This window comes from Carassius carassius, chromosome 50 (genome assembly GCF_963082965.1).
Source record: "Carassius carassius chromosome 50, fCarCar2.1, whole genome shotgun sequence".
Classification (NCBI taxonomy): Eukaryota; Metazoa; Chordata; class Actinopteri; order Cypriniformes; family Cyprinidae; genus Carassius; species Carassius carassius.
In genome coordinates this window covers 7776629-7916164 of record NC_081804.1, presented here as the reverse complement: position 1 = coordinate 7916164, position 139536 = coordinate 7776629, and the positions used below count along the sequence as shown (strand labels likewise).

At 37.3% G+C, this 139536-nt stretch overlaps 2 protein-coding genes across 4 annotated transcripts; both read right to left on the bottom strand.

Moving 5' to 3' along the window:
• Nucleotides 1-7557: 7557 nt before the first annotated feature.
• LOC132133565 (synaptotagmin-9-like) lies at nt 7558-36122 on the bottom strand. 2 transcript variants are annotated; one of them, XM_059546446.1, is made up of 8 exons: nt 35557-36122; nt 28113-28476; nt 27352-27898; nt 19513-19548; nt 10927-11047; nt 9955-10126; nt 8899-9028; nt 7558-8076 (listed from the first exon to the last, which is right to left on the bottom strand). In XM_059546446.1, exons 1-8 carry the CDS (start codon nt 35702-35704, stop codon nt 8005-8007), a joined length of 1590 nt encoding a protein of 529 aa, XP_059402429.1. In that variant the 5' UTR covers nt 35705-36122; the 3' UTR covers nt 7558-8004. The 2 variants fall into 2 exon arrangements, with proteins under 2 accessions (XP_059402429.1, XP_059402430.1); XM_059546447.1 differs by lacking the exon at nt 19513-19548 and having other exon boundaries at nt 35557-36118.
• Nucleotides 36123-62161: 26039 nt separating this feature from the next.
• Nucleotides 62162-138853, bottom strand: LOC132133180 (spondin-1-like). Of its 2 annotated transcripts, none has more exons than XM_059545927.1 (16): nt 138164-138853; nt 136827-136933; nt 132458-132591; nt 125343-125416; nt 124877-124993; nt 123486-123634; nt 79063-79127; nt 77399-77600; nt 75426-75566; nt 74974-75049; nt 74059-74244; nt 70539-70709; nt 70229-70396; nt 65840-66004; nt 65355-65618; nt 62162-62842 (listed from the first exon to the last, which is right to left on the bottom strand). In XM_059545927.1, the coding sequence occupies exons 1-16, from the start codon at nt 138390-138392 to the stop codon at nt 62679-62681; spliced, it is 2412 nt and encodes an 803-aa protein (XP_059401910.1). In that variant the 5' UTR covers nt 138393-138853; the 3' UTR covers nt 62162-62678. The 2 variants fall into 2 exon arrangements, with proteins under 2 accessions (XP_059401910.1, XP_059401911.1); XM_059545928.1 differs by having other exon boundaries at nt 74059-74241.
• Nucleotides 138854-139536: the final 683 nt, after the last annotated feature.

Below are 139536 nucleotides of genomic sequence, written 5' to 3'. Positions count from 1 at the left end.
TTTTTATCATTATTATATATTATTATACAGGTTATGCATAAGAATCATTTATCCAAAACAACTTACAAAAGAGGAAAAATTATTACTCCAGAGTCAGTCACAATGGCAGGTTTATTGTACAATAATAATCAAGTGCTATTATAAGATAATCACAAATTTAAAAAGATTTTGATGCACATCTTTCTTATTAAATCTTTGTATTCCACCTTGTACTACACTTGATAGAGAATCACTTAAGACACTTTGCTATAGACCACATAATAATATTCATTAAAACTGTATGTTAACACGTAGGAGCTTGCTTCATGAATCTGTGAGTACGGTTTACAAATCCATGGGAACAGATTGCGAAAGTGTGCGCGCAGATTATGAATTCGTGGGTACATCTTAAAAAACCGAGGGAGCGGTTTACAAAATCTGAGTGCACGGATAGGAAATTCGTGGGCACGGTTTGTTAAACCGAAGGAACAGTTTATGAATTCGTGAGTACGGTTTATAAACTGAGGGGACGGATTGCAAAACCGTCGCCACGGATTGATTGTTTTTTCTCCTACAGGTGACGTGCGGGGCTCCGTAATATCCTCATCCCCTGCCTCGTTCCTCTTTTCGCCCCCAGAAATCTGTCCCAACCACCGCCGCATTTAGTTTAATCTTAATTTTTTTTCTTTAATAGCTAACTTCTTCTTCCTTGTGTTTTCTGATGGACGGTCTATTCGTTTCCATGTTTTTTCGCGCTGGTTTAACTGCAAACTGCGTGGAGCCAATGGACATATGAAACGTCATCACGTAGCATTACAGCACAGTGTTCATGGAAAATGTAGGAAGTGCTGCCAGGGGGATAAATGACCGAGAACAGAGCCTCATACCATGGATCACCAGCCAAACTGGCTAGTAAGTTTTAATTAACACCCGCCAAAATTAATTTTAACCCGCATTTGGCGGGTTGGCGGGTGTTAATTTAGAACCCTGATACCATTGTTTCTAATTTGCATCAAAATACACCTGTAGTCACATATGAATACATTGCTTGGCAGTAAAGTGCCATTTGAGCATTGAAGGCTTCAACACATGTTTATGTAACCTATAATCTGATTTAGAAAGCACTTCAGAAAGTGTTCTCTATAGACATAGCAGTGAAAATCAAACATTGCCATAATAATATTCTGGCTTAATTGGATGTGACCCTTGTTAGCACACTTACTCTCATGTTTAATTTAAAGGTGCAAAGGAGAAGAATTGAGATAATTAACCAAATCATCCATGGATATGTCATCCAGCTTGGTGTCAGAACAGGTTTGCGGGGGTTGCAGTAGTGTGGAGTGGGGAGAACGGTCTATGTAACTGGACCTCTACTCTATTACCGAAGTCATGATGTGCTATGGCTGCAGAATTTCACAGAGAGCAGTGGTGCAATCATTAGCTAGTCGTCTTTTTAAACTATGAAACTATGAGTGTCAAAAGATAATGCCACATACAAAATACAGTCTATTATTTTAAAGGTATAGTTCAACTCAAAATAATACTCACAGGCTGTATCCCATTTCACTTTTAAAGAGTTCTAGAAGTAAAAATCGAATGGATTTTGATGATGTCATCAGTCCACGTCCACTTTTTTTTTATATATAATCATGTTAATCAGTGGGATTTATGGTGGTTTGTTTATATATGCTTTGAACAAATTTCCACTAATCGAAGAATTGCAACAAGCAAAGTGCACTAAAAGAACGCTTTAGCACCCATCCATTCCCATAAAGCACTACGAATGGCGTTATTGAGTCAGTATCCCAATGCTCTTGAACTACTTAAATATAACTTAAATATATACTTAAATATATAAATAATCAACATCCTCGTTCTAAGGGGTCCATGAAAACAGCTAAAAACTCAGTATTATACATGCCATGGCCAGTAGTTGGCGATGTCACTTTGTTAAGAAACATCATACACCTGCACAAATATGCATTCCTATAGACTGTCACTGAACATAATAAACGTGCATGATGTCAGCATTTTCACAGATTCACATTTTCATAGTTTACATGATAACGGTAATATTTTCAAAAACATGCACTTTAAAACCTGTTTTCAAAAGTTAACATTTTTGGGCCCACAAAATGCTACTGTCGTGTAATTAAGTGGCCATAATGGTCAGGTACAGCTATTTCTGCAGTTCATCTTTGACATTTAAAACCACTTCACTGAACATCTAATCATGAATGTCCAGGTCAAATCACAGCATAGTAATATATGAACCAAAACTATTACGACACATTGACAAATGATCACCTAACTATTATAGATATCATTATTTTACATCTTCAAAAGCCTCCAGATCCTGTAACAGATGTTGCTGTGCAAGAAAAGTCATTAGTTTCTAAGCATATTGGCGTTAAATAAAACTGCTGTGAATGCAACCAATGACAGATGAAAGCAAATATAGAATGGCTCCCCAAATTCTATTTGAACAGGTGTGTAGGTGGAGAATAATCAGAAAATATGAATGTTTCTCTCCCACTCAGTATAGTTCATTGGTTTATTACAGATGCTAATTTCGCTGATTTACCACTTAGAAACAGAGGATAAGAACCGTGTGAATCACCTCTGTTAAAAGTTTCCTCAGTGTGTGATTAATGCTTGCGTAGATTATATGTGATTGTCTCACCAATGTTTTTCCTCTGTTGATGAATTAACTGTGGTGATTTCTCTAGGTATTTACTAAAAGTAAAAAAAAATAAATAAATAATTATGTACCATGGTACCATTCTTTGAAGTACCATAAAACCATTCCACATAAACTACCTTTCAAAAGTTTGGGGTGAATAAGATTTATTTATTTTTATTTATTTATTTTTTAAATAAATTAATACTTTTATTTATCAAGGATGCATTAAATTTATCAAAAGTGACAGTAAATACATTTTTAATGTTAAAAAATATATTTATTTCAAATAAATGCTACTCTTTTGAACGTTGTTCTTTAAATTTTTTTAGTTTTTATAAAAACTGTAAGGATTGTTTGCAACACTGATAAAAAATAAGAAATGTTAAGTGCCAAATCAGCATATTTGAATGATTTCTGAAGGTTCATGTGAAACTAAAGACTGGAGTAATGATGCTGAAAACTCAGCTTTACCATGACAGGAATAAATTATACTTTAACATATATTAAAACAGAAAACAGTTTTATAAATTATAACAGTATTTCAATTTTTGCTGTATTTTCTATCAAATAAATGCAACCTTGGTGAGCATAAGAAATTTCTTTTCAAACTGAAAATCTAAATTTAACAGCTACCGGTATTTCAAATGAATAAAAGCTATAAACAATTTATTTTTAAACCAGTTTTAGTTTTATTTTAGTTACAATTTAGTTAAGTTGAAGGCAACATTTCAATTTTTTGTATAGTTTAAGTTTTTAATCTATTATTCATGTTTTATTTTATTTCAGCTTTATTTCATTTTACAGAAATATTTTTTAAAGTTTTAGTTAATAAACCAACTCTGGATACCATCACTGCACCATGGAAAACCTACAGCAGAATTAAAAAAGCAATGCATGTACACTGGAAACTTCAGATCCACCTTACCAAGGCCCTAAAAGGCTCTCCATTAACACTCCATCTACCAGATATCATCGATTAATAGTGATCATAGAGCCCTATTACCAGAACCAGTAAATGAGCATAAATAGATTTGAAGCGAATTAAGAGCAAAGGTGCAGTGAGATAGGAGATGGCACTGGACAGGACCGTAATTCCCATGATGCCTGCGCTACTAAAGCACCCTACCATCTGGTGACAGATCAGCCCTGTGGAATGATCTGAGAGCACAGAGTTTGCCTCAGTTTTGCACATCAGAGATCCCACTGTTAAATAATTCATAATACTGGCAGTAATTAGGAAGCGGTGGGGCCCACAGAACACAGCGGTTACTGGAAACACTTCCCTCTTCACCCCTGACAGTTCCTCTACCCCTGAGTGCCAGCTCCTTGACTAGCAATGCGCGCCATTAGCACGTCTTGCCATCGTACAATTTTAGGTTGCGTTAGGTAAACATTGATGGGTCTAATAGCAGGAGGAGGTCTAGCTGCGATCATTTTACAAAACGAATGCTTCTAGTAACAGGTAAAACACCTGTTGCTGATAAGAGCGAGTAAAGCAACATAACTAGAATGCTGTCGTTATAATCAATGAAGATGGCTAGTCTGCAAGCTGCTGTATTGGTTATTACAGTAGCAACATTTGTTTTATAGTCTAGACAGTTTTGGACATGACGTTAAATATTGCTACTTTTAGCCAAAAGATGTTATTAGTGGCTGGTAGCTAATATGCAAATATAACTGTTTACTACTCTTAATCAAAGATTTTAACCTACCCCTAATCCCAGGTATTAAACTTTGGCATGTAACTCATCTCAAATTATAACTCAAAGTATTTTGCAACAGAACCGCCACATATGCCACATAAAGCCAACAAACTAGTTGGCTGTTGGAATTAGAATTTTATGAAAAATACTTCTCATGTTCACACTGCCTCAACAGACACCAACAAACGTGTCCAGAAACCTGCCCTTTTTAGGATAATTATTAAAAAAATTTATAATAATAATTAAATAAAAAGTACGCCCAGCACTTGCCTCATCATCATGGCAACAGTTCGTGGCCAGGTCAGATTACATCAGAGTTTGTTGTTGTTTGTTGGAAAATCATATCACACTGCACAGACATTCCACAACCAAACAAACGTCAATGTTTAGTTGGGTGAAAACAAACTCCAACGGCAACAGACACCTGACAGGGGTAACACATTGATCCAACAAACTCTTGACAGACTTGTCTGTAGGTGTTTGTTGGCATTTATCTGTGCGATGTGAATTGGCCTTTACCTCCACCACTGAATATAATTAAATTTGATATAATTTGCATATAATAAGTATAATTTGCACTACAATCATTTATCTGCACTGTTTGTTTACTTCACTGGTTTGCACTCTATCTGCCATGTGCCTTGTGCTGCTTTATTTAAAAAAACAAAAGTGAAAGTGACATGATATACAGCCATGTATGGTGATCCATACTCAGGATTCATGCTCTGCATTTAACCCATCAAAAGTGCACACACACAGCAGTGAACACACACACAGTAGTGAACACACACACACTTGGAGCAGTGGGCAGCCATTTATGCTGCGGCGCCCAGGGAGCAGTTGGGGGTTCGGTGCCTTGTTCAAGGGCACCTCAGTCGTGGTATTGCTGGCCCAAGACTCGAACCCACAAGCTTTGGATTAGGAGACAAACTCTCTAACCAATAGGCCACAACTTCCCCTAACTGTATTTTATTTTTATTTGTAATTTTTTTTAACATGCATTTATTTGTATAGTTGTATTTTATATTTAATCTGTATCTAACTGTATTTTTATGCTCTACTTTAACACAATTTAAATTCTATGTATGTGCTGTTCATGTGGAAGAATTGACAATAAAGTAGGGCCGGGTTTCCCGCTAACGATTGATCTTAGCGATTAAGAGCGTTTTCTACGAGTAATTTTATTAATGTTCGTTATTGTTTCATGTGCATCTCCCAAAAATGCACTTAACACAGTCGCACGTAGGCGTGCTTTAAGTGCTGCTTAGGAGTCGCTATCCGTTTGTCAAGTGCTGAAATGTCACCTTATGGAATGGCTCTTAATTGCAGTACACGCTCGTTTATTGAAATGTTAACCTAATGCTGCGTTCTAGAAAGTTTGAATATAATATAATATAATAGTTATAAGTATATTTGTAGAGACTTTATTTCCAGGCCCAAGATGTTTGCACCTCAGTAAGTCATTTACAGTTTTTAATTTTTAGTTTATCCCTATTTTTCCCAGTCTTTGAAGCATGTTTCCTACATTACTTCTTTTATTCATTGTTTTTGTTCAGTTATTTAATTCAGATGTGTAAAAGCATTTATTTCATTTTCTGCACTTTTTAATTATTTCATTTATAAATTCAAATTTAATTATAATAACATGAATAAAGCACTTGAATAAAGTTAAAGGTGTAATCTGCGGATTGTCCTACAGGTGACCGCATATATCTGTCTTCTTACGATGTACTTATGGCTTTGCGATTACTCCAGAGCACTCGTAGATCTACGATGAATTCAAGTGCTACTTAAGTTACGATGCTTTTGGGAAACAGACCATAATATTAAGATCAGTCGTACGATCATTTTTACGATCATCTTTTGGGAAATGCAGCCCAGTCTTGACTTGACTGGAATGTTAAGTTTAATAATATTTTATTTAAGAATGAAGCCGTTTGTTTAATAGACAAATACTTGAAGGCCAAATGTAGCTCTATTCTATTCTGTAGAATCTATTGTAAAAGACTGAGGGCAAGAGGGTGAATCAATTAAACAGATATTACAGTGAAAGATCAGCCTTCATATCTTGGACCTCTTTCATTGCTCCACACATTTTAGAAAGCACAACATTTGTTTTGGTGTTTTTGCCTTTGTAGAGACAAACTCCAACTAAAAACCTTCTGAAGCAGCATACTAACTGAAATGTAACTTCACAGAAAGAAATATCTCAAAACACAAATAAAATGCCTACAGTGTACAGCATATGGCTTTTACAGAGCTTTTTTTGCAGAGCATTAAAATTAGATATAAATTATTGAATTATTAGTGATTTGCATCGAAACTTTTCAGTGTTAAATGAAGTATCACGTTTTTTTTTATTGTAACTTTTGTAATGATTCTTTCTTAACCCATATCTAATATATATATATATATATATATATATATATATAAAATATCTTTTATACTGTCTGAATCTGCTTGCAGTCTTTCTTGGCCAGCTCTTGTCTGAAACATCAATGGGACAAAAAAAGAAAAAAGATAAAGTAAATAATATTATAAAATTATAACAAATGAAATAAATATTCACAGAGCAAGCAAAAAAAAAGAAAGAAAAAAAAGCACATTTAAACATTTGAAATGAATATATAGAACATAAACTATCACTCAAAAGTTTTGTGTCAGTACCATTATTATATATATATTTTTAAGAAATTAATACTTCTATTCAGTAAGGATGCATTAAATGGATAAAAAGTGACAGTAAAGACATTTATTATGTTACAAAAGATTTATATTTCAAGCAAATACTCATAATTGTTAATTATTTAAAAAAAAAAAGTAATACAACTATTTTCAATATTAATAATTATAATAAAAGTCTCTTGAGCACCAAATCAGCATATTATTATGATTTCTGCAATGATTTCTGAATGGCTGCTGAAAATTCAGCCCTGCCATCACAGGACTGCATCTTAAAATACATTTAAAAAAAACCCAGATATTTTTAATTGTAATAATACAATATTGATAATGTATTATCCCAATATTACTGTTCTACAGTATTTTAAAAAAAATAAATGTACCTTTGCTAAGCATAAGAGACTCTTTCAAAAACATGAAAAATCTTAATCTCAAAGTAAAAATTTTTTAACGATAAAAGTTTTTGTTTATTTCCAATATTCGATTTTGCCATAAATCATGACTCAAGCCTTTTTATGCATTTCTTATATATTTTTATACAGTAAGATTTTACAATAAAATACCACAAAATAGACCCCATGCACCACACTTCAAACTATATTAGTGTATTACAATGCGTTAATACAGATAAATAAAACATGACAATGTCAAAAATACTTACCTCTCGACTAAAGTTTTCAACAAAAGCAGAACAATGTTCAAGGCTCGTTTTATAACCAAATACTGCTCACAGACAGTCACTTCACATGCAGTGGACCTGACACTCTTCTTCTATCCAGGAAATCTTACGACTAAAGAGTCTTGGGTGTTTACTGCATTGAGTGTGTGCACACATTTAAAGTGACCTTTAATAGGACCAAGATATTTTTTTCTCTCTCTCGCTCTTTCCTTTTCATTAAAGTTATGAATTGGACCTTGCCAGGTGTCTCCATGGCTGAAATTTGGCATCGGCATCCATTACGGGGAAGGAGGTGTCCTCAGGGAATTATAGGAGCCTTGGCTACCGCCGGCCGTGCTTTGACCAACCCACTGCAAGAGAGAAAAATCAGGGTTAGCTGAGGAGAACTCAAATCAGATCAGATGCTGAAAATCATATTTAAAGCACAGACATAATACACATCGTGGGAGGAAATAAAATTGAATTCCGTAACACTTAAGGGCTGAAGTGCTGCAATGTCATTATGAGTGTATCGTCACAATGGTCCTCTTAGTGACTGAATGGCTCGTTTTTGCCTTTTGGATCAATTGTGACTGTGCCACGGCTGCAAAATTCAGCAGAAATCCTAATGAAACCCTTTCATCGACCTCAGTTTTCCCTAAAATGTCTTTGTTTTGCTTGACGTAATGCTGACCTCCGTCTTCTGAGATGTGATTTTTTTTAATATTTGTTTATGCGAGTTGTGCTGAGGCTCTAGAGGTTTTGGCTTCCCTTTTTGTTTAATATTATTGCGGCTCCGGGAGCATAACATGGTTGAGGAGGACAGGAATCGTGAATTATTGAAGATGTGCAGTCTGTGCTCCTGAGAGGTCAAAGATTCGCAAACAAGATTTCAGAGCAGTAATGTGTGAAAAGCTTCAAAAAAAGGAAAGAAGATGATGAAAATGAGTGTTAAACCTAAGAGAGACATTAAGGGATTCTTCAAAAGGGGAAGTAAACAAAAATAAGACATCACACAAGAATACCCAGAATGAACCACCATGGATCCAAGAGTATTTCAAGATTTACCTGATTGATTCAGAAGACAATGTAATTAACAGGCTATTAGTGAATCCAGGTCTCCAAACACCTCTCAGAAAACAAATCGTTCTGTTGAAACTGACATAAAGCAATAACCGTAAGCTCAACATTACCTCTACAAGAGGATGCCAGCGGGCGATGGGTTTGCGTGGGTAAGTGAGCATCTCATTCCAGTGATCACGTCCCAGACTCTGAGCTCTGTTTCCCACATGGCACACGCCAATAACCTCATTGTGACCTACGCTGTGAATGAGAAGAGCATATCCAAGCTTAAAATGTGACAGCTGAACCACGACACCTCCAAAACAGTGTCTCTTTCCCAACTTTAAAGTGTCGTCTACCCACTTTTAGCAATGGAAATATGATCATTTTTGCTAGATATTTTCATTTACCTTTCAATACACATAACAAGGACACTAGGTCTCTCTGTCTCTATCCATTTTCTGTTAATTTGTTTTTGCAGCAGCGATGAGACAATGAAATGCTGCGGTTCGTACTTCTCTAACAGGACAGTGATCTAAATCTGATATGAATCTCTCTCTGCATTGGGAATATACAGCTCAGGCTGTTCCTCAGATCACCCACCAGCACTAAGAATAAACTTCTGCAGTCTCTGAGCACTGTGCTTGGCAAAAATTAAAAGCATATTTAATATATACAAGACTCTTTTTCAGTTCAAATTTGACAGTGAACACTCACAAGCTCCCTCCACGCTGCTAGCTGTACGTTTGGATTAGCTCTGCTAAAACTGAAGGGCTAACAATAGAGTTGGGGAAGCGACTTTAAAAAGACAGGCTTATCTAACAAGCCCAAGCTGGTTTATGCTGGTTTGGATGCTTGCTGCTTACATATGCTGGTCTTTTCAACAAGCCCAACTATATTCACACTACAGTTTTTAAAAATATTCTAGTACAAGATAAAAGGCAGATAGCTATATTAAATCTATTCAAGATGTTTTTTAAAGGTGTCAAACATTGTGCATGAACAACAACTAAGTAATTTTCTGAACCTCTTCATGTAATTGAATTGTTTAAACAAATCAGTTTTTTTAAATAAAAAATCTTCTCAACACAAAATGTTTGCTCAGATGTAAATGTGACAATGACATAATACTATAATGTGAGTAATGTCACCAGTTTTAAGTTAGAAGCTGAAAGCACATATCTTACCGGTCATAGTCCATTACTGCTATTAAAAGACTTATTTGGTCGATGTTCTCAGGTGGAACATCAAAAACAATGGCTTCATTGTAGACAGGATTGAGAGTGTTCCTTTTTGTTGACGTTTTCCTTTTCTTAAGTCTCCGGCCGTCACACATCAGAGAAACCTTTACATAAGGATCTTAGAAACAGAAAAAGCAAATAAATAGCCATTTAGAACTGAATTACAAATGGATTTTAATTTTTTTCAGCAGAATATAAAATGGGCTTGAAACAGGATACAGAAATGCATTGAATTCAGAAAAGTGAATTAAAATGGACTGATATAAAACACACATACACACACACACAAACAAACACACATACTGTATATGTGTTCTTCCACACTGGCATAATAAATAAATAAATAAATAAATAAACATTAATAATTATTTTTATAAAATATTTTATATAATAGCTGATTAGAAATATTTAGAAAATATTACATTTTTTTTAGATATTGTTAAAAAAAGATAAAATATATAGCAATGAAATCAATTTGTTTTATTTATCCATTTTACTTATATAATTTATTTGTAACTTACATAATTATAATAATATATAATTAAAATGTATATCATTAATATGTGTGTGTTATCTTTTTTTTCTTTTTTTTGAAGCACCAGGGTGGAAAACACATATGTAAATGCTGTTAGTAGCTCTTCTTGTCAACCTGATCTGATTGTACTCCAATGCATCATCCTGTTGTGTTGGGTTTGATTAGGTGAACTGCAAAAGAAATTCTGGATTTTGCCCAACCCCAATTAGCAACTACTTGTGTATGTAAAATCTCCTGCCACATTCTCAAGTGTTTGGTCGATTAAATCAATGCTCTTTCAGAGATCCCAGGGCACCTTATGTTTTAACATGTCATGATGACACCAAAAAATCATTACTGTGAAGACTATAAATCATTTAGAGGTGAGGACGATGGGATCCTACCAGATGCTCCTGTGATGTCCATGGCTTTAAGATTTCTGGATTTAATTATCGTTATTGTAAGTCGGCCGGCAGTTGGCAAGTAACAAAGAGAAAACATCAGATCTCCCAGATCCACATTATCCTAGAAGAGACACAGCAAAACAGAAACAGGATACATTAACTCAAAGAATCATATCATAAAAGTTGATTTAGTGCAAATGAAATTACATTTACCAAGGCTTCCTTGAACTTCTACTCATTATAACTGTCTATTTATTCCGGCTTTCCATAGCAGTGTGCAGTAACATACTGAACATACAAGAAATGGTCAGTACCATGGAACTGTGTCTTTACTTGATGTTTTAAGTGCAAAACTCACTGCCAAAATGGTTGTGTTGTTGTTGGTTGCTCCAAACAGAGATCTCTATAGGTAGATTCCTCGTTGGACAGCTCCAAGCACGTAGACGCGTCCGCCATATTTAACGGTCAACTTGACATCGTTCACCATAATTATCATTGAATATTCAAAGACGCCACAATCCTGCGAAGTCCATGGTTGTAAAAACCACCAGGATTTAAATGCCTGAAGAAATGGGATAACTTTTCCCAGGTGAGAGTGCGAGAGATGGGCGGAACCATAGATATGTAAGGATTGTGGTGTCTTCGGATATTCATTGATTATTATGGTAAATGACGTCAAGTTGACCCTTTCAGTATGACGGACGGCTTATGTAGAGCGGCCCAAAGAAACAGTCACTAATGAGGCATCTACGTATACAAATGTACGGCTGAAAAGGTGTTTTGAGGGGTTTGGGTAGTTTTAAGGTGTTTCAAAGTAAGCCTATGGGATTTCTTTTGGATTATGATTTTATGTCTGTTTGCTTAAAGCAATAGCACATATTCTATCAAAAATCTGCAGGATTTAAAGTTCATTCAAACAGTGCAATGCAGTGCCAATCGTATTTGACCCCACAGCAAACCTGGCCAGTAAACACTACAACTCATTACACATGCAACGAAAGCCTGTTCAATTTAAAGGGTCAGAAAGAGAATAGAAAACAGTCACGTACAGCTAAATTACAACTGTTTTTTGTGCAAGAAATATTATAAATGGACATCAAAGGAAAAACATCACAAATACCCCACTCAAGAAATAAAACCCATTATTACAGTTGTCTGACATGTACAGTAAGCACTCAATACAGATTTATGGGAACAGAGAAGTGTTTCACCTCAAGGGAATCCAGTTTTTGCACTTTGCTATCCACTCCTAACAGCGAGCAGAAACCTGCTGTCTAATTATCACTTCTGAAAATAGCCACAATTTACACATTTTATTTTTTTTAAATGAGAGATATTTGTATAACAAACTAAAAATGCAAATCATAATTAACATCTCATCATAACGAGCCTTGGTGTAGTGGGAGCCAACAAAGCATAAACTATCACTTTAATGGTGATCTTGTCACACTCACACCACTCAAATTTATGATAATGAATGTTTATTTTAATGCGTCATAGAAGTATAACAACACTAACTGGCTGATGGCACCACAAGAACACACATTTAAAGTTTTCCACAAGCTGATGTACTGTATATAAATGCAATTTTTTTTTTTTTTTTTTTTTTTTCTGAAAGAAGTGTCTTATGCTTACCAAGGTTGCATCTATTGGATCAGAAATACACTAAAAACAGTAATATTTTGGAATATTATTTCAAAATTATTATTATAATTTTTTCAATTGCCCCTATTATGACATTTCAAATATTGCATTTCATGCAACATGTAATGTAACTGTATGTGAATGTAAAGCCGAAAGTGCACGATAAATAAAGTTATTGTTTCCCAAATTAAATAATCTGCTCTCAACAGCCTAAATGAGTAGTCAGTAATTCGAATACCACTTCTGTGATGGCTACACATCATGGGGTAACTCATTTGCATAATGCCCGCCTATGTTCTATATTGGCTGGCCGCAAACAACTTAACCCGCCCTCAAACTCTGCAGTTTGTTCTTGAGGTTGACATCATGTCAAGATGCTGCTGTTAAAAAAATATAAATGTTAGAAAATTAGTTTTTTCCCACAGAATGGGTGTATTGCTCTGTACGCAGTTGACATCTGACTAATCAGAGCACAGTATGCTCATGGAAAGGAGGGGTTTAGAAAGAATCTTAGAACTGCTTCGAATTAATCATTTGAGAATTGTTGGGAAATTTGGTGATTAATGGATATTTTGAGAAAGCGAAAGTGTTTTTAGACCTTGTATGCATGCAAATCTATTGTAGGAGAGTCGCAAAATAATATTAGGAAACTTAAAAATGGCATATTAGGGGTACTTTATTATACTTGAAAATGTCATTCATTTCTGTTATGGCAAAGTTGAATTTTCAACATCAGTAATCCAGTCTTCAGTGTCCTTCAGAAATTATTTTAAAATGCTGGTTTACTGCTCAATGTGCTAGAACGTTCAATATAGCAGCATTTATTGGAAATAGAAACCTTTTGTAACATTATAAATGTCTTTACTGCCACTTTACTGTTACTTAAATGCTTACTTGCTGAACTAATTTCTTTTTTTTTTATGTACTTTTTTAAATTGTTCTTAAATTGTCCTTTAAAAAAAAAAAATTTTAAACATTGTTGAGTAGTAGTTTATCACTGTTTTCACAAAATTATTAAGCAGCAAAACATTGATAGGTTGATTGGCATAGGTCATACACAAAAGGCAATCAATGACAGAGTAAGGGGCTGAGGCAAACAGAGTAATCCAGAAAACAGGCAGAATAAAAAGAACAGGAACCAAGATAAGGGAGAATGAGGATACAAAGTAGTGTTAATTTTGTCACCTATTTTTTTATCTAGTCTTAGTCTTGTGCCAAATGTCCTTGTTAGTTTTAGTCATATTTAGTCATTCACATATCTTTTTTTGTTAGTCAAGTTTTAGTTGACTAAAAGTCTCATCATTTTAGTCTAGTTTTAGTCAAAAGAAAACTCAAGGTATCTTAGTCAAGTTTCAGTAGACTAAAAGTCTTTTAATTTTAGTCGTTTTATTCACAATTTTTTAGTCTTTTTTAAAATAACACATTATTACTGAGATTATTACTGATAAACATTTCAGTAAAAAAAGTGTTTTAAATATCTCAAACATTGGTTTAATGTCATAATGACCTGATAAAATACACTTGTTGAATGATTTTTGTTGAATGCAAATGTTAAACGTGTCTGGTTTTTAATTTCTGATTTAGGAGACACATTCACAAATGATTAACCTGATCACATGTTTTTACTTTATTGATACTGCTATTAATCTTAATGCAAAGACCGGTCATCGGGACATAAGCTGTCATGTATAATAAAAGAGCCTGCGCAGCGACAGGAAATATAATTTAACACAAAAGCCTACCTAGACGGTGGACTAGACGTGTGGACAAATTCTTTCTACGCACACACTATTTTATTTCTTGATAACAGACCGCTGTTATCTATAACACACAAATATCGAGCCTCTTCCTCCACTCATCACTCGTGTTCGCTTCGGGTGTTGTGTGTTCAGCCGTTTCGTGTTGCAGCCACAGGCTGGCAGCAACAGGAGTATGAGACCCTTAACTTGAGCAACAGCGAAAAGCCGCGAACTCGTTCTGAATATTTTAAAGGCGTAACAGCTGCTGAAAAAGCAGAGGCGATTGTAGACGAAAATGAAGAGAGATTTTATCTTAGTTTGTATTTTATACAAAACATTTTCGTCTCGTCTTTTTTCGTCAACAATAATGCATGTTAATTTAGTCTTAGTCAGCGTTTTTGGACAGTGGTGCAGTCTTGTCATGAAAAAAAAAGGTCTATGACAAACATATTTTGTCTCGTCTCGTCTGACTAAATTAACACTGATACAAAGCTTAGAATTGCAGTAATGACATATACAAGAATAAGCCAAGAATGACAGTGAGAACCAAGCTTATAAAGGATGATCTAACCATGATAATGAGACACAAGTGCAACAAGGAGTGCTGATGAGACCGGGCAGAGGATTATGGGAAATGAAGTCCTTGATAGAGTGGCAGGAGTCTGGGGATGCACATTGGGACAGCTATTACTTAATTTCCGGTGACATGACTAGGTACAACGTCAACGCACAACATTGTAGAATGTCATTTCTGGAATTAATCAACAACAGGCAGGACCCTTTTCTATTTGATATTATTTTTATTCTCTTTAAACACACTGTTCTGTTACATGTTCTTTCAACATTTCAGCTGAATATCAATTATAAATGTTAACTAAATGTGATCATTTCCTGTCTAGGTAACAATGTAGTTCGTAGGTCACCAGTGGTCATCCGTTATGGATGCAGCTCTGTAGTTCATCTCAGTGTGTTAATGCAATGACACAACAGGATGGAAGAGAAGACGACGGCCATACATTAGTAATGAATCAAAGTGTGTCCTGAACCCAAATGGCCCTTTAATGCACATGGCAGCCAAGCATGGCTGATCCCACAGCTGCCAGAACTTTCACGTGCTGTCAATTATTAACTGATCTATGATAATGGACACGCTCTGCACAGGAATCAGATGGTTGTGTAGTGTTGCTGAGAGCATGTAAAAACAGATATAAGTTCTCAATGTTGCATGAGGCCCATCAGTTGGCATAACAGGACAAAACTTTGTCTTGCACTGTAAAGTATTACAGATTTACTGTTCAAAGGTTTGGAGACTTTTTTTTAAATACTAAAATACTTTTATTAGGCAATGATATATTAAAATGAGCAAAAGTCACAGTTAATATATGCTGTTTGTCTGAATTTTCTATTCATCAAAGAATCCTGAAAAAAGTAACACTTTTCCACAAAAAAATGTTTTCAACCTTTGTTATATAAAAAAATGCTTCTTTAGCACCAAAACAGCATGTGAACTTGAAGACTGAAAATTCAGCTTTGCATCACATTAATAAATTACAATTTAAAATATATTAAAATAGAAAAGTTATTTTAAATGTTAATATTTTCCAGCATTACTGTAATTACTGTTTCAAATGAATGCAGCCTCGGTGAGTATGAGACTTTTATTAAAAACATAAAAATGCTTAGCGACCCCAAAATTTAGTTTATAAATGTAAACAAACACCTTTGGAATAAGACACATTTTAAAGGGTTAGTTTAGCCAAAAATGAAAATTAAGCCATTAATTACTCACCCTGAAGGCATCATAGGTGTACAGTATACGACTTTCTTCTTTCAGATGAACTCAGTTGGAGTTATTTTAAAAATTGTCTTTGATCTTTCAAACTGTTGGATGTAACTCAGCGGGTGTTGCACTCCATCGGTTCATGAGAAGTTTAAAAGAAAGCTCATTAATTAAAAAAAAAAGTGTCTCACATGGCTCCGGGGGATGAACAAAGGCTACGTTCACACTGCAGGGCTTAATGCTCAATTCCGATTTTTTGAAAAAATTTGATTTTTTTGCAAGGCCGTTCACATTTCCAATTAAATGCGACCTTTTGTGATCTCCTGTGTGAACGTGAAATGACCCAGAAGTGACCCGCATGCGCAGAAGAGTACTCAACGCACAACGACGTCACTTGTTGTTTGCGGAAGTAGCTAACGTTAAACATGGATGTCAACAACAGTGTAGTCAACAGCGGATTTTATTTTCCCAACGGAGCCAGCACAATTACAATCTTCTCGTTTTAAGAAGAAAATTAAAAAGAAGGAGGAGAGCAAGGTTTTTTGCCATGGCGTTTTGTGGAGCAGTGTTAGCAACGTCGGTACAGAGAAACGTGTGGGTGCGGAGTCGCAGCCAGGAGTGGTGGGATACTGATGTGAGTGGCTTCACTAATACAGAATTCATCAGTTTATCTTCTCGTTCCCGCCTACTTCAACGCAGACGTATGACGTTTGTAGCGTATCAATGACGTACGGGTCGGATACATGTGGCCTGGCCGTTCAGACGGAGGTCGCATTTCAAAAGATCGGATACGTATCGGATTCAGGACCACATACCCAAGTGGCCTGGGTCACATTTGAAAAGATCGGATCTGTGTCGTTCAGACTGTCATGAAAAGATCAGATACAGGTCGCATAGGGGCAAAAAAAATCGGAATTGGGTCGTTTCAGCCTGCAGTGTGAACGTAGCCAAAGGCCTCCTGTAGCGAATCAATGCATTTTTGTAAGAAAAATATCCATATTCAAAACATAATAATCACTTTAATCTAGCTTGTGCTCACAGTTGTAAAAGAAGCAGTTCTGGGGGAATGACATCTGAGGTCAGCTTTGTTCACCCCCTGTAGCCATGTGATACACTTTTTTTTAATGGATGCTCTTTTCATTAAACTTCTCAAGGACAGATGGAGTGCAACAACCGCTGAGTGACATCAAACAGCTTCAAAGACCAAAGACAATTTTTTAAATAATAAATAATTACTGGATTTGTGTGAAAGAAGAAAGTCACATATACACCTAGAATGACTTCAATGTGAGTAATTTTATGGGCTAATTTTAATTTTTGGGTGAACTAACCCTTTAAGATTAATAATTGTTTTCAGACAACATATATCTTTGAAATCTGCACATATTTTTTTCCGTTTTAAAACTAAAAAAATAAAAATAAAAATAGCAAATAAAGAACAAATCATTAATTATTTAAATTTATACTTTCAACAACAAAAAAAACATCTGAAAATGTATTCATTAACTATTAATCATAGAAGGAAACTCGAATCGACTTGAGCCACTCATAAGTCACAAAATTAAGTGTCTTTTGACTAAATACAGACTCCAAATATCACCAATATATGAAATGGATTGCTCTTCAACAAGTTTTTTAAACTAAACTAAATTTGGCCTCTACCTAAACACCCATACTTGACTGGAGACATGTTTTAAGGATTTTGAAAATGCAAGAAAATGGCTGATTTAGCGAATAATGTGTGTGCATGTTTCTATTGTCTTTCTCTAAGTTACTTTGGGCACTGTAAAGAAAACTGCATGAGTGGTGAGCACACCTCATTAGGCTTCTAAGGCTTCCTGACAAATCTAATCATCTGTGACTGTGTGTATTTGAGAAGCTCAGAGGGCCTGTTAAGATAGATCAGTCCCTTCCAGAGCAGTTCAGAGCCCTCGGGCTTCTCGCACAGTGGGAGGCTACATCTATAACGGTGAAGCAGAAAGGTCACAGAAACAAGCAGCAGAGATAGGCTCATTATCTGGCCAGGTCGCAGCGCTGCATCCGCTCCTGACGGCTATACTGAGAACCGTGTTCATTAATGCTCTACAGAGATGGACTGGAACTGGTTGGTGTTTTCCTGCCAGAACTCAGATTTAAGTGCACTTCAACAATCTACACTAGTTCTCCATAACCCCTAATTGCCTTTTTAATGCAGGGAGAAAAAAATCAAACACCAAGATCAAAACTGATTGAATGATCAGTTTACCATCATGCAAACTGACCAAGTCCAGAGGTAAGTCTTTGTTTTCTAAAGGTTCAAATACGGTGGCAAACACAATCTTTCCTATCTCCATTGGCATATTTCAAGGGATAGTTAATTTAAAAATAAAAATTCTGTTATTATTTACTCAATCTCATGTCATTCCAAACATGTACAGTATTACCTTCTTTTTTTCTGCAGAACACAAAAGAAGATTTTTAATTATAGTTAATGGGGCCCAAATATTGATGTTTGTATCCCACTTTAAGTTTTTTTTTTTTTATGTTCCTCTTTATTTATTTATTTTATAAATAATAATAATAATATTTTAATTAAGGGGTTAAAAATGCTGTTATACATTGGTAAAAATTGACAGTAAAAACATAACGTTAAAAAATATTTTTATTTCAAATAAATGCTGTTCTTTTGAACTTTATATTCATTAAAGAATTCTGAAAAAAAAATCACCATTTCAGCAAAAATACTGAGCAGCTGTTTTAAACATAATAAATCACTGAAGGATCATGTGACACTGAAAAGTCATTTTATACTGTAATAATATTTCTAAATATTACTGTTTTTACTGGATTTTTGATCAAATAAATGCAGATTTGGTGAACACAAGAGACTTATTTTAATAAATGTATTTGAACCCTGTACACCTGAAAAAAAAAAAACAATTAATCTATAATTCCTGGATTCAAGCAAAGGCCTATATTGCTTTTAAAAATGGCAAAATAACTTTTCTTGGCAAATGTATTTGAATTATATTTCTTCTCCTATTGGATGGCATCCTAGTACCAAAGTATGCAGTAAGATCAATACATGTTAATGGCCTGTGGGCTTGGTGTAATGTAGGCAGTTTGTGTTTGTTGTTCTTTGCACATAATAATTAGCATCTAGAAAAGGGAGTGTGGGTAAGGGAGCATAGTGAGGTTTCCTCTTGTTGCCTTTGTCTCATCCATACGTAGCACAGTCTTTACTAACAGAGAGATAAGAGAGGTTGACTCTTGTTGCAAATTAAATCCTAAATTGGATTCTTCTCATCAAGCAACATCCTGGTATCTTCATTATAATGACAAATGCGATGGCTTTTAAAGCAAGCAGCTCACAAAATGAAGAAATAAAAAGCTAGAGGCTTTTGTTTAAAGGATTAGTTCACTACAAAGTCATCATTTACTCACCCACATGTTGTTCCAAACCTCTGTCTTTGCTGAAGACTTGAAACACAAAAGGAGAAATTTTAAAGAATGTGTATGCTGCTATCTTTCCATACAAGACTGAAGCATGACTAGGATCCGTTAAGCTCGGTTAAAAAGGACAAAAATCATTAATATTCTGTGTGGTGATCAGTTCAAAGCATTGACAGAAATGTATATTTTTAAAATTGATTTGTACCCTTCAAGGGTACTTTTACCTTTATAAAGCCATTTTTCTAAAAGTGTGCATTATTGTTTAATCAATAAAGTCAATTACAATAATAAGACATTTGGGCTATTACCAAACAAATAAAATCAGTATCAACAAAATTCCTCTTTGTAATGCAGAGGAAACACAAAAGCTGCATCTGAAGTACACACTGTTTAATGCAGCTCTGAGCACTGATATTTTAAACATACGCAATATGGTGTCTAAAACGTCTCTTAATATTAACTTATTGTTTATTGAACTGTTGTATAAAATCAATATCACATTTGTAAACCTGTTGATTTTTGGATTAAAAAAATGGCACTCTTCGTATGATATTGTTTAACTATATGAAATGATATAAATATATATGTTTTCTGCCCCCATATCTTGAATTTGGGGAGCATTCTAAATGCATTTTAACAGACTGAATCACACAGTGAAAGAATTCACTCTAAATGCACATGCCCACTAGTCTAGCCTATTAGAGTTCATGCATGCACTCTGTAGTTTGGTTTTTGAGATAAACTCGATAATGTCAAATCACACATCATAAAAACAACATTTACAATATTATCATAGATGATATATATCGCACACCTCTATTTCACAGTAGCTTTGTTTGACAAAAATGCAAAGTCTTCACAGAAAAACCTTTAGATTTCAAATGTCATTTGTGCTTACGTTCCAAACATATGCTCATATTCATAATCATACCTACATTGTCACTGATGTCATAGCTGTTGTGAACATGAATTTGTGTATATGAGATTTTGAGTATCATTTATAAACCTTTACTTGAGAAGCATATATCTTGAATATAAGTATGTTTTGTCTTACCAGATTCTTAGATTTTTTTTGTAAAGGATTCATATGTAATTTAATAATATTAATATTTTATGCAGAGTTGCTTCTCCATTAGTTTAAATGAATTATTATGGTCTAAAATGAATAATTATACAATCTACATGAATACATTTTAAATGCATTTAAAATATACTCTGAAAACAACTCAACATGTTCTGCAATGTTGCTTCTCAAGTAAATCAAGTAAACTATTTAAAGGATTTTTAAGGTATTTTAACTGGAAAATACACTATAAAAATAAAGTTGAAATTGGTTACATTATAAGTTATGGAAAAACATGTTATCATGATTAATTGATGATATCTTTTTTTGAAGCAAATATCTAAAGACAAAAAGCCTCTAAAGAACATGAAGGTGAGTAAAAGTCAATTTCATGAAATTCATTGATTTGTTGTAGCCAAACAAAAATATCAATATATAGAAAAATATGACTGTTCATCCAAATTTCCCTTCAGTTGCAATTTGTATGGTTTCTTTCTCTGACCTTTATTAGAATGGGCATGGTGAAGTGGGCAGAATATGGTGGGAAGGGGTGGAGCACAGCGTCCAAACAGCTTTTAATGCTCCGGACACACCCTCTTTTTGTGTGTGAGAGACATTAAGGGTTCAACCTCATGAAACCAATTCCTCTCAGGCAAGATAACTGAATTACACCCTTCCATCTGTAGACTATAGGATAACAGACGCCTCTGCTCTGATAAGCACTTAAATCAAGTCAGTGGTAGAATTATGGTCACTTGCGCACTGTGAATGAAATTATAGTGCAGTTGTGAAGAGGTTGAATATGGTTCGGAGAGAGTCTATCTAGTATGATTCTCCATCTCTAAATCCCACCCACCCCCCTTACTCGTTCAAGGGCCTATTATCAGGCAGAAGGGCTGGTCGCCACATCAGAAAGAAAGAGCATAATGAAAACACTGATGCAAGTCAGGGCGATGTAAAGAGGCATGATAACATTTGTTTAATTGCTGATTTTCTGTTTTGTGACCAGACCACAGGTAATCAATTTGTACTTTAGCACTGGTACAGAACATTTAATTTCATATACAAAATTACACTACAAACTCAGAGAGAGTTATTTTAAAAGTTGCTCACATGGCATTACTATTGGTCTACTATTTTAACACGGCTTTGCGCTTTTATATGTCAAAAAGATGGCTTTGTATCTTATACAGTAATTGTGACTGTGTATCTCATAACTGTAACTTTAACATTTAAAAATCGTAACATTATTTCTCCTACTGTAATTACACTTTTATATCTCAAAATTGTTTCTGTGCTTTATTTCTTGTAATTGCAACTACATGTCTAACCATTGTGGCTTCATATCTCGAAACTGTGACATTAGTTCTTTTAAATGTGTCTCTACGTCTCACAGATTCAAACTTTACCTCACAGCTACCTTAATAGAGTTACATATATTGGCTTTTGCGAAATATCTAAACTAAAAACGAAGCAAAACATTTCAACTTTTCAGCAACTTTTTGCATATGTCTGCTACTACAGCCTACTCAGATTGACGTCTTTCTCTTTCAACTGCTGTAAAGCTTTATATTATCTACCTAAAATGGCACTGCAAATGGAGTAGGCTTTACTGACTTCAACTCCAGACTATTTCAGAATGTCTTTAATGTCTAGGAATTCTTTAAAAAACACAAAAATAGAAGGTTTGCTTTGTTATAAGTCCTTCCATCTCAGTCAGATTGCTATGTTGCTTGCTGTAGAATGGAGGTATGGGATTATGATGAATACAATTGGATTAAATTTACTTTTTTTTCATCATCATGTTTTCTTGGGGTCAGCAGAATTACCGTATTTTTCGGACTATAAGTCGCATCGGTCCAAAAATACGTCATGACGAGGAAAAAAACATATATATCGCACTGGAATATAAGTCGCATTTATTTAGAACCGAGAACCAATAGAAAACATTACCGTCAACAGCCGCGAGAGGGCGCTCTATGTCTTCAGTGTAGACTACAGGAGCACTGAGCAGCATAGAGCGCCCTCTAGCGGCTGTAGACAGTAATATTTTCTATTGGTTCATTTCTCTTGGGTCATTTCTCTCGGTTCATGTCAAATAAATTTTGATAAGTCGCACCTTACTATAAGTCGCAGGACTAGCCAAACTATGAAAAAAAGTGTGACTTATAGTCCAGAAAATACGGAATTTTTTTTTTTTTTAGGATTTTTATATTTCTTTATTCAGCAAGGATGCATTAAATTGATCAAAAGTGTTTTTACTGTGTTCCTGTAGCTCAAATTGTAGAGCATTGCGGGTTTGATTCCCCGGGAACACATGATAGGTAAAAATTGATACCCTGAATGGACTGTAAGTCGCTTTGGATAAAAGCGTCTGCTAAATGCATAAAATTTTTTACAATTTAAATTTTTACTGTGTTTCCATCAAATAAATACAACTAGGATGAGTAAAAAAAACAATAAACACCATATCCTCACCATGTGTCACTGGGACTTGCATGTAAAATGTGAAATGTCTCCCAGTCATTCACAAATGGATTAAAGCCCACATTCCCCAGTTTCAAGTTTACAAAAAAAAGTGTCATTCCAGTCATGATACAAGGTAAATGTCTCATGGTTAGAGGTGAATCCTGACAGGAGATTCAATAGCACTAAATCCTGCTGATCGACCTTTTACTCTTCCGGATTAGTGATGCCTCAATCTTTCTCTCTCCAGCTGGGTGGAATGGATTGGCCTTTTCTTACATTAACTAGCTTGTGCTTTATTTATAGGCAGAGCCAAATTACACCTTGAATAGATCTGAGCAAACATAATCATTCATTCAGATTGGAATGCAAATTTCTTGAGCTCAAAAAATAAAAAGGTTAAGGTTGCTTTTTTTTCATCAGAAGTGTTATTTGGAAAGTTGTATTTGCATGTCACGATCCAGTATGGATGATTGTATTTCATTTCAATCCAAGAGCAGCTGTGCTGCTGGAACTCTCATGCATTTTTAACAAGTTACTCAGAATCCCTAAAGTAATACAGAGAGTTAGCATGAAGGCAGAGATCACTCTGACATCTGTGCTACACTGTTCGGTGCTGCTCGATGCAAGTTATATAGAAATGAACCTGACACAATCAAATTGGGATGGTAGAAAGATATAGATAAATGGTACAAATGCTATATTTTATTTATTTATTTATTTTTGTTCTTAACAACACATCTGCTTTATTCGATTAGATCAATGAGTGCTTGCGTAAACATGATTTATCATAATTAGCATAAACATGATTTGTACTTTTAAAGTCAACATAAAATCAAAACATTAATGCAATTTACTTTCTTAATACATATGAAGTGTGTTTTTGTGCTTTTCTTTCTTTCTTAGCATTATATTTCTTGCTCACTAATGGGTCCTCTGCAGTGAATGGGTGCTGTCAGAATTAGAGTTCAAACAGATAAAAGTCACAATAATTCACAAGTAATCCACACAACTCCAGTCCATCAGTAAACGTCTTATGAAGTAAAAAAAGTAAAGTAAAGAGTAAAAAAAAAAGTAAAAAAAACATAACAAATCCATCTTTAAATAGTGGCTTAAAATGGACAAAAATGTCCAAAATAACATTTCCTTCAGTGAAAAAGTTCATCCCCTATTGTCCTCTCACATCAAAATCCAACGACATATTTGTTTAGAACTGTTTTGGTTTGTAATTAGTGCTTGATCTATTCATATTTCTCTCCTGATTCAGATAAATATTTTTGATAGAGGACACATATTTTTGCAGGTAACAACGGTTTGAAGTTTAAGAGTTTAAGAGTTAAGCTATTTGGACTCTCATTCTGACAGCACCCATTCAATGCAGAGGATTCATTGGTGAATAAGTGATGTAATGCTAAATTTCTCTAAATCTATTCAAATGAAAAAAAAAAACTCATCTACATCTTGGATGGCCTGAAGGTTAGTACATTAAAAAAAAAAGTGAAGTCTTACAGTACAGTTTTACATTAGTGTTAGATATACAATCAAGCGTCCTAAAATGATTAATGCATGGATGGGCACACATGGATTGTGTTCTTCCAAGCTTGTGATCCCTAGAGGTATGGCCCACTTATATGCACTGAAACAGCCTGTGACGCTTGCTATTACTTCAAGCTAACCTCTAGATCCTGTGAAACTCGCTGGTTTGAGCTTTTCCGAGAAATATATATTATATATATATATATATATATATATATATATATATATTAAAAATACATGTAACCACTGCTACAATAAACTTGCCGTCAATGTTGAGTACTCATTACTAGCATGGATAATGTTCCTATACTGTATATGATTGACAAATATCCCATATAATACAATTTGTACCATACTGAAGGATGCAGTTTGTGCTGATGACAAATAGATACACATGTTAATAATACATTTACCCCAAAAAAGAATTACAACTACCACACCCTTCATTCATTCCTCAGCATAGTTTTTGTGTGAACTATTTCTTTAAGTACTATATGTCATGAAAAGACCACCTGCACACAAACACTTTTGTGTTTCTTTCTTGGGTCTACTTATGAACCGGATCAATTTCTCCCATCAGACATTTATCCTGCACTCTCCTGTTAAAAACAATAAACCTAAAACCGCTGTGTATTCATGTCAGAGCAAACTCTCCAGCTACTTTATATATAGGTCACCCCTACGTGGGCCATGTGTGATTATGAAATATTCACACTTCTCAAAGTATATTTTTATGTTGCTACCTTTGAAGCATGAAAGTGATCGCAGGAGAGGGAAAACCATGCTCAAATATCTGAGAAATTACACTTAAAAGGTATAATGTAAAAGTAATAAAAATATTAGACCTGTCAATTAATACTACTAAAAAGTATACTTTAAATGGTGAAAGAACTTTATAAATGGTAAGATTTGACACAGCAGTCAAAAGGTTTTGTCTGATGTTTCTATCAGTAGTACGGAAATAAAATCAAACACTGACTCAACAAGACATAACCTAGACAATATACAATTTAGAATAAATAACACATTTTGTCTATTCAATAATTTACTTTTTACTTCAGTTTATACAGTAAAAACAGTAATAGTCTGAAATATTAATTACAATTTAAACAACTGTTTTCTATGTCAATAAGTTAATTATTCCTATGATGTCAAAGCAATTACTCCAGTCTTTAGTGTCACATGATCTTTCAGAAATCATTCTAATATGCTGATTTGGTGCTTATAAAACATTTCTTATTATCATCCATGCTGAAAACAGTTGTGCTGCTTAATTTTTTTGTTTTGTTTTGTTTTGTGGAAACCATTTTTTAAGGAATCTATGATGAACAGAAAGTTCAAAAGAAAAGCATTTATTTTACATTTTGTAACAATTTGAATATGCATTCTTGATTAAAGGCAGGGTAGGTACTACATGTATAAACAACTTTCTTCCAAATTTGTTTAAACTTTCTATATATATCAATGCATAATTAAAATGTAAGTACTCTGATAAAAAGAGTATAAAAATCGAGTGACTCTAGACCGTTTAATCTGTATTAAACACAGCTCATTATTTCCATTTCGGGACGAAACATAGGATTGGCTTAGGCGACTGTCACTCTCTCGCAACCATGGCAACCACCCTTTTGCCACACATGACCTGCCCACTTGCGCGTGCACGTTTGATTTGAGGAAACAGCACGTTTGATTCAACAGGCACGGATCCTAGGAATACCAAAACAATGGCAGAGAAACAGCAAGCAAAATTCACAGTACCAGCCTATGCAGATAGTGAAGGCAAACCAGGCAAAAAAAGGAAGACAGTAACAGTACAAGAAAAGGCAATGAACAAAAAGTCTTTGGATAAACAAAGAAATAAAACGCGAGTTAATATCGGCGTGGCTTTCCAGCGATGGCGAGAACTGAGGGAACTCAAGGGGCTGAAAAGTGACTCATTGATGGCTTTATTTCTGCTGGACAGGTAAATCTTTCTTTTTGTATTTTGATCATACATATTTTTTTCATGAAGCATGTGTCATTAGCACACATAGCTGCGTAATATAGCTAACATAACATTACTTAGCGAGCCATAGTAGAGGCTTTGGAAGGAGCCCAGAAGGGAGGGGGTGGAGTGAATGGAAATAATGAGCTGTCTTTAAAACAGTCGTGAGAGGTCTACAGTCACTCGATTTTTATACTTTCTTTTTCAGAGTACTTACATTTTAATTATGTATTGATATATAAATAAAGTTTAAACAAATTTGAAAAAAAAGTTTTTTATACATTTTTTTTTACCTACCCTGCCTTTAATAAAATGTGAAATTTGTGAGAAAAAAAAAATCTTACTGTCCCCAACCTTGATAGATTTTTTCCCCTCTTGATTTCACTAATTACAAGCATTTTCAAGTAACAAAAACAAAACAAATAAATACATTTATAATACATTTTTAATTTAATCTAAACTGACACTATCATCTGGGTACAAATTCCCTGCATAGATTTCCAAAAGCAGCCTCCTGGACCTGGATAAATCTATCTTGAGTCACGCACTCAAAGCCCCCACAGTGTTGCAACACTTCATACAGCAGCTTATAGAACCCACACCTAAATCAAACCTGAAATCCTTTTGGTTACAATTCTACCTTGCTTTCAAATCATGAAATTTACTAATTGAAGATTCTTACATTGTCAACATTATTTAAGAGGACTGAGCACATAAGATGAGATGAAATTACACGAAAAATGCTAGTTCAGTATATATAGACACGTTAAGGAAGACTTACCGCACTAACATAAAGGATATCCCTGCAGAGCTTGGTTTCCTGCGGAAAGTCAGGTAGATCCAGGAAGTTGTCCACCACCACTTGACCAATGACGTCATGCCGCGAGAAGCGATCAAAGTCGTAGACGCTAAAATGGAGCTTGCGTGTGGGAAGCTCAGCGTACTCCACAGGAAACAGGAAAACCTCGTCAAAGATGGGGTTCAGAGTCTTGCGGTGGACCTTGGTTTGATGCTTGGTTTTGCGGTCTGGCAACAGGTAGATCTTCACATACGGGTCGGATGTTCCCGTAAAGTCCTTGGCAGGTAGATCTTGGGCTTTGTGGATCTTCACAATGAGCTGCTCCAAATCACAGTCGTATTTGATGATGAAGTGCAAGCGGCCACAGCTGTCCGCTCGTCTGCCGTCGTCCGTGTCCACCGACCGCTGTTTGTAGAGCTCAGGCTTGATGCGGCCCAAACCTGGACCCGATATGGACTCCTGTCTCTGGAACTGGGCCAAGTTGAAATCGGGGTTGGAGACGTTCATCTGTCTCCGGATGGAGTTGTGCCTGCAGCGAAAAGAAAAGGGGCGGATGTCTTTTGTGCTATTTGCTGGCTTCATATGCTAGACATCTTTGAATAACGAGACTGAGAAGAACTTTAATTAAAGCTGAAGGTCACAGAGGCCCACACTGTCTGACAAATGCCAACTGGGAATTTCTAAATGAATATCAATGGTGGGTGAGTGATTACGCCTGATAAAGTCAGAAAAACATGACTCACCTGACAGATGAGGTCGGTTCGGTGACTTGTCGTTGTACACGAGCTATGTGAATGTGGTTGAGCTCCTTGGCCTTAGTCTGGGCCTCCAGATGGATGTCCGGGGACGTATGGCTGATCTTCATGGCTGACTCCGGGAGCACCAATGGTGCATTGGGATCCTTCTCAAAGTCTTCACTGTATTCCCGCTCCAGGCCCTCCACCTCGGTCAGGACCGGCTGCTGCTCGCCCTGCTGGTCCTTTAGGCCGGGCAAGAAGCGATCTCGCAATGGCGCCCAAAACAACTTCCATGACACGAACAGGGAGACGGCAAATAGCGCCAGGCCACATGTGGTCACCAAGAGGGACAACAGGCTCACAGACACATCTGGAGCAATAACCAAGAGAGAAAGTCGGTCACTGGATGGTGTTCAAAACTTTCAAGATATTTATAGACTAGCTTTAAAAGTGTTGTAAGCTGCTTTTTTTGAAATACCAGACTTAAAATAACCCTCCCGGCTCCAGCTGAAAAAAAAAACTAAACAAAATGTTAACAAATGAAAACAGATCAAGCATATATTCCTGAAATCAAGAGAGGCCATCAGAAAACTAGCCAATCAGAAAGACTCTCTGGCTGTGAATCATTTTGCACATTTATGTTTGTTGACATGTATTTGGAGAGAGAGAGAGAGAGTGTCTGTGGTTTGAAATGAGCAAAATGGCTAGAATCACTTACAGAACCATTTGTGAGGTGCTGTTTCCTAGACTATACGCCCATTCACACGAAGGACGCTAATGGTAAAAATAATTGGCAACAATTGACAACCCCTGGGATCAAAGGTGGACTTAACTCAACAAGTGAGCTTAAATAAATGCTTTAAAGACATCTGTTACAAACCATTTTTATTTTCCTTCAAAAATGAATTCTGAAAACTTTAAAACACTTTTTGCAATCCAGACATTGAGACAATTTGTAAAAGACATCTCTTAATATCTGGGCTGGAGTTGAAGCTTTATTCTCGCTGATGAATGCACAGTAATAGAAGATACATTTAAGATCGACTCGGACTCTCTATTTATCTTTCTTTCTCTCTCTCTCTCGGCCCCTTGAGATGGTTTCTCTGAATTAGGCCACCCAGGCAGACATGCTTTTAGTGTGGACTGAATGAATCCCTTTCAGATAACCCTGCCTCCTGCTTGCTTTTCTGTCCTCTCCAAATCTTTTCTCCCTATACTAGGGAAGGAAAATGCATACGTTCAGACTATTTTTGCAGGTTATAACACCTGAGACAGACTTAGGGTGTCCTTAAAGTAATAGTTCAGTCAAAAATTGAGGCAATTCTGTCATTATTTACGTACACTTATGTTATTCTGAACCTGTGTGGATTTCTTCCTGTCTAGAGCACAGAAGAACATGTGATTCAGGATATTAATGCAGCTTTTGCATATAATGAAGCAATAAGGGAATGCCAAGCTCCAAAAATTACACAAAAAAACATCATAAAACCTGTGGTCAACATTCACTTTCATTGCATGGATAAGAGCAGTGTGCACATTCTGCTAAACATCAAATTTTGTGTTCTTCAGAAAAATTTCTAAATTATTAAATATTAGATTAAATAAAGAACTGGGGGAAATATTCTTTTAAAACATCAGATTAAAGTCAAGACTTTCTTTTAAACATCTTGGGTTTTTCTGTTTATAATAATAATGAAATATACTTCCCAATAAACCATGAGAGAACAGCATCGCATTAGATATCAAGTGCAGGCAGTGTTGGGGAAAGTTACTTTTAAAATGCCTTACAATATTGCGTTACTCCCTAAAAAAGTAACTAAATACGTTACTTAGTTACTTTTTATGGAAAGTAATGTGTTACATTACTTTTGCGTTACTTTCACGTTACTTTTTAAATATGAGCAGGGCTTGATTGTTTTTAATATAAGAAGTTCTATTTATAGCCAATGTAAAAGCCCTTTCACACCAAAAAGTGTAATGAATAAACCTCAGGCTGAAGGAAAAGTAAATTCACGTCTGTACAGTAGAACACAGGAGAAGAAGGTTCAACACTCTTCAGCAATAAAAAAAAACAATGAAGCACAATTGTTAGTTTATCTAAAGTCATTTTTTAATTATTAGTATGGTTGAACTGGATCATTAAAGGTCAGCAGCAAAGACACTGTTAATAAAATGGGAATAGATACATTTGTGTTATTTAATATATTTAGTTATAGCAGGTTTGCGTCATATTCTGAGTTTGCATTTCACTGTTTTGATTAATTTTGATGAATACTAAATCTGTTTTGTTTTTTGTTTTTTTTTGAGTGGGATGAATTAATGCACATTCACATTTAGTCTAGAACTACAGTAACATGTTCACACAGCGCACACAATGCCTCCATACTTCTGATTTCTCCCAATATGGGAACAGGAGGCTTGTCAGTCAAAAAATGGGAATACAAAGTAACTGGCATTACTTTTTTGAAAAAGTAACTCAGATATTTTCTTGTAAATTAAAAAGTAATGCGTTACTTTACTAGTTACTTGAAAAAGGTAATCTGATTACGTAACTCGCGTTACTTGTAATGCATTACCCCCAACACTGAGTGCAGGCCTCATCATTTGGTCATGATGTGCTCATAAAAGCTAGAATCATTTGACTAAACAGATCCTCCTGTAAGCTTCATACTGGGAAATCATAAATTGAATGGATTAATCATTTCTTTCTTTTGTAATGCTGTCAAGGTGTAACCAGTATTATTAGCACTGAACACTGTTTCATAGAATTTAATAGACTCTAGTGGGATTTCAGTGACAGTAAATTAACCATGAGCTTCATTTGCAAACAGTGCAACAGTGCAGTAGGTGCACTAAACTATGTGCATAACATCCAGCACACTTTGAATACAACAATATTCCGGTCTGCATGAAATATGTTATAGCATTTTTGAAAGTTTCATATTCTGCACTGAAATCAACCCTTATAATAAAACATAACTGTTTTACTATGCGACGATTTTGTATTTGAATGCAGATGTAGAATAACTTGATATGAAAAAGACAATTTTTTAGAGAAAAATTTAACATTTTTAGGTGGAAAATTTAAGTATGAGGGTTAACCCCAACCCCAGATAGTACAAAAAAAAAAAAAAAAAAAAGAGAGAGAGAGAGAGAGAGATGCAAATTCAAACAAATTTCCCACCAATTTGCAAAATGTGAACGGTTACAAATTGCAATGAGAGTAAAATATTCACGCACACACACACAAAAAAAATACATTCTCTATAGTCACTGTGTGCTGAAGGTTAACATAAGGAAATACAGTGGTTAAGGAAAACAATGACCCCCTTAAAACAAATCACCATTTTGCTGAAATGAAGATGGACACAGTTTTTGTTTTATCCAGCTGCCTTTACTCAGTGCAACTTATATCATCCAAGTAAAAGATATAACACCAACATGTCAGAAAAAAAAACAAAAAACAGAATCACCAAGTCGGAAAAAGGATCATCCCCTTGTGTCAATATTTTGTTGAACCACCTTTTGCTGTAATTACAGTCTGTTGCGGTATATGTCTAACTTTGCACATCCGGACTTTGTAATATTTTTCCTGTTATCTTTGCAGTTTTCAAGTCATTACGCAGATTTTCAATGAGGTTTAAGTCTGGGCTCGGACTAGGCCATGCAAGGACATTCACCTTCTTCTCCTTCTCCTCAGTTTTGCTGTGTGCTTTGGATCATTGTCATGTTGGAAGGTAAACCTTCTTTCCATTGACAACTTTCTGGCAGAGGGCAACAGATTTTCTTTAAGAATTTGACGGTATTTTGCCCCATCCATTTTTCCTTCTTTCCTGACAAGTGCTCCAGTCCCTGCTGCAGAGAAACACCGCATAACAGGACATTACCTCCACGCTTTACTGAAGTAATGTTATTGGGATGGTGAGCTGAATTGGATTTCTGCCAGACATATCTTTTAGTGAAGAAGCCAAATAATTCTGATCAGTTTCCCCCTGGCTCTTTCATCCAGTTTGGAGTAATGTCCTGATCCAGGGAGGATCTGTTGTACCAAAAACTTTACATTTCTTAATAAGAGACTTAACTGTGCTTCTATGCATTGATAAAGCCTTTGAAAAATGTTTGTGTCTATCTCCTCACTTGTGCCTGTCCACAACTTTATTCCGGATATCTTTTGACAGTGCCTTGCCATCCATAGTTGATTATTTGTTGCACTACCAAGGACTGCTCCAGGAAACCACAGCTGATCAAAACTGAAAATCAAATGGCTTTGTGTGCCATTGAGAATGTGATTAGCTACACCTGAGTTTACAAATAATTTTTTTGGATGAGGTGATCCTTTTTCCAACTCAGTGATTTTATGCATTTCTTTTTTTGACATGTTGGTGTTATATCGTTCACTTGGATGTTATAAGTTGAGTAAATACAGAGTAAATACTACTAGTTAAGGAAACTTTTGTTAAACTAAAAATGCCTCAAAGATGTGACTATCAGGTGAGTAGCTAGCTCATGTCAAATAAATCAGATGTGGGATATTATTACTGATTACCTGTTTTCACTGTAACAGCTTTTCTTAAGATGTCTTTGCTAAAAAAAATATTTAAAAATGAATTATGGAGATATCATAAAATTCAAGACGACTGCTTGTAGCCCAACCTAACAGTTAAAAGAGCCAATTATGTTTGTTAGACAAATGGAAATCCTGCTTTAAAGTTAAAAGTTTCAGTTGGCTTTTTTATAGAGGCATCGCCTGTTTGTTTATTACCGAATATGCATTAGCCTGACTAGCTGGAGAAATATAGGTATAATGTGAGCTAAGAAAATAAATAAAACAATTTTAGTACAGCATATTTGTCAGATTTCATTCCTGATTTTAAATATCTATTAAAACAAAACAAACATTTAAAAGATTAAGCTCTTTCTCCTTTCAAATATCAAAGAGCTGCACTTTTATAACTGGAAATTACATTTCCAAAATGTCTGCTGAGTGAACTTGCCATAAAAGGGAGTTTGATTTAAAAGGAGTCAAATACGATTAAGCTTGTTCACTCAATGCGGGTATTTCTTCTTTTTCAGGCATTAAAAGCAATCATTCAGAAAGATCAGTGCATCTCTATGGAAACATCTTCATGTTGCATCTGTGTTGGTTACAAATATGGAAACTAAAGATTGCGTCTACAATCCCACAAGACACTAAACTCATTTCTAAGCTCTGACATCATATTATTAACTTATCCAGCACAAGATTAATGACACTGGTTTAAAGTGAATTTGTATACCATCACTCTCCGCCCCCAAAAAAGTAAGATTGCATTCTCCTTCCTAACAGTCTGTTTTGTCCTTTGAGCAAAGATGAACTTACTTTTATATGTAAACAGAGGAACATGAGCCCTCCAGCTGAGGTAAACACACCTGAATCTCTACAAGAAAGGTCATGACACTTGCCAGAGAAGACAAGGCAATGGATTTAAGGTGTCAGGTGGATTAGAGCCAGACTTTCCTGACAAATTGCCTCTCCTATCTCAATTTGAATGTTAATTTTAAAGTACATTCTTGGAGATCATGTTGTTATGCATCTTTTTAAGCAGGTGTCTGCTGCTTAAGCATCAGCAGGTGTAACATCAATCCAGACACATGTGGGTATTTGTTCACATTTGAACACCAAAACACTTTTTAATCATGCACCATACGTATTATGAACATGCATATGCATGTAGATAGTTCGAAAGACCATATTCACCCAGCTCAACCTCTCACAACGTCTATTTTTATTTCTGCTTCTGTAATTCCAGGTGGCAGACCGCAGATGCTAGCAGCTGTTAGCCAATCAGAATGAAGCTGGAAGAATGTTTGTGAACTTAATGGCAAGACACAACGTTTTTTGACCCATCGAATACTTTTTATGACAGTCCAGATGTCAATGGTAGTAGAAACTATTGCTATGAATAAATATGATTGACTAGTGCACAACCTTCACAGTCAATATCCCTTCACTGGCACATATTATCAGCATTGCTTATGGACGTGTCATAAACTTGCCTGTGTGAGAATGAGACACTGTCTTTCCTGTGTTTGGGCTGTCAGATACAAAAACACTTGTCAATATGTGTCCACAGGTTGCCTGAATGAACTGTCTAAGTCATCGGTTACAGTGATGTGTTATTAACCTCTAAAAGTGCTGGGTTCCCTTGGGTTTCATTACAAAAGGCTTTCCACCATACAGGCACATTGCAGCTTACATGTGAATTCCCATTATGCTAAAGTATATTTACTGGGTTCCTCTGAACTGAGCTGTTCCCTTTCATAAAATTTTTGCTCAGTCCATCTTGAGGGGCCGAATTACTATGGATCGTTCTCCCATGAAGTCTGAAGGCCTCGTGCTAACGGATCTTAATGCAGGGTAATCGCAAAGGAGAAAGTATAATGAGTAGCAGGGTGGGTGGACTCCTAATGGCTTCCTGTCGACCGCTCAGTGTCTCTGAGGATGAAGATGACAACATCTGAGGAGAGGCTATAGGATCTATGAATGAAGGTTAAGTGAAGCCAATGTTTAGTTAAGCCCATATACTTCATACTGAGTCAAGCAATGCTCTATTTCTGTCATCGATGACAGGTTGTTTCGGGAATTCCTGTGAAACCTTTCAGGAACACTCTATGCCTGTATAATAATTTTATGTAATAAAATATAATCATAGTAAATGAGTTCTAATTTCACTTCTGAATGCAGAAAACTAAAAAAAAAACGAAAAGAAAAAAGAAACGTTATAATGTTCCTGCAAGAATGTTAAGTGCTAAAATTACACTGCATCTTATATGCTGCAGCATTAACGTAAACCTAAATAAATGTTTTGCTGCATTTCAAATGGACAGCTATTAATACTGGTCTGTGGGGAATGAGGATTGGGGAATGTTTTTTTTTTTCTTGTGTGTACTTTTCTTGACTACACTAATAATAATAATAATAATAAGATTAATAATAAAATACATATATACATACATACATATATATCTCAAATATAAATTTTATATAGCGTTCTTTCAATTTTGCTTATCAGCTATGTAACGTTAGCCTACAAACTAAAATAACAAATAAAATAAATAATAAAAAAATCTAGTAGCCTATTTAATCTTAATAAATAGCCTACTTTTTGTTTTAGATAATTTATTGGGTGTGGTTACACTTTAATGACAACAAACTCCATCAATGCTAGTTGCTAATGTTAATTAGCCGAACGCATTAATGAAATTTACATCTAGGCTAGTTTAAATAAGGAAATTTGCTTAAAACGCTTTAATAACTTTCTGGCAAGTAACGTTAAAATTTGCTGAAAGTGCTATTGAACAAGTTTAAGGATCTTATGTAGTTTGAGAGAAGCAGATGATTTGTTTCGACACACAAGACATTAATAACACTGAAAACATGTTTTAAACAGGAATTAAACAATATCCTTACCAGAGTCCGAATATCTCGGTCTCCCGAGATCGCGAAAATAGTAGGTGAAATCCAAACAGTTTTTATCGTCCACCTCCCCTCTCGAGCACAGATCGGACAGAAGCTCCAGCGCCTTTCCACAAATCTCATCCTCTCTGTCTGCAGGCATTTCCCACCAGCATCCTTCTGAATGAAGACTCCTAAAACGCCTAACGAGACACTACTGACCGCCACTTCCAGCTTCTGACAGCGCTCTTCATACTCGCCCAGCACAATCCCATAAGGAAAGTTGAATTGAACAGAGTCCTGTGGTTTTCAGATCAAGCCCACAAGTTTGCACACATGTGAATGGCTCTAGTTGAGCGCACAGGGCTCCGTGACACTGGTTGAATTCACTCAGCTGGGCTACACCCGAAGAAAACACCAAGTGTCTGTGCTGAATTGCATCTTCATGAATAAAAAGATGTTGGCTGGCTCGCATCTCCCTCAATACAAGCCTTCTGGGATCCCTTGTCTTCTGCCAATCTAAAACTGCTCCTCCCACACTAGCTTTGCTCTTCTCCACAGACTTCTATTACGGGATCATTTGGCTACAAAATCCCACTTGTGCTCCTCAAATCCATAATAATTCAAGTTGGAGAGAAATTTAAGAATGAGAGAAAAAAAAATAGATCTGCCAATGGTTCCAGAGAGCAACGGTTTTGTAAAACATTGACATAGGCTAACAGTTGCAAGTATAGACGAAATACAAATAAAAAGGTTTTGAAGAGTAGATTTGGATGTCGTTGTGGTTAAAATTACGATTAAAAACACATACTGTAATTGTCGTAGAGCTTGAAAATACATTGAAGTGTTTAATAGTGTAATTAAATGATAGGCTATCACTTCATGGCTGAATATATAGGCCTATTAATTTATATATACATAGGCTATATATAAATGTTATATAGGCTTCATGTCTAGCATTTTTTTACATACATTTTTTTAGTTAAAATTACAACATTTATTTTAGGCAAATCCTTTAAGGTAATCTGTAATTTAGATAGATAGATAGATAGATAGATAGATAGATAGATAGATAGATAGATAGATAGATAGATAGATAGATAGATATAGTCATTTTTTTGCGAATCAGACATCACAGCTTTATTGATCGTTAACTTAACCCAACCTTCCCAGCTTTTAAAATTTGATGCAAATATTATAATATTAATATTAGAGTCCCCGCCGCAGAAGAAAGGAGGACTGGATTAAAACATGGGCTTGCCCGACTAAAGATTTTTCTAGACGTTAATTTAAGACATTATTTGACTGATCGCAAGTTTATATTAATTTAATTATTTAAACCATTTTAATAGTCTATTTGCACTAAAACACAAGCACAGCAAAATCGTGCCGCACAGCACCGGCAAGAAACTTTCGGAAAATTCAGAGTCCGTGTCGGCTGCAAGGATGAAGCTGACGATTCTGACTCGCCATCTCCATAGGCTAAGTTGATCAAACATGGTAAACTCACTGTTGTCCACTTGGTTGTCACTTAAAAATAAAAAGTTTAACAAATAAAAATTTTGATTTTGTTTTGTTAAATGACCTTAATAAAGAAATGAAAAGAAATATAAACACTTTGTTAGGGCCTACATTTGAGACCTGTGCAGGGCTTTACATTCAATGCACTTTACGCTGTCTACACATGAACTAAGATACTGTATTTATGAGAAAGATATTCCCAATTTCAATTAAAATTTCAATAAATTAGAATGTTGTGGAAAAGTTATTTCAGTAATTCAACTCAAATTGTGAAACTTGTGTATTAAATAAATTAAATATACACAGACTTAAGTAGTTTAAGTCTTTGGTTCTTTTAATTGTGATGATTTTGGCTCACATTTAACAAAAACCCACAAATTCACGATCTCAACAAATTAGAATACTTCATAAGACCAATTAGAAAAAAAACATTGTGTGAATTGTTGGCCTTCTAGAAAGTATTTTCATTTACTGTACATGTACTCAATACTTGGTAGGGGCTCCTTTTGCTTTAATTACTGCCTCAGTTCAGAGTGGCATGGAGGTGAACAGTTTGTGGCACTGATGAGGTGGTATGAAAGCCCAGGTTTCTTTGACAGTGGCCTTCAACCCATCTGCATTTTTTTGGTCTCTTGTTTCTCATCTTCCTCTTGATAATACCCCATAGATTCTCTATGAGGTTCCAGTCTGGTGAGTTTGCTGGCCATTTAAGCACACCAACACCATGGTCATTTAACCAACTTTTGGTGCTTTTGGCAGTGTGGGCAGGTGCCAAATCCTGCTGGAAAATGATATCAGCATCTTCAAAAAGCTGATCAGCAGAAGGAAGCATGCCCAGCTACATCTGATTCAAATATTATGCTAATTAACAGTGAGCGGAGGTTTCAGACATTACAGTGCTTCACTCGCACTGACTCTTATTCTGCCTGAAAGAATGAAAAGACCGAGCTGAAGGTGGAGCGATTCGACCAATCAGATCAAAGCAGCGTTTCAGCTCCGCCCACAAGTGCGAATGAAATATTGAAGCCATAAACCGAAATGATCAAAACGTACACGGACCAACTGTCTTGTCCATGTTCTCTCACTTGAATCCTCTTCTTGAGTCTCTTGACCTTCTGCAAGCCCCGCCTTGTTCACGCAGTGATTGACATGGCGGGAGGGGGCGGACACGTGATCGGCTCGGAATGCATTTTCAATGTGCACATAGAATTTTGCTACATTCATTGCGGGACACTGAATGCAAATGCAATCGTAAGTGTCTTGACTGTGAGTGTGAATGCAATTAAGAAAAATTACATTTGAATGATAATTTTTCCACAGTTTTTGCTTGAACATGTTACACATATCTAATAATTTCTGTAATACATTTTCATTTTAATTTTGCAACTTATAAAGCGTTAAAATTAGTATTCATTTTACATATTAAAACTAGTGAATGAAATGGCAAATGAAAATTATGTAATTCATTTTTATTTTGCACCAGAAAAATAAAATAAATTTGTATTCCCGCTGATGTATCCTAGACGCGACATATCGTTGTTTTTTTATCCACCACTCTCTTGCTATCACCATTATAGCTTACAGGGAATCCAAAGTGCACCCAAACACCAGACCTGTTGGTTATTGGAGGATCTTCTATTTCTGGTCTGTTAAACGCATTGGCCATTTTGGCCTAAACCATCTCGATTGGGTTCAGGTCCGGTGACTGTGGAGGCCAGGTCACCTGGCGCAGCACCCCATCACTCTCCATCATCAGTATCAGTATCATCAGTTCATCTGTTCTCAAATCGGACGCGGTTGACATAAAATAAAAATGTTCAATGGCAATGACTAGATGTAACAGTGGTATTTTTTTATTACATTTTATATTGCAATTAGTTTAATGGGTTGAAAGGTTAAAATATTAATAGAATGTAAAAATTTACAATACCAATTTATAATCTTTTTTAATTTAATTACTTTCTGGACTCGGGCGGACTCGACTCGGACTCGGCCTTTAAGAACTCGGACTTGAGTCCAACTCGGCCCCTTTTGGACTCGGACTCGGACTCATACTTGATGTTTAAGGACTTGGTCTTGACTCGTACTTGACAAAGGTGGACTCGGACCCAACTCTAGTTGGTTGTGCATCTTTTTCTTCCACACTTTGTCCTTCCACTCAACTTTCTGTTAACATGCTGGGATACAGCACTCTGTGAACAGCCAACAGCCAGCTTCTTTGGCAATGAATGTTTGTGGCTTACTCTCCTTGTGAAGCGTGTCAATGATTGTCTTCTGGACAACTGTCAGATAAGCAGTCTTCCTCATGATTGTGTAGCCTAGTGAACCAAACTGAGAGACCATTTTTGAATGCTCTTTGAATGCACCTCCCTTGCAGGTGTTTTGAATTGATTAGCTGATTGGAATGTCACCATATTCTAATTTGTTGAGATTGAATTGGTGTTTTTTTGTTAAATGTGAGCCAAAATCATCACAATTAAAAGAACCAAAGACTTAAACTACATTTATTAAATGCACAAGTTTCACAATTTGAGTTGAATTACTGAAATGAACTTTTCCATGATATTATAATTTATTGAGATGCACCTGTATAATGCCGTCTTCAGCATCACAGATCCGATATCAATCCAAATAGTCCTGTAGTGGAATAACAAGAGGCTCCTCTCACTACATGTACAAAGACTCGGGCATCTAGAGCTCACACTCCAAGGCAACAACAGAAGACTTAAAGTGGATTCTCTCCTCACCATTCGGACCCATCCGTAGCAGCTATTAGACTCAAACTCTACACAGACTCTGCATGTGTTCCAACATAAACAATTAACCAATGTAACAAGATATACAAGGACTGTCAAAGCTAAGACAAGTGCATACTCTCCCACATCCAAGGATAAAGGCTAATGAGATGTGAAGATTGCTCACCCCGGCTTTCCTTTTACCCCTCTCTCTCTTTTTGCTCCTATCTATGGCAGTGTGGTGACACATTTTGTGTTTTAATTAGCTCTCACACTTGTGACAAAGTGCCAGCCATTCTCCACAGAGTCAACAGATAGAGCTGTTCTCTGAGATAATGTAGGTTCTGTGTTTCCTGCTGGATTATTCATACAGGACTAATAGAGACCGGTCATGTCTCCCTACAGATGTTCAGTTGCTCTGAAAGAAAGCAGTCAGAGACACGGCTAAGTACAGCTGCCCTAATAGCTAGTTTTTGTTATGCTCTGTTTTGTCTTTATGGAACAAAAAGGGATTGTTTGCTTGGTATGATTGATGTTTAAAGATTCTGACTAACTCTAAGATGTCTTTAAGGATGCGTTTCACGAGATACAAATTTCACAGACAGGACACCAGACTTAAAAATGAGCAATCTAGGAGTCAAATGACATTTAGTTCAATAAATATGATTGTTCAGAAGCAATTCAGTTCATTGAGTGCAGTTTATTTACCATTTAACAAAAGTCACTGCTGGGCACTGTTCTGAAGGAATGTTTTAGTATACTATGACAATTTAAGTTATAAACTAGGATGTTGTTCAACTATAGATTATTTAGATACAATTTAAGCTGTCACTTCTCATATTGATTGTATTTATGCCATATCAGTGTCACTCTGTTATGTAAAGTGTATTGATTATGTCAATTACCTTACATTCTTTCTACCTTACTATGCATACTCCTTAAGTTTCTCTCAGATTCTACATTTCAATGACATAATCATCACCACTTTTTATTATTTTAATGTTTTTAGAACAATTTGTATTTATATATTGTATTATTTAAACCAATCTCGCAATTCTGAATTTATATCTTACAACTCTCACTTTTTCTCGCAATTCTTTTTTTTATTTCTCTTCTCAGAAGTGCGATTTAAACTTCAGAAAGACACAGAAAAAAAAGTTAAAATTGTGAGATGGGAACTCACAATTACAAGTTTATAACACGATTCAGAGGAAAAAGGTTAGTATTGAGAGATATAAACTCACATTTAAGAGGTCTGAATTAAGAGATAAAGTTGCAATTACCATTACCAATTTTAAATGAGTGATGCAAAGATTTTACTGTGTTGCACATGCAACCATTTTTGTTTGGAGCCCGACTGATGGTGTTTTGCCAGATGGTACAGATGGTAACGAGCACTCCCTGCGTTTGTTAACATGCAAGTTTCTTTAGCCTACAAACACTACTCAACACATTTTGATCTTAAAGTGACAAAAAATCTCCTGTGCTGTGATTTCATGAACTCTCACACCCATGCATGTCTAGCACACTTATATGACATGGAACACTCTACTTGTTTGAAGACTATGTGGAGTGTACTGACAGCTACACATAACCTTGATCATTATATTGATAAATCTTGTACAAGCACAATGAAATGCTGTGACATCCTCTTTTATTGTGCTCTATGATTTCATCCTTGATTCTAATGTCCATAAAGTTGTCAAGATGGATTGTCTGTCACAATGGTAGTACATTTTGTTAGCAACTTCTGATTTTAAAACACAAAATGTTTTTAAAATTCATATTTGAGATATGATTGTGTGTAATTTATGTTATTGAAAAAAAAAACAGGCACATTCTTAAGTAATTTTCACATCACGTGGTAACTAGGATTTTCACAAGCTCCAGTCTGGATCCAGAACACCTGAGAAGAGATGATGCTGACCCTCAGAGGACCTCAGATAATGCTAACCCTGAAACAACAAACAGAACTAACAAATATTGCTACTTACTATGCAATCAGATCCAGGCTTAAAAAACGAGGCGGCCGTGCTTTTGCGACTGCAGGTCCAAAACTCTGGAACAGTCTGCCTCTCTATATCAGACTGGCTCCTTCAGTTTCCATCTTCAAATCTTCTTTAAAGACTTTTTTGTTTTCTCTTGCTTTTGATGCTCATTGATTCTGATACGATTACTGCTTATTTTTTATTTTTATTTTTTTTTTCAGTTGTTTCTTTTGTCCTGTCCTGCTCTGCATTTTATTCTCTGCTATGTACAGCACTTTGGTCAGCCTTGGTTGTTTTTAAATGTGCTTTATAAATAAATATTGTATTGTATTGTATTGTAATCAAATTGTTTGGTTGACTATGTCTTGTATACATCTTTCTGAAAATTCCTGTCATTTGCACATAAACTGATCACCACTTATAAGCTACGACTAAATATCGTAGAAACTTAATTTTCTGTAAAGTTGCTTTGCAATGATTTGTATCGTAAAAAGCGCTACACAAATAAACTTGAATTGAATTTTAAGTACATTTAAGTATGGTTAAACACAGACCTTATTTCACAAATAAATTGGAATTCTACAGTTCTTATTAAAAATTATAATTCAGATGTTTCTAACCAATTATCATATATATATATATATATATATATATATATATATATATATATATATATATATATATATATATATATATATAGACCAATAGTTTGGAAACATTACTATTTTTAATGTTTTTGAAAGAAGTTTCTTCTGCTCATCAAGCCTGCATTTATTTGATCAAAAATACAGAAAAAACAGTAATATTGTGAAATATTATTACAACTTAAAATAATAGTTTTCTATTTGAATATACTTAAAAAAAAATAATTCCTGTGATGCAAAGCTGAATTTTCAGCATCATTACTCCAGCCTTCAGTGTCACATGTAACATCCAGTCTATCACATGATCATTTAGAAATCATTCTAATATTCTGATTTATTATGAGTTTTGTAAACAGTTCTGCTGTCTAATATATTTGATGAATAGAAGGTTAAAAAGAACTGCATTTATTCAAAATAAAAAAAAAAATTATAATAATATATATTCTAATAATATATTTTCTGTACTATCACTTTTTATCAATTTAACACATCCTTGCTGAATAAAAGTATTGATTTTATTTAAAAAGAAGAAAGAAAAAAAATTACTGACCCCAAATTACTGACCAGTAGTGTATATTGTTATTACAAAATATTTATATTTTAAAAACATAGCTTTTTTTTTTTACTTTTTATTAATCAAAGTATCCTAAAAAAGTATCACATGTTCTGAAAAAATATTAAGTATTATTAAAATATTAACTGTTTCCAACTTTGATAATGAATCATCATATTAGAATGATTTCTAAAGGATCATGTGATAATGATCCTACAAATTCAGCTTTGCATCACAGAAATAAATGATAATTTAAAGTATAATAAATTTAAAAACAATTATTTTAAATTGTAATAATATATCACAATATTAAATTTTTTTTCTGTATTTTTGATCAAATAAATGCAGGCTTGATGAGCAGAAGTAACTTCTTTCAAAAACATTAAAAATAGTAATGTTTCCAAACTTTTGGTCTGTACTGTATATATATATATACAGTATATATAGTTCACAATCTTTGAACTCCTAACAGTATATTTTACTATTATTTATACTCTGTACTACTTTTTATTAATATTATTTATTTTTATATATTTTTATATTTAAATCTTACATTTTTATATTGAACTTGATATAAAAAAATTGTTTGTTGTAAGTTCTATTTTTAGTTTATTGTTGTTAGTTTATTGTAAGTTCTATTTTTCTATTTTTTTTCTGTTATGTATATATATATATATATAAGTAATTATTTTAGTGAAAAAATTAAAAAGCCTTTATTACATTCTTGGCTTGCTTTTTTTAAAAAATGGTGAGAGGTACACCTACGCGTTGCGGCTACATGCCTTCATCAGGGTGTCTGATGAAGGCACCCTGATGAAGGCATGTAGCCGCAACGCGTAGGTGTACCTCTCACCATTTTTAAAAAAAAGCAAGCCAAGAATGTACTAAAGGCTTTTTAATTTTTCACTGAGATATTCGAGTGCCTTGGAGTTCTTGTCTTCAGAGATTTACTATCCCACAACCAAAGAGCACCGAGACTTTATACCCCATGCAGCACTTTTGTTTTTGCATTACTTTGAAGTAATTATTTTATTTCAATAAAAAAAAATATTTTTAATTGTTTTAGTTTACAATAATAACCTTGGCTCCCAAACTTCTATTAGTGCAGCAGTGAACCGCGTGTGTTTATGTAATGTGCATGCTGAGTCAGAGAGCAATCCAATCAAAATGCACGAAATGAGTGTAAACACCCACTTAAAGTTCAATCAAAGCCAGTCATTAGTACTGTCAATTCCCACAGTCCTTAATAGCAGATCTCTGTATTGGACAACGTCCTGTGAACTCCAAGCTGCTGCTTTCTCACACACAGAGCACTACATCTGAAGTCTTCTGTGTCTGCCATGTGCTACAATCCCATTAATTCCTTTGGTATAGACTTTACTACTGCATTCACTCATTGACAAACAGTGAGAGAAATATTGTTCAGCATATAATTAACCTATAGATAAATATTCTGTGTTAAGCTCCTTTGACAAAATGTGTTACTCATCCTTCATTTGCTTTAGGATCAAGATATGAGTTTTACACGTTTACAAATATGTAAACTCAGATTTTATCAGTAGTCTAATGAAATTGTATTATAAGAGCTAATCGCCTCATGGAGGCCACCATATTGAGATCACATGACCAGCTGAATGCTACTCACTTTATCTTGTGCTGTGCCTACATTAATCCAGATACATTTGAAAATTGTGTTTTCAATTCAAAACGCTCTCTGTACACACTAGAATTTTCCGAAGGTTTCTCATTCCCATTTAAATGTCAGAAAATATTCAAATCATCCTTGTATGTGTAAAACATAATAAAATATTATTGAGATGATACTGCAAGACCAGGCATAAAAAAAAAACCTCTCACGCTATTTTTCTGGAACAATAATTTTATTAGCAAAATATCCCACAACTTACTGGTGCATCCAGTTTGCACTCAATTGCCATTCAATGTATGATCTAAAACACAATTGCCCTTTTGTTTTGCTGCAGAACAGGAAATGTGAGTATATTTTTCCCCCATCTTTTCAGGAATGTACTGTAATATGTAAAAAAAAAAAAAAGTTTAACAACACTGTAAGTGAACAGCACATAGCTGACACATGCTGGTATAACTATATAACTATAGGTACAACATTCTTCCGACTAAACTTGCATCATGATTTTCAAATACCTTGAATCACATGAAATCGGCATTTTCAAATGTATCCACTTTGGAAAGCATCTTCAAAAAGATGTGTTTGCTATACAAAAACACACAGAAGTGTGGACAGAAGGCCAAACATGGAGAAAAATATGCATTTTCTCTCTCTCTCTCTCTCTCTCTATATATATATATATATATATATAGCCTGGGTAACCCTTCTGTTATTAGCACCTCCTCTCATTGAATAACTGAATATTTTTTCCTACAATGGTTTCGGCAACTAATTTTTTTTTTTTGCAGAATACTTAAGCCACACCAGTACCTCTCACTATAGGTGCGAGACTACTATACTGGCCATATATATTTATTTATTTATAAAAATAAATATATATATAATATATATATATATTCTTTTTAATTAAACCTTTTTTAATTCCTTTACAAATTTTTACAGTAACTGTTGATTTGTATTTTCACATAGGATAAAAGATAAAAGCACTCTGTAGTGCTGCTTTGATCTCTATGCACTTGATCATCTTTCATGGCATAAATACTATATGTCCAAATGGAATTCATGATGTAATTCAGGTTTCTTTGAGATTGCATTTGCTCCTCTCTCAGCAGCTCCACAGGCACAAAAAAAATGTGTGCATTTAAGGCACAGTATACCATCAATCCACTGCAGTAGATAATATGCTTAGAATGTCGTATCAGAGCTCTATGAGCCACTGCACAACAGTTACAGGAATATCAGTTCAGCTTTGTGATGTAAACCAAACTCGATTTAATTAGATTCGTTTAGATTAGATTATTAAGGGATAGTTCACTTCTGTCCAAACCTTCATGACCTGCTTTGGTGAAACATTGAGTAATGATTTAAGGTGTTATTCACTGAAAATCCTTGATCACCATTCTATTATAGTGCACCTTAGACATTCTGCTAAAAATAATGAAATTACTTTTTCCTCCACAGAAGAAAGTCATACATAAAATCAAATTTTCTTCTTTGGGTGAAATGTGCTTTTAAGATTCTTCTACTAGAAAAGATACCAGATTATAAGCAGGTACAAATCACAAGCCACACTTTTTCCCAGAATGCCAGCGGCTTGTTTATCATCAATAAAATCCAAGGTGCCTGAATGTCACATGATTATGGCCTTTGGGTTGAAACTTGCCAAAATGTTTGTCATTGCAGTCAAGCCCTCTGAAGAACAAATAAAGATGGTAACACAGAGTCTGTCTATTCAACTACTTCATAAATCACACAATAGAGTGAAAAAAACAAGGCATCTGCCCCTCTAAGGCTACGTTCACACTGCAGGACTTAATGCTCAATTCCGATTTTTTTGCAAGGCCGTTCACATTTCCAATTAAATGCGACCTTTTGTGATCTCCTGTGTGAATGTGAAATGACCCAGAAGTGATCCGCATGCGCAGAAGAGTACTCAACGCTCAACGACGTCACTCATTGTTTGGTGAAGTAGCTAAACATGGATGTCAACAACAGTGTAGTCAACAGCGGAGCTCGTTTAGCAATATTAAAGTTATTTAAGCAGCATCATCCGCCATGGTTGTTGTTTATCTTCTCATTCCCGCCTACTTCAATGCAGAATTATGACGTTTGTAGCGTATCAATGACGTACGGGTCGGATACATGTGACCTGGCCGTTCAGACGGAGGTCGCATTTCAAAAGATCGGATACGTATCAGATTTAAGACCACATACCCAAGTGGCCTGGGTCACATTTGAAAAGATCAGATCTGTGTCGTTCAGACTGTCATGAAAAGATCAGATACAAGTCGCATTGGGGCAAAAAAATCGTAATTGGGTCGTTTCAGCCTGCAGTGTGAACGTAGCCTAAGAGCAACTTTATCAGGTCAAACTCTGTCTTTCTGCTCTCACTGACCAATGACATCATGTCCTGGGTAAACTCGCATATTACATCATGTAGGCCGCATGTCCACGGTGATCACTTGACCATGTGTATAACAGAATAAAAACTTAGAAAGGCCATGTCCCATAGGAGGTCAATGTGGCGCTTTTGCACTCTGTTACTATGGCAACAGCCCCTCTGCCAAAGGAGCCATTTGTGTCATCCGTAATGAGGTTTAAAAAATGGCTGCTGAAGTCTGTCAGAGCAGCTGGGTCCACTATGCAATATGACATAATTAACATAAGGAGTAAGTTTGTTGACGCTTGCATGGTTTATTTTCAAAATAAAAATGCTTAAAATAATTACTTTGAGAGTCCAGCTCTAATTGCTGTGGCTGTGTTTCTAGGAATATTATATTGAACAACATTTTAATATAATTTTTTCTTCTCTTGTTTGAATGGGTGAAATGATATTGTCTCTAAAAGATCTATTAATCTAAGATCTATTTAATATGTACTTATGGCTGGAATTCTTGACAGAATATTTCTATGGTAACTCGTTAAATAAACCCACGATGATCTGCCTTGATTTCTCGAAAACAACCCTTCTTTAATTGTGTAATAAAATATCATGTTAAGTCATTTTTCAAACTGATGCTGTTACCTTTTAAAATGTCACCTCAGCATCAGTACTGTGGCATATGTTGGCATTTGTGAAATCTCTTAAGGATGCGGCATAGAATGCATGCTATTTTTGGTTACGCTGTTACAGCTTATTCAACAAAAGTGAGTGATGACAGAATAATTTAATAAATTTTACCGGGTGATGATTGCGTTCGTTTAAAAATCAGTATTGTATAATGCAGTCTAAACAAAAATCTGGGAGGAAAATAAGAAAATAGCCAGACAGACTGGGTCATTTCATTTCCAAATATTATAAAACAAATGCATCTTTTTGCATTTGTGGTGAGGACTGAATCACATTTTTATTAAAGTACAGCTCTGAGTTCACCTTACTCTAAATTCATTCAGTGAATCATGAAACTTCCACAAAGGCTTTTCATCCATTTCTGTTATAGCTTTGCAGGGTTTCTGCAGGTTTAAGACCTTTTTAATACCAAGTAAAGAAAATGTAATAAATGGCATTGAACACAATACGTCAAATGTAAATGTCTGGGGAACAAATAATGAGTTGTATTATTATCAAAGTTTGAAAATATGGATTCCTACAGATCTCAGTTACTTTTTAATTCATAAAAAAGCTATCTTTTGAGGGTTCAGTAGCCCTGCTCAGAACCCAATATAGAATATGGAGATAACTTTCAAATAAAAAAACTATCTTCCGATCACACTGCAAACAAGTGATGTCCTTCACAAGTTTTTTTGTCCGTTTTTTCTGATAAGCTTAACACCTTCTACGAAAGGCCAGGAACCTTGGAGTTGTGACTGATGATCAGCTGAACTTCATATACCACATTGTTAGAACTGCCTGCATTTGACGTATTGTGTTCAATATGGCAGATTTGCCATAGACAACATTACATTTAGTCATTTCAATTCTCAGTTCATTCTCAAAGAGGCAAACAGACACAAGTAGTGCTTGTAATACCAAATTTTAGACACTGGTCAAATAAGTACAAGCTAGAAATAGAAGGAATAAATCAAGATAACTATTTTTTTTTTTTTTTTTTACGATGAAGCCAAGTAGTTTTGAAAGAGATGAGTTTTCAGCTGTCGCTTGAAAATTGTCAGGGATTCAGCATTCCGGATAGCGGTGGGAAGATCATTGCACCAGCCAGGAATGGTGAACAAGAATGTTCTGGAAAGTGATTTTGAGCCTCTCTGTGATGGTACCACGAGGTGTCGCTCACTAGTGGATCTCAGACTTCTGGAGGGGATGTAGATTCGTAATAGTAAGTGGAAGTAGGGGGGTGCTGACCCTGTGGCTTTTCTATATGCAAGCATCAATGTCTTGAACTTGATGCAAGCCGCAGCCGGTAGCCAGTGCAAGGAGATAAAGATAGGTGTAACATGGGCTCTTTTGGGTTCATTGAAGACCAGTCGTGCTGCTTCATGAATCATTTGTAGAGGTTTGATTGTGCTTGATGGAAGTCAAGCCAGAAGAGCACTGCAGTAGTCCAGCCTAGAAATGACATGGGCCTGGACAAGAAGTTGAGCAGCATGCTCTGTCAGAGAGGGCCTGATCTTTTTGATGTTGTGCAATGCAAACCTGCAAGATCGAGCAGTCTTTGCAATGTGGTCTTTGAAGGTCAGCTGGTCATCAAAGGTTACACTAAGATTTCTGACTGAAGTTGATGGGGAAATTGTAGAAGAGCATAGCTGGATGGAGAATTCATGCTGTAGAGTTGGGGTGGCAGGGAAGACAAGATGCACATTAGGAAGATCAGGCCCTTTCGATCGGAACATGCTACACAACTCCTGGTTCACTTCTCTTGCTCTGTTCAGGCTGGACTATTGCAACAGTCTCTTGGCAGGTCTTCCAGCCAGTTCTATCAGACCTTTACAATTAATCCAGAATGCGGCAGCAAGAGTAGTTTTTAATGAGCCAAAAAGAGCCCATGCCACACCACTAAACACAGGGCCCATATTACACAAATCGGGCGAGTCCCGCTCGCTCGGTGTTTGGGGGGATTCTGCAAGATCTTAAATGGTCCTCAAATGGCTACAGTCACAAATAAAACAATGATTTATCAAAAAAAAGTGTAATCATCAATTTAGAGATTCATATGGTCTAGATTGCATATGGTTTTTATACGGAACGCTTCTTTGATGCCTTAAATATGGGACGTTTCCGTATTATATGGAATGGTTGACAACCCTAGGCCTGTGTCGCATGTGATGGAACCATGTTTAGCATGTTTAACAAGTGACCCTTTATCTTCTGGATGAATAAATATTGATTACTCATTCTGAATTAGATACATTTTGTTAAATCAAATACTCTAGTCTAGAATGAGAAAGTCCCTCCCCATAAAACCACCAAGTAGCATGTTGCACATCATAGACTATTGCTGCTTCCCAGTCCTGTATTTTTTAAACAAAGATATGCACATGACAACTAAGCAGTAACTGTGAATCTTGAGCAGAGTGGTTAGTGAAGGTGATGCTCAGTGGGATCTGATATAATGGAGTACAAAGACTCTAGAAAAAAGTCAACACATGAATAAAAGATGTCTTAACTATGGTGGCATTCACAGGGAAGAGCAGCAGGAAGACTTGACTGTCCCCCGCCTCCCTGAACACTCACTTATTAAACTTTAATAGAGTGCAATACCATACAGTGATCTGTAAAAACACGAGGATGTGCCATCGTTAGAAATGCATGCATACACATGCACATTTAAACACAGGGCTCTTTAAGTAGGATACTGTACATGGATATATACAGATACATAACAGAAACTCCAGGACATTAGTTTAATAAACTTTAGAATAGAACAGAATAGAACCTAAATGAAATTGAATAGTATATCAGACTGGAAAAGAACAACAGAACAGAACTGAAAAACAAAGCAAAGTTAAAAAAGAACAGAAACTGCATCAACAGAAAAAACCTGGAAGTAAACAGAAAAGAAAATAACCAAAATGGAATTGAACAAACAAAACAGATCAATAAAATAAAAACAAACTTGTCACAAGCTCCAGTGCTCATGAACTCCACTAGAGGACACTGCACCCCTGATTTAGTCACTCTCACAGTCTACATTTCCCATAATCCTTTGCTGGACTCGTCATCACTGATTGAATTCACCTGTGTCTTGTTACCTCGTCAGTCTCATCCTATTTATAGCCTGGTTATCCATTCATTCATTGCTCAGTATTTGCTAGCCTGTAGCATTCACTAGCTCCAGTGTGTTCCTTGTTGCCTTGCGTTGTTTTTGACACTGGACTGTTTCTGATTATTTGTTGTTTGCTGCCTGCCCTAACCTTTGCCTGTTTTGTGGATTTCTCTAATTTCTCACTGTTGCTGTTGTTTGACCCTGTCAGTTTTAACCACGATTCTAATACATGCCTGCACTTGGATCCACTACTGTGTTGTTTATGCCTCCCTACCTTACACACACACACACACACACACACACACACACACACACACACACACACACACACACACACAAACACAAACAAAGAACACAATGAAAGCAAAAATAACAGAAAGACCCAAAACATAATTGAACAAATAAAACAGAACAAGTGACATGACATACAGCAAAGTATGGTGACCCATACTCAGAATGGATGCTCTGCATTTAACCCATCAAAAGTGCACATACACACCGTGAACACACACCTGGAGCAGTGGGTGTGTGTTCACAATATAACAGATAAATACTGAACCAAATAGAGTAGAATAGAATGAAAAACCAGAGTGCAATCCAAAACAGAACATTATAATAAAACAACTGAATATAATAAAAAAGGGTAAGACTTTAGAATTGGGAACACTAATTCACTTTTAACTACGACTTTTTCCAACAATAAAACTAATTTGCTGATTATTAATAGTTAATGAGGTAGTTGTTAAGTTTAGATATGAGGTTGGATTAGGGGTTCTAAAATAAGGTCATGCAGAATAAGGCATTAATATGTGCTTTATAAGTACTAATAAACAGCCAATATGATAGTAATATGGATGTTAATAAGCAACTAGTTCATAGTGAGAATAGGGTCTTAAAACAAAAGTGTTACCATAAAACATTTTTTTTTAAATTAATAACAGAATCAAACAAATTGAAAAAAAGTAGAGTAGAATAGAACAGAACTAAACAGGCCTGAAATGAATAGAACAGAACAAAGAATGCTAATATTCAGAGATGTTCAATACTCATTCAGATGTGTTTCATTCATTGTATACAGGTGCTGGTCATATAATTAGAATATCATGAAAAAGTTTATTTATTTCACTAATTCCATTCAAAAAGTGAAACTTGTATATTATATTCATTCATTACAAACAGGCTGATATATTTCAAATGTTTATTTCTTTTAATTTTGATGATTATAACTGACAACTAAGGATAAGCCCAAATTCAGTATCTCAGAAAATTTGAATATTGTGAAAAGGTTCAATATTGGAGACACCTGGTGCCACGCTCTAATCAGCTAATTAACTCAAAACACCTGCAAAGCCGTTAAATGGTCTCTCAGTCTAGTTCTGTAGGGCTACACAATCATGGGGAAGACTGCTGACTTGACAGTTGTCCAAAAGACAACCATTGACACGTTGCACAAGGAGGGCAAGACACAAAAGGTCATTGCAAAGAAGGCTGGCTTTTCACAGAGCTCTGTGTCCAAGCACATTAATACAGAGATGAAGGGAAGGAAAAGATGTGGTAGAAAAAAGTGTACAAGCAATAGGGATAACCACACCTTGGAGAGGATTGTGAAACAAAACCCATTCAAAAATGTTGGGGAGATTCAAAAAGAGTGGACTGCAGCTGGAGTCAGTGCTTCAAGAACAACTACGCACACATTTGCTTGAGGTCCAGTGTAAAGTTTCCACAGTCAGTGATGGTTTGCGGTGCCATGTCATCTGCTGGTGTTGGTCCACTGTGTTTTCTGAGGTTCAAGTTCAACACAGCCGTATACCAGGAAGTTTTAGAGCACTTCATGCTTCCTGCTGCTGACCAACTTTATGGACAGGACTTGGCACCTGCACACAGTGCCAAAGCTACCAGTAGCTGGTTTAAGGACCATGGCATCCCTGTTCTTAACTGGCCAGCAAACTCACCTGACCTTAACCCCACAGAAAATCTATGGGGTATTATGAAGAGGAAGATGCGATATGCCAGACCCAAGAATGCAGAAGAGCTGAAGCCCAGTATCAGAGCAACCTGGGCTCTCATAACACCCAAGCAGTGCCACAGATTGATCGACTCCATGCCACACCGCATTGCTGCAGTAATTCAGGCAAAAGGAGCCCCAACTAAGTATTGAGTGCTGTACATGCTCATACTTTTCATTTTCATACTTTTCAGTTGGCCAAGATTTCTAAAAATCCTTTCTTTATATTGGTCTTGAGTAATATTCTAATTTTCTGAGATAATGAATTTGGGATTTCCTTAGTTGTCAATTATAATCATCAAAATTAAAAGAAATAAACAGTTGAAATATATCAGTCTGTGTGTAATGAATAAATATAATATACAAGTTTCACTTTTTGAATGGAATTAGTGAAATAAATCAACTTTTTGATGATATTCTAATACCTGTAGCTCCTACTTGTACAGTGTGTATTAATGAGAGCTTTGAAGCAATTGCACTCACAGCAATAAAGATATAATAGCTGTTCTCTTTATAGCCGAGTTTAATAATGGTTCAGGCCTTTATTATCTGTGCCGCTCTGTACTGTGTACGTGTGATAAAGGATGCAATTGAAGCCACTGCAGTCTTATATGGAGAATCACAAAAACATAAAAATCACCAGTCATGTGGGAGATGCATTATATGCACAAGTATTTGAATAAACAAATCAACATGAAAAAAGAAAGAGTTAAAGTCATCTTGAAGTCCTTCTGCTTCCCTGTGCCAAAAATATATGTTCTCCTCTGTGCTTGACTCAAACGCCAGCAGCTGGTTGAGCAAAATAAAACCGCTAAAAGTCTTGCACCAGAAAACATGTTTTGCCATGTCTGGACATGACATTGATTTTTCTGCATTTCTTATCAGATTTGTAAAGACTGAGGCATTCAAGAGCACCAGCGAGAGTTCTAAGGACAAGAGACAGCAATGAAGGTTAACTGACTTATACATCGAACAGAAGAACACAGGGGACCACAGAATTCATACAGCCAATACAATTTTAGATGTTCATGTAGATCAGGTTTATATCTATTTAATGAACAGCTTGATACGATTCACAAAACAGGTCTAAATGATTTGTTAACTCAGTCAGTCGGAAGATGTTATTGGGTTAATAATTAGCGATGTTATGTTCGACTCGCAGCTTGTATCAAAAATGTATTTAAGAGTTTGATTTATTTTTGTCAAAGGAATGTGACATCTGAAGCATTGTCCATCTAAAGGTGCACTCAATTTAACAAAATTATGCCTACAATTTCGCTAAAAGAATAACAGTTAGGGGCACTTGTAGCCTAATGGTTAGAAAGCCGGACTTGTAGGCCGAAGGTTGTGGGTTTGAGTCTCAGCACTGCCAAGAATTGTGGGTGGGGGGAGTGAATGTCCAGCGCTCTCTTTAATCTTCATTACTAAAAACTGAGGTGCCCTTGAGCAAGGCACCGAAAGCCCAATTGCTCACCAAGCGCAGCGGCAGAGCTGTCCACTGTTTCAGGTGTGTGTGTGTTCACTACTAACTGCTCTGCATGTGCACATGGACGGGAAAAATACACAAATTCCGAGTATGGGACACCATACATGGCCGTCACAAAAAGGTTTTTTAAATTCTTGCAATGTATAAAGCACTGTACACACACGAGTCACTTTCAAACCAAGCAGGGTTTTGTAGGTCAATTCGTCCGTGAATTTGTCTGAACAACTCGTTAAGAAATCTTCAAGAGGAAGAAATCCCCAATCACATGGATTCCTAAAATAACTGAATTTCGACCGTGAAAATTTGCCAGTAGTAAATGTGACCACAACTTAAAGGAAAAGTTCAACCAAATATGAAAATTTGCTGGAAATGTACACACTCCCAGGACATACAAAATGTAGATGTAGAGTTTCTTCATCAGAACATATTTGAAAAAGTTTAGCAGCACTTGCTCACCAATGGATCCTCTGCAGTGCTGTCAGAATGAGAGACCAAACAGTTGTTAAAAACATAAATAAATCTAGGAACCATTAATTAAAATTTTGTGAAAGGGAAGTGTTTGTGATAAATCCATCAAGTTGCAGTTGCAGAATCATTAGCAGTTTGACCACCAGATGGCTACAACTTACGTTAAAGGTCCTATGACATGAAAATTTCACTTTCTGAGGTTTTTTTAACATTAATATGACTTCCCCTAGCATGTATGTGGTCCCCAAGTTTCTAAAAATTTTAATCGGTGTAAATCGAGATTTTACTATCTTTCTCTGCCTTTGAGAAAACGGAAGCTCAAACTGGCTGATCTGGAATCTCCTCTTTGTGACGTTGTAAAGAGAAATGTTACCTCCCCTTTCTCTGCTTGCCCCCCCCCCCCCCCCCCAAATATTTACATATAATCCAGTCGCAATGTCAGCAAAGGCCTTACAAACAGACTTTTATGATATGGATTCGACAGCACCGGCACAAACAGTGAGTAACAGTGTTCATTAATGCCTGATCTGTGATCAGTGATTTCTGATGTGTAGTTAATCATTCAAGTTCACACAGACTTTCTTTTCCTAAATCGTTTAATATTGTTTATGCATCAGTGAATCAAGCCAGTGACTAAACGATCAACTTCACGTTGTTTCTCTTAGTAGCATGAAACAAATCTGTTATATAAATTGTGATTTAACTACAGAGAGCGATCAAAGAACGCTCCCTTTTTCCGGAGCTCTCACACATGGCGAGTATATCTGCACACTTGCCCAAACTGCCGTTACAATGAATGACGCTGTTATGATGCACAACATATCTCTTACTGTATTCATGTGTTTGCTGTTAGTTGTGGTGAAAGCATTTTGTGAGAGAAAACGTGTTGCAATAATGACGAGATCACTGCATTCACGCGATTAACAGACTCTGTCTACTCAATGCTCATCACTGCAGCCATTCATGTGATGGGAAAAGATCGATAAAATAATTATATAATCAACAAATCCACGATTTGTTAATCTCGACAGCTGTAGTATATATATATATATATATATATATATATATATATATATATATATATATATATATATATATATTTGAGAGGGGTCCACATGTAATACGCATTTCGAATGCAAAGATGTCAGCCAATCACAACAGTTGTCGTTTACTCGGAGTCTCACAGCAGACACGCCCCTTCAAACAGAGCATTCAAGCCAGAGGGCTAATATCAGGATATAAAAAATGCTTTTTATTTCTAAATTTTAAATGTAAAAATCATACTAACAATATAAGTACACCTAAGGAAACATTAAAAAGCATTTAAAGAAAAGGAAATAATCCATGTCATGGGACCTTTAAAGAGTACTGAATCTTGTTACGATTCAGCTGAAAAAACCCTAGGTGCTTCACAATATGTTGTTCCTGAGTCATCAGCTTACTGACTCACTGAACAGACAACAAGGACGTATCTTCAACTCTGAATGACTCTGAATGAATAATTTTGTGAATAGAATATATAGGCCTATATTTACAATAACATGCCAATATTATAATAGTTTAAAAGTCTACTAATGCAAGATACTCAAATTGAACACAATGTATTGTATGAAGGATAGCTCTTCATGCTCCTTTGTAGTTCTCAAGAAAAACCTGAATTCCCATCACACATGAGAGCAGAATGTACCGCTGTCAGCATTGTTTTACTGGTCACTTTCATCACAGGTAATGCTGCAAACAGTCTGTACATTAAACAAAGAAAAACTCAACCTGAATACACAACATCTAAACATGCAGCAGAAGACACAATCCATATATTTTCCTTTCTTGCTTTGGGCTGTTTGTGGCACCTTTTTGAATTGATTATAAAAGTAGAATTGCATTCTGTTGTTCTCAAGGGATTGAATGGCCTTCTGTCCAGTGCCTAAAGATTAACATTTCAAATTTTCTTTTTGTGAAATGCATTGTGACATTTGAAAATCCAGAATACTAATTTTGCTATTCTTCATTTCTTGCAATTGAGCATTCAATTCACAAAAGGCTCCAGGTAGGGCTGGGATAAACGATTATTTTTTAAACGATTAATCTAGCGATTATTTTTTCGATGCATCGATTAATCTAACGATTAATTTTTCAGGCCGATTCGATTTAGATTATCTCCGCATTAATTGACTACTAACAATTTATACATGTTGATTTACATATCTGAATGAAAAAAACATGAATTCCTTAACATTGCAATATATGTTTATTGCTCTTAAAATTACAAAATAAAAGACTGACTAAGAATGCATTACTTTGCACTTGTATAGAGATAGCATTCAATAAAACCTTGAAGCCTTGAAAACACATAGCTTACTGAAACAAGCCTACTGAACACATAGGGCCTAGCTTACTGAAAAAAAGTTCTTCTTTCAGATGAAAATAACCACAACTTGATGTCTAGCATTCAATAAAAAAGTTCACCCAAAATACTTGTTTAGAGCAATTGAAAGAATACAGTAACCAATGTAAACTTTAGGGCTTTAAGCTAATACAGAGAGTGCTTTTCCAAAAAAAAAAAATTAAAAAAAAATTAACAGTGGGAGCCAGCAGCCTGTCATGGAGAAAAAAAAATCTCCGAATGCTCCACGTGAAACTTTGGCGTTCCGCCCTTTTTTCTATCGTGTCTAATGATTTTGGTTCATATTCACGAGGGGAGGGGGTAGGGGAAGAGAGAGAGAGCGCTCGTATAGTTTGAAGACTGTTAGTGAAACTGCGCGTGAAACTTTGGTGTTTCGCCCTTTTTCTATCGTGTTTAATGATTTTGATTAATATGCACAAGGGAGGGAGAGAGCAAGAAGCGCTCGTGTTGTTTGAAGACTGTGAGTGCGCGCGCAGCCGGGGCTCTCTCTCGTACGCGCCCTGTCACTGTCACTCACCGATCAAATAAGGCTTTGACAGCCGCCAAAAAAAAAGATCAATGCAGAAAACCCCCCTGGATTGGTTATATAACGTTGGACAGAATGTTGATCCGGCCATCGCGTATATTCAGCGCACATAAGGTAAACGTTTTGCAAACGTTTTTTAGAGAAATAAAAACAGGTCGACGAATCGATGCGCATATTTTGCGTCGACGTATTTTTTGTCGTTGTCCCAGCCCTAGCTCCAGGAAACATCTTTTATGTACATATAGATGCAGATCATTTTTCTAAAATGTATTTCATGGATTACCAACATCTGAACACCTTGTACCCTGCACATTATTCTCTGCTTCATGGTCTTTCCACAGTATGACCATTATGTTCCCATGATTTCCATCATTTTATAATAACTTGCAGGCCCTGCCCACATGCAACCCCTCCATAGACCTATATAATGTTAAACTCATCCACATTTTTTCCCCACACATCAAGGCTGTCTCTACCAACCCACCGACAGTAACATGCTCTCTAAAGAAGGGTCACAACCTCTGGAAAACCTTCAAATAAAACTGAATGCAGAACAAAAATCTCTGAAAGAAACCAATTTCATTGAAAACCAAGAAATGATTGTGCAGCATTTAACACTGTCAGGCAACCTGAACTGACTCACCGTATGACAGTGTTCTCCTAATGTTGTTGCGCATGAGATATGGTTCAGATGTACCTTTACTGTATTTCCAAAGTTGGGAATCTTAAGGAATGTAAGGTCCACCCAAGTGGCCCAACGACAGAATCCAATGGCGTGGGTGAAGGTATAATGCATGTGGGTATTTAACTTGCACACTTAGTTTATCAAGATTTAGTTACAATTTTAGTCTAGCTTTGTGTTTAATCTGACTCCAATTTCAAGTGATTATTAAATTTAGACTATTTCTATTTAAGAACTGATCACAAATATTGATTATGCATTAATTTAGATATTTGATTATGCTGAACATCCCATACTTTCAGTTTAGAATTAAATTTAGTTCAAATTCAGATAAATAAATAACATCAATTCAAGTGAACTTTATTGTTTTATTACAGGAAAGGAATCTTGAATTCCTCCTTGTCAAACCTAAAGCAACGCCTACTCGACTTTCCTAGCCCTGAAAACTCTCCTGCAGGCCTTAAGGGAGCACCATGTCCTGGTACATTTGGACAACATGAGGGTGGTAGCTCTTATCAATCACGAAGGTGGTCTCAGATCACGCTCCCTTCACAGCTTGGCTCGGCGCCTCCTTTTATGGGCACACTCCTCTTACTGAGAGCAGTTTGTGTGCCAGGCAGACTGAACCAAGGGATAGACATGCTGTCCAGGGGCAATGTGGCTCCAGGAGAATGGAGACTACATCTCCAAACTGTTCAAATGACCTGGTCTGTCTTCGGTAGGGCAGAGGTGGACATCTTCACCTCAGAAGACAACTTCTACTGCCCAATTTACTTTTCGAAACAGTGAGATGCCCTGGCCCACTATAACCAGTACCACTCTGGACGGACCTTCTCTTGCAAATCCCCGGCCAGAGCTGTGGAGCCTTCATGTTTGGCCCCTTAATGGGAGTATTTGCAGCAACCATTATGGAGGCTAGAGCCCCATCTACAAGATGTCTTTATGCCCTTGGTCAGTCTTCTCTGACTGGTGTGCAGTGTGGAACGAGGACCAATCTTTTTGCAACGTGTCCTCCATTCTAACTTTTCTACAAGAGCTACTGGATAAGGGGCACAACCCTTCTATGCTCAAAGTATATGCGGCAGACAATGACCAGCAGAAATGACCTAGTCATTAAGTTTATTAGGAGAGCTCTCAGATTTCCACCTCGTCCTCATTCTGTGTGGATTTGGGACTTATCTATAGTCCTCAAGTCCACTTCGGGCTCCTCCCTTTGAGCTGCTCCAGTCGGCCGACTTGTGGCACCTGTCCCTTAAGACCATCCTCCTTCCGGCTTAAGCATCGGGCAAGCAAGTAGGTGACCTGCAAGTACTGTCAGTCAGTGCTTCCTGTCTTGAGTTTGGGCCTAATGACTGTAAAGACATCCTCAAACCAATATATGGCAATGTGCTGAAAGTGCGCTCCACTCCATTCAGAGCACAAGTCACCATCCTTCTAGAACTCCCAAATTCAGAAGGTGAGCATGGTCCTAATCCACTATGTCCAGTTCGGGATTTTAGAGTGTATGTTGAGTGCTCTGGACCATTTAGGCACTCAAAGCAGCTCTTTTGTGCTTTATGTTCTGCACTTGCTTATAGCACGGCACTATTGGACATATTCTCCATAAGCATCAGCGACGCAACAGGAGAGACAGTTCAAAAGGGAATGCTCCATTTACTAACATAACCTTGGTTCTCTGAGATGGGTTATACAGGCTGCCATGCTATAAGGCTGTAATGTTCGGGAACACAGGAGACGAGAAATCCAAAAGCAGTGTAGTTTTAATGGGTAATCCAAAATCAGAATCCAACAAGCAGGGGTCAAAACCAAAAATCAATCCAAAACAAACAAACAGGTATAGGAACAGGAACTAGAAACTAGGAACACGAGGAAACAGGGTGACGGAAAGTAAGAACTCCATGAAAACAAACAGAAACAGACCGGTAAATATAGGCAGGGAAATGACTATCAAGTGAAGACACCTGAGTGCAATTACTGTGATGAAGGGACAAGGCTTTGGGGGAATTGTAGTGCCTGCGGTGAGGTGCCTATGGGGAAGTGAGACCACTTTTGGACACCCAGGGAAACAGAGACCAGACACCGTGACAAAGGCTGCATGCGAATCAATAACTGTCACATCAGATGAAAGATTCGGACAAAATAGCACTCAGAGCCAACTTACTGTATATAGCAGTCGGCTCCACCCCTCTTGGTGGATTGAAGCGCCATTGGTTCAGCAGCTAAACGAATGTGAACAATTCAGGCTTCAGAAGCACAGTAAACAGCAGTTTCCCCATCCCTTACTAAAATTAATCATGGTTTTATTGTAGTAAAAGTGTACTTACCATGTTTTTTTTTGGCATATTGATTACATTTGTATAACCACAGTACTACAGTTTAAACTATGGTCAGTGTAGCAAAGCTATGGCAGATTTATGGTTACCATGATATGTTAAAAATACATATAAACAACATTTTAGTTGAAAATGCTTTTTTTTCCCATATATTATGACGTTCTGGCTTTATAGATAAACTGACCACTTTGATTTTGAGTATATTGAAGCAGGCCACCTGTGAAACGTCACGTCTCATTAATAATTCATAAGCCAAACTTTTTCAGTAGGTCTTAAATCCACTGCCCGGTTGTTTCATGTGTGAGAAATATTAATGCTTCAGCGTGTGTTACCATGACTACCAAGCTGCTGTGTTTGGCCCAGTTTAATTAATTCAGTACTCGCCGAGACATGATGCGTTCTAACAATAAATTGCTCCCATCATGTTTAGGAAGAGAGGGAAATCTCCTGTGTTTAGAGTATAAAGCCTCTGGGCCGTTTACCGCACACTTGTCAAACTAAATCACACTAGGAGTTTCATAAAATGTTTAAAAGGCGAGTTCAAACCTAAATAAATGTACACCACTAACGTTTACAGCGCAGCAATTCAGCTCGACGCTTGTGATTTTTCCAAAGTTTAATAAGCTAAAGAAAAACCAACACTAATAGGCTATGACACATCCTTGCCTCAGAGCTATCAGACCGTTGTTGGCAGCTATCCATTGCCAAAACCAAATCTAAACAAGTTAAAAGCACGGAATCAGATATTTCTAAACTCCTTAGCTAAGAGAAAATATATTTAAAAAAAACAATATATATATGTTTGTCGAGCAATTGAATTGTTACGCCACTTGGTGACGAATTTACGACATAATTATGTATCGCAACTTTAGTCTCTGTCTCCCCCTAGTGGTTATACAGAGAGCCTAGATCAGGAAAGAACATAAGGCAAAATGTGTGTTTGGGGCAATAAGCAATCCAAAAGATGTAGTCACATACATTTTTGTTGTAAAGATTTATTTCAAAATAGCAGAATATGAGTGAAAAGAAAGAAAGGAAGGTAGAGAAGAACAACAGAGAAAAAGAAGAAAATAAACAATTGACTTTGGCAAGACTTTTTGAAGCTAAATATATCAAAATTCCACAATAAAAGTAATTTAAATGCCTTCTTTCCCTACAGATGAGTTAATATTTAACATTAGCCTCTTATACATCTAATAATGCAATAAAAATTCACAATCTATTTTCAACTCAGAATTAATATATCACTATTTATAAAATAAAACCAAGAAAAAGGTTGAATGGTCATGTTTACCTGTGCTTTTTATTTCAGAAATTTAAAGTTAAACTATCCATAGGCTGTCCAATGCATTACCCTAAGCCTGTATTCAGCTAGATTTTCTATATATATATATATATATATATATATATATATATATATATATATATATATATATATGAAAATCATATATATATAGATAAATCCTCTGTCCTCACCAAACACTTACTGTATGAATTAACTGGTCAAATCGACATCATGTCCTGTTTTCCTTCACAACCCAATATAAGATTGCATCCAAAATATATATGGGATGAAGAAAACAATATTTTGTTTACAGGAAATGCTACGTATCTGTTCTGACATTTACCCAAAAAGAAGGTGGTTGTGCATAAAAATAAAAAGATGTAATTGTCATTAAAAATGAAGTGCACACTGATGTTTTAGTGAAGTTGGTACTGAAAAGTGTCGGTTATACATTGATACAGTATATATGCCCGCTAAGAAGGCATCTAAAACTAATCACTGATAACAGGCCTGGTCCACGTGTGTGTTACTCTAGAACCCTAAAAGCTGGAACACACACCCCTCGCCATTCCCGTCTCCGGAAACCTTGGGTTAAAACTATGCTGTTCCTGCCCTAATCAGTCGCTTTAAGGGCTGAGTCAAAGTGTTTTCGGGGGGTGGGGAGTGTGTGATTGTATTACAGTGTTAGAGAGTCACTTTTAGCATGGGTGCACGTTGCACGCGCGGATCTCCTTCTTGTTTTTGCAGTTGCTGGGCTGTGAAGATTTGCCTTTCCTTTTTACGTTCATCACACGCTCTTGGATCCCCCCGCTGCATGGCTTGGTACACTCCGTCCAGCTGGACCACGGGCGTATCGGGCAGACTGTTGGAAGAGATTAAAAGAAAATCAAGGTGGGGGGTTGTGTAAGGGGAAATTTGGCCCTTTAAAGGGAAAGTTCACTAATAAATTTCTGTCATGACAGCTTTTGGAGAGTTTAGCATGGTAATATCTTGGTGGTAATGGTCTTGGTGGAATAGATGCTGCGGTGGCAGAGCAAGTACTGAGACTTGCTACTGCTAATACATTAACAGACACGCTGCTGTGAGCATGTAGGAAATACTGCTGCTGCACGTATAACATTTATGAAATTACCCCATAGCAAATTTATTTAGGTGGAGCTGGGGAAGATGGAGAGATTCTGAAGCGTGCTGGTGGTGACCAAGGTAAAGTGTCAAGAATTAATATTACCAGTGTCCTCCGCAGCTGATGGGGACAGCACAGTTAAAGGTGATTTATGAGCGTGTGTGTTTATGCATGTTAGGAATATGTGGCAAGACCAGAGAGACTTCCCTAGTACAATGAGCATGGGATCCTCTACATCACCATCTGTAGCCATACTGAATCACTTCATCATACGCTGACAATAGATGTGTGTTAATGTGTGTGTAAGAGATTCTACGGCTCATAGAGAGCAGCAGAGTTTTAAAAGATTGGATGTATTAATCGATTCACATGTGCAGTAAAGCAGGTTTACAGGGAAATTAGGAGAGCAATTCGATCAATAACAAATATATTGGCTCTGTTCCAAAACAGTAAGCTGCCTTGTTGCTTATAAAGAGATTTTTGCCTTGTTAGGATGTATCTTAATTATCATGGTGCCTTATTAGTGATTGATTTGGAATGCTGTAATGCTGTAATATCACTCAAATCTTATGGTCAATAAGATTTTAAGTTTTTAAATAGATTACTATTTTTATTCTGCAAGGATGCATTATATTGATCAAAAGTGACATTAAAGACATTTATAATTTTGCAAAAGATTTCTATGTCAAATAAATGTTCTTTTGAACTTTCTATTCATCAAAGAATCCTGAAAAGATTGTTTCCACAAAAGTATTAAGCAATACGACTTCAACATTGATAATAAGAAATGTCTCTTGAGCAGCAAATCCGTATATTAGAATGATTTCTGAAGAATCATGTGACACTGAAGACTGGAGTGATGGTGCTGAAAATTCAGCTTCTTGATCACAGGAATAAATGTCAATCTAAAAGATATTCATATAGAAAACAGTTATTTTAAATTGTAATAATATTTCCCTAAACTACAGTTTTTACTGTAATAAACACAGTCTTGGTGTGCACAAGAGTCATCTTTCAAAAACGTTTAAAAACCATACTGACCCCAAACTTTTGAACAGGAGTTATGAGCCTAAAATGCATTAGTAACCCTAAAATGTACAGAACACATAAATATTGGGTAAATTAGTAAATTTTTATTACACACAACTATTTTTTTAAAGTCTCAGACCTAATTACAGTGCATTTTGGGATTGCCTCCAATAAATGATACATGTGAATCAAGCTTCAGAGTCTGATCACAAAGTATCCATCAAAGCAGATTCATTATTTCTCTGCCTTTTAAGAACGCACGTATGATGACTTAAAATACTTCCACTGTAGGCAGCTCACTAGGTTTTGAAACATGGTCATTTTCAGAATTTTTCAGGAACACAAAGGAAAGTAACTTATATTCAAATGGGTGAGAAGAAACTTATTTTACTACTCTAATGTCGCATATTTCTGTGTGAAATGAGAAAAAAAAACCTTGATTTTATCCATTGGAACTGATTGAATTGTGAAAAAAGGCATTTCGCATCATCTTGACATATTTCAATGGTTGTTTGAAAGTGAGATGGTAATAAAAAATTATTTTTCAATGCTTCTTCATTCCCTCACAAAACATTTTGTGTTCCCACAGATAAAGAGTGCTTTTGCTTGAAAAACTTTTGCTTTCCATAGAGAAACTGCTAAAGTATTGAAATACAGTTTTCCCAGCCACTTCGTATCATTTTCATCACCAAAAGCAGAATTTCCTGGGGGATCCCAAAAGTTTTGCAAATGAACACAAAAGTATTGAAATATAATTTTTCCTTTCTCATTTTCCTATTTTATTTTATTTTTCATCGCCATGTCCCTTTCGGAGCTCTGTACAGCTTATTCAAATTATGTACAAGAGTGCATTGTCTCATGAGAACACAAAGGTTTTATATGAGAATGCAAAATATTCTTAGGAGAAATTGCAAAAAGTTTGAGGGGACAATGTTTTTTCCATCCCATTTCATAATATCTTCCATCACCATGTCCCTTTGGGAGCTTTATACCAAGGTGAAATCAGTCAAGAAAAGTTTTTAAGAGGCTGTTGATGTTATTAAATACTGATGAAAGATTGCAAAGACTTCTTCGGAGTAACTGTCTCTTATAAATCAAATTCAAATTCAAGTCAAATTCAGCTGCACAAAACATGAGCAATTGACATTAAATCCTGCTTCCAGGAATGATTGGTTGGCAGAGAGCTAAACTTGCAATACGTAAATATTAAATAATTCTGGACCTGATCTTTCCTCTGCCACAGACTCCCTGCTCGGTTTTGCTCTCCTCCTGTCTGAAGCTTCCTGTCTCTTCTTCTTGTCGCTGGCACGGGAACCTCTCATGCACTTGCGGATCTTGCATTTCTTCCTCTGGACCGTCTCAGGACAGGGCATGCCTCCAAACTGAGGCTCTAGCTTGACCATCCGTGACCGGATCATGTGACCCTTCCCACAAGACTTATTACACTCCGACCATGCCGACCACACCGACAGCATGCAGTCCGTGGCTGGAGGAGTAATAGAAGGAATTAAAAAGGGAGCATTTCATCCATTTGTTTGTTTCTGTGCATACACTACAATTTGGGGACAATTTTGTGAACTAAATATCACAAAACCTCCATTTATTGACGTCTTCAATTGGTAAATTGCATTAGGGTTAGTCTGTAACTTTACATAAAAACACAAAGTCTTTGGTATAAATAAAGCTGTGTGTGTCTGTGTTACTTACAGCATTCAGGAAGCATGCACTTTTCAACCTGCTCGAGTTCATCTGAACACAGGCTGGGCTCTACAGGCATCTTCAGCATGCGCTGACGGGAACGCATACCCACACTGCAAGATACACTACACTCTCCCCAGTCTGACCACGGAGACAGCATACACACCACCTCATCTACACACATGAGTACACAAGTTATGAACAGTTCCTGTTCATGCACCCAAGGCATACTAAATTAGAGGTGCACAGTATCAAGTGCAGATTTATATGGCATATACTTGCAATCCACATAATCTAGTGCATACTAGTTTTTTTGTATTTTTATGAAAGTACTAGTCATTTGATGAAGCACACTGAACATAAAAATTTACTTAGAATAGGGAACAATTATTCACTATAAACTACAACTTTTCTCTCAATAATTCCTAATTTGCTGCTTATTAATAGTTAGTAAGGTAGTTAAGTTTAGGTATTAGGTAGAATAAGGGGTGTAGAATAAGGCATTAAAATGTGCTTAATTAGTACTAATAAATGGCTAATATTCTAGTAATATGCATGCTAATAAGCAACTAGTTAAGAGACCCTAAAATAAACTGTTACTGAATTCAATATAAATTATAAATTTTCAAGATCTGGCAACTCTCTGGCTTGACCTGGCCAATGCCTACGGGTCTATTCCACACAAGCTCGTTAAAACCGCACTGATAAGACACCATGTTCCTGTCAAGATCCGCAACCTCATCATGGACTATTACAACAACTTCAGCGCACGAGTCTCTTCAGGCCAAGTAACATCCTCCTGGCACCAACTTGAAAAGGGGATAATCCTTGGCTGCACAATCTCTGTATCTCTCTTCTCACTGGCCATGAACATGATTGTCAAGTCGGCCGAGGTGGAATGCAGAGGGCCCAAGTCAAAATCTGGGACCCGTCAGCCCCCCATAAGAGCCTTCATGGATGACTTAACAGTGATGACAACATCTGTTCCAGGGTGCAGGTGGCTCCTCCAGGGGCTTGAACGGCTCATCTCCTGGGCAAGGATGAGCTTCAAGCCTGCTAAGTCCAAGTCTCTGGTCCTAAAGAAGGGTAAAGTGTCCGACCGTTTCCGCTTTGCCCTGGGAGAGACCATGATTCCATCAGTGACTGAAAAACCAGTCAAGAGCTTGGGGAAGTTCTTTGATAGCTCCCTGAAGGACTCAGCTGCCATAAAACAAACCAAGTGCGACCTTACCACCTGGCTCGCAGCGATTGACAGATCTGGCCTCCCCGGAAAATTCAAAACCTGGATCTACCAGCACGGAGTCTTGCCAAGAATACTCTGGCCCCTGTTAGTCTACGAGGTACCAACATCAACAGTCGAGGTTCTAGAGAAGTCTATCAGCCAGTTCCTCAGAAAATGGTTGGGGCTCCCTCGGTCCTTGAGCAGCATTGCCCTTTACGGCCATTCCACCAAGCTGCATCTTCCTTTGAGTGGACTATCAGAGGAGTTCAAAGTCACCCGCTCCAGAGAGGTATTGATGTACAGGGACTCCAGAGACACAAAAGTCGCAGCAGCAGGAATCCTCGTTAAGACCGGGAGAAAGTAGCAGGCGCAAGAAGCCGTCACTAAAGCTGAGGCACGACTAAGGCACAAAACGCTGGTGGGCTCGGTGGCAATGGGACGAGCAGGTCTTGGTTGTTTTCCCAAGCCACGTTACGATCTGGCTCGTGGAAAAGAGAGGCGCAGACTGATTCAGGACAAGATACGAGCAGAGGCGGAGGAAGAACGTTACACCAAAATGGGCAGCATGTCCAAACAAGGAGCGTGGACCAGGTGGGAACATGCAGATCCACGCAGAATAACCTGGGCAGAGCTCTGGAAAGCAGAGCCATTTCGGATCAAGTTTCTTGTCCAATCCGTCTATGACGTCCTCCCAAGCCCAGCTAACCTGCACACCTGGGGCCTGGCAGACACTCCTGAGTGCAAGCTGTGCCAGAAGAGGGGCACACTGGAGCACATTTTGAGCAGCTGCTCAAGAGCGCTAGGGGAAGGGCGGTACCGCTGGCGCCACGACCAGGTGCTAAAGGCTTTGGCGGACTCCATCTGCACAGCGATCCAGCTCAGCAAGACCCAGGTAGCCCCCAAACAGACAATCACCTTTATTAGAGCTGGGCAGAAGGAACAATTCCACCGGCCTAGCTCTACGGGGGGGCTCCTCTCCACTGCTCGTGATTGGCAGCTTCAGGTTGACCTTGGAAGACAGCTTAAGTTCCCAGGCAACATCACAGCCACTTCTCTCCGCCCAGACATGGTGCTAACATCTGAGTCTACCAAGCAAGTGGTTATCCTGGAACTAACTGTCCCCTGGGAAGACCGTATTGAAGAGGCCCACAAGCGCAAGAGGGCTAAGTACGCAGGGCTCAGCTCAGAGTGCCGGAACAATGGCGGGAAAACTCGCTGCGAGCCAGTCGAGGTCGGGTGCCGAGGCTTCGCTAAGCCACTCACTGCTGCGAACCCTCAAACTCCTTGGAGTGAAAGGACTGCAATTGAAAAAAGCCACCGCAAACATCTTAGAGGCCGCAGAGAGGGCTTCTCGGTGGCTGTGGATCCGTAGGGGGGATCCGTGGAGCAACATGCCACTTGGACACAAGCCGGGGACTGATCACCCCCGGCTGGGTCGCCCGGGTGAGGGTGTATGAAGATTAAAGACCCGAAACACCCTATGACCTCGGGTTTTTCACTGATGACGTGTCCAAGTAGCACCAGAAGGTGTATTCAAACTCTATAAATTTGCAAGTTTAAATAAGGTAACACTTTTTTTAAGGACTTATTTTCACTGTTAACTTGCATACATATCACTAGCATATTGGCTGTTTATTAGTGCTTATAAAGCACATATTAATGTCTTATTCTGAACGACCATTCCATATTTTAGATCCCTTAATCCAACCCGATCCCTTAATTTAACAACTACATTATTAACTGCTAATAAATTACATACTCATAAATCTTTTATGTTTGGTGTATCTATAATCTATATGAAGCGTATATGTTTATAAAAAAAAAAATTATACTAAGGTATTTTACAGCATATTTTTCAAATGTATACTGTATAGCCATTCAGATAAATTATATTTAAAATATTAATGTTATAAAACAAACACAATTCAGAAACCAAAACCGCCATGATGCATATACTGGTTTTCTCATCCACTGTAGATCAATAATATTTAAATTAGTTAAATTAATCTCAGATTATTATTATTATTTATTACTGTTGTTGTTGTTAAATAAGACCACATTATAATTAACATCAAATGTAATATTTAATGTGCCGATTGTATTAAAATACACAAAATCTTGATATGAAAAAAATACAAATAGAAAAATATAGATAAACAAATAATTTATAAACAAACAGACTAACAAACAAATACATAAATGTTGTATTGGTAATAGAACAATGTACTATTTCTTTTTTTTTTTTTTTGATTATGTATATTATTTCACTGGTTCAATCTGAAGCTTGTTAAACTTGAAATTAAAAGCTTTTAAATACTACTTCTGTTCACAAATTTGAAAGCTGTTTAGCAGATAAATAAAGGTCGTTGTGGCAAGTGGGGTGGGGCCGAGGGACGTGGGAACAAGGAGTGAGGCCGGCAATGATTGGGCAAATCAGTGACACCTGCGACCCACCGCCGGTCTCGAGTCCCACATAGGAGATGGAAGGATATAAAACTGGAGCGACGACAGTGAAGGACGAGAGAGGACCAGGCCTGGGCTTTTAGTTGTGTTTTGGTTTTTATTTTGTGCGCATCAGTCGTCCGTGAGGGGCTGGTGCGCTGTTTTGTGTTTATTTGGAATTATTAAAGTTTCATTTTGATTGTCCGCCGGTTCCCGCCTCCTTCTTCTGGATGAATACGAAGGTTTTTATCATTACAGTGGTGCTGAAACCCGGGAGAAGGAGGGACGCGCTGCTGAAGATCCCTCGCCGCTGTGGTGAATCCGCGGTGCCACAGAGCGGGCGAGGAGGATGCCGCCATGGACGCTCGAGGCGGTGGACTGGAGCGAGTTGCCGGGGACGGGCTCCGTGGCTCCGCGGATTCACCACAGCGGCGAGGGATCTTCAGCATGTCTTGTCTTAAAAAAATATGATGGAGCCAAATAAAGTACTGATTTAGCAATGACTATCTACACAATAGCAAGCATGAAATTGATGCCTCAATTTAAATAAGACCTTATGAATTGCTGGTCCATCCCTACCTGGGGCAAGTGACAAGCAGCTCTAATTAGAAATCGACTAGCAGCAAAGGAATTCTGTTAATGAATCAAACCTGGTGAAGCGGGGGGATCTTGCCTGGCCCATGAGAAGGTATTGGATTGAGTTGAGTGAACTGACATTTTGTGGCTTTACTTACTGCACTCAGGCATCATGCACTTCTCTGCCTCCACCAGCTGCACTCGACAGGGCGAGCCATCTGATGCCTCCATCTTTATAATGCGCTCTCTCCTCCTCATCCCTACTCCACAGCTCACGCTGCAGGGCTCCCACCCAGCCCACTCGGTCACTACACAGCTACTGGGTGCTGAAACACACAAAAATATGTCTCTAACATTACTTGTGTAGACTTTAGGATAGTTATTTGACTAAATACTCATACTGAACGTTCATAAAAAAACATGCACAAAACATTTATATATATATATATATATATATAAAAAACTTACAGCAGTCCTCGTTGACCACACACTTCTCTGTCTCCTCGGTTGGCAGCGTGCAGCTGGAGCCGTCCTCTGGGAACTGCTTGACATATCTCTCTCTGGACCTCATGCCCATTTCACACGAGGCGCTGCACGGAGACCAGCTGATCCACTCTGACATCATACAGGTGGACGCCTCTAGGGAAGAGAACACAGTCATATGCTAATTAGGTACTGTATGCCACAAAAATGTTTCCTAAAAGTACATTCTGGTGATGAGTGAATAGATACATTTGACCACATTTCAGTAACGTGACATGACATACAGGCAAGTATGGTGACCCATACTCAGAATTTGTGCTCTGCATTTAACCCATACAAAGTGCACACACACACACACACACACGCACGCACACACACACGCGCACACACACACACACAGCAGTGGGCAGCCATTTATGCTGCAGCGCCCGGGGAGCAGTTGGGGGTTCGGTCCCTTGCTCAAGGCCACCTCAGTCGTGGTATTGCCAGCCCGAGACTCGAACCCACAACCTTAGGGTTAGGAGTCAAACTCTCTAACCACTAGGCCACAACTTCCCCCATTTATATTTCTCATAAAAAGCTTGATCCAAAGATTTATGCTTAAATTATTGAAATCTGACCATATTGTTATTTATTTCATTTTTTGACAAAAATGTATTCGTAGTTTAATTGTTTTTTATAAATGTATGAGCAAACAGACGTCCAGTACACTTGCAAACTTCAGTACTGTTTTAACAGCATCTCATAATAATAATAACAATAATTTCAACAACAAAATCAAAAGTAATATAGAATGCATAGAATAATAATAATAATAACAATTAACTATATCACTTTCCACAAAATTTGTTTACTGTGATTATTTTTTATTAAATTACAATAAAATGTAAGATATTCCCTCTTGTAAGATATATGTAAGATATTCCCTGTTCGACCCGCAATTCAATGCAGTTACCTGCTCATATAATTCTGTTTCATTATGTACGACAGACTGTAAGATTACAGTCCTCCTATTTCCTTTTGCAGTGCTGCCATGCTCTATAGGTCATCATTCATATCTTCCACCTTTCTCCCCTTATAAAGTGCTGACAGATGTGATCACATTGACTGATCCAGCCATGCTTTATCCCACCTCAGTCGTTCCAATTATCTCTAAGGCAGAGCTTGTAAATAGATTTGTTATCAGATGGGATGGATGAACTTGGGGCGACTCTCCATAGATTTGCCTCCAGTGTAGAATTGCAGACCCCATTTGGGACCAGCAGCAAGCACTACCTAATAAAGCAGAACTAAGTGAATCATTAATAAGAGCTGTAAATAAACGTGGCCCTGATGGGGCCCCCAGAGGCCCCAGTGTCTGCCTGTCAATGGGATGGTGGATAATCAATCAATGCAGGCCCTTAACGGCCCATTAATTAAAAACAAAAGAGAGTCTATGCAAAGCAATGCAGGTTCTATCTCAAGTCAGAGCAGACAGAATGAAGATGTGATGTGGAAAAACAGAGGGATCAGAGGATGGAGAGGTACAGATGAGGCAGATGGATGGGTCGATGCAGATATGCTGACAGACAAAGAAAAAAAGAGAAAATGTCACCAGTCGCCAGGTGAGGAAAGAAAGACTGGTAGACAGAAAATGTCAGTGACAATGTCCAAGAATCTTATTATGATTATTTTTGCTTATTGATATTGAGATCTGAACTGTAATATGTTAGAACATCTCAGATATTTGTGGCTTTGGTATCTAGATTAAAAAGAAAGACAAATTCAAACTAAAACAGCAGAAAATACAAACTACTGTAGCAAGTCATGCCTTTTGTCTCCTAGTTAAATGATGTTTTCCACAACAAAAAGGGCTGTTAATGTAAAAAGTTACTCTTTAAGGGTATTCATGCTTCTTCACTTTAAAAGTATAAAATTCGGACCTTTTTAGTTGAATGGGCTAAAAAACAATCCAGTTCTTCACATCGTAATTCAAAGTGGACTCAGAGTTTTGGTCCATTTTAGTGAAAAGTGAGTGAGTGAAGTGACATTCAGCCAAGTATGGTGACCCATACTCAGAATTTGTGCTCTGCATTTAACCCATCCGAAATGCACACACACAGAGCAGTGAACACACACACACACTGTGAGCACACACCCGGAGCAGTGGGCAGCCATTTATGCTGCGGCGCCCGGGGAGCAGTTGGGGGTTCGATGCCTTGCTCAAGGGCACCTAAGTCGTGGTATTGAAGGTGGAGAGAGAACTGTACATGCACTTCCCCCACCCACAATTCCTGCCGGCCCGGGACTCGAATTCACAACCTTTCGATTGGGAGTCCGACTCTCTAACCATTAGGCCACGACTTCCCTGAAGTTGATCATTAGTATTCATATTTTTTGTCCACATTATATTTTTTCATTATATTATTATATAACATTACTTGCTACTAATTAATTATTTTAAAACTATATATATATATATATATATATATATATATATATATATATATATATATATAAAATTTTAAAATATATACTGTATATAATAGTGTATTATATCATACTAGACACGCTGAAATGTTCTGAACATTAAAAAAAACATTGGAATATATTTTTATACAGTATATTGTATTTTATAGTACTTTATACAGCAAATAGTATTTCATATATTATCAAAAAACGTGAATATTTAGAATATTTTAAAATAATATAAAAAAAAAAATACAATAGTGTATCATATTATACCAAAGACATCGGAATATTTAGAATGTATAATTATACAATATTTTTATACAAAAAAAAATTAACATACTATAAAATATATATATATTTAGAATATTAAAAAATAGTATATTGTACAGAAAACATTTTGAAAATTTTGTGCATTTTAGAATATTTAAAATATCATTCTACCCTGGTTCTTTGAACATTTAAATCACAGCTTCTTGCGGTCACAGAAGGCCATATAGCTATTGCGATTTGAATTGGATTGTGCAGCTCTTACATGTGTGTCGATATACAGATCTTAAAAAACACAGCCAAGCATTCAAAAGAGAAAACATTATTTACAGTTTAACTTACCAAGATTTTACACTCTGACCCAAATGGCCAACCTACCAAAGTGCAAATGTCTTATTGATTCTTTTAAACGATAAACCGCGATATATAGTTTATGGTTATGGTTTATAGCGTCTACCTCTCCAACAAGGGAATCAATACTTTGGTCTGCTCGAGCAGATTGCAGGCATAAAACTCCACAGCAGCAGTTTGAGGTCAGATAAGGTTTTCGTAACCTTGAAAACAGGGATCCATTACTCGCACTAAAAAAACTATAAATTTATTACCTGCTCCACTCAGCATTTCATGCATGCTTTTCTGCACAACATTTTTATTCCTTCTTCCTCCATTTTGTTTTCTTTCCCTTATTCTATGCACCTTCCTTCTTGAGATAGTGATCCCTAAATCCATCAGCCTCAAAGAGATTTATGTGCGCTGGAGAGCTGGAGACAAGTGTTATCTAGCTCACCCTCCTCGCTGCAGCCCGGCCCCATGCAGGGCTCAAAGTCTTGGGTATGCAGGCAGGGCACGCTGGGGTCCAGCTGCGCTTTTAGCATCCTCTGCCTCATCCGTCGGCCTTTATCACAGGTGGAGGAGCTACAGGCTGACCACGGAGACCAGTTTGAATAGATGCACGTCTCTGGAGTGTTGTCTGCTGTGGAAATGAGTGAGTGGATTGAGTCATTAGAGGACATTGCACGGTTCATGGAAAGAAGCAGCACTTTTAAACCCTTTCTTAGGGGAATACTTCACCCAAAAATGAGAATTTGCTGAAAATGTACTCACCATCAGGCCAGTCAAGATGTTGATGAATTGAATAGAACAGAATCAGAACAGAATTGGAGTAATTTAGCAGTACATCATTTGCAGTGAATGGGTGCCGTCAGAATGAATCTGTTCTGATGAAGAAACAAACTCATCTACATCTAGGATGGCCTGAAGGTGAGTACATTTTAATAGGGACACCATAAACATTGACTTTTCTTTGTGTCTTTCTATCGTTCTGTCCTTGGTTTTATCCCTCTGTGGCTTGCTGGTCTAATAGGACTAATAGCTGCTAGTAGCATAGAAATGACACTCTTTAGCTTTAAAAGTAGCAAAGCTTTTGTTCATTCCAGTCCTTTTTTTCCAGTCCTTAAAACTCACAATAAACTGGAGAGAAACCACAGGTAATTATCTGGCAGAGTGCATTAGCCAGTAAACATAATTGAAGTGCAACATGGTAAAGCATATTGTTCTTTTTCATCTTCCTGTTGTTTGACTTTACCATGACAAGAGTTGTACTCTAAGATACCTGCTGGCTGCCTTGATCATTAAACTGTCCGGTGGCTATGTTTTTAAATGAGGTGCTACAAATTGGATAAGATAGCATAGCCATACGCACCTTCCTCCTTCTCCTCCTGAGCAATATCAGCGACGATATCGTCTATGGTGTCGGGCATGGTATTGCACTGCTCTCCCTGCAGATTGGAAGAACATGGATCAACATCACAACGCCTGATAAGATCCACCATTTGCCATCTGATCACTATCACGCTAAGCTCAGCTCGCAAAAAAATGATTCTCTGAGGGCAGATGATTGTTAAAGACTAGAGATGGGATTTTTCTCAGCTGTGAGACAAGAGATGAAACATCTGGTGTGGAATATTAAGAGTTCTGTAGACGGTAATGTTTTCACTTGGTTCTTATCTCTCGGTTCATGTCAAATTAATTTTGATAAATAAGCCGCACCTGACTATAAGTCGCAAGACCATTCAAACTATGAAAAAAAGTGCGACTTATAGTCCGGAAAATACGGTATATATAAAATTTATTAAAACAGCTTCTAAAAATCACCTTTCTTGCAATTCTCTCCACCACCACTCGGGCAAGGGGTGTGATGGGGCCACCGGAAAGGTCATAAAAGGGGCTCTGTGGGTGATCCAAACTGTTGAGGGGTCGAATCCGCTCCTGGGGATTGCTGGGTTTATTGGGAGACTTGGATATACATAAGAAACACAGGATGACAGAAGAGAGAGGGGAGGGAGGGAAAGAGAAAAAGAGAAAAAGAGAGGTAGAGTATGTGACTTTTTGATGCCATCTGCCGGGGCCTTCCACCTTTCATCTCCATATGCATCATTCATTGACTGTGTAATATTCCCTTTATGAGTTTATGTTCTTGTTTCCTGCTTCTGCACTTTGAGTCACCTGACAGTTACTTGCATTCCACCCTCAACACTTTCAGGGCAATGCTGCAAAACAAAGACCGACTGCTGCTCCAACTGCTTGGTTAAGCTGAGTGTAACTTCTGAAGTGAACTTATTTCTTTCAAGGAACAACTCTGGACTGTTTCGTACCAGCAGGGGGCAGCGTGTGAATTCCTGGTTCCACTTAGCATTTGGGATGTGCAAACACTTAAGAGCTGTTCAGAGCAAACAGTATTAAGTAAATATGAAGATTTTATTGACACTAGAAGCAACATAGGACACAGTGAGGAAACTAGTTTATTTGTGCTTGTTTTTCCTCTCTTTTTTATCTAGTGCAGACTTGGACTTTGTATATTCATAAGCATACGAGTATGAGACAATGTGGAAGCATTATGAATTGAAAGCAGTTTTCGCTTTGTTTATATAACAATTTAATTTCCACATCAATCCTTCAGGAAAAAACTAAATATTATTCCATTACCTTGTAATTAAGATTGTCAAATTTCATGGGTTTAAATGCCATTAAAGCTTTTGTTTAATTTGACTTTATAACTTTCATTCTGTTCTAAATGATTTCTGGAAAACTGATCAGAAACTTGCTGATTAGAACTAATCAGAGTGTATACAAAAATGTCTGCATCAGTGATCCTGTTTAAAGATAAATAATAAAGATGCCCATTATGAGTATTTATTTATAAATCAAACCCATGTATCTTATTAAAACAACAAAGCTCAACAAGTAAAATATCACCCACAATTAAGTCCATAAAGTGTGCATTATTTTATACATTTATATTTTTTATATTTTAGAATTTACTTATTATTATTATTATTATTATTATTATTAACCATCACTATCATTTTAATGTATTTTTATTTAACAACAACAATAACAGTTTTATTATAACTGTTATTATTGAAAGGCTGAATATTGAATATTATTACTGTTGTTATATTATAGTTTAAATCTTTTTTGTTATTTATTTTTTTTATTATTATTTTAACAACAACAACAACAACAATAACAATAATAATGAACAGTTGAATATTGATTATTTTTTTATTTCATTATTTAAATAATGGTCATTTGCACTGAGGTCTGTGTTTGCATGAATTTTTCAAAAAAAACAAAACAAAAAAAAACATTTTGTTTGTGCATGTAAGGCCGGAGTGCAGTTGCATACATTAATGTTGTGAGGGTAAATTTTAAATTAATTTTAATTATCTGCACAATTTGTGAAATCTATTAGTTAATATGAATTAATCTATTAATCTAAGAGTTTTCTTAGAACTGAATGCATTAACATGTTTACTAAAAATATGATGTTATCCATGATCAAATATTTAGAAAAATCATCTATTCATTGTCCAAATTATAACAAAAATGAAATGTATTTAAGACAAACCAAGCTGTTGACTAGATGTCGTCATACTGTTTACAGTTGGTACAAGACAAGATTTCAGATTACCATACAATAGAAGAGAAGAATTATGAAAACCTAGCTTCTGTGCATGCACAATGACCCACATTGCCTCCCGCTACCCTACAGTATATGAACTCCTTCCTGAAAGTTTTCACGGTATGTTCTAATGTAACAATGTCATCAGTCTGTGAAAACTGACCTCATAAGTGACTCCGCTGTCAGTACCGGCATCCCACGGCACCAGATCCTTCACCAGTCTCTGGACCCAGCCGCAATCCCTGGTGCACAGGTCCTCCCCAGACAATCCCACGTTCCAGTCCGGACTGGGGCCCAACATAGTCAGGAAAGACATGAGATGACGGGCTCGATCCACCGAGAACTCAGCCGAGGGGGCAGAACGCCTGAGAGAAGACAAGGGAAGAGGTGTAGTCAACCGAAAAATAAAGCTGTTGTTTCAGAGGAAGGACTGTACACAAACATGATGCCACTTACAGGAAGTCTGTCTCATATATTGCGCTAAGGCATAATTTGTAAGACTCCACGCAGATTGTAATTAATAAAACTAATTGCCCTAATAACAAACCATCACCAACAGGGGTGCTGCACAAGATCCCGGGCCCTATGCATAGGCAGTCCTAATGGGATCCCCCCCTTGAAAATATATATTCCAGACTTTTCAAGGGCCCTCTCTTCCTTTGGGGCCCTGGTAATCAGTACTGGTTTTACCCCCAGTCCGACGCCCCTGATCACCAAAGCAACTGTTGCCATTTGAGTGGAGCAGGTTGCGTGCTTGAAGATGTTACTTGGATCTATTGATTAACACATATTAAAAATTCATTATTAAACCAGGATCTTATGCCTTGCACAGGAAGAGAGAGAGCCATGCATTCCAGGCAGATGAGAATTAAACTCAAGTTTTATAATCAAAACCAAAGATCTGCAGAGTGGGACATAACATTTTTTTTTAAAAATTAAAATAACAAATCGATTAATAAATTAATAAAATAAACAAATAAACAAAATAACACATTATTTTAAATAAAATAAAATAAAATAAATATTTTAATAAAATAAAATAAAAAATTGGTAAATAAAATAAGTTAAAAATAGTGTTGGATACAGTCAAGAAGATAAAGAAACTGAAGAGGGAAAGACCAAATTGTCTATACAAAATACTTTGCTAGCCTAATTTTATGTTAGACAATAGTTTATCAAATATATATGATAAATTTCACCACAAAAAAAGTACCTAGTGTGTTTGACTTATGGTTGAAAATAATTAACGTGCTCTTCATGGGGTAAATTGGTTGTGGTAATCGACAGTCTGATGTCAAAATAGGTCAAGAGAATGTCCTGATGTATTGGAGCTGGAGGGAGGCCATTAACCTCAATCGCAGAAGCACCGCAGGGGAAATGCAACTCTCATCAAAAAACGGAAGCCTTCGCTAAACAAAACCACATATAAAATATGAACCGCCTCGTTAGTGAGCGGGAAGAAACATCTACATACCCAGCAGGTGCTGAAAAGGGGCTTTCATGAACTTGTCCTTGTTCTTTTCTACTGAAAAAATATTCATCCAGGAAAAAAAGCAAGACTTTCTAAAGTCGGTACAATTCTATTTACATTTTTTCGATAGGCTGCAATTAAAAAAATAAAACGTAATATTTAAAAATTTGATAATTTAATGGTGCCGATGGCCTTGCGGGCATTGCACTGACATGTAACTCCGGTACGGTTTACTGCTGATATGAACACAAACATGCAAAATCATGGAAGTTTTATTTTTGTGTGTGGCTAAAGTGTCAAAACACTTTTTGGGGCTGTTGTCTACATGTAAAAGTACAAAAGCGACGAAAACTTACACATTAAGAGGCTGCCAGGCAGGCCACTGGGCTTTGGTTTTGATAACTGTCATAACATCATCACCCTGCGAGAGACAGACGGAGAGAAACAGACAGAAAAAAGAGAAAGTGGATTTTTATTGCATCCTATATATAGAACGTCAAGTGCGCTAAAACAAAACAGCAAGGATTTTGAGTTATACTTTCTTCAATTCGTCTATCTTTCAGCACAAAAAAAAAAAAAAAACGTTTCCTTTCTATCCTTTATTTCTCTCCCTAAACCTCTGAAAATATTATATTCATGACAACACTTCAGACTATGTGCTTAAGATTTCTGGTATTGTTTGGTGCATGGATCCATTTGTTGTTGCTTTTATGTGATATCTGGACCCAAGGGAAAAGACATCGCACTTTAACAATACTTTATTGAGAACCACAAGAAACAGCTACAGTAAAACTACATTAGTAAGGAACAGTCAAATACAGGCACAAAAAAAGTAAGAGAGCACGATTGTGACAAAAGCAACCGTCAGGCACAGAAAGAGTAAGAAAGGCAATCCCTGTATATATTCACCACGGGATGCTGGGAGCTTGTGTGGCTGCCATTGCCACAATAACATTTCAAAGAAGTGTCTGACGATCTGTTCCAACATTCAGACAGGAACCTGAAGGTTCCCGTTACGGCTGACAGTTTCAGGTGCACTGCTGAAGCATAATGGAGCTTGTGCCATAGCGGTTCATTATGTAGATTGTCTGATAATGCATTTCGTTTAAATTTAAACAGAACTGTACTTCACTAGGTTTTCCTGTTTGTCCCAAAGTGACCAGTATGATCACAGGCATCTTATATTTTTGTATTTTCTTTTGTTAAAATGTAAAAAGACAAAAATAAAAAGCTAACTTAAAATATTAATAAATACTATAAAATACTAAATGCTATAAATATATATTTTTAAATACTATGAATAATACACAAATATTATAATAAAAAAATTCTAAATTTCCTTGTTTAGGCTGATTTTCATGAATATTAAACAAAAAATAAAATAAAAAATAAAAATAAATTATATAATAAAATACATTTGATCATTTTTAATTAATTGTGAACATATAATGTTGATAATAAAGAAAATACTTTACTCTGTTTTTCCCCTCAAATTATCCTTCACTTACTTACATCTGTAATGATGTGCCACTTTGCACCAAATAATATTCAGCATATAGATTCAGCTTTGGGGAGTGTCAAAAGGCACTGAAAACGGCCTGTGAAATGTCTTTGAGACCCCTGATTTAACCTGTCTAGAGGCAGCAAGTGACCCATCATTACAAATGCACCCACAAAAACTCTCCCATCAGATCAATGAATGTGAGACTACTAAAAAATTAACATGCGGTTGGCAAACACTCTTCTGATGCAGAGCAGAGTGAGAAAAGTATCCACACTCACAGTTTGCTGCCTAACATCAAACAGACATACAGTACAAAGGGAGTTTGTCTATTCCTAAAGGCCTGCGTGAATTACATTAATGCAAAGACAAGACAACCAATACAAAAACATTGCTTACTCAATGCTTGCTGGATCAATTCATGCAGATTTAGTTTAGGAGTTTAAAAACTGCCAACAGTATAGGTCAAGTGCACTACAAGTACATTTGCTGTTATTATATTTATCCTCAGAAATAGCACATATTGTTGTGCATTCAACTTCTATACTTATCGACGCACTAACTAGTTCCCAATTCGCAACAGAAATTCAATAAAAGCTGCTACCAAACAAAGAATTGTGGAAGAAATAAGATTGCGATAAAACTGGGTCCTGGCGTTGTTGGCATTTTTTTGTGAGAAATACACTGCTGCCTCTGAGTAATTAAGCAATTAATCTGCTAATTGGCCAAATTGATGAATATGTTTCAAAGAGGCAGATGGTGCCACACATGCTTGAGGATATTCATTTACGGTCCACCACTCTGGAAGTTTGGTCCTCACATTCGAAACCAGAAAGAAATATATTGCCTAAAATGGGCCAAATGGACTTCACTTCTGCTTATTCGAAGGATTTATCAAGTGTACTTAGGTTGACAACATGGGAGCGAAATCTCAAACCGCTGAACCAAGAAGCAAACCGGTCCAGTGCTCTGAACATGAACATCGATTGTGGTGCAAAATAATAATAATACATCAGTGCCAAACCGGGGCCAGAAACAAAGTTCTTCTGAGGCTTTATCACCTCCTTGAGGGTTTTTAAGGAGGGATGTACCTGAGAAGCTTCAAGAAATACAGAAAGACATTTTGTTCTTGGCTGACTGGTGATTTTGAACCTTTGAGAGAGTCTGCAGCTCCCTAAAGGATCCTGTAAAGAACACATCTGTCTCCGGTTCAGCTTTAATCACCTTGAGGCAAGTGCACTTTTGGTTTTGCTTTGGTGTTTTGGTCGCAAACTGGTTCTCAATTCTTAGCCACTCGCTCGTGTTTCACATACAGGTCACATGCGTTCGCCTGGTGTTTGTTTTGTGAATGCTGATATCCTGTGTATTGCGGCATGAATGCTAATGACCGTATTCATTTACAGTGTGTAAAGGGACAGTTCATCCAAAACGTGGACATTTACTCACCCTCATGCCCTTCCAAAACTCTGACTTCAGCGAAAAGTAGATATTTTGAAGAACTGTAACTGCTTTTGTCCATGCAGTGAAAGCTAATGGGGTCCAAAAAAAAAAAAAACGCAACAATTTTCAAAATATCTTTTATGATCCACTGAAGCAAGCCAGTAATATGTTTGGATTGAGAAAAGGGTGAGTACAAAATTACAGAATTTTATTGTTATCATTTATTTATTTTTTGGGCTAATACGGTGTTAAAATCTTTTACTGCATTCACCTGTGGTTGTGGACAACTGTTGACTTTCACTTGCACACAGTGAATTTGCTTGTGGGCCATCTTTGCTGTGCAGCAAATGAGAACTGTCACTCTGGGTCCCTGGCTGCGGTTTCTGAAAACGGGTTTCACAGTTCACAGACCATCACCACAAACTGACCCCGACCAAATTGCTGGAGGGATGGAGCGAGACAAAAGAGGAGGGGAACAAAGGATGAGAAGTAGAGGAGTGTGACTGCTGAAAAGCCAAAGGGTCTCGGAGGGTTCTTAGAGAAATGCCTCGGGGAAGGTCATATACAACTTTCCATTTCTGCAGGCTTCAAAAGAGTCTCATATAAGCACATGGGCTGACTGACAAGGCATGCAGCTCACATATTACCAATGGCTGCTGCAGAATGACCGTCAATGGAGAAAGATGTATTTTGCCCCCAAAATGTTATAGTTATGGAATCATTGAATATGTATATTCAAGTCATTTTACGTATAAATTTATTTTTCTTCTTTTATCATTGTATAGGGATAGTTGTATCACCCAAACATTTAGATATTTTTAGGAGGCATAACTTTAATTCATAATTTAAAATACTGTTCATTATGTTTATTCAAGTCATTTTATGTATGAATTGGATTTATTTTTTTATAGGTGCACAACAGATTGGTCTAAGATTTTGACTATGCCTCCTAAAAATATACAAATAAATTTGAATTCATCAATTAATATAATTTTCAATATGGAAGTTGTGTATTCAAGTCATTTTAATTGTATTTTTAATGTATGCTTTAAAAACAAATATACTGTAAGAGTAATCTCATTAACCAACCTACCAGCATGGACTAACCGGACAATTTAAGTAGCCAAAACTAGACCTCTTCTCTTCTCTTCTCTTCTCTTCTCTTCTCTTCTCTTCTCTTCTCTTCTCTTCTCTTCTCTTCTCTTCTCTCTACTACTACTACTACTACTACTACTACTACTACTACTACTTCCGGTGGCGCTGCACGGCTGCGAACCGGGCTCTGGCTGCACGTGTCTATGTTTTACGGTTGTTGTTTGACTTTTTCTTCTATTAATTTTATCTATTTATTTTTTCTTAGTTAGTGTGCTTGCGAGCTAGACTACTCGATGGCACCATTTGCATACATCCTTGTTTGGATATTTGTCACTTGGGAACTCTTATCACCATGGTTTATAATGACCACTATGTGTGGGGAGACTCAAACTCTTATATCATACACAAGAGAAGCCCTGTTTTTGCTCTCATCTCGATCAGTGGATTTTAATCCGATGGTGGACCTGCCAGAGGAGCTGAAACGGAAATCAGACCAACGCCGGAGATCTCGAAAAAGGGGCAGACGAGGGGGAGTTCTACAGCGCCTCAGACGGAGGTCGAATAGGCCGCCTCTCCCTTCCATCATTCTTGGAAATGTTCGATCACTGAGAGCTAAGATGGAAGAACTTCGTATTCACGCCAGATCATGCTTCGAATACCGGGACTCGAGTGTAATGGCGTTTACAGAAACTTGGCTTCACAAGGACATTCCCAGTCCGCTTATGGAGATGGAAGGTTTCTCCTTGGTTCGAGCGGATAGAGGGGAGTCCTCGGAGAAAGTCAGAGGTGGAGGAGTCTGTGTGTACGTGAGTAACGGATGGTGCACACAATATACAGTGAAAGAATCCGGCTGTACTACTGACGCCGAATACCTCTGTCTAAGTCTAAGACCTTTTTATCTCCCGAGGGAGTTTGGCAACGTGATATTGTGTGTAGTGTATATTCCTCCCAGTGGTAACGACTCCAGAGCTGCCTTAAGTATATCGGACTGTATTCAAAAACAGCTACAGCGAACACCGGGAGCTCCAGTCCTTGTCTTGGGCGATTTTAATCATTGTAAACTAGAGCCGTTTTTACCAGGCTTTTTCCAATATGTTAAATCTACGACCAGGAATAATAACGTTTTGGATAAATGCTATGGCAACATTAAGGATGCCTACAAGGCAAAAACTAAACCCCCTTTATCCACGTCTGACCATAATATAGTTCATTTAATACCGACATACAAAACTGCTTTAAAAAGGAGTAAACCTCTGGTCAAGACAGTGACTATATGGGAGGAAGAAAAGGTAGAGGCATTAAAAGGGTGTTTTCTAAGTACGAACTGGTCAGTATTTCACGACACAGATCTGAACGTAGTTACTGAAACAACTACGGACTATATTCGCTTCTGTGTGGATTCAATACTACCCAAGAAGGAGATAATGGTGTTCCCTAATAACAAGCCTCACATAACAAAAGAAGTGAAAGCCTGCATCAATAGGAAAAAAGTAGCTTTTCTGAAAAAAGATCGGGTTGAGTTAAAAGTCGTCCAAAAAGAACTGAATAAACTATTATGGGAAGCTAGGAAGCGAAAAAAGGACTACATTGAACAAAACATTGCATCTATGAACAACAGAAAACTGTGGAACTCACTGAGAACGATCTCTAACATGGATTCTAAAAAACAACGTTTCATTACTACTGATGATTTTAAGAAAGCAAATGAATTGAATGACTTTTTTATTCGCTTTGATAACAATGATTCAATTAAGGAATGTGAAGAGTTCCTACAAAACATTGAATGTGCAACGGATGTTAGATTACTTGTGAACCCTCAAGAAGTTACTTCTCTTTTTCGGAAAACTTGCATTAAGAAATCAACTGGGCCGGATGGTATCTCCGCTTATCTTTTACGAGAGTGTGCAGAAGAATTAACTCCAGCTTGGTGTCCAATTTTCCAGCAATCCTTGGACAGTCACATGGTTCCTTCTTTATGGAAAAAGACTATTATTACACCTGTTCCTAAAAAAACGGGTGCTGTTGACAATAATGATTTTAGACCAATTGCTATAACTTCTGTAATTATGAAATGTTTGGAGATGTATGTGATGTCGAGACTGAAATGTTGCGTAAATTCATTAGTAGATCCATTTCAATTTGCCTATATGGCAGGAAGAGGAACTGTTGATGCTGTTAATACTATCACTCATTTGACTCTTCGACATCTAGAAATTTCTAATGCTTATGCACGACTGCTCTTTGTAGATTTCAGCTCCGCTTTTAATACGCTTCAGCCGCAGTTACTCCTGGGTAAGCTTGTAAAAAGTAATGTCAACCCTTTTATCATTAAGTGGTTCTTTTCTTTTTTAACCAATCGTACTCAATATGTAAAAGTAAATAATACACTCTGATGTTAAATCTATTAGTATTGGTGCGCCTCAAGGTTGCGTATGCTCTCCTTTTTTGTTTACTCTTTATACAAATGTCTTAGTATAAATAAGAATAATTATATTATCAAATACTCTGACGACACAGTGATATTGAGTCTCTTAGACAAAGATCATGATATATTAGCGTATCAGTCTGAAATTGAGAATTTTGTGTGGTGGTGTAATGTAAATCATCTTATCGTAAATGTATCAAAAACGAAGGAAATGATAATAGACCCAAAAAGATTAGGTGATTATAGCCCAGTAATCATCTATGATAACATCATTGAGCAGGTGGATACCTATAAGTATCTAGGTGTGGTCATTGATCGTTCATTTACTTGGAAAGCCCACATTGAGTACATTTGTTCAAAATTTCAACAACGCTTATATTTTTTGAGACGACTTAGGCTGTTTGGTGTAAATCAGAGAATTATGCAATTATTCTATTACGCTGTCTTAGGTAGTCTTTTGAATTATGGGATGCAAACTTGGTATGGCAATATTTCGGTCCAATTAAAATCACAGCTTGCTCGTCTTGTAAAAATTGCAATGAAAGTTATGGGTGTAAGAGAGTACTCATCACTTCAATCAATTTACGAATCGTTGATTTTTAAAAATGCACAGACAATAGTGAGTGATTCAAGCCATGTTTTATTCCCAATGTATCAGCTTCTGCCATCAGGGAGACGGTATAGAGTCCCATTGTGTAAGAGCAACCGTTACAAAAAGTCATTTATTCCTGTATCAATTAATATGTTAAATGGTAAGATGTAGTAATGCAGTCATGTTGAATCGGATCCATTTTTTATTTTTTTTATTGCCTATATGGTGGAAAGAGGTGACTGTTGCTGCTGTTAATATTTTAGCTTTTTATTGGTTGTGTGTGTATATGTGTATGTATGTATGTATATGTTGTGAATCAATGCAGCTTGAGTCCAAGACAAATTTCCTTAAAAAGGACAATAAAGTATACAAACAAACAAACAAACAAAAATACTACTACTACTACTACTAATACTACTACTACTACACACACACACACAGAGAAAATTAGATAGAGAGTGGCGATGAAAAAAGTATTGAGTCTTCTGGAAGTGCCACTCATTTGGCAAACAGCAATTACCAGCCATCCAGAGCCTGGCAAGCATATACTGAAGTTCTCCTCTGAACCACTGTTTCCAATCGACATCGCTTCTTTGGTCATTGCTACTTATCCCCTAATAACCTCCTTTCAGAATAATCCTATAACAGACCTAGTACATTACTGGTTCTTTTGTGTTGCTTTAGTTCTGAATCATCAGTAATCTTGACCTTGTCTGGACCATTGTAGCCTGTGCTGCCAATGACCGCAATTCCCCCAGGACGTGTCCATCAGATGCTGCAGAAACGAGCGCGGTGCGGTGGAAGTAATTGAGTTGTGCTCAGAGAGGTGTCAGTCAGAGCTAACAACTCAGTCACACTTCCAAGGCTTTTGCACAATTTATTTTCACATCATCTAAAATGCTTTAAAAGACTTTTAGTAAGAGGTTTGTTAAAACACATATGATATAAATTAATACATATATTATTAATAATAATATTTGTCCAATCATGCTCAAAAGCAAGTATGACCATTTGAACAACAAACCATTTTAGCCTATTTTGTAAAAGCTCACATTAAAAAAATCTAAGTTTGATTTTTAGCCCTTTTTTGTTCTAAAGACTCATTCACACCAAGAATGATAACTATAAAGATAATTATATTACCAACAGATGATGTAATTCTGTTTATTCTAAGTTTTTAATGCAGTTTTGTCATCTGCTGCTTTAAATATTTGAGCTCTTTAATGGATTCTGTTTGCTTGTGAATGTTTTTATCATTTATCACCAGGAAAAAATCATTCTGAAAGTGATTCCAATAATATTGTTCCTGTGTTATCATACTAGTTTCGGTGTGGGACTTCACCATTTTATTAGATTTAAAATGGTTATCAAAAGGTTATTTTTAGCAGTGTACAGTTAATGTCCTTGATGTGAACTGGCCAGAGGAATTTAAAATGTAAAAAAAAAAAAAAACTAATTAATAACATTCGCAAGGCATTAATACCAACTGAAACTAATAGACAACCTCAAAGTTATTTGATCAGCCCCGTAACTTCCTTTAGAAGCAAAATAGTCTATTTCATTTGAAGCTGTCTATTAATTATGGTTTAAAAAAAAACTTATTTTCATATAGTTTGGCATTGTTAAAATGTATGAATCATTTTTTGCTGTCTTTCAGGCACACATTACTTTTAATTGGCCATGCTCAGTAAGAAGTCTCTGTAAAGCCCTATAGGCTATTGTTCACTAATTCACAATCTTCAGTATGGATCTGCTGAAAGGTGCATGATTTCACAATAGCACAAGAAGTCCACCGCTCTTTCAAGTCCATTACACAAAGGCTCACTTAATCAGCAACAGATCTGGACTTGTTTAAAAAGCAGAGAAAAGTTGAATGAGAATGCTACTCTCTTTAACTTTGCTGGTTAATGACTTATGCGACTTTCAAAATGGAGATAAGGATAAATCGATAGCACAGAGTCGCACTGTAAGCAACACTAAAAATAAAGGCAGAGTCATGATGAATTGGGCACTATCCAGCATCATTTCAAACTACACTGAATATACATACTGAATCTAATAGTTACTAAAATACATATCTTGTAAATTCTAGAACTTCTCTGCATGACAGTTAGCCCCGGTCTCCTATATAACTATGCCATGCATGACAGATCAAACCCTCTTTTCAACATTCCATTCAAATGGAGCCACGTGATGCTTGATGTGAAGTTCTGAATAAAAACACAACAGCGAAAGCTAATTTTCATACAGGTGAAGACAATTAATAATTCTGACATGAAAGGCATGCCAAGCAACACACCAATGATTCAGATCAAACGAACAAAAACAAAGCTTGATCGTCCCATTTTATCAGGCTCAAGACTGCAACATCAAAAGAGCTCATAATTTCATCCAGGGTTGGGAGCCCTCTGTTGCGCCGTTTTCACAGTGAGACTGTGTTTAGGATAATATTGCTAAAATGCAAGAGTGAACGGAGTTAATAACTAACTCTAACTGGATCCCCATCCCGGCCTTTAATGTAATCCCAGGAAACACAAGAATAACATTCAGCTTCTCTCTGTCTTTCTCCCTTGCTCTCTCTTTCACACACTGTATAGTGCTGCTTTATGGATTTTTGTCAACCCTATAGTTGTCTATCCTACACAGAAACTTTTTAATGTAATGTTTAGGTTTCAAATTACCTCTTATGAAATAGACTCAGCATTCATATCATAAATCTATTTTGCCTTTACAGAAGTCTCTATTTTGTTGAAAGAAGATTAAAACATTTACAACATGTGTCACCATAGGTTATCCTGATCTGTGTATTGGTTTATTCATTATTTAATGATTGTTACAAAATGTTGTATATAAGTATTGAAAAGGAGTAGGAGGATGCTTAGGTAGCTAGCTTGAAGCAAATGGGGCTGTCAGTAAGAACAGGTCCAGTCTAGTCACTCTGATGTTAAGGGCTTTATTTTCCTTCCAAATCAGGTATTAGGTATGGGTGTATGTGTGTGAGCATGTGGTTTCTACAAAAGGACAGAATTACAATGATTTAGTTAACAATAAACATAACAACATTGAATTCACAGGAAATAACGTAATTTAAACAATGCATAAGGCCATCTACTCATACTATAAATCTCAAATACATATCTAAATAACTAAAGAACATGCTTAAGCAGGAAATACAGCAAAATAAACACATTTAGGACAAACTTAAGAAATACAGAATAATAGTTAAGTGTCAAACAAAAGCACTTACATGGTCAAACACACACGCAGAGAAAAAACAAAGTAGAAATAACTCAGTCCTCTGCACAGTGCATCCATGTGCACCAGAATGAAGGTGCTGTGGGCACAGGTGCAATTTATAGTGTCCTAATTGGCTTGAGATCAGGTGGGTGGAGCTAGAAGTTAATAGTAAATTAACAAGCCAAGAGGGGTGTGGCACATGCTTGGCACCTTGAAGCTTAAGGACACACAGCTTTTCAACAGCCGCCCCCAAATTTGTATAGCAAATTTGATCAATCAGGGGAGATCGGGCAGGGCCGGAAGAGGAATGAGGCGGGCAACGGGCCTTGTATATGTCCTGTCCTTGACTTGGACATCAGCAACCCTACAACGGCCATTTTTGCTGGGATGAAGGGAAATGACCTTACCCACTGACCATTGGGATCTGGGAAGTTGAGGATCTAGTATTAGAACAGTGTTAGGTTGTAGGTTAGGATAGTCTGTGCCCCACTTCTGTCTGGACTGGAGAGAGGGAAGATAATTTCTAAGGAAATGGGCCCAAAAAAATGATCAGAAAGGATCTGGCTGTGACGCCATTGATGGTGACTGTGCAGCTCAGAGTCTGGATATGTAACCAGAGGAAGGGAAGCATTATGCCGCCCCATCAGCAGCAAGTTAGGGGTTACCGGGCCAGGGTCAGCAATGTCAGAAGACACATAGCCTATGGGTTTAGAATTTAAGGTGCCTTCAATTTCAATCATTACTATGCGTAATACCTCCTCACTTACAATTTGAGCACCTAGGGTAGTCTCCAGAGCGATTTTGATGGAGCGTATTTCACGCTCCCAGGTTCCACCAAAGTGAGGTGTGTATGGAGGATTGAATTTGAAGGAAATCCTCTGCTTAGCTAGAGCTTCCTGAAGGTCAAGGGTCAGGGATTGATAGGCATCTAGTAACTCTCTCTTACCGCCAATGAAGTTGGTACCTCTGTCAGAGAGTAGTTCAAATGGTTTACCTCTGCGAGCAATAAAGCGCCTAAGCGCCATCAGGAAGGAATCTGTATTTATGTGACTGAGTAGATCAAGATGCACGCACCTAGTTGTCAGACATTTGAAAATTATTCCCCACCTTTTTTCAGCTCGTCTGCCAATCTTTACTGTATAGGGCCCAAAACAACCCATCCCAGTGGAATAGAATGGAGGTGTGTTAAGGCGAAGGCGAGCGGGAGGGAGATCTGCCATTTGGGGAACAATAGGATGTGCTCGGAACTGTTGGCATTTCGGGCACCTATGCTGATATTTTTTTACTGCCTCACGACCCCTCAGGATCCACTACCGCCTCCTTAACTCAGCGAATAGCCTCTCTCATCCAGGATGTTGCAAGTGGTCATCACAATCCTTAATTATAAGCGTTGTGATTGGATGGGCAGGGTCCAGGACTACTGGATGAATGGCATCAGGGGGTAGATCACTACTTCGCCGTAACCTTCCGCCAACTCGAATGAGCCCTGATGCTGGGTCTAACTCTGGGGCAAGGGAGAGTAAACGGCTTGAAGGAAGAAGGGGTTTTTGGGTTTGAAGGCAGGCTAAATCATCCTGGAAGGAATCCACCTGGGCTTGTATTAGGATGGCTGTCTCTGAATCACGGTAGTTTTCTGCTGATGGAGGCTTTGCTGCTCCATGAAGGGATGCAGCCATGCAGTCAAGGAAATCTTGGAGGGTGGCAAATTGACTGGGGTCAGGGATGGAGGGGTATAGACAGAGATACAGCACCACAGAAGCTGGGTTTATGGCACTCTTCAGTGTCATCAGATTGATCTATAACAGAGCTAGTGGGCCACAGTTCGGGGGATTGGAACATGAAGGCAGGTCCTTGGTTCCATCTGCAGGGCCTCCTCTAGTTAGGTCGTCCACTGGGTTGTTCTTAGAATCCACATAACACCACTCCAGGCCTTTAGTGAGCTCCTGAATCTCAGCTACCCTTGTTCCAACGAAAACTTTGTAACGGCATGAGTCAGAGGTGAGCCAGTGGAGTACAGTGGTAGAGTCAGTCCACAGAATAGTCTTTCTGATATGGAGGGTGAGCTCTGTTTGGAGGAGACTGAATAGATGAGCTCCTATGAGGGCAGCACATAATTCAAGTCGTGGAATGGATAGTTGTTTTTTGGGAGCAACGCGGGACCTCGCCATGAGGAAGGACACATTCCCTTGCTGCTGACCATCTTCTGTGCGAATGTAAGCTACCGCACCATAGGACTTCTCTGATGCATCACAGAAGATGTGGAGGTTTTGAGTGGCTAAGGAGGTGTCTACTGAATGAGGTATAAGGCAGCGAGGCAAAGTGATGGTGGAGAGGTTAGGGAGTTCATTCTCCCATGAAAGCCAGGCTTTTAAGAGATCATGAGGGAGATTAGGGTCATCCCATTCTCGTGCTGGATGATGATTTTGGCCCTTGTGGTGTAAGGAAGGATATAGCCAAGAATATCATACTGGCTAGCAAGAACTCTGTAAATATGATGCATAGTTGGAGTGGTAGATTCAATGGTTCTGTGCCTGTATCTGACGGTATCTGTATGGCAGTTCCAGAGGATGCCTAGAGTAGACTCCAAGGGATCAAGAGAAGGATGGTGTGATAACCAGAGCTCTGTTTATTCTGACCTGGCTTCAGGAGGAAGGTGACAGATGACCTGAGGATCATTACTGGCCCATTGTCTGATTTCGAAGCCACCAGAGGAGAGGGTAGGGCGCAGACTATGAAGGAGATCTCTGGCTTCCTCTGGGGTAGGGAAACTCCGTAAACAGTTATCCACATAGAAGTTACGGTGTATGGCATGGTGAATGCACTCATCTGCCTGAGCATCTTTGATGATCCTCTGGAGGATGTAAATGGCACAGCAAGGGCTTGAGGTTGTGCCAAAGGGGAGGACTTGTCATTCATACACAGTTGGGGGAGCTTTACAGTCCAGGTCATGCCAGAGGAATCGCAGGAGAGGTTTATCCTGGGGCAATAGGTGCACCTGGTGAAACATTGATTTATTGTCTCCACTGATTGCAATCTTGTGCTGCCTAAAACGAAGCAAAACTCCAAGGAGGGAAGGCCTGAGGATTGGTCCAGGAAGTAACTGAATTCAAACACTGATTTCGGTAGGAGAAGGAACAATCAAACACAATGCGATCTTTACCATTGTGATGCACATTGTGGTGTGGTATGAACCAGGACTCAGGAGTATCTTCTATTTTAGAGGATGACAACTTCTTTACATACCCAGCATTAACTAATTTCTGGATCTCGCCAGTATAGTTCTCTGCCTGTTGTGGATTTTGAAGGAGTCGCCTTTCACAGCTGCGGAGACGGGACATTACTGCCTCCTTGGGGGTCTTCAGAGGGGGCCAGGGGTCTACACGGAGGAGGGGTGCTACATATCGTAGGACCCGTCAACAGGTGTTCTGATAGTTTGGGTCTCAAGCTGGTGCATTGCCTCTTGATCCTGTTTGGACCGAACCACTGCTTTCATGCTTCTCTGTGGTAACACATCAATCTACCATAGTTTCTGAACATTATGGTAGATGTCATCAGGTGGGCATTTAAAGGAGATATGAGAACAAGTAGAAGGTAAGCTAGAAAGATCTCTTGCAGGACCCTGCAGTGTCCAGCCGAGCTGGGTCTTGATTGCTACAGGGGTTCCAGGAGGGCCTAATTTGACAGGTTGTGTTGGGATGATAAGGGGTGTATGATCAGCCCCTATAAGAAGTGGCCTTACTCTATTAAGCTGTTTGAGAGAACAGTTGTGAGTAGCGCCACTGGAGGAATTTCACCGGGTGAGAATGTTCTGACAAGGATAGCTGTTCAGCAGTGAAGGCTTGACTGATGACATAGGACTTATTAGGATGCACTTTAGGAATAAGGGTGAAGGATACAGAAGCTCTATTAAGAGTCTGAACATCCGGTCTCACAGTTCTTAGCTGTAGACTCTCAGATTTACCTTTTAGCTGAAGTGTTTGGGCAGCAGGGTGAAGGAGGATTGTTCTTTCGGACCCATCATCCAGTATGACATAAGTGTCTAAGGATCGGTCTCCATTGCGCAGGGTCACCTCAACTACCTTCAGTAGTACTTTATTGCAGTCACTAGGGTGGTCAAGATATAGATTTTGCACTTGCCTCTGGTTAACGTTGCATAGGATGTGTAGGTGTTTCCCCATTACACTGGCTGCAGAATCCCTTCAGGACACATTGGGTTGTAAAGTGATCTCTTAAACAATGTCTCTGTTCCTTGATCCAGTTATTTATCTGGTTTTTGGTGAGCTGGAGGAAATCACCACACTTACTGACATGATGTTCGGTAGAATTGCAGTAAGCGCACACTGGATAGGATTCAGCCAAGTTGTTAGGAGGCTGAATAACTTTCGGTGAGGGAATTTGGGCTTTGGAGGACGTCATGTGAGAGGAGGTTTTAATACCATGGAGTATGGTTGTACCTCTTATTGGGTGAGGTGGAGGCCTCTGCCGGATAGGCTGAAATGTCCTTTCTCTCCTAGGCTGGCAGCGGGTTTCTTGTTGTAGCCAGTTGGAAAAGTCTAGGAGGTTATAAGAAAGGGAACCTGGTCTACTCAAACATATCCATCTCTTAATCTGGCAGAACTGCTCATGGGGAAGCTTCTCTAGAAGTCGCTCAACATGTGAGCCAAAGGTAAGCTCAGGGAGACCTTCAGGGCCCATGGACTGAAGGAGGCCCACTAATGCCTGCACTCGAAGCGAAAATTGGTCTAAGCCTCTACCATCACCTGTACGAATAACCGGCATCTCCATGATGGTCCGGAGCTCCTTCAAAGCAAGCGGTCTAGGTTGACCATAATGCTCATCTAGGGCGCGTATAGCTTGAGTGTAAGGATCTGGGGCATAAACATAAGCCAAAGCAAGTCTCCTCGCCTGGTCTACCTTTAGATGATCCAACAGGATAAGGTATTTATATTGCTCTGATTCTCTTGGATCTAACAAGTTGGATAGGGCCATCTTTAACATCATGTACTGACATTCATCTTCCCGCGTGAGATCAGGGAAAGAAGGACCTTCTACCCTCCTATGGTTTAACTGCAGGGGGCAAATAGGAGGAACTAGCTGGTTTAAAGGGGCAGCCGATGTCAGGTGGTGGGGCTGCACATTGAGAGACTGATATGCCGGCTGAACAGAATAGGACAAAACACCAGGCAAAAGTTGGTTTGGCAGTGTATAGGCTGGGTGCATGGGGTTATATGAGGCTGGTGCTTGATATGTGGCAGGAAACTGACCACAGCCAGGAGGATGCGTGCTCTGCAATGACTGTGGCATAGGTTGGGTAGGAGGGGCACGACTTACAGGAGGCAAAGGAGATGGAAGCTGTGGCTGAAGTAGGAGAGGAGGGGGCCTATGGTCCTCTGTATGGGCTTGTGGAGATGCTGCTGATTGAAGGTTAAGATTATCAGGGCAAGGGGATCGCAAGCGAGACCGTGAGGAGTGAGTGCTGCTTCCAAGCATACACTGCTGGATTAGTCTACCCTGATTTCTTAATTCTTCTACCAATTGCAAAATTATGTCATTAATAACTTACCCTCATGTTGTTTCAAACCCGTAAGACCTCAGTTTATTTTTGGAACACAGTTTAAGATATTTTAGATTCAGTCCGAGAGCTCTCAGTCCCTCCATTGAAGCTGTGTGTACGGTCTACGGTCCATGTCCAGAAAGGTAAGAAAAACATCATCAAAGTAGTCCATGTGACATCAGAGGGTCGGTTAGAATTTTTTGAAGCATCGAAAATACATTTTGGTCCAAAAATAGCAAAAACTACGACTTTATTCAGCATTGTTTTCTCTTCCGTGTCCGTTGTTAGACAGTTCAAAACAAAGCAGTTTGTGATATCTGGTTCGCGAACGAATCATTCGATGTAACCGGATCTTTTTGAACCAGTTCACCAAATCGAACTGAATCGTTTTAAACGGTTCGTGTCTCCAATACGCATTAATCCACAAATGACTTAAGCTGTTCACTTGTTTAATGTGGCTGACACTTCCTCGGAGTTAAAACAAACCAATATCCCGGAGTAATTCATTTACTCACTGACTGAACTGATGTGAAGAGAGAACTGAAGATGAACACCGAGCCAGATAACGAACAACAGACTGACTCATTCACGAGTCAAGAACACTGATCTATATATATAACTTATAGATCAGTGGTCAAGAACCGTTTCTGTCAGACGTGTCCGATTCAAGAACCGAGGAGCTGATGATACTGCGCATGTGTGATTCAGTGTGAAAGCAAACCGACACACAGAGCGTCTGAACTGAACTGATTCTTTTGGTGATTGATTCTGAACTGATTCTGTGCTAATGTTATGAGCCCAGGTAAACCGAAGGCTTGCAGTCAACGCCAATGATGCCATTACGTCGAGCGCAAAAAAACCGGTGAACTGTTTTCTTCAACTGGTTTATTGAATCGAACGGTCAGAAAGAACTACTGGTGATTCGAAAACCGATGCAACCGGTTCTTGACTCGTGAACGAGTCATTATCTGGCTCGGCTCGGTGTTCATCTCTCTCTTCACAGCGGTTCAGTCAGCACGCGCAGTCTTCTTAATCACTTGATTCGCTCAATGATGTGCCAGCTTCATCAAACCTGCCATCTACAGTTCTGTTTGTAATGGAATGATTCGTAACATTTTTATAATTGTAACGAGTAACGATGCAGCACATAAAAAAATAGAGTAAAAGTATTAAACTCATCGAAAATATGTACTGAAGTAAAAGTGGAAGTAGGAGAAAAAAAAAAAAAAAACTCTAGTAAAGTACAGATACCGCCTTTTAGTACAGTAGTGAAGTAGTTCTACTTCGTTACTATACATCTGTTTCTACAAAAGGACAGAATTACAATGATTTAGTTAACAATAAACATAACATTGAATTCACAGGAAATAACGTAATTTAAACAATGCATAAGGCCATCTACTCATACTATAAATCTCAAATACATATCAAAATAACTAAAGAACATGCTTAAGCAGGAAATACAGCAAAATAAACACATTTGGGACAAACTTAAGAAATACAGAATAATAGTTAAGTGTCAAACAAAAGCACTTACATGGTCAAATACACACACACAGAGAAAAAACAAAGGAGAAAGAACTCAGTCCTCTGCACAGTACATCCATGTGCACCAGAATGAAGGTGCTCTGGGCACAGGTGCAATTTATAGTGTCCTAATTGGCTTGAGATCAGGTGGGTGGAGCTAGAAGTTAATAGTAAACTAACAAGCCCAAAGGGGTGTGGCACATGCTTGGCACCTTGAAGCTTAAGGACACACAGCTTTTCAACAAGTATAAAAAGAGAGAATAAAAAGGTCTTAAATGGAGATTAACAGGATCTTCTGCAGTGAATGGGTGCCGTTGAAATGAGTATTTCAGACAGAAGTGTGCAGAGATATGACTGTCCACACTCAAATTCTCTCTCACTCATGCAGGCAAAGTGGATAAAAGCTAAGAATTAAAGAAACGTTTCATAAAGTTGGCTAAAACATTGACAAAGTTTGTCAGATTGCTAGTCACTTTAAAACACTAAAGGCCCGTTTACACCAAGAACGATAACTATAAAGATAACTATAAAGATAACGATATTAGCATCAACACCAGCGAACGATATTGTCTGTGTATTCTAAGCGGACGCGCGTCTGCTGCTTTAAATTCTCGAGCTCATTACAGCAGAATTGATTCTGATTGGTTGGCAATGTTTTTATCGGTCATCAGAAAAAAAAAACGTTCTGAAAGTGATTCCAACGATATCGTTTCTCTTTGCCTTTATCGTTATTATTTTGGTGTGGACTCCGCTATTCTTTAATATTGAGAACGATTTTTAGAACTATATCTTTATCGTTATCTTTATAGTTATCGTGCTTGGTGTGAACGGGCCTTAAGAAGTAACACTCCTTTTCTCTCCGTTTGCTTTTTGAAGCACTGCTTGTTAAAAATGGTTTTTGGATGAATGAAAAGATAGCATAAGAGTCAATCTAAAAAATGAGTGCTTTTCTAGACCTTAAAGGTGATTGAATAAATCTATTTAAATAATTAAAAAAATACTGGCAAAAATAAAACATATGAAAAAACAATTTAAAGAGTAAATATTAGCTTTTCATTGAATAATGATCTTGACATTATGACAGCGTGTTTTTAATTTCTGGAATCTTTTATTAAATCTTTCAAAGATTATGTTCTACTGATATTGTTCATAATTTTTTTTCTGTCAAAATGTACATAAAGTGATGAAACTGTGATAAGATGCTACATGCATGATGACACTACATATACTATACGAAGGACACAAATAGCACCCTTTTATAGAAAAAACAATAAATGCTAATTAATTTCAGATTCCATTTGTACTCAAATCACAATGTTCTCAGGACCCTTTTACATAATTATGATATACAATGATGTTGGTTTACTCTTGTTGTTGTTGAAATTCATTTCAACAGATGTGTAATTAAACAAAACACAGATGCTAATATATCTAGGAGCTGAATAAAGCTTTAATTGGCTCTGAAAAGCCAGATCTATTATCATTGCTCCATCCAATTACACATTATTCTTCGAACCTGACATGCCAGCATGTATCACTTAATTCCCAGCCATTGTTCCTACACTAATTAGCTCTTGGACTTAAACTCAATTAATTTAGACAAAAAATAAAAATAAAAATTGGAATAACTGCAGATGTTGCGATGTTGCTTAGCAACATGAGCCTTGGTTCTCATTTGTGTATCGTAATCACAAGTCCAGATGGCACAAATTCAGAGAATGATCAGTTACTAATTGGGCAGCTGCCACCTTAAAATCTATAGACATTTAAAAGTCACCAATTTCTGTTTGGCACATTTATGCACGTCACTTTGTAACATAACATAATTGGTCTATTAGGCTTGGAGACATATTCCAAGCTTATGTTATCGTATTGTGGGTTGCAGCCACCTTAATGAATGCATTTTGTGCGTGTGTTGACAGGAAGAGGTATTGTATAAAGTGCAACAAGCTTTATTTGACAAATCCATTATGGCCAAAGTGTATCCGTCAATGTCTGTTGCTATACCAACACACTGAAGAGCAACCACCAATAATGAGGTGGAAGAAAATGAGTTGACTTTTCTCTGCCCTGCGCTCTGTAATTAGCTTCTGACCTCCCACCAGCCCAGGGAATAGACCTATTTGACAGGGAAATAGACCTGCTGACCTCAGCAGGTTTGAAGACTTACGACAACGTTCCTCCAAAGGACTTTTGGCACATCTGCAATATAAGAATACGCTGGACTCCATGTTATCTTGATTTGGACACGGGTGGAGGCAAGACCCAGTCAAAGAGATGAATAATTACAAATGCACTTCCAATAAACACTTTAGAAAATGTTGCCGTGCCAAGACGTTTGTTTGTTCACAAGCTTTCAAAATAAATCTAATAAGATGTAACGATATCAACCTTCATATTCATCCGGAAGAAGGAGGCGGGAACCGGCGGACAATCAAAAACATTTTAATAACAAAATAAACACAAAACAGCGCACCAGCCCCTCACGGACGACTGGTGCGCATAAAATAAAAACCAAAACACAACTAAAAGCCCAGGCCTGGTCCTCTCTCGTCCTTCACTGTCGTCGCTCCAGTTTTATATCCTTCCATCTCCTCCATGGGCCTCGAGACCGGTGGGACGAACAGGTGTAGTTCATCTCCAATCACTCCCCCGGCCTCGCTCCCATGTCCCTCGGCCCCGCCCCACTCGTCACATAAGATTTGATATGAGAAATGTGATATCCTAGCCTGGGTGCCAGCCTGAACCCCGCCCACAACATTTTTTGAATGGGAAGAATGCCTAGAATATGAGTATGACGAAGTCAGGCTAGTGATATCCTGTTCTGAGCATCAAAATGATCATTAAATTAGTCTCTTTAATAACACTGCCCGAAGCTTCAAATTGCGCGTTATCTTCGTGGAATAGGCCCTCTGTGAAGAACTTCAGGATTCAGGAAAATCAGGATTGTTTTTCTGGTCCAAGTACGCTTTCGACTTTTTTTCACAAAACAAGAAAAATCTGAAGAATCCAAATAAAATGAAATGGAACAATTGATAATTATATATATATATATACATATATATATATGTTTATTTGTTTTATATATGAGTTATTGATTTTCTTTTTAAATGTTTAATGTTGTATGTGTGTGTGTGTGTGTGTGTGTGTGTGTGTGTGTATATATATGTATGTATGTATGTATATATGTATGTATGTATGTATGTATGTATATATATATATATATATATATATATATATATATATATATATATATATATATATATATATATATATACTGTATATATTCACAATTCACTTTTTTGTTTGTTCACAACTACTCTCACTTTTTTATGTCACAGAGCACCATCAAACCTTTTCAGTGCAATTACTCAGCATTTAAAACTTTCTTTACTTGCTATGTGAACTGATGGAGTATCCACTTGGGAGGCTAGCTAGGAAAACTAAACGCATTAGAAGTACATTCAGACGTGACACTTTGTATCTCTATGACACCCAGGCTCTATACAAATGCAAATAACTTTTCCTCTATATTGTGCACTACCCAAGCCATCTCTCCGTAATTATCTTGTCTTCCGCACATTACACATCCAAACGCTGCTAATAGGAAGTGACACGTGAGGTAACAGAGTCAAGCAATAAAGATGGAGGATTAATGAAAACCCCAGTAAACCCTTATGTCCCACAGAAAATGTAATTCAGAAGTTTAGGACAATGAAACCATGGCAGTGGAAGCATCAGGTAAACAAAAGAATGATGGGAAAAAAAAGACATATATTAATTATTATTATTACTATTTATTTTTTCAATTCGATGTCACCAAATAACTAAACAACCAACATTGAAGCAGAGAAAATTTGTTTTAAGGATTTTGGACTGAATCTAGATGGCTTTGATACCAGATTTCTCTGAATCTGATCATACAAGATTGTATTTTGCTTAATTTGGACAAAATTTGGCTAAACAGGCTTTTCCACAGACATACATTCAAGCTACCGATTCAAAAAAGTTGTTTAAGGAGGTAATATCTTTACTGCATAATATTAGAAAAAACTATTTAATTTAATTAGGCCATATATCATAAATATACATAAATTCATCTGAGTTAGCATGAAAGAATTAAAATTAATTTAATTTAGCACAAAATACACTTACAAAAGTAGAAAAGCAAACAAAAAAGGCACAAATATCAGCTTGTAGCTAAATACTGTACTTTGCTTCAAAATAGAAGTGTTGAAATAAATCGGTGAATCATTTATTTGATCAGTGAACTTAAACGCTATGATTATGACGAAATAATATACTGCAATGTGGCATTTTGACAGAAATGACAGAAAACAAAACCACACATTAATAATGTGACGCGTGGCCCGAGCACTCATCAGCGTCGCCCTGGAAACAGAGCAGACACACCTGCACCTGCTCATTACGGGCTGAGCGGTCACACCTGCAGCCCATTGGAAACAGGCCTTATAAGCAGCATCGTCGAACACAGAGGTGAGAGATGTCTCCAGAAGACTCAGCTAACAATTCTCTGTGTTTCCCCTCCAGACAGCAGCGTGTGACCGCCAGCCCGCTGAAGACACGGATCTCACGGACCAACACAGCACTGTGCACTAAAGGAGGAAGAGAAGGCTGAGCACTGAGCACCGGAAACCCCTCACGTTGGCTATTTTTCCCTACACCACCTTAGTAAAATCCACCCTTCGGGGAACTTACCTTGACCCTCGTGTCGTATGCTTCTTCACTGACCAGGGTCCCACTACATCACTGTTACCGTTCACTTGGTTTATTGACGGACGTTTTTTTCCGGTCTTGTTTCTCACGTCGCCTTCCTGTTTCCTCAGGTGGCGCTCCTCCCCCAATGATGGAGGATCTGTTAAAGCACCTCACGGAGGTGAACATCCGCCAGCAACAGATTATGGAGCACATGGCCTCCCGACAAGGGGAAATGGAACGAGAGCTCGCCGCCCTCCGTATGGCGGCCGCCCCGCGAACTCCGCTACCTGACCCCTGAGCCCAGGCTACCAAACTCACCCCAAAGATGACGGCCCATGATGACGTCGAGACATTTCTTCAGATGTTCGAGGCGATCGCCGTTCGGGAGGCGTGGCCCGGGGACGAGTGGGCGCGGATCGTGGCGCCGTTGCTGACGGGAGAAGTCAAACTTCATGCTTACCCCCGAGCGGAGCGGCTCTTACGAAGAATTGAAAAAGGAAATCTTGGGGCGGGTTGGGCTGTCGGTGCCGCCCAACTATTCCACGACTGGTCCTATAACCCATGGCGGCCCGCCCATGTGCGCTAGTGACCGACCTCTCACGCCTCGCCGAACATTGGCTACTGGCCGGAGGCCACCCAACACCGGGAGGCTGGGGAGCGAGCGCTGCCCTTTCCCCGAAGGGTGGTCAAGGAGTGACGCGCGCCGGAGGGCAACCAGCGACCAGTGCCACAGGATGATCCCATGCCCACCGAAGCTCCACACTCCCCTGGACGTGCTTGGCTGGCAGCCTGTGCCGTCCACGCCGAAACCCCAAAGGGGACCCCACAGGCGGAAGTGAAAATAAATGGCCGGCCGGTCCTCGCCCTCCTTGATTCAGGCAGCGCCGTCACCCTTGTCCAGCCAACTGTCCTTCCTCCATGGCCAGGAACCCAAAGCCAGACTGCCCATCACCTGTGTCCACGGATATACTCGAACCGGCACGGCGCGTCACCATTACGGTGCCCCCTGGCGCCTGGCCGGTGGAAGTAGGGATCATCAAGGATCTGCCTGTACCGGTCCTCCTCGGCAGGGATTGGCCGGGGTTCGACCGCCTCTTCGCCTCCGCGAGCCAGCCTGTCAGCCCCACCGGGAACCGCCCCCCACACCGGATGACCACGAAGCCCCGACTGCGTCCCGTGCTGCTGGCCTCGGACAGCCCTAGAGAGGGTGAGTCGTCACATCATAATCCTAACCTCTATGACCTCTTGCAGCAGGTAACTGGGGCTGGGGCCTTTGACCGAGAGCAGCACGAGGACGACCGCCTGAAACACTGCTGGGCCCAAGTGAGGGTCGCCAAAGGGAAGGACCTCCAACCGTCACCCCACCCAACACCTCACTTCGTGGTCAAAAACGGCCTGCTGTACTGTGTTGCCCAGTGGAGGGGGGAGGAGAAAACTTTATTGGTGGTTCCACGGACCAAAACAGAAGCGGTGCTTGAACTGGCCCATGCCCATCCTATGGCCGGCCACCTGGGGGCCCAAAACACCATCCAATGCATACGTGACCGTTTTCATTGGCCGGGCCTGGAGGCCGAGGTGAAACGTTTCTGTCAGGCCTGTCCCACCTGCCAGCGGATGTCTCCATGGATTCCTCCCCCCAGCCCGCTAATTCCGCTGCCCATCATTGAGGTGCCCTTCGAGCGGATGGGAATGGACCTAGTGGGGCCACTGCCAAAGTCCGCCCGGGGACACGAACACATCCTGGGTCATCCTGGACTATGCCACCCGCTACCCTGAGGCCATCCCACTCCGCAAAGCCAGTAGTCGGGTCGGCCTACCATCCCAGATACTGACTGACCAGGGCAGCCCCTTCATGTCCCGGGTGATGGATGACCTCTGCAAGCTCCTCCAAATAAAACGGCTCCGCACCACCGTATACCACCCGCAAACGGACGGCCTGGTCGAACACTTCAACCAGACCCTGAAGCATATGCTCTGGCGGGTGGCTGCTGAGGACAAGCGCGACTGGGACAAGATGCTGCCCTATGTCCTCTTCGGCATCCGGGAGGTACCCCAGGCATCCACCGGGTTCACCCCTTTCGAGCTCCTTTTCGGCTGACAGCCCCGTGGCCTGCTTGATGTCGCCCGAGAACCACCATTGAGCACGTCCGGGAGATGCAGGAGAGGATTGACCGGGTCATGTCCATCGTCCAGGAGCACCTTGCCAAAGCCCAGCAGGCCCAGCAACGACATTACAACAGGGCGGCCCAGCCACGGGAGTTTCAGCCTGGAGACCACATTATGGTCCTAGTCCCCACTGCCGCCTGTAAATTCTTGGCCAACTGGCAGGGACCCTATACCGTGACGGAAAGGATCGGCCCTGTCACCTACCGGGTCCGGCAGCCCGGACGACGCAGAGAGGACCAACTGTACCATGTGAACCTTCTGAAGCGCTGGGTCGGGACCGGGCCCCAGCTTGCAGCCCTTGCTCAGCGACCTCCCGTGGCTGTGGACATGGACCCCCACCTCCCGGCCTCCCAAAAGTCGGAGCTGCAACACCTGGTCAGTCAGTTCACCGATGTGTTGACAGAAATGACAGAAAACAAAACCACACATTAATAGTGTGACGCGTGGCCCGAGCACTCCTCAGCGTCGCCCTGGAAACAGAGCAGACACATCTGCACCTGCTCATTATGGGCTGAGCGGTCACACCTGCAGCCCATTGGAAACAGGCCTTATAAGCAGCATCGTCGAACACAGAGGTGAGGGATGTCTCCAGAAGACTCAGCTAACAATTCTCTGTGTTTCCCCTCCAGACAGCAGCGTTTGATCGCCAGCCCGCTGAAGACACGTATCTCACGGACCCACACAGCACTGCGCACCAAAAGAGGAAGAGAAGGCTGAGCACTGAGCACCGGAAACCCCTCACATTGGCTAGTTTTCCCTACACCACCTTAATAAAATCCACCCTTCGGGGAACTTACCTTGACCCTCGTGTCGTGTGCTTCTTCACCCCGTCACAATAGGCATCTACAGAACAGACCAAAAGTTTGGACACACCTTCTCATTCAAAGAGTTTTCTTATTTTCATGACTATGAAAATTGTAGAGTCACACTTTTGGTCTGTACTGTAAATTAGCCCAACAGCATTAAAATTAACTTAACTGTGCAACAGCAAAAACAGAAAAGCAAACTAATTTATAAGCAAAAAAAAAATCAAACAACAGTATTTAGGTAAAAAGTTTGCTTCACAAAAGACGACACCCAATAAAAATCAATCAATCTGTTTAGTAAATGAATCAGTCTCTTAAGCATTATGACGATCACCTCAAGACAAAATATGATGCAATGTAGCATTTTGTCAAGCTACTTTTTCAAACAAGAAGTTACCGGCAAAGGTATACTATCTTTATGTATTTTCTTACTCCACAGCAATATATAAATTCAAGATAAAGAGCAGGTATGCTAAACAGAGACAAGGCATCATAAAGACGTCAAGTTAGGAGACTGTTTATGCCGAGCATGAAGGATAATACTGATAAGATATCACTTCCTATATGTGCCACAGCTGCAGTGACTACCAGCTAATCTGCTTTGACGTGAAGAAGCCATAACAGACTTCATCACACTTATAAGCGCAGACAGGATAACATGCATATACCTCAGGCTAGATTAACTCAGACAGGAATACATTATCTTGGAGTTTAAAGACTTAAATCTGAAGCTTACAATCAAGAATGTGGAAAACAAATCATCTACTACATGCACAAACCATTTTGTAGAAGAAACGACAGAAGTCACGGGTAAACAATCATCAGATTTCATTTCCCGAAGCCCCACAGACTTTCATTTTCTATGAGTGCTTTTGTATCTTGTTTTGTAATTCGTTTCTCTTGTATGAGAGCAGTCTGATACCTCCCACTTTAAAAACTCAGCCATGCTTTACATTCAATAAAATGATTAAACAATGAAAAGAAAGGCTATACTGGGAGAAAAAAAAAGCAATGTTTAATCATTTTGTTTTTCAAATGCCATGCCACAGAGCCCCCAAGCAAACATTTCAGGCATAACTGCTAATTCATATGGCCGGCATGATATTGACTGCATACGTGTTAGACCAGAGGGCAATTTATATGGAATTTTGTCACATCTAACAAACAACAGGTGTGTTGTGTTGGGTTTTGGTGTGCTGTTGTCATTTGGGGGTTGAGCTAAAGGTTATTAAAATAAACGTTTAACACTGGGATGCATTTTTATGAATGGCGCTCAGGGCTGTGTAATGCATATTCTGTGTTTTAATCTCATTAAGGAAGCAATCCCTCGACGTGTAATGAGCATGCAGATCAGATATCTAATCGTGTGGCTTATCGCTAGCTCCTCAGAGGTAACTCTTCATTGTCAGGCCAGCGAATATCCCACAGATTAGCAGCAGGCTAGGTAGTATGATGCCCAGTTTGGCTAAATAAAATATAAATGTAGTCCATGGATATGTGACATGGTCTGTGAAGCAAAGGTATGAAGCTTTTTTGCTTTCACAGTGTTCAGTTTTCAAATGTGTAAATCATCAGTAAAGTAAGCAGAAATAGGGTAATCAATAGGGAGTGAAAAAATTATAATAGTTCAATTAATAAAATAAAATAAAAATGTCATATCAAAGTCTCAATGCAATTTTTAAATAGTACAAATATTTAATTTTATGCATTTTGTTAAATAAATAAATAAATACTATAATATGCAAATCATAATTTACATTACAATATTTTATAATATGATTTAGAAAAAAAATAGCAGGTAATCCATATCAATGTTTTTTTGTTTGTTTTTTAATAAAAACTTTACAAACGTTTTATCAAGTCTCATCAAGTTTATACATTTGGTTATAAGCAATCAATACTATAATATTTATAAAATATCATATGATTTATATAAAAAAATTCTCAATACATTAAAAATATATTAAAAAGTCTCATCTATGCATTGTTATAAATAATATAGACATATATAAAATGTAAATAAATACATTAATTATATTAATAAATTACACCTGAAAAACAGATGGATTACAGGGTTGCAAATAATAGGGCTGCAAAAGTAGCCTAACTAAAGCTGTCATTCACACCTTGAATAATTTCCTATTTCCCAAAAATGTAAAGAATTACAACCTCTAACATGATTTTCTGACAATATCAGTGTAACAAAACTTATTCCTAGATTGTAATCACTCTAGATAGTAATCAATCTAGGAACAGAACTATCACAACAAGAAAGTTTGTATGCAGTAATGCATCATTTATTTAAACGTATTAGCTTGGAGCATAACAATTTGCATAACTAACATCTCTTCAGTGTTGGGGAGTAACTAGTTACATGTAACTTAATTACGTAATTTAATTACAAAATAAATGTAACTGTAATCAGTTACAGTTACTAAGAAAAAATGAGTAATTAAATTACAGTTACTTCTGAAAATTTTAAAGATTACAGTGGGGATTACATTTGAATATTTACACACATCCACATACAGATGTAATTGATTTCTTTCCCAAATTGAACTGACTATTCTGAGACGTACGGCCCTATAATTTCCGCGATGCAGAAACATAGTCTGGTTAGTAGAATCCAGTCATAAAAACGGGATTGCTATTGCCTAACACGGACGGAATATGCCACATTTTGGACAAATATATCAAAAGTACACTTGAATCAATGCATATGCAAAGTTTTAATATTTACTATAAATTCAGAGACAAAGGTTACTGTTGTTAAACCATGCCACAAATTTACATATTTATGTATTTAAAAATAAATACAAATGGTAATCCATTTGCAATAATAATAATAAAAAAAAAACATGGTTACTGTACTTTTACGTAATAAAAGCAGTTAATTTTTGTGAGGGAAAAACATGACTCATGTTCAGTATTAGGATTTTATATTGTAGTGATGCACTCAATTTGACATGTAGGCAATTTAGAAAGTATAGTTTTGTTAAATCTTGAGTGTTAAAGTCATGAGGTAGATGGATAACAGGGCAAAATAAAGAGACTGAAAAGAAAAAGGAAATGAAGTGAAGGTGAAGTTCAGGAGAGAACTTTTAATTATTTTGCATGTCCCCAAACTAAAGATTTAAATCTCTTTTTATTTCAGGTCCATACAAAAAAAAGTGTTGTCCATGAATTTGTTTGTATGAGTTTGAGATTTCCCGGTCTGAAATTTTATCCCAGTCCGCCCCATGTGGAAATTAAAGTGAAGTGAAGTGACATTCAGCCAAGTATGGTTACCCATACTCAGAATTTGTGCTCTGCATTTAACCCATCCGAAATGCACACACACAGAGCAGTGAACACACACACACACTGGGAACACACACCCGGAGCAGTGGGCAGCCATTTATGCTGCGGCGCCCGGGGAGCAGTTGGAGGTTCAGTGCCTTGCTCAAGGGCACCTAAGTCGTGGTATTGAGGGTGGAGAGAGAACTGTACATGCACTCCCCCCACCCACAATTCCTGCCGGCCCGGGACTCGAACTCATAACCTTTCGATTGGGAGTCCGACTCTCTAACCATTAGGCCACGACTTCCCCGTCAAATCCAAAGGGGGCACCCGGATTCAGACATGCAGACATGTGTTCAAATTTGATCATCTTAATTCAAGTGATGATGGATTGTAAAAGTCTGACAGTATTGAGCACTGCTGTAAGGTTAAACCTGAATGGTGTAAATGTTTGAAGATGATTAACAGTTGCAAATAAACATTTATTGGAGATTTTGAAAAGTAATCAAAAAGTAATCAAAAGTAATTAGTTACATTTCTTTAATAAAGTAATTGAAAAAGTTACACTACTATTACATTTTAAATAGGGTAACTTGTAATCTGTAACCTATTACATTTCCAAAGTAACCTTCCCAACACTGCATCTCTTACTTTACAAAACTAACACACAGACTTAATTTGCACTGCACTTTTTTTCAACCAAGGCAATACTTGACTTGTATCTAGCACTGTGACTGAATCAGCAATTTGTTTGTAATTGCATTACCTTCTCATTCGTACGTGGGATTCAGCCATTTAACCTTAGCTATCTACTTTGGTAATTGCCACTTATGTAATCTTAACTTTCTTTTCTCAAAGTCACTTTGGCAAGAAACTGACTGCAAAGAATTATCCCCTTCATGTCCAGCCAGAGTGCTTCTATACCAATCCACAAGCTTGAGCTAAACCATTTTCACAAGAACCAATTAGCATAAATCACTATGTAAATGCCTTGATTATTCCTTGAGTAAATTAATAAGGATAGTGACAACCCATTGTTGTTTCTCCTGCAGAACTAGAGTTTAGAGTTTCCTCACTGTCACCGTCATTTTCTCCAAATGATTCGTCTCATCTGGATCATTGCTCAAGTGCTTATTTTCATGAATATGAATGATTTGATCTCTGACACCTATTTAAATATGCACACCACAGACTCTGCATCAGATGTTTTCATAGGATTTAAAGGGATAATTCACTCAAAAAAGGAAAATTCTGTCATCATTTACTCATCCTGAATGTTGCTACCAAATGATTTGGTTAACATTGATGTATAAAAATACTATGTTCCACAGAAGAGATAAAGTCTTAGAATTTTGAAATGACATGAATGGGAGTAATTGATGACAGAGTTTTTAATTTTGGATGAATTGTGCCTTTAATTAACAACAAAAAAGTAATAAATATTCAACTTAGTTTTCAAATTGACAACCCATTGGAAAAGTTAGAAATAACTAATCTGCTTGAATGACACACTGCATAATTAATGAACCCCGACATGCATAAATCAGCCGACGTCTGTTCACAAAGCAGCCTAATGAGTGCAGAGCTCAGAGAGAGCAATCTAGGATCCATCAAACCCAGCAGCTCAGGAGAACATATCTGCCAACAGGCCCACCCGTGGATGGTGACAATGTCTTATCCTGACCACATAGACAACCCCAGGACTAGACACATGCAAAAAAATACTTTACTTGTTGAGATTATAGCTATGCTATAAAGTGGGTTTTCCACCCAAGCATCTGGCATGGCTCAAAAAGTGAAGACAGTACAGCACTACTTTAAAGACATTTGACACCTCTGGGAAAGTTTGTTTCTTTGACGTGCAGCTTTCATCCCTCATGTTTTTCAAGACAGACTGAAAAAAGAGCTGCGATGGACCTTCTGACCCAACAGATGTGGCTCAGCCCAAACCAAGCTCCTCAGTCCATCGATTCTGGATTTAAAATGGAATCCAACAAATGAAATGATCAAGATATCTCAGGAAACATTTCAGTTTAGGCAATGGACTTAATTTGGATGAATCACTTTACATTTTTATTTAGACTGTCACACTTGATTTAGTGTTGAAGTACCATTTCATTCTTGAAACTGAAGTGATACTGAATGCTAAAATTATTATATGTCTTCTCCAGTTATTTAATTTCAGATTTAGACATTTTGTAAGAGTAATCCTTTTTTTCCCCTGTAAGTTATTGTAGCTTTTCAACTCAAAAGTGCCTAGTTCCTCTCCTTCCATTACTTTCAGCGAAGAATCCAGTGAAGCATGTTTCAAAACAGTCCAAATGAAAGACTTTACAATCTCCTCTGTCCACATCTTCCCCTTTAAAGGAGTTGAAGTCTGTGTTCCACCACCTGTCACTCTCCCCCTCATTTGTCTTGAAGCTCTACAGCCAATCATCTCTCAGTCTGACAGGACCGCAGTGGGACTATTACAGGCAGGGATGAGAGATTTTGCTGGAAGGCAAACAGTGCTGAAAGCCTTATCTGTAATGGTCGATACAGCTTACACTAACAACAAAAATAAAAGTACCACCCCCAATTTTTTTTAGAGATACGGCAATATGGAAGTACCATGTTTATTGGGACTAATACTAGAGAGAAGATAATCATTTAGCATCATGGTATAATGTCCAGTACCAAGCAGGAATGCACAATATAAAAATTCTACCCAATACAGATTATTATTGGTTGTATAAATTATGGCAGCTAACTATGGCAGCTAAGTTAAATATAATTACGCATAATTACATTTTAAATGAAATTATTCTACAATAATAATGGGTAAAATAAGAATGATTAATTAAATATCCTATGAATGCGTTCACACTGATTATGATTGTACAATTACTCAAAACAATAAAACACATGATATCAGATAAGCGCCTTAAAAAGTAACATGACCATGAACCTTCATTTTTTCAAATCTGCTTAAAATTCAGGAATGCAGGAATGCATTCAGTAAATGTGTTAGTTTGTAACAGGTGTTTTGATCCGCCATCAATCCCAAAGACAGTCCGTTCAAATGAGCATCAGCTCTTCTGACACGCACACAAAAATCGGACTAGCTTTCTTTTTCTAATTGTTCGCTGTCTTGGCTGGCCTTTTAAGTATGCAGGCTTCTCAGCTGTCAGTCAGCAGTGTGTATGAGCTTTTGCCTTGTCAGTTTGTTTTGTGCACTGTCTGACCTCTCTCTGAATGATATGTGTTCTTTCAGGCCTCCCAGAGCGCTAGCACAGAGTCGTGCAAACCAAATTATGGAAGATTACTGACAGTCGCCGAGGTCTCATTTACATAGGAAAAACAAGGCACGGAAAAAGGGCCATTATTGAAAACGGATTTATAAGGGATCCCTCATGAATTAAAGAAAGTGCATTGCATAATGTGGCTTCATTTTGTTTTGTACAAATGCTGGGCTATGAAGACTGTACCGACTCTGGATATACCCTCTGAATCTCAATATGGGAATGCTAGACATTCTTTTACATTATTTGGATGCTGGAATGGAGAGTCTAGCTCTTGCTCCTTTGGGGAATGAACATTGTGAAACACCATGTGTGTCCACTGAATCCTGAAATAGTGCCAGCCAGTCTTTTATAAACATCTATACGCCACTGCCATGGCTCTCAGCAAGCTAATTTCTGCAGGAACAACAGGGTTATACTTTGGTTATTCACCACAGCTCTACTTTGACCCTTTATGTTGACTGCATTATAAATATTTGGTGTGCATAAAACATTTAAAATATGTAGACAATAATATGTATGGATTTTTAGAGTTGGATTCTTATTTAGTTATTACATTTAATAAAAAAAAATATATATATATATTTCAGTGAATTATGTCATTAAATTAAATGTAATTAATTTAATACTTTTATATTTAATAATTAAAACAGCAAATGTAATTGAATGTAACTAAATGTTAAATAAAATCATTCTAGGAAAACTTATAAAGGGGGAAATGAGCAAGATAAATTACAATGAGTGATATTGACAGAGACACACACAATGCTAACCAATTACCAATAAAAAATGTATTTGTAATTATTAGAAAACTAAAAAAAATATGAAGACAATAATTAGCCTTTTTTGAGTTTTTATTTAATTATAACAATTAATTATAGTACATTTTTTTATCTAACTTAAGATTTCTTTCTGAATTTGTCTTAAATGTGAAGTTGTGATGCCATTTGTAACATGATAAAGATAAAGAGTTATATGCTAATTGTTCCCTTCATTTACATAATATATATATATATATATATATATATATATATATATATATACACACACGCGTGCCCACACACACACACAATATAAATACTCATGAAACAAGGCAAAATTATGATTACCTTAAACTGTCACCTCAACATTTGACTTGAATTATAACATGAGTCACTTCTCACTCATTTCGAGCCAAAGAATGAAGTTAACCTAATGCTACAAGATAAGAATTTGCTCAATGTAACAGCACAATCAACAACTCCTAATTCAAACATATTAATAACAAATGCCACAGTGCATGCTACAAATGGGACTATTTGTGAAGGACAATCTGAACCCAAAAATATGCATTAATCAATCTCACTTGCTATACATTGGTTTGACTTATGAAATTATGTATTTATTATTTCTTGTGTCCCAGAAAGTTGAAAGCTTTGGAAAAGTAAATCAAACAAACAAACAAACACATATATTTTTTGGTTGAATGTTGGTTAGAATGTTTTTTTTACCCAGTTTGGTAAGAGCTAGAGTCCAACTTTAAATGTCTATTTTCAATTCGAGTAGTCAAAGAGATGCTGTAGCTTTGAAGGTTTGTATGGTAGCTAAGATTCCCTTTAAATTCTGTTGCCTCAGAGATGGAAAAAAATGAGAACACATCCTGTAACATGTCAAATGTGAGTGCTTAGCATTTGCTTTTTTCACTTGACAGACTTGGGAGACTTGGGGCCGAGTGGTTCGCAGCAATTTCCTCTGAAATGCAGAAGTGGGGTGCAGACGAAAGTGAAGGAGGACGTGGTAGGCGGTCCTGCCTCATCTCATGCAAAGAGGTCTGGCAGTAGGGCTGTGCAAAAAAATCGAATGCGCTTTCATGCGCATCTCATCAGTAAAGATGCTCCTGTAATTAGAAGTATATCTCCAGCACGTGCGTTCAGATCAGGGTTGCCAGGTTTTCACAACAAATCTTGCCCAGTTGCTTCTTAAAACTAGTCCAAAACTAGCCCAATCGCGTTCCCAGGAGGTTCCCCGATAAAAATTGCTTCCCGGGGTTAAAATATACATTTTTTGGAAGGGTTGCCCTGGTAAAATTCGCATTTTAGGGGCTAAATATCACGTTATTGGTATTGGGGTTGCTTCAAACCGCGGACATGAAAAACAATCGCAGACTTGGCAACACTGGTTCAGGTGGAGCGACAGTTACTACACAGAGCCGTAGTCTACCGACAACTGGCTCGGTGTAGTAAATGCCAACCAGTGTTGCCAAGTCTGTGGTTGTTTTTCATGTCCGCGGGTCAAAGCGACCCCAATACAAATAACGTGATATTTAGCCCCTAAAATGCAAATTTTACCAAGGCAACCCTGCTAAAAAAATGTATATTTTAACCCCGGGAAGCAATTTTTTATCGTGGAACCTTCTGGAAGCGCGATTGGGCTAGTTTTGGACTAGTTTTGAGAAGCAACTGGGCAGGATTTGTTGTGAAAACCTGGCAACCCTGATCTGAACGCACGTGCTGGAGATATACTTCTAATTACAGGAGCGTCTTTACTGATGAGACGTGCATGAAAATCGCATTAGATTTTTTGCACAGCCCTATCTGGCAGGCTTCTAATGGAGCATCCAAAAATAAAAATGTATTCTCTATATACAGGTCCTTCTCAAAAAATTAGCATATTGTGATAAAGTTCATTATTTTCCATAATGTAATGATAAAAATTAAACTTTCATATATTTTAGATTCATTGCACACCAACTGAAATATTTCAGGTCTTTTATTGTTTTAATACTGATGATTTTGGCATACAGCTCATGAAAACCCAAAATGCCTGTCTCAAAAAATTAGCATATTTCATCCGACCCAATAAAAGAAAAGTGTTTTTAATACAAAAAAAGTCAACCTTCAAATAATTATGTTCAGTTATGCACTCAATACTTGGTTGGGAAACCTTTTGCAGAAATGACTGCTTCAATGCGGCGTGGCATGGAGGCAATCAGCCTGTGGCACTGCTGAGGTGTTATGGAGGCCCAGGATGCTTCGATAGCGGCCTTAAGCTCATCCAGAGTGTTGGGTCTTGCGTCTCTCAACTTTCTTTTCACAATATCCCACAGATTCTCTATGGGGTTCAGGTCAGGAGAGTTAGCAGGCCAATTGAGCACAGTAATACCATGGTCAGTAAACCATTTACCAGTGGTTTTGGGACTGTGAGCAGGTGCCAGGTCGTGCTGAAAAACGAAATCTTCATCTCCATAAAGCTTTTCAGCAGATGGAAGCATGAAGTGCTCCAAAATCTCCTCATAGCTAGCTGCATTGACCCTACCCTTGATAAAACACAGTAGACCAACACCAGCAGCTGACATGGCACCCCAGACCATCACTGACTGTGGGTACTTGACACTGGACTTCAGGTATTTTGGCATTTCCTTCTCCCCAGTCTTCCTCCAGACTCTGGCACCTTGATTTCCGAATGACATGCAAAATTTGTCCAAAAGTCCAGTGCTGCTTCTCTGTAGCCAAGGTCAGGTGCTTCTGCCGCTGTTTCTGGTTCAAAAGTGGCTTGACCTGAGGAATGCGGCACCTGTAGCCCATTTCCTGCACACGCCTGTGCACGGTGGCTCTGGATGTTTCTACTCCAGACTCAGTCCACTGCTTCCGCAGGTCCCCCAAGGTCTGGAATCGGTCCTTCTCCACAATCTTCCTCAGGATCCGGTCACCTCTTCTCGTTGTGCAGCGTTTTTTGACACACTTTTTCCTTCCCACAGACTTCCCACTGAGGTGCCTTGATACAGCACTCTGGGAACAGCCTGTTCGTTCAGAAATTTCTTTCTGTGTCTTACCCTCTCGCTTGAGGGTGTCAATGATGGCCTTCTGGTCAGCAGTCTTACCCATGATTGCGGTTTTGAGTAATGAACCAGGCTGGGAGTTTTTAAAAGCCTCATGAATCTTTTGCAGGTGTTTAGAGTTAATTAGTTGATTCAGATGATTAGGTTAATAGCTTGTTTAGAGAACCTTTTCATGATATGCTAATTTTTTGAGATAGGAATTTTGGGTATTCATGAGCTGTATGCCAAAATCATCAGTATTAAAACAATAAAAGACCTGAAATACTTCAGTTGGTGTGCAATGAATCTAAAATATATGAAAGTTTAATTTTTATCATTACATTATGGAAAATAATGAACTTAATAATGAATCACAATATGCTAATTTTTTGAGAAGGACCTGTAGATAGATAGATAGATAGATAGATAGATAGATAGATAGATAGATAGATAGATAGATAGATAGATAGATAGATAGATAGATAGATAGATAGATAGATAGATAGTATTATATGATATAATATTTTTAACAGCTGTTAACGGTTTGCACTGTAAAGCCCCCTTGAAAAAGAGGCTCTAGAAACCCTTGTGCACTATTTTGTACTCTTGTCATTAGCTCACTTGCAATCTCTTTCACTTCTTATTATAGTTTGACAGTTGGACTTAATTATCACCTGGTAATAATGAACTGAATCAGTCTCTCTATCTATATTACACAATCATCTTTCCTTCTCTCTTGTTCATTCTTTAATTTACACAGGAAATAGGTAAAGCTCAAAGGATAATCTTCGCAGCAAGGTATGAAATCACTGTCAAGAAAGCACAGCTCCATATCCATGTAATACACCCAATCAGTATCATTCCATTGACCTCTACAGAGTTTGTCACTGTTAATTACATATCCACCAATATCTCTATAACAACAAACTGCTTCAGAGATCTCTAAATCGATGATATAAGCAAATAAAAAATATTTTTCCATATTCTGATAAAGCATCAAGTCTGCTCATACAAAGCCTCATATAGTATGAATTGGTTCCTTCAATTAAAATTTTTTTAATGGGTTATATGTAGTGCTAGACTGTCTCATTCATTTTAGTAAATCTGTTTTGTAAATTTAATCAGTTGTTTGTTTTGATTTTTGTTTGTTTTTTGTTTTCTCCAAAAAATGAGTCCCAACATATAGAAAAATAAAAAATAAAAATCATTAATCCACTGCAGTACAACCCCAATCTTTTTTTGTGTTCCCGTCATTTTACTGATGACTGCTTCTCCAATATCTGGGAGTTCAACAAAGGATTCACAAAATGCTTGCTCTTGAAAGATGACTCAGTACCCAGTTTATTTGGACCAGCTGACGACTAAATCACAACCTGTGAGTATGATAATGTGACGAGTGGGGCGGGGCCGAGGGATGTGGGAACACGAGTGAGGCTGGTGGAGTGATTGGGAAATCCGCTACACCTGCGACCCACCACTGGTCTTGAGTCCCACAGAGGAGATGGAAGGATATAAAACTGGAGCGACGACAGTGAAGGACGAGAGAGGACCAGGCCTGGGCTTTTAGTTGTGTGTTGATTTTTATTTTGTGCCCATCAGTCGTCCGTGAGGGGCTGGTGCGCTGTTTTGTGTTTTTTTAATTATTAAAATGTCCTTTGATTGTCCGCCGGTTCCCGCCTCCTTCTTCCCGATGACTATGAAGTCTTTTATCGTTACAGATAAATAATAGATATTTACAGAAAGGGCCATCTGACCAATCAGAGCGGAGTAGTTTCACAGAATGGAGGGGTTTACAGAGACCGAATCTTAGAACTGCTTTGAATGAATCCTTTGAGAATCGTTCAGAAATGATTTTATAATATTACATACATATTTTGAGAAAATGAAAATGTTTTTTTGACCTTGCATGCATGTAAAACATTTGTAGGTGACTTTCAAAACAATATTAGGAACATTCCTGAAGGAAAGTTAGAAAAGTTCCCGAAGGAATAAATGTTTTTTTAACAAATCAGTTGAGTAAATTATTCAATGACTCACTCATAAAGACAGACACTTGATTAATTCCTGAATATATATAAATATTAAGAATATATAAACATATATATAAAATACACACACACACACACACACACACACAAATTTTACTTTCACTGTAGCATAACTACTTAAACTATAAGTAGCTTAAGCTTATATCTTGGAAAGACAGTAGCTCAGCAGCTTCCCCAACACTAGCAGGTATTTTCAGGGAAGTTGTTGTTGTGGATGTGCGTCTGAGGTTCTCAGGATTAGAAGAAGAGCTTTGGAAACACCTCGAGGTACCTAGGAGATGTGGCTGCCAACCCTGAACTGGGACACAGAGCTTTGTATGGAGATCTTGGGCTTTGAGTCACTGCTATCACAGCAAAGTCCACCCCAGATGTTTCACATTCCATCATGATCCCAAGGATTACTGGAACACATGACCAAAGCACCTTTGGACCCCGGTGCTTAGGCAGGTTGCCACACACACACCCAAGTGGAAATGACAGAAGTTGTGTGCACATCAATAGAGGGTTCATTTTGTGCTTGCACAGCCAAAGTCCCAACTTAAGGCACCTAAACATTCAGAATACTAGGGTTATAAAACAAGGGGTGTGTATTAGTATCATACTTTTTCAAAATAAAGCTTTGACGTCAAACACACCTGGAGGATGCTTTGGAGAAATTCCAAATGATAGAAAATTCAAGGAAACTGTTGTTTGGCCCCTCAGTTTTTTATACTATAAGAACAGGGTCCCCTGAGCTGTGACTTATTCATGTGTTTGGTTAGATTCTATTAGCTACTACAAACCTCAATTCTTCTTCCTGGGCTAGACGCCAAACACACACACACACACACACACACACACACACACAACACGACAAATGGAAACAAACTGTAGTGCTACTCCTCTTCTCAAGCATTAAACACACATTAAAGCACTTTTCTGTTGTTTACAGAGCCACACAATGCCTTGAAACAATTTGCTTTTTTTTATTTCTTTACATCAGTAATGCCTTATGGAACCACCGCCAGAAGAAGCATTAGCCTTATTTTTCATACGCTGATGTCTCCATCATCTGCATCAGCATCCAAAGCAAAGCTGACAGGCAACCTGAAACCTGCCAATTGAAACAAGACAATTGTTCTTGGCTAATGCACTGTGACCGTCTACAGGGCCAGGTCATGTTAAAAATGACAGTGGGACCAGCGAGCAGAAGTTTTGGGATGGTGCGGAAGAATCTGATGGATACCATCCAAAGCCCCACAAGCTCAGTCTGAGGGAATTTGGCATTAGGAATACTGTCATCGCAACTCGAGTCGGAGATGGAAACAAAATGGTGAGCACAAGTCTTTATTTTCCCTCTGATGCTTTTTATTCTAAAGTGGTCTTTTGTTGGATCTGGCAAGACACATCCATGAGAAAAATGAGAAGTTAAATCACAGAGGTAGGCAAGAATGAGTCTTTCTACTCTAAATATAGATTCCATGGGGACTGACTTCTTTAACTGCTAGTTTGAACAGCGCAATGGTAGAAATGTGTTGTTTTGTTAATGACCTGCACTGCTAATGAGGAACTTTCTGTGCTAGAAACTTATCTCAGGCTAACACAATCTGCATATGTTCAAATTCAAAATAGCTATCATTAACACTTTCAAAAGATAAAAATATAGCATCTTTATTAAGAATTAGAAATGAACTAATTTGTACCTGAAGGCTGTATATTTTTGTCTATGTTAAAATGCTCTCTCAAACTTAAAATGCAAAAAAGAAGAAAAAAAGCAAACACTGTGATGCTACATTATCCTGAATGATGATATATACTGATATATTGATCATATCTGTAAGTAAAAAAAATTATAATAATAATAATTCTATAAATGCTGTTCATAAAAGAATTCTGATTGTTGAATTATTTCAAAAACTATTACACAGAACACCTGCTTTCAGCACTGATAATAAGAATGCTGACTTCTTGAGAAGCAAATCAGAATATTAGCCTGATTATATATATATGCACAGACACAAAAAAAGAAGTTTCTTCTGCTCATCAAGCCTGCATTTATTTGATCAAAAATACAGAAAAAACTGCAATATTGTGAAATATTATTACAACTTAAAATAATAGTTTTCTATTTGAATATTATTTAAAAAAATAATTTATTCCTGTGATGCAAAGCTGAATTTTCAGCATCATTACTCCAGCCTTCAGTGTCACATGTAACATCCAGTCTATCACATGATCTTTTAGAAATCATTCTAATATTCTGATTTATTATGAGTGTTGGAAACAGTTCTGCTGTCTAATATATTTGATCAATAAAAGGTTAAAAAGAACTGCATTTATTCAAAATAAAAAAACATTTCTAATAATATATATTATAATAATATATTTTCTTTACTATCACCTTTTATCAGTTTAACACATCCTTGCTGAATAAAAGTATTGATTCATAAAGAAGAAAGAAAAAAAATTACTGACCCCAAATTACTGACCAGTAGTGTATATTGTTATTACAAAATATGTATATTTTAAAAACATAGCTTCTTTTTTTTTCTTTTACTTTTTATTTATCAAAGTATCCTAAAAAAGTGTCATGTTCTGAAAAAATATTAAGCAGCAGAACTGTTTCCAACTTTGATAATGAATCATCATATTAGAATGATTTCTAAAGGATCATGTGATAATGATCCTAAAAATTCAGCTTTGCATCACAGAAATAAATGATAAATGAAATTAATGAAATGAAATTTTTTCTGTATTTTTGATCAAATAAATGCAGGCTTGATGAGCAGAATAAACTTCTTTCAAAAACATAAAAAATAGTAAGCTTGTACTGTATATATATATATATATATATATATATATATAGGTTATTTTAAGTAAAATAATATTTCACAATATTAAAATTTTACAGTGTTTATGATCAAATAAATGTAGCCTTGGTGAGCATTCAAGGCTTTTTTTCAAAAACATTTTACAAAAAAAAAAAAAAAAACCTAAACTTTTCATTTGTAGTGTACGTAAAATTATTATTAGCATATATATATTTATATATATTGTGAATATATTCCATTTGGTGACACTAGTGGCACAGAAATTACACACAGCTATAAATTATGTTAAATTTCTCAATGACAATTACACAACTGGAATACAGTGTTTTGGCAGCAGCACTGTATATCTGAAAACCAGTTATGACAGTAGACGTTTCACAGCTTCAGCTGACAGTTTGCATAAGGAAAGAAGCACTTCATGTTCAGTGGATCAGCAAAAACTAAACATCAAATTCATAATAAATGCTGAAATTTTTAATTAGCACATGCAGACACTAATTAACGCAGACTGCTAAGAGGCACAAGCAAACACCCACCTATACAGTGCAATAAAGATTCTTGCGGCATACTTAGCATGTAAACAGAGAGCTTCCATACTGTAAGTACAAATGGAAATGTCACAGTTATGTATATCGTTGTGCTCGTAAAGAATTAAGCATCTCGTCCTCTTCAGGGAACGCTTCATTCCAATGCACATTTCATTCACTTTCCCATTTGCCTCACACTGTGCTTTTGATAGATTGTTGGATAAATATATCATCACCGAGATGAGATGATAATAAGATTCATAATGACATAACAGCTAAGTTGGGATAACAAATGCTAAGAAATTGCCTCAGAACCTCCTAACTTACTGTGTTTGTCAACTTCTGAGATCTTCCAAAAGCTTGCATGACCTTCCTAGAGTCAGTTTTCTGACACCTCTGTAATCATGATGTTCACCTCATTAACTAACTGCAAGCATGTTATAATGCTATTCCAAATTTTTATATCAAGTTAAAAGTGTCTGTGGAAATGTGAACCGTAAGCTCAAGGTCAAAATTCACCAGGGGACTCTGGGAGAAATGAAAATTACATATTATAATCAACATAAAAAAGAGTGGGAATGAGATGATTTGAATTCCGCGGCCTGGCAAAAAAAAAAAAAAAAAAAGACTAGAAAAAGATTACATCTCTGTCACAGCTTTTAAAAGACCTTTTGACTTTGTAGTGTTATAGAGCTCTGACTTTAAGTTTCAAAGGTAGAGCTATTGAACAAGCAGTCGTAAACAACATAATAATATAATTTATCACTAGAGCGATATTTCTGGTTAAATGCAAAGCTGTTTAGTTTTAGCCTATTATAAGTGCTAGCTCGATTATTTCCTCCCTCATTTTGAGGTCAGGTTTTGAGATTCTAATGAAATCCTGAGGGAAATTGTACTAGTCCAAACTTACAAAAGAATGCTTGTGAGCTTCTGTGCAATGTTGTTGACTGCGTATTGCTTACTCCTGTCTATTGTCGCAATTTGGCATTCAGAAGAGACTCAGCTGCAGCAACGTGATCTACGACTGAAATATTTATCTGCACGAGCCATTTTCTGCTGAAAATGTTCTGCGATTGCTTTCCCGAAAGTAATGCGCCTAATGGTGAAATGTCAAAAATGATAGTAAATGACTGTGATGGTTTTTGGAAAAGGCTTTGATGACTGATTTTACAGTAGCGCTTCAATGTTTCTGGAAGCTGCTTCCTCTAGGCGAACAGCAGGGAAAATTATACGCTAAAGAAGTCTGAAATACCATTTTATGCTAAAAGCTTTGAAATGATCTGAAATATACTGCAATACAAATGTAAACATGTTAAAGGAATAGAGCACCCAAAAAAGAAAAATGTCCATAATGCTCTTTTCCTTTCAGTGAAAGTGAATAGTGTCCAGGGGCTATCAAGAAGTAGTACAAAGTACCATAAAAAATATCATAAAGGAAGTCTATATGACTTGTTCGTTATATTGCAAGACCATTTTCATGATACTTTTATGGCGATTTTTGCATTTTTAAAGCTTGACAGCTTCTAGTCTGCAATTTACTTTCATTGTATAGAAATGAAGAGTGTGAACATTGTGCTAAACATCTACATTTCTTACTGAAAAAAATAGATAAATCAAAGGTTTAGATTAATATGAGGGTGAGTAAATGATGACAGAATTCATTTAGTTGAGTGAACTACCTCTTTAAAGTCAAAGAGCATAGTGCACATCAAAAAAATAAAAAAATTCCACAAAGCAAATCAAAATCAATTCTGGAATGACAGACAGTTGACAGCTTCAAAAAAGGAATAATAAAAAAGTAGCTCTATTGGCCGGTGGCTTATACAGCACTTTTGTATTGTGTCTTGGTGTTCTTGCACTATGTGCCTTTGTATTTTTAATATTGATTTTTCATTGTTGAACTTGTTTAAACTAATTGTGATTTTTCTGGTCTTTTGCAAGAACTGTGTAGACAGGACTTTTAATGTAGTTGTTTGCAATGCCAAACAAAACAAATGTTGACAGCACGAAAGTGCCTGTAGCACAAATCAATAAGTAATTGTGGGTAAATTTGTCAGCCATGCCCCAAGACAATCAACAAAAACAAAGAGCTTCCAGGAATATGTGAAAAATGAAAACTGATGAGACATCTCATGATCTAGTACTCAAGTGAAGCATCTTTCTCATTTTGATATTGCAATGATGCAGAAATATGCTTGATTTAGTAAAACATCATATGTTAATATAATATATAATATTTATATAAATATATCTATCTATGTATTTCAAAAAAATTCTGAAATGTAATATAACATATGTGATCCTGGACCACAAAACCAGTCACAAGGGTAAATTGTTTTTGAAATTGAGATTTATACATAATCTGAAAGCTGAATAAATAAGCCTTCCACTGACATATGGTTTGTTAGGATAGGACAATATTTGGGCAATGTACAACTAATTAAAAATCTAGAATCTGAGGGTGTAAAGAAATCTAAATACTGAGAAAATAACCTTTAAAGTTGTAAGTAAGTTTTTAGCAATGCATATTGCTAATCGAAAATTAAGTGTTGATACATTTACAGTAGTGAGTTTACAAAATATCTTCATGGAACATGATCTTTATTTAATGTTCTAATGATTTTTGGCATAAAAGAAAAATCTATAATTTTGACCATACAATGTATTTTTGGTCATTGCTGTAAATAAACCCCAGAGACTTCAGACAGGTTTTGTGGTCCAAGGTCACATATAAAATTTTATATACAGTATAATTTTTAATTATTTGTAACATAATAAATATATAATATTACATTATATTTAGTTAAATTCATAAGAAATTAATTTGTCCAAAACAATGTCTGTCCTACTAGTATGGGATTGAAGCTGAAAAGATTCTGAGATCATCAATCTGAGATGTGTCAAGATGTGCACTGCAAAACCACCTACAGTGCATTGTGCAAAAGACAAATGGGAACTTCTAGGGTATGAACCTTTTCCAGACGACCTTTAAAATCCTCATGGAGGCAGCCCGTCGAGTTAACGCGGAATTATACTGCACACATCTTCCTACAAAGCTGCTAAATGACCTTCCGTCTCAGACTGCATGCAATTGTAAACGTATCTTTCAAGAGGCGGAAATTAACATTAAATTACAGCAATGTGAAAATTAGCTGATACTGACTAATGTGTTTAATTAAGATGCTAGGCAGAACCCTCTGTTAACTGATCAACCTTTGACATGTTATTTCCGATGCCATGAGTGCATAGGGAACTTCAGAAACATAAAATGAGTGCCATGCAACTTTTGATGAAGTGAAAGCAATAAGATGAAAAACTTCAGCAAGGGCATTGCTTCCAGTACTGGGGATTTTGATTAATTAGGCTGAAACAATCATTTCAAACAAATGTTTCATGTATTGTGAGCGACTGAATCAATCATTGAATCAGTGAGTCATTCACACCCAAAACGAGTCTTGTTATGCCCTATTAAACTTTATATGTCTTCAAGTCAGCTAAAAGTTGAAGAAATAGCTTTAAAGTGCAATGAGATCTTTCATGAACAAAGACAATAAAGCAGCTTGATTTGTTTTCCTCCATTTTGTCGACTAGAGCTGACTTTTATCAAGCAACCAAAGCAGTCATGCACTTAACAAGGGAGATTTTCAGCATCAGTGGAAGAGAAAGAAAATGATTCATTCACTTAAAAAGCTTTCTGCAAAAATTCATTCAGATTTATCCAGTTTGGCTAGTTTGTCAAGGTTTAAAATAATCCTAAACAAACAGCAAATTGAAAAGTGTCAGAAGTGTAATGAGCCTAATCCTGGCCAATGAAAAATGTTTAAAATCAATCCCTGTCGGGTAAACTGCTGCTATTCCCAAAAAAAGGACATATTGGTCTGAAAGTCGTGCAATTACTTCAAAGTTAGCTTTCAAGCTGAACTTTATCTGTCTAATCCTGATATCTCATCTCGTCGCACTTAGCCAGAAGGCCTACCTTTTGTCGAATCTCCTCCTCCATTTTGATGGGTGATCCATACTCAGCCACCTGCTTGACTCCTTCACTGGCGAAACCTCCGTATTCCCATAACACATAGCTTCTCGAGTGGGATGCGCCGATGAGAGCCGACCAATGATTAGCACGTCCTTTGGGACAGAAACAACAATGGAGAACACATAACAGATCTTTCAAGCTACAGCTTTATACAATGTTAAATCCTCTCAGCTAATTGCACTTCTGAAGTAACTTGTTCTCTAGTGTGTATCTTTAAAATCTAAGCCTCTACTTTTATCTCTCTTTAAGGAGCCTACCGCATTCATCAACGTCTGTTTCCACAGACCCATTAACTAGCAGGAGTGCGCTATGTGACAACATCTGCCTGGCTTCTCTTATCTCACAAAGTATCACGGCCCAGGCTGTAGTCCTGCCTGCTTGCCAGACAGTAAATAACAGATTGGATCATTGCTGCCACACACATAGGAAATGAACCAGGTTTCCTGCTGACTGCTATATTAGCAAACCAGCCCTGAGAGCTAAAACTGCAGGAGAAAGATATTGCTGGCCATCTCTGCCCATGTTCTCACTCTTTCTGCAAGGCACTTTGTTCAAATGTTCGAGTTTGAGATGTAAAATCAGTGTGGCATCAAAATATATCAAGAATGTGTTTTCAGTGCTCTTTGTGGGACCTGACTGTTAAAGCTCAATTTTTGCAATTAAAAAAAAAAATATGAGTGTGTAAATCTTTGCCACATTGCACTTATGAAGATGCTGGATGATTTCAAACACTTATTTCAAACTGAAACAGAACATGGAAAATGCAAACACGGATGCAAATCTCCAATGATTCAATAATATAGCTAATTTTTTACATTTCATTCGTATACCTAATTTCACACTTACGTTTCTGTGTAAAAATAAATAAATAAATAAAAATCTAATAAAATTTAAAAAGTAGCTTTTGTCTGGTAATCTTCTACCTCACAAAGTGATAATTTTATATTAAAATAAAATATTTTATTATAATTATAATATTGAATCATGTTAATTTGTTGATTTATAAATATTATTAATTAATTTGAATTAGATTTTATAATATTAGATTTTATTTTAATTGTACTAAATTCGTTACTGAATGTGGTTTTATTATTTTAATTAGTTTCTTTTTTTTATATATAATGCCTGTTTGTATTTATTTTAGTTTTATCTTTAGCCATTTTAGTACTTATTTTTTTTAGTACTTATTTCACTGATTTTTAAGCTTTTTAAGTTCTCTTTAATATTTATACTCTATTCCAGCTTTATTTCAATAAATGAACACTCTTAATAATTAAAAATAACAATACTGATGCAAGTATTGTGCTCATGTGTCACAAAGTGTTTGTTCTTACTTGGGTAGTCTCTGGGATGCACTTTCTCAGACCAGTTTCCATAGAAAGTGACTCTATACTTGGCTGTTCCACAAGCACAGCACTCTTGCATGGGTTTTTCAGTCATCTCAAATGGATCTGCAATGTTCAGAAGATGTTAGTTATTTAACTTCAGTTGCATTGTGTCCATTATTTCCATTTTACATCCTTATTTTTAACCAACTGCTGAGAATCTATGTTTCTCCTTTTATTTCCACATTACAATTCACATGTGCATCCTTCCACACACACTCTATATAAACATTAAACATGCACAAATTGATGTGGCATGCATAAACACAACCATTTACAAGGCATATTTTATTTAGAAACATCAAAAACAGATGACAGAAAAAGAGGTCTGTTTCAGAAAAAAAAAAAAACTTTGTAGATGTAAAAATGTTATCAGTGCAGGGGATGTGCATGAGAAACCCAGCTTTAAAATTACCTTTCTCACAGAGTCTTTTAGTAAGTGAGCCCTCATCTTGGAAGAAAATGATTCTTCGCTGCACAACACTGGCCCTGTAATGAAGACATTCCAATGTTCATCCAGGTTTTTATCTGTCTTTTAGATATAGTTCTGGGAAAGTGCGCTTTTACATTCATGTCACCACTATCATTGCATTCAAAATTGTATTGTAGTGGGAACAGACAATGCATCTTTTTAAGAAAGGCTTCCATGCATAATGCTACATTTGCAAAATGCTACTACCCTAGAGCATATTTCAATGATTCCAGTCAACATCGTGAATGCTATAAAGAGTTTGGCTTTTTAAATGAAGCGATATAGAGACTGATGTCAATAGCAAGAGTTGGAGAAAAAGCAAATGTATTCAAGAGTTTTGAATCTCTTTTAAAGCTGCCGCTGATGGAGTATCCTAGAGACTGAGCCACACTCGTCTTAGATCGACCCATATGGAATATCAATGGCGAGTCCTGCTACTGTTCCACTAGAACCCATTGCCATTGCTGTCAGTCAAAGATGTGGCACGCGGCTCTCCTGAGAAAAAACCCACGTTTTATGTGGGAGGCTTACAAGAGAATCTGGTGCTGGCCTTATCAAAATTTGAAGGTGTCTGCAGTATGACAGATTTTTGCCTCATGTGGGCTTTACAAAGCGCATTTGCAGAAATTGAGTAACAAGCCAATTTGACATAGCAAAGAACATTGAATACTGTTCCTCTTCATGGCCCTTTCACTGCAAACACAATGCAAAAGAAACAAAACGAATTGCCACCTGATTTTTTTGTTAGGTTAGTAGCTAAATAAGTAGTGAATAAAGTGGGATCATATCATAGGATATACATATATTATTGAATTACTGCAGATTAGCGCACTGTTTGACAGAAAATGTTTGAATGCCGTTTCTCTTTAAGCTCCTTTCACATCAAACACTGTATGAAAACAGCTAAGTGACTCGATGACAAATTCATTTTTTTACTAAATTAACAGCAACAATAAAGCAAATCATGTGGAATTAAGTCTAAAGTATTTGTACTAAGTAAATATTATAAATTATGTAATTACCAGTGTTGGGCAGTAACGCGTTATTAGTAATGTGTTACTGTAACACAGTTACTTTTGACAGTAACTAATACTGTAACGCATTACTTTTAAAATAAATTAACTCCGTTACCGTTACCACATGGTGCATTGTCCATTACTTTTTTTAATTAATAACTTTTGGCTGAAGTGTAGCCTACAGCCTAACCTGTTTGCAGCAGCGACGCATTGTAGGATTGGTGGATGCCAAACACGAAGACGCACTGTGGGCGTGTTTCCGTTTATTCAAGTATGTGCGGCAGTCATGGCGAGTCAAGGCGAGCGCAAGACGAGTTTCTCAAAGTGGAAATATGCTCATTATTTTACTTTAGTTGAGCATAAAGACAAAAACATTTTAGTCAAATGTGAGCTGTGTCTTTCTGGTTCGAATGTACGGAGCCCCACACGTCACCTGTAGGAGAAAAAAAATCATTCAGTGCCGACGGTTTTGCAATCCGTCCTGTCAGTTCATAAACCGTACTCACAAATTCATAAACTGTTCCCTTGGTTTAACAAATCGTGCCAACGGATTAACAAAACGTGCCCACGAATTTCCAATCCGTGAGCTCATATTTTGTAAACCGTACCCTCGGTTTTAGAATCTGTACCCACAAATTCATTATCCGTGCGCACGCTTTCACAATCCGTTCCCTCGGATTTGATAAACTGTACTCACGGATCCATGCAGTAAGCTCCTACGTGTTAACATAGAGTTTTAATGAATATTATTATTTGGAATAGGTTTACAGCAAAGTGTCTTAAGTGATTCTCTTTCAAGTGTAGTAAGAGGTGAAATACAACGATTTAATAAGAAAGATGTGCATCAAAATTTTGTTTAATTTGTGATAATCTTAGCACTTGATTATTATTATAAAATAAACCTGGCATTGTGCCTGACTCTGGAGTAATTTGTTCCTCTTTTGTAAGTTGTTTTGGATAAAAGTTTCTTATGCATAAACTGTATAATAATATATAATAATGATAAAAATAATAGTTATTTTTATAACTTAGGCTTAATCAATGAGTGCACTTAAGGCAGTAAAGATGTTTGTCATTAAAATAATTCATGAATGCCTTATTTTTAAATAACCTTTTACAGTTTTGGAAATGTTTATGTACTATTCTTTCTTAACATTAAGACTTATTTTGTTGATTTTATTATACTAAGCTCCAAACAGAGTTAGATGCATGCTTCACTGTTAATGTTATTATTAAATAATAAGGCCTATTATAACATTACATTCAGTTAGAAAAGAAATGAAAACATAACCAGCACATAATTTGTTTTGTATTGCTTTTTACCTATTTTTCTTCTTCTTTTTAGCTTTTATTTTAGGCTATAAAACACAGGCATCGGTGTCTTATCCTATTGGTGATTAATGTTAAATAAACACTAAAAAGCTGATCATGGTCTCATATGATACTATGAAAAAATAATGTTTAATAAACAGAAATTAATCTGACGGTGGGGGCGGAGCCACAAAACCGTGAGTTTACAAAACCAAGGGATGGGATTGCGAAAGCTGCGCACGGATAATGAATTCGTGGGTACGGATTCAATACTCTGAGTGCACGGATTGAAAATTTGTTTAACCGATGGAACGGTTTAAGAATTCGTGAGCATGGTTTATAAACTGATGGGACGGATTGCAATACCGTTGCCACGGATTGTATGTTTTTCTCCTACAGGTGAAACATTGCTGAAAACATGCAGCCTGTCTCTACTGTGGAGTTGCCGGCTTTTCAGGCAGCTCGTTAGCATGATAACATTTCATTTTTAAACAACATTTATATTTTCTTTTTATTGCATATAATTTATGGTTGTCAATAATATAATTTTTTTGGTGCTGAGTTTCTCGAAACTGATTCTGAATAATTCAGATTGCTTTCATTTATTTACTTCAAAATGTTTTGTGTTATGTTGTACATTGTTGATAATTTTCATACTTAAGCTGTGAAAGGAACATTGTTAAGGGCTCAACACAACAGCTTTTACGATGCAGAAGCCACTTTAGTTTTTGATTCTGAATATATTATTCAGGTGTTTTGTTATTTATTTCAGAAATCCTTGTGATATACAATATTTAGTTTGTGCTGGTCTGACGTAATCAAAATAGTGTTTAAAATTACTTTGTTTAAGTCAGTTTTGTGTTTGCATAGACCGTAACGCATAAAAGGGCATTAATGAGTTACTTTTTGAATGAAGTAACTAGTAACTGTAACTAGTTACTATTTCTTAGTAACTAGCACAACACTGGTAATTACTGTAGGTTTGAATGAAATAAACATTTTATATAACATGAATTGCTGAACCAGACTCTTATGCATAAATATTTTTTACATTTTTAAAAGGAAGTATATACGTTAATGCATTAATTACAATATATATATAACTATAATGAATAATATTTTATTTATTATATTTGTAGTAAAATTGTTTAATAAAAATTTAATTTAAAGGGTTAGTTCACTCGAAAACGAATATTAGCCCATGAATTACTCAACATCAAGGCATCCTAGGTGTATTTGCCTTTCTTCTTTCAGACGAAATCCAGTCAGAGTTACATAAAAAAATTACTTTGATCTTCCAAGCTGTTTAATGGCAGTCAGCAGGTGTTGCAGTTCATCAGTCCAAAAGAAGTGAAATAAAGCGCATCCATCCATAATAAAAAGGGCCTCAAATTGCTCCTGGGGGTAAATAAAGGCCTCCTGTAGCGAATTGTTGTGTTTTTGTAAGAAAAATAACCAAATTGAAACATACTGTAATAATCAATTTAATCTATCTTGTGCTCACTTTTGTACACAGAAGCAGTTTCCGGGTGGATGATGTAGAATGTTGATGTTGACCCTTAACAGTGGTCAACAAAGTATTGTTGCTCAAGTCTTGATCCATTCTTCTAAAAACTTCTTAAGACGTCTCCTCTGTTGGTATCTGGTCTTGATCGTCTCATCTAAGTAATTTATCTCCAGAGTCCCAAAGCTTGTCAAAAAAACCATCATGTTTACCTCATTTTAACTGCCTTCCACAGCTTGATGGCACCAAAGAAACTAAATCTAGATCAAAACTTCCTTCCAATACCTGGTCTGTATGACATTTTACTAGAAAAGTGCTGGAGGGATTCCAGATGTAACTGCACTTTTTATTTAATGTTCATTGGGCGCTGTTGCCAGCTGTGTTTTGGAGCCTGATCACTGGCTTTCGGCCCGGTGCTAGAAGGTACAATGTCTCCATGGTTTTGACATGCCTAGGCAAAGTGACAGCAAGTTCAACACTTTGGCACAGCAGATGCTTCCCTGAAAAATGTTTATTGGAAAAAAACAGACATCCCTGCCATAATAAATACAGATGGGTAAATTAAAAGCTACAATAATAATTCCTTGAGCTAACAGATGGACGAAGACGAGACCTGGGTAGGTGATATGGGTTCCAAGTGAGGTGGAGGAGAGACTGCTATTCTTTTTGAGAAGTTAAAAAGACAAGGGATGGGGGACAGAGATGAGATGAGGACGCTAACTCATAAATACTCACAGTGTGAAGGTTTTAATTGTTTCTACATCTATTTAATTTCACAACTGCTACACAAGAAGATTAAAATCTGCTTTACTAAGTAAATTAAAAAGACATTCAGGGGCTTATTTACGCAGTTACATCACTGCAATGTATAAATAGAAATATACTTAATATACTGCGAGAATATTAAGGATATCCTACTCAACTATAAGTCATCCACTGCACTACAATAAAGGGTGTAAAGGTTTATTTCCAACCAGAGCTCACAAGAAAAATATTTACAATATGGCAATATTGTATTAACATTGTGTGAACATGTACAATTTTTGGGAAAAAAAATGTAAGCATGAACCACCCCAAACCTAAACCTAAGTATAAGTCACTGGGGTGTAATCAAATCATCTCAGTGTATGAATGAGATTGTACATATTATGAAATAGCCACTAATTCCCCAAATGTAAAACAGACATGAATTACAATGTGATTTTGTGGCAAGTTTACCCAAAAATGAAAATTCTGTCATCAATTATTCACCCTCACGTTATTTCAAATCCAGAAGACTTTCAATCTTCTTTGAAACACAAATGAAGATATTTGAACCTTATATTTAAACCTGAGAGATTTCTGTTTCTCCATTAAAAGTCCATTCCACAAAAACTTTGAAAAATCTTCAAAAGTTCATAAAGATATTGTAAAAGTAATCCATACGAATCGAGTGGCATAATCCAAATCTGGTTCAAAATTGCATAATGTCTAGTAGATACTACATTTGATTTAAAAATGAATTCATAAAATTGTAAAAAAAAAAAAAATCAATATAGTTTTATTAATTTGGGTAGTATGAATAAAGTGTCCAATGAGTATCCATGCACACTTAAGAATCTCAGCAAAAGTAGTAGGTCAGCCGGACATTTTTCACCTGTTTTTCGGAGATATTTGGACGCAGAGCATGTCTTCTGAAGAGACACAAATGCATGACCGAACTTGACACATGAGAACAAACCTTATTGGTTCTTGAAGCACCTCAAACATGCTTGAATGATATATGAAAACAAACCTAATTAGTTCTTGCGAAACCTCAAATGTGCTTGTGTGATGCCCAAGAACAAATCTCACTGTTTCTTGTGGAGCCTCTCATGTATTTTCGTTGAGTATTCACGGAGTTACAGTTCATTTAAATGACGTGTTTGTAAAAGAAGATCAGCGCAGACAAAGGCTGCAGACTGCGCACCTTGTTTGTTATCTTTATTTTATAAGTGCACAAAGTTTTGTTGTTATTATGTCTGTATCCAAAAAAAGTAGACCCTTTACAGATTCGATTGATGTATTGCTCTTATCTGTACGATTAAAACTGAAAGTGTAATTTAAGTTCTTTTTGGGGTTATCAGGAGAAAATGACTCAAAACGCGTATCCGCGTTAATCGACTTGAGAGGGTTAAATGAGTTTACGCGACACGTGAGAACAAAACTCATTGGTTCCTGCATGTCAGACAAGCACATGTGAGTTACACTTACAATATTTGAATCCTTTCAAGGGCTCAGGTGATTGGCTCAAAAACAGTCCAGAACAGTCCAGTGTCCATGAGCAAAACTGGCAGATATCAAATGGCATTCTTCCCATTAAAATTAAGGAGAATGCAAACGGATAGCTTTCTCCTGGTATTATACACCTCACTGGTTCACAACAAGTGTAAACAGGCCAAGAGAGTGGCATTCAAAAGGCTTTCAGAAAGTGAGAGTTGTTGTAAAGGGTGTTTTGAGGGTTGGCACCCATAATGTGGAAAAATGCATATACGCACCGCAACGTGTCCAACTAGAGCAGAAAGGGAGACTTTCAGATGTCTTTAATGCATCAAATGCACTTTAAGTTGTTTATAACCTCAAAAGGAGTGGGAGAAAGAGAGATGAAGATACATAGAAAGCATGAGGGGGTGGAGTGGAAACACTGACACCACAACACTGACAGATCATTCAGATTTTGTTTGGTTGAAGACCAGTGTTGTGTGCTTGTGTGCTTGATGTATGTAAGGAAACTCAAGTGGGAGGATGTTGTTTGGATTCTCAGAATATTTTAAAGCTTTCAAAGTTTTTTTCATTTTCATAATCATCTGATTCGCAGCCTCCTATGAATGATGGGAACACTCAAGGGCAATTTCAATGGCTCAAGATTAACATACAATAACTGACCAACATCAATCTTCTATCGATGGCCCTAAATTTATTTCTGTTCACTCAGCTTAAGATATGATTGAAAAAGACTGTTTTCCTTTTTCAATACTTTGGCAGAACGTGACTGATATAACACTGACTAAATAAGACAAGCGCTCAGACTCAGTATTGTATTCTAGACACTAAACTCAATATAGAGTCAGTATAGAGAGTCGGTTTTCTGTTCTATCAGTTCAGTACCACAGACTTTCATCTTTCAGCCTAAATCCATGGATTCTCATCCATTTATTGCTATCCAAGACCAGAATAAAAATAAAAATAAAAATTCTACAGTAACTCACTTGAGAGTGACACAACCACTTCCAGAAGGTGGCGCTGTCCAGAACACCTGTATCCTTGTGCGTCTTCTGGGAATGCTCTCTGTGACTGCCGGGGGGCAGCTGGTCATAAACTGCGTGTCACTTTCATCAATAAGCTGTGGAACAGGGAACATTGTAACTTATTTAATGTTTTTAAAAAGAAGCTTAATCAAGACTGCTTTCATTGACAACCCCCCCCCCCCCCCAAAAGGCAGTGAGACAATATTAATGTGCAACATTATTATGCTTTAAAAGCAGTTATTTTTTAATATTTATAACATTTATATTTATCATAATATATTTTATATAATGTTTTAATGTAATTTATTCCTGTGAGGTAAATAATATGATCCTTCAGAATATCATGATCCTACAGAAATCATTCTAGTATGCTGATTTGGTGCTCAAGAAACATTTCTTATTATTATCATTATGCTGAAAACAGTTCTGCTGCTTAATGTTTTGTGAAAACTATGATAAATTGTTTTCTTTTTTTTTTTCTAAAGAACATAAATCTTTTGGTAACATAAATGGTTGTGTATATATATAAAGTTCCTGTTGCTCTGTGGTAGAGCATTGCATTAGCAGCGCAAAATGTTGTGGGTTCAATTCCCAGGGGACACACATACTGGTAAAAAAATAAAAATGTATAGCCTGCATTCACTGCAAGTTGCTTTGGATAAAAGCGTCTGCTAAATGCGTAAATGTAAAAGTTATTTTATGGCAAAGATTCATATGAAAAAGTTCTCTGCGTGTTCCATTGCAGAATAGGACATTTGAAACAGCACAAGTAAATCATTTTCATTTTTTAAGAGAGCCTTGGAAATAAAACAAAACAAATGGCATTCAAAATTCTAAGAATCTAATAAAAAAAATTTTCAATTATGCAACAGTTTCCAACTAAACAGTAAATTTGTACCATAAATAAGCTCTGTGATGTAGAATCACTTTTCATTTTGTGGGCCAAGATGACTAACCATACATGACAGCCCTTTCAACAACACTTTCAGTGCAGAGGACAAATATTTGTAACTGACAGTTCTCTGCTACTTAAACCTAGAGCTCATGTTAACCCATGAGGCAACATTTTGACACACTTAACTACTATGCTCTTCAACATTTGTTGGAACTAAAAAAAAAAAAAAAGAAATCAGTATTTGTGAAAAATTCACTGCTCTAATCCACACAAAAATTTGCTTTTTAAAGTGTTCATTAAATGCCTGATTATAACACTCTTCTTTATCATTCGTCATCATTAAATGAATTGCTGCTTCCATTATAACTAAAAATGTAATGTAATTTCCATTTTTAATAACATTGTTTAATCACTCGCTTTCCTCAGGTGGTAATATTGTGAAGTTAATTGCGCCAAGCAAATAGCATTGAGCTTTGTGAAAAAAGTTATATAATAAGCTTAATTTATTAAGAAAATCAAAGAAAGTAGTGTATTTATGTAAAAAAATGACAGCAAAAAAACAAAACAAAAAAACCCCGCTTACTTTCTGGTTGAATGAGATTTTGAGTGCTTAGTAAACGAGATGCAGGTTTTTGCCCTGAAATACCTCATGCAAAACAATTTAGTAAATTCATCCTAGAATTTATAGAAAAGAGCTAAAAAAAAATATTATTATTATTATTTGTCCCATATGTACTTTTGCACATTTTTATAAGTTAAAAATAAATAAATAAATAAATAAATAAATAAATAAATAAATAAATAAATAAATAAATAAATAAATAAATAAATAAAAGTACATGTCATATATGTCTTCTGGATATATATTACTGCCACTGTTTGTAAAATCACATTCTCCAAGCGATGGGAAATTCCAGTGGGGATGGAAAAGTACAATTTTGTTGGCATGTTTCAAAACAAAATCACTGCCAAATGTCCATCGATGAGTAAAATCCATGCGCGTGGTGCATTAAGTTCTTCCTCCCTCTTTCTCACTCTCTCTTGTTCTCTCCATTTCCACTTTCCACTCTTCGACACGCATACAGTCATGCAAACCCAAATCTGCAAACAGTATCCTCTGATTCTGTCCTTCATTTCTGCATAGAAAGTAAAAGCTGCAATTTTGGCATCTCAAGCAACCTTGTCGCACCCTTGTTCAGACTAAAAACAAAACTTCTGAAACTAGGCTAAACTTTGTAAAGATATGCTTGAGCTGTAGGACTGTGCAACAGTTGCTCTACAAGTTGTTTATTTTAAAGGAGGAAATGCGGGCCAAGCAGCATTGTTTCCTGGGTAAAAAGGGGCTGTAAGTGGCTGCCTTAAAAATGCTGCAAACCAGCTGGGGGAAAGTTGTTCAAAACAGAGGAGAGGAGAGGCGTGTTTGTTTTAATTGTGGCTCCTGGCGAGGCTGTGTGGCCTACCTCATGAGGGACAGTGACAGCAGTTTTCTGTTTGCTCTCTTAAACTCTCCCTCTTTCAGTTTGTCTCTCTTGCAAGCACAAAACTCTGTGGCTTGAGTGAATAACCATATCTCCTGAAGGAATTAGGGACGTCTCATCTTCAAGGGGTTCCTTGGAGAGATTAAGTAAAAACGAATGGCGAGATATCGCAACGCTTATTTCGACCATGCTGGTTTGGCTTGAGAGGTGTTTGTCAGATTGTGCTAGCATAAGAAGTGCAACAGCTTTGTATGTGAACTGTCATGATGACTGATGAATATAAATATTTTGAAAGGCACGGTTAACTGACATAGGTGGCAAACAACTCAGAATGAGGTTTAATATCTGAAACACTTCAATGTAACAGCTAAATGTAATGCAGCAAACACCCAGAAAGGGTTTACCCTGGAGATAAGGCAGGTCATGGTCAGGGTTACTGATCAAATTCCTGAACTGAAGTAGAATGAACATCTCATAGATTTAAAGCTTCACCCAGCAAATGTGAATGCAATCATTTTCAATTGGCAAAAATTACATTACACAAGAGCAACCTAATAAATGTGTCGAGCTCCCTGCTAAACTACTACAGAGGACATGTTAATTTTTCTCTCAGACATTATATCACATAATATATTTTATATATATATATATATAAAAAAATGAGATGCTGCTCATTTTTTAAATCCTGGACTTTTCCATTCAAAAATACTTTATACAGAAAATATAAACAAGAATTCAGTTAAATAGAGAACTTGATTGAAAAATATTTAAAATTTCTGAATTTTAGTAACAAAAATATTAAAGTAAAATTCAAGTATATTTCATGGTTAAGATTCCTATACAAAAAAAAAATCAGGTTTCAAATAAAATAGAAATTAACATAAATATAACATTAAATCCAATCCAAATCCAGACACACACACACACACACACACACACACATATATATATATATATATATATACCAAATGAGAGTCAGTGTGGCATAACTAACACACGGGAAGACAAGAAAATTGTAAAACATGAAATTATTAATGCAATGTGCATAGTCATATTTCAACTTTTTTTAAATGCAAGTCAAGATCAAATGGTGCAACCCTAAGAGAAATGCATGATTCACTTGCAAAACAAACAAACTAATGCCATGAACAGTGTCTGAAAGCCACTTTTTAGAGTCAACTAGAAAAACTACATAAACCTAAAAAAACTAAAATGTATGAAAGCAAATTGAATACAAAGATTACATTTCTAAAAAAAAATGTGCACTTGTGTTTTAAACATTTTAAAAAGAATTTTCATTTTCAACATCTCAAACATTATTTTTCGTCATTGCTCCATATACATTTAGAACAAAACCACAGCTTTTGTAATTTTGTCTCTTGTCCTTTTACAGTTGCCTTTATTGTATTTTTTGTTCATTCAATTTAGTCTGTCAGGACGAGAATCCCCAGTTTAAGACCTCAAAAGAGAATGTCTGCTAACATCCGCCAGGCAATCTGAGCGCTGAAAAAACACAGCGGTAAGGAGTGCAGAGCGCCGACCACAACTAATGAGATCTGGGGGGAGAAAGCCGTCCTGCTTCAGTCTGGCAAGCACTGCGTCTTGATGTGGAGAGCACTAAATGATAGGGGTCCTGTCTTTCAGAAAGGACACGGCTCTGAGACGGTCAGTGTGTTACCAATGAGGAGCAGCATGTCTGAGACTACTTCACACAGTTCTGCTTGCTGGTAAAAGATGGAACTGAAATCCTTAAAACACTTAGACGTCTATGATCACACTCTTGTGACATTTTTTTTTCAAGCATCAAAGGGTTAATGATCATTTTTCTTATTAAACTTACCATGTCTAAATACAGATGTGCCAACTCAACCCGACATAAACAGAGACTGCAAATTAAACTGTCATCTTTGACTGCCACAGTTCAAGGCGGTTATACGGGGTCACTGCAAACCCTCACCTTGAAGGTGCCAGCGTAATCATCAGGAGTGATGCCCTCCCTTCCTTCCTTCAGAGCAATGAGGGTAAAGCCACGAAAGTAAGATGGGCTGGAGGCATACAAACTCACTGAATAGAGAGAAAGAGAGAGAACAAAATATAGGTCAGAGATACCAGAAATGACCTTAACAGTAGGTCAGATCTCAACAGTGTGCCAGGGCAAGTCGCAAAATGCTCTTACAATTGGCACGTACAGTACGTTTGAATGTAAGTGTATGGGTTGTGCAAGTGCATTTCACCTGGAGCGGTGAATACATATACATGTACAAACACGCTGGGCATAACACCATCATAAAAAGGAATCTGCTGCTTAATGAAGGCCACTTACACAAATCCAAATTGCAGTGAAAATCAGGTAATGGAGCATTTTGATATAATAATTATCCTGACAAGTAATTTATCACATAAACATTCAAATATAACCCAGGTTATACTGAAAAATAACAGGTGTAATGTTTTCAAGCAGATTCTCACTTGTGTAGGACTGGTTAATAACAGTTTGTAACCGTTAACCGGTTAGAAAATGACCATGATCCTTCTAAGGTGACAATAGAAGCTATCAACTGCGCGAAAACAAAGGATTTAAAGGACAAAAACACATTTTGAAAGTATAATTTCATATTATTATGATTGAAACCCCAATTATAATGGACATTAAATTACAGAACTGGTTTCATCTGAATCAGGAGGTTTAATTTGACATAGTGTATGACAATATTAACTCTATAATATTCACAAATTAAATCTACATAAAAAAAGGACTGACCAGACATTGTGGCTGTAACACACTTTTATACAAAAACGGGACTAAACAATACAGAATACATTTGCAACACTTGATGGGGTCGCACACTAAGAGTTTAAAATATTACTAGATTTGTCATTCTGTGTTCAGTGTTTTAAATGAAAATGTTTTAAGTGAGATTTGAACACATGAATTTGATCATCAAAATAAATCCATGCCCAAAGTATCCATTCAAAATATCCAATAGTACATTTCTATTAGTGTTATAGTATGGCAGTGTTGTAACTACAGCACTTTTCATACTTGACTCTATTTTACAGTAAAGCTATAAATTGTACGTTTAACCTACTTTAAGCATACAAATTTGTGAATATTATATCGAAATGTGAGGCATATTAGTGTTTGCCAACCTTGTTTACTTGCGGGAGATGCACTAAAGTTGACGTTTTACGCACCAATATTTACAAACTCCACACATGTTGTTTTTACCCAGGGGTGCACTAAATGCCTCGTAAATTTTACTGGCAAAACAGCAACATGTTGTGACCTCTAACCTCTGTAAGTGCTCCCGGGTTGGTAAGTTTCTGGATCTCCTTCAACTCTGAGGCGAAACTCGTTCTGTCCGTCTCTCCGAGCGCCTCGAGTCTGCGTCCGCAAGACCCGGCAGAACCCCCCCTCGGATCTCGACTGTATCTCTGCGGTTTCTCTTCTGAACGCATCAGTATATACAAAAAGCACGTTCAACAAAACCAACAGCACAACCAGTCCGTCTTTGTCCATCATTTCCCTTTCTTTGCCTGTCCAAACACAAGTTTAGAGTCTAGTACCAGCGCTAAAACGCAGTCAAAGAACGGGAAAAGACGGTCAAAACAAACAGAAGCATTAATCGACCAAATTTGTCTATTTTGGGGTGCATTCACGATTAAAAGAGCGCAAAGACGCCGTATCCATTCCCACTGAGGAGATGTGGAGACCGCTGATAGTCCCGTGCCCGCGGAGCGCGAGATTGATTGAAGGCGAGCGCGGAGACAGAAGACTCAGATGATGTTGACTTTACTCAAAGGATATTCACACTGAGGAATGCCTATTTGGTCTCCTTGATAACCAAGCTCAGACTTAAAGAGAATAGCTTCAGACTTTAAAACAAAACCTAGACATAGACGCCTGACATTCTTGGTGAGACGCTCTGAGGAGAAAGTCAGATCGCGAATGTTTGAACAGCCGTGAGCTGCAGCAGCAGGAGAAAAGAATCACAGGGGGCTTGCGCTCTAAGGAGACATGGAGGATGATTTTGGAAACTCCTCCGTCTGTTATGCTTGTTTATGCAAAGGAAATGGTTTAAGGGCTCATGTTTTAATATGAGGAATTAACTGCATTTTATTCCTTAATATTTCAACAGTCTTTTAAAAGAAGATATTTCCCCCCATATTACATAATCAAGAAGTAGGCTACCACACGGTGTTTATACTGAATATCTGTATGCAGTCCCAACCGTGCTGATCTTCAGTAGGCTACTACAACATAAACGTGATATACAACAGTTCCATAAAAGTAATTATTATAGGATAACTTATTTTCCAAAACAAAATACAGACTGGAACCCGGACTGGATCAGCATGTATAAGTGGAATGGAGTTATTTCCTTAACCTGCTTATAGCGTTCTGCAATCACGCTCTGCTCGTGCTCCAGTTCGGGGTTTCCATTTCACAATAGTGAGAAAATCCAGCTCCGAACGACCCTGGACCGAGAAAACACTGATGCTTCGACTTCCAGAAGTCAGTGAACCAATTTTGCAATTATGAACATTAATGTGTTATAATTGTTATTCATGTTTGGGTTATGAAAATGTATGTTAAAGTAAAGACTTTACATTTCACCATTATGACTTTTTTCTCAACTGTAATTATATATGCCATATAATGTTAT

Coding starts and splice junctions, on each gene's coding strand:
- LOC132133565 (XM_059546446.1), bottom strand. CDS start 35,704: ATGCCTGCAGACAGAGAGGATGAGATTTGTGGAAAGGCGCTGGAGCTT. Junction 27,899..28,112: donor GAACCGACCTCATCTGTCAG/GTGAGTCATGTT, acceptor TTTTCGCTGCAG/GCACAACTCCATCCGGAGAC. Junction 8,077..8,898: donor GCTGGCATCCTCTTGTAGAG/GTAATGTTGAGC, acceptor TCTCTCTTGCAG/TGGGTTGGTCAAAGCACGGC.
- LOC132133180 (XM_059545927.1), bottom strand. CDS start 138,392: ATGATGGACAAAGACGGACTGGTTGTGCTGTTGGTTTTGTTGAACGTG. Junction 70,710..74,058: donor GCCGGGCTGCAGCGAGGAGG/GTGAGCTAGATA, acceptor TCTCTTCCCTAG/AGGCGTCCACCTGTATGATG. Junction 66,005..70,228: donor GTGCATGATGCCTGAGTGCA/GTAAGTAAAGCC, acceptor TCATGTGTGTAG/ATGAGGTGGTGTGTATGCTG.